Raw genomic sequence first — 134554 nt, 5'->3', positions numbered from 1 at the left:
GAACCGTTGTGGATTTCATAATCATTTCCAGGATTCTGATGGAGACACCCTTTGGGAATCAGCCCCATGCTCCGAGGGGCAGGGCAGGGCAGCCTGCTCCCGGGGTGCCCCACACCTCAGGGGCTCTGGGGTGGCAAACCCATCAGCAACCAGGCCTGACAAAGGACAGGAACTGAGAGAAGAGACAGAGGTTTGTGCTGTGTAAAAAACATGGCAGTCCTTTGTTCTTCACTAATCAAATTTATAGAAGAAGGAGCCAGCAAGTGGTTTTTGAGAGCATCTCAGACACTGCAATTTGAACACTGATTTAGGGCAGTAAAGGGAATTAATTGCAAGTGATCCAGGTTAACGGGTGTTTGGAAAGGCAAATGGAATGGATCACATCCTGTGGGGTGCCTGCAGGTGACTCTCATTCCCACCAACCCATCTGTAAACCCCATCAGCTGTCCTGGGGCCTATAAACAGCCAGGGAACAAACAGGGAAGGTACAGAGCCTGGCCTTTGGGGTGGTGAGGGGCTTTCACATGGAGCTCTCCCCTCCCTGCTTTGTGAAAAAGGTATAAAAGTTAAAAAGTTAATTAAGATGAATCTGTTAGCCCAGCAGAGCAGTGGCTGTGGGAAGGTGAGCAGCCCCTGCTCCTTGGCTTTGCTGTGCCGTGGCAGGCACTGCTAGCTGTGGGTCTGACCCGGGCTGCACTGCTGTCTGAAAGCTGCCTCTAGCATGTACGGGCTTAAATAAACATGTGTAAAGAAGGTGAGTGGATTTTAAACCTTGGAATGGGTGTTAGGTTGATAAAAGCCTGGGGTGGGTGGTTTTTGTACTTGAGAAGCTGGTTGCTATGTACACTTTCTCCTGCTTGCAGGTTCTACCCTCTGACTAACTTGGGTGGGCTGGGTGCCAGATGCTCTTGTGCAAGTTTCCCAGCTGAAAAAGAGAGTGTTGGGAAGTGGCTCAGCTTTTTTAGATGAGCCCACCAGGGTCCAGGTGATTTTCAGAGATCATTCAAAATATTGCAATATATGTGATTCCAGGCAGCTCTCAGTATGCTGAATAATGAGAAGGAGTAGCCATGCCCAGAGTTTCTTTTGGATGGTTTGTTATCTATTGTACACTAAAAATGAGATCTGGAATGCTTGCTGTCATGTGTGCTGAAAAAACAAGGCTGGAATTATTGAGAGTAACTCCCTAAGCTCCTTTTGATGGTCATGAAGGAGGCTGTTAATGCTTTGTAAGGAGGGAGAAGACAAAGGACTGGAAAATGAGAAACTGAAAACTTTCCCCTTCTAGGTTAAATGAGCCTTGTTGGAGACTGTTGCTGGCAGAAGGAAGAAGGATATAATCAATTTAATTTAGTGGTTATGTTTGTCTTGGGACACCAGGAAACGTGCTGGAGTCTGAGGTGTGTAGATTTGTCACATCATGTACCAAATATATTTGCTGGGTTTTCCCCCTCTGAAAAAGAAAAAACCTTCTTTTTAGAAAGGGGGCTTTTATTAACTCAAATGGGTATTTTCTTTCATAAATTGTCATTCTGTAAGTTGCTGCACATTTGAACAGGTTATTTCACACTATAAGGACCAAGTGCCTCTTGAGAAGGACTGTCAGTGTATTAATCAGGCTTCTGCCACAGGATATCTCTGGATGTGGGACTAAGAGCCAATTTATTCACCAAAACTTTTCATTTGGAAGTCAGCTGCAGCAATCAGAGCTCAGGCTTCATCTGTGAGAGAACTTTCAACTTAAATTGCAGTTACATTTCAGTGCAGCTGAGTTTAGCAAGACTGTAGCCCAAATACCTGCCCTCCTGGCACAAATCTTTCTTGCTACCCAAACTCTCGTTTTACTGGACCTTGCACCCACCTGCCACGCACAGTGCAGCTGTAGGAGGGGTTTGGGGTGACTTTGCGGGGTTTTTCTATGTTTATTTATTTGGGCCAGGCTTGTGTCCCTAGATTGCAGGGGGTGCTGCATGCTGTGCCCATCACACACTGCTGGCCAGGCCGTGCTGTGCTGGCCAGGTGCTGCTGGGGGAGTGGGATGGGATGGGCTGCAGGGGGGCTCTGGAGGCAGGGCTGCCTGCACACCCCTCTGCAGGCATTCCCAGCCTCCCTCCCTCCCGGGTGTTTGCAGAGTGATGCAATCCCCCTGGGGCACCCACGAACACTCCAGCCTTGCTGCCCATTCCCACAGAATCCTGGTTTTTTGGGCAGATGGGGATGAGGGGAGCATGGAGCTGGCAGCCTGTGCTGCTGAGGGGCAGTGGGCACTGCCAGAGGGGCCAGCAGCTACAGGACATGGGGTAGGACTCCAGCAGGTACAGAATCTGGGTGGCTTTGGCTGCTTTCAGCCAGTGAGCTCCTGGGGTAGGACTCCAGCAGATACAGAATCTGGGTGGCTCTGGCTGCTTTCAGACAGCGAGTTCCTGGTCCCGTCTCTGCTCACCCTGTGCTGGCAGGGCAGGTTTGGGAGTCTCAGGTGTGCACAGACAAGAATTCTCTGCTGGAATCTGCTGGCAAAAATGCTCTCATTTCTTATAAAACCTCTTTCACAAATCAGTGAAGGATTTGTCCCATTCAGAAGAAGCCAAGGGAACAAATGGGGCCAGCTTTCCTTGGCATTCCCCGAGCGCCTGGCAGGCTGAGATGTACCTGTGGCTCACGGCAGGGCCCTGCCTCTCTCCAGGACTGAGCAGCCCTGAGCATGCACTCGCTGCCCCAGCTGGAGACGGCCCTGGGACGGCTGTCAGGGGACAGGGTGGCCCTGAGCAGCGAGAGCTGCTGCTGCCCGGTGTGAGCAGCAGCCAGGCAATGGGCAGGTCATGCCCGGGCAGTAAACGAGCTGCCAGCCTACACGCTTGGATTAACGAGACCTCCCTCGAGCTGGAGCGACAAACCTGTAGCACCCGTCCGGCAGTGGGAAGGACTCGATGGGAATTCGTGTCTCTCCACAGGCTTCATACGATGTCGGATCCTGTAAAAATCCACCCGGTATTTGGAGACGCGCAAAGCCCATCGCTTGTTTTACAGGCAGCGCCTTGTCCTCCAGCCGGCCGCACGGTGGCAGAAGAAGCAAAGAACACATTTAAAATAAATGTTTAAAGGAAACAAGCCCAGCACGCGGTGAGGGTCAGTGTGTGTGCCGGAGGGCAGCCCGGACCCGCCTGCTGGGGCACCTGCCAGGGACCGAACCCCATCGCCGCGAGCAGCCAAAACAGGGACGGGAAAACGATTTGGTGAGGGGATTTAAGGATGCTGTGTGAGGCTGAATTTGGGACAGCAGACACTCACCCGTGGCTCTTCCCAGCTGTGCTTGGACTTATTTCATCCGGGAGCTCCCTGGAAAAGGGTCTCTGTCCCTGGTGCCAGAGCATTAAAGCTAATTATCTAATGTTAATTCTGTATCACAGTCCAAGCCTTGCATTTTGCCTCTAATCCCAGCAAATTTAACAAAAATTAAGACATCATCATTTCAAACTAAACTGGGTAAGGGCTGCAATTTGTATGGCACAGGAGTTGTAAGGACAAGGGCAGCTGCATGGATTCTTCTGCTGGTGAGATGAACTCTCCTGATCAGTTAGCTCAGGTGAGAGGTGAGGAGAAACTGTACCTGTAGCAATATATTGAGGAGAGAATAGAGCTGTTTTCCCGTGGGCCAGGTAAGCCAGCTTGCCTTGACCTTTGGGAACACGCAGGGGTCAAACCCCAAGGCTGCTGCTTCACTGGGCATGGCTGCTCTGCACAGCACCCACCACAGAGCCCTGCAACAGGAAAAGTGTCCGAGAACAACAGCTCCCTCTTCTAGCCAACACAAACAGGCTAGAAAAACAGCAGGAAAGTACCCAAAAAGCAAGGCAAAAGCTGCAGGGTGGCGTTGGTCTCACTCCAGTGCTCTGTTGCTGTGCGGGGGAGGGAACTCTGCAGCCAAACAGGTTAGGCATTACAGAAAGATGTTTAACAATTGCCATTCATTATTTTCAAGTGGCTGGCATTGTTTTCTGGTTTCCTCTGTTGTGGTGAGGCCTTTGTGTGGAAAGGTGAGTAAAGCACAGCTGCACGGGGAGCAGTGGGAGGGCTGCCCTGGGGATGCAGGGATGGAGCCTTCACTCACCCATCTGCTGCCTGCCGAGGGAGAAGTGGGGTCAGAGACCCGCAGCTCCTGCCTGCCCAGCCCCTGACTCCTGTTTTGGTGCTGGGGCAGGCTGGATGTGTCACACAGTGTGACACTGCCAGACAGTGGGTGCTGGTGCACAGCAAGCGTGACTGGGTTTAGCCTTACTCAAATCAGTGATGCTATTTTCACTTAAAAATGCAAAGTGCAAAATCTGTGTTTTCTGGGCCCCTGGAAGCTGCCAGCTGCTCTCCAGGCCCTGCTGTGGTGCCACAAGGTGAGTTCTGCTCAGTTTCCAGGAAGAGCTGGCTTTGAAACGGGAGCAGTGCAAGCTGCTGGAATGGCAGTGGCACCTGGCACTGGGGTGAGGAACCTGCCAGCTCCTGGAGGGGCTTGGGGCTGGCAGCAAGGGACAGCACCAGGAGAACTCCCTGCCCCGATGCAGAGGGCATGCTCCAGAAAAGGCTGGTTTATTACTAGCCAATAATGAGGTCGAAAACATAATAAAAACATGCAGCTTTTGTTAGGTTACATCTTGTCTTTTTCAACTTGATGTAGAAAACATAACAAACATGTAGATTTTGTTAGGGACCATGATGTCTTTTTCAACTTGGTGTTGAAAATGTAACAAAACCATGTAGGTTTCATTAGGTTACATGCTGTTCAACATAACGAAAACATGCAGCTTTTGTTAGGTCACATCTCGTCTCTTTCAGTTTTGGTGGTTTACATTAAAGTTCTCACGCTCTGTGCCTGCTGGACCAGGGAGGAGCTCCCTGGAGGAAGCATTTCGGGTGAGTTTTGCCTCTCCCCTTGCTGTCCCAGCCGGGGAAGGGGGTGTGTGCCCAGGGTGCTGCAGGCACCAGGGAGTGCTGGGCTGAGGCTGCAAAGCTGCCCTGGGAACAGGCTGGCCTGGCTGAGGCACGCATGGCAGGAAGGGCTTCTGCTGGGGACAGGTACCCAGAGACTCTGAGCAGCTCCTGGGGCAGCCCTGCCTTGGGAAACTGCCCCAAGGGCTGTTTGTGTTGAGCATGGTGACCGTGAGCGGGTGCCTGCAGCAGCGGGACAGGGCTGGGCTGTGCTTGCAGCCCCGACAGCCAAGCCTGCCTGCAGCAGCAGGTGAGGCAGGGGCTCTGCCCCTCATCCCGCCCCCGAGATCCCCGCCTGCAGTGCCACGGGCACTGTGAGCCAGTTCAGAGCAGGCACGGGCACGCTCGAAGGGCTGGAGCATCTCTGCTGTGGCGACAGGCTGGAGAGCTGGGGGTGCTCACACTCAGGAGGCTAAACTGAGAGCAGGATTGCTGACAGGGCCTTCTAATGGGGCATGTAGTTATAGGGCCAGGGGGAATGGTGCTCTGGGCAGGTCACACGGGGAGCAGCCCTCTGAACTGAAAGGGGGCAGCTTTTGGTTAAATATTGGGAAGCAATTCTTCCCCCGGGCATGTTCTGGTTCTGGCACGGGCTGTCCAGAAGAGGAGGGGATGCCCAAGGCCGGGTGGGGCTCGCAGAGGGTGTCCCTGCCAGGACAGGGGGTTGGATGGCGGTGTTCTTTAGGGTCTGTTACACCGCGAGCCGTTCTGTGCCGGGGACAGCAGCGGGGCCCTGCGGCGGGGACACACCCGCACGGGGACGGGATGGCAGCGGGGCGCGGCAGTCCCCGCGTGTCCCCAGTCCCCGACCTGGCTGTCCCTAGTCCCCGTGGGTCCGGCCAGGCTCCCCTGTCCCCATGTGTCCCCAGTCCCTGCGTGTCCCCAGTCCCCGTGTGTCCCCTATCCGCGCGGGTCTGGCCGGGCTGTCCCGTGTCCCTCCTCCTCTCGTGTCCTCAGTCCCCGCGGGTCCGGCCGGTCTCCCCTGTCCCCTCGTGTCCCCAGTCTCCCTGGATCCGGCTGGATTCCCCTGTCCCCGCCTGTCCCCGTGGGTCTGGCCGGGCTGTCCCCTGTCCCTGCGTGTCCCATCTCCTCTCGTGTCCCCAGTCTCCCCGGGTCCGGCCGGTCTCGCCGTGCCGCCTGTCCCCGGTGTCTCAGTGGCTCCCCCGGCGGCGGCAGGCCGTGCCGCGCTCCCAGGCTGCTCCGGGGCGGCGCCGCCTCCAGCGCGGCGGGACAAAGCGGGGCCGGGCCGGGCCGGGCCGGCGGCATGGAGCGCGGAGCGGAGCGGGGCCGGCGGCGCGGCCCGCAGCCCCGCTAGGAGCCGAGCCGGGGCGGGCCGGGCCGGGCGATGCGGCGGTGAGCGCGGCGGGGCCGGGGCCGCCGCGATGCTCCGCCGCAGCCTCAGCCGCCTGGTGAGTGCGGGGCCGGGGCGGGCGGGCAGAGTTCGCCGGTTCTCTCCGTGCCTTGTGCCGGGGCTGTGCTCCCGCATCGCCCTCCCCGCGGGGCGCGGCCCCGCCGCGTCCGACCGGCGAGCCCTGCACGAGCTGCCTTTGCTGCCGGAGCCCAAAGGCTGTTTTTCCCCCAGACCTGCCGCAGGGGAGGGCGGTTTCCCCGGGCGGGTTTCCCCGGGCGGCCCCGCGTGCTCCCCCTGCCCGGGCGGGATGCGGGCTGTGCCCCGCCGGCTCCATCCCGAGCCCTTCCCGCTGCCACATAAGCTGCTGGGCCATTCCACCGTGACCTCACTGCTTGGCCTGAGCTCTGTAATTACTCATTTTTTCCTTTTCCGCAGCAAATGTGCGAAAAGCGGCGTTTTAAGATGGTTTCGGGCGCCGCTGTTTATTCAGCGGTGTCACCGATTGCGCAGTGCGTAGTTAGCAAAGTTCCTGGAGTTGGGGCGGTGTGGGTGCTGCCGGCACACAGCCCTGCGGGGACTGCCCGGGCGCCCCTCGGCCTCTGCCCTTCGCCTGTGCTTTGCACCGAGGTGTTTGTGCCCGGTTTTCCCGGCTCGGTGTTTGTGCCCGGTTTCCCAGGCTCGGTGTTTGTGCCCGGTTTCCCAGGCTCGGTGTTTGTGCCCGATTTTCCAGGCTCGGAGCGCAGGGCACTGTAAATCGCCTTTTTAAGTCTGGAGGTAGCTCTGCGGAGCTTGGCAGGGAAGGGTTTGATTTTTGGGCTGGTTTTGTGTTCGTAGGCGGTGTTTCTGTTGCAGGCTCTGTGGAGAGCACACCTACCACAACCATTGTTTTGCAGCCTCGGGGACAGATAGATCAGATGGAAACTCGGTGCCTGCCCTGACTTTCTGGCTTTGATGCCTTTGGAGCTCAGCTCTGCCCTCAGTGCTTCCTACCCCACCCACCCTAGCGGGAGTTTTTGTCCCAGTCATGTCGAGAGGCGTTTGTGGTTTGAGGCATCTCCACCGAGTTCAGTTGAAAGCTTTTTTAGGTGGCTGCTTCCTGTGAGCGGGAAGCTGGAGGTGCCTGCCTGGTCTGGATCCAGCACCCTCCTCAGGAGCAGGCCCTGCCCTGCCCAGGGGTCCCACACAGTCCGTGTCACCTCTGAGGGCATGGGGAGGGGACGTTCAGTGCTGCTGGGGTGTGATGTCCTCTGAGGAGGAGAGAAAAGCTCCCTGCACAGCCCAGCTGTTTCCAAAGGCTCTGTGAGCTGTTCCAGCAGCCCTTTGGGAGGGTACAGGTGTGTTGTGGCTGCAGGAACAGCCCTGTTCAGGACCAGGACACACTGCTGGGTCAGCTGCAGTGTTGTGGCTGCAGGAACAGCCCTGTTCTGGACCAGGACACACTGCTGGGTCAGCTGCAGTGTTGTGGCTGCAGGAACAGCCCTGTTCAGGACCAGGACACACTGCCAGGCCAGCTGCAGTGTTGTGGCTGCAGGAACAGCTCTGTTCAGTGCCAGGCCAGCTGCAGTGTTGTGGCTGCAGGAACAGCTCTGTTCAGTGCCAGGCCAGCTGCAGTGTTGTGGCTGCAGGAACAGCCCTGTTCAGGACCAGGACACACTGCTGGGTCAGCTGCAGTGTTGTGGCTGGAGGAGCAGCCCTGTTCAGGACCAGGACACACTGCCAGGCCAGCTGCAGTGTTGGTGTGGGCTTTAGACGCTGTTTCCACCTCCTGGCTTTGTGAGCAGCATTTCAGCAGCAAGGAGCAGTTTATCAGGCTGGTGCACGTGGTGTGGGTCCCCCCGTATCAGCCGTGCTGACAGAGCAGCTCCTGCCCTGCTGCTGCAGCTCTGCCCTGTGCCCAGCCCTGCAGGTGCCATGCCTGGGGCAGTCCTCGCCCTCCATGGCAGGGGAGGGCAGCCTGTGCCACTCTCTGGAACTGTCCCCCAGTGCTGTCCTGGATGGCCAGTGCTGGCCCTCAAGGGATGCTCATCCTGTGGCCGTGGCATTGCAGGAATTCACTGCAGTTATTAAAGGCTGCAGATTTTCCGACATAAAGATCCCACAGGGCTACTCAGACAAACACTGTAACCTCTCTGCTGTGTGGTCTCTGCCTGAGGCTCATAAATACCAGCGGTTATTAAAAATCCTGTTTTGTGTTGTAACTCCCAGCTTAGGCCCAGCGGAGGTGGCTTACCCTATCAGCGTGACTGTTTGTGGCTCTGTTTTTCCCTCCTGTGAACCCTTAGCCTGGGTAGGGTATGAAATGGGATGGGAAGAAGAGCAGGAAGGGTAGAGTGGTGCATGTGGGTCTGCATGGGGTACAGACTGATGCTCTGCAGAAACAGATTGGGTTCTGAACTTTGATTTGCACCACCAAAATAATCTCTGTCAAAGGAAGAGTGGGGCTGGGAGCACTGCGGGGAGGTGGGATTGGATTGCCATGGTTAATCCACTTTTAGGAGATACTGTCAACTTGAAATATAACTTTAATTCTTTTTTGGAAACAGATTCTAGCACTGGAGTCTTATTTTTAGTCTCCTGCTGCTTGTATGGCTGTTGTGGGAGGGTGCAGGAGTGGAGTGGGGAAGTGTGGGGGTGTCCAGGGGAGGTTTGGGGTCACTCTGCTGGGCTGCTCACAGGGCTGGGGTGAGCACTGTGCTCTTCCCAGCTGGCTGGGCAGTGCTGCTCCTGTGTCTGCATCACACAGCGAGTGGCAGCTGTGCCCCGGGGCCACAGCTCTGCACCACAGCCCTGCCAGGGCTGGGGCAGTGCCCACCCGGGCTGGGCTGGGCGATACGGCAGGAATGCAGAAACAGAGGTTACTGATGCCTTCGTTGTTTCACTTGTCCTCCCAATTTGCTTTGATTTAAGGCCAGTCTGGAGCGTGACCCTGCTGACGGTGCAAGCACCCCAGGGAGCTCTCCCTCCTCTCGGGGTGCCTGCTGCTGCTGAGCCCCTGGGCTGGTGCTCTCTGCTGGGTCTCCTGCCTCTGCAGTCAGTGCAGCTCCTTGCTCTGTACTCTCCTGCTTGTGTTAAAACCTGGGATAAGTAAGAAAACAACAAACAGCCTATAATTGGGAGCACAACTCTTCTGTTGGAGTGTTTGTGCAGAGTGTAACAACGGGACCTTAGCGGTGTTACTCCAGTTTAATTACATCCCTTGGGGGCTGATCCTCTTTGCTGGTAAATCCCTGGTGTTTGTGGGGTGCTGGGCTCGTTGTGAGCCGCTGGTTCTCAGCACTGTGTGCCTGGTGTTGGGGAGAAGGTGTCTCTTAGGGGTGTCAGGGCTGTCCCTGGGCTGGGGCTGTGTGCCTCTGTGCCCTGTCCCAGGCTGCCGTGGTGGTCTCACTGCTCCTCCTGGGGTCTGCACCCCTCTGCTGTGCCAGCCCTGGGCTACCCCCAGCTCGGTCGTGGGGCCCTGTGGGGCAGGTCCCACCTGGAGCCCTGCAGAAGATGCCCCACTGAACCTGTCCAGGTGGAAAAGGGAAACGGCCCAAAGTCACCCTTTGGGTGGGCAGTCAGTTCCCCACTGGCACTGGGAATGGGTGGGAAGGGGCAGGGGTGGATGGGAGAGCCCCTGGGTGCACTGGGCAGTGTGGGGCTGTGCCCCCCAGCTCGGGGTGCTGGGGTGTGGAAGGGGTCCAGGGCTGTGGTGGAGGATGCTGATTTACACTCCCATCTTTAGGACGTGCAGCAAGTGTGTAACAAAATCTATTTTTGCACACAGAGCACATCTGTGATTTTCTTTCACACTTGTTTTTTTTTTCCCACAGCGTGTGAACCAAACATTAGTGTGTGATTGCAGTTCCTCCTCCAATAATAAAGATGATTGCAGTTAGGAGTTGGAGCTGTAGGAGTTGTCTTTTCCCCTCCAGTCTGGCCATGTTAGCACCTGGAGAGTGAGGCTGCATGTCAGGTACCTTGTACCTGGTGCCAGCTTCTGCAGGAGGTGTTCTGCTTTCATTGATGTGACAAAGACCTGCGGGCAGCAAAGGCTGGGGCAGGGGTGGCTCTGTGACACCAGGAGGCAGTTCTGCTCGGAGAAATCCCTCACTTCAAAAGAGTATGGATTTCAATGAAGCCACCTGAGATTTTCATGAATCTTTTTGATTTTGTGAGATGTGTTTAGCGTGCTGGCAGCTTCCACGTGCTCAGGCAGTTCCCCTGCAGCAGCCACAGGGCAGCCCATGCTTGACCACAGACAAGTCAAGGGAGGCTCAAATAGGGAAGCTGGGACTGTGAAAAGCTTAGGGCTGCAATCCCTTACTGGGGCTCCTTCCCTGGAAAATGGGGACACTGGAGTTTCTCAGGTTCTGGGGGACATAGGGGTTTGTGAAATTCCTGTAGCCGTTTCCTCTTTAATGTCTCCTAACTGTAGCCCTATTCCCAGAAATAGCTCAGCCATTTGGCTAAAAATAAATAAAAATCAAACAAAGTGCTCGGCCTGGGACAAACAGCTGCATGTGTTCATGTGTTCAGTGAAAGTTTGGGAGGTTGGAAGTCGCTGTAGGGAGGGCTGGAAAGCACCAGTCAAACATTAATGATGAGTGATGCTTCTGATTAAACCTGTGGCATGCTGAAACTCTTTGTGGAGAATAACGAGTCTTGGCTGTATTTCCTTCTTCCCTCCATGCCACTTTTGTCCCCAGCTGGTATTTTGCTAAGAGTAATGATGATTGTCTGGGCTGTGCAGGAGAGGTTTGGAGCTGAGCTGACTGGAGCTGCAGCTGAAGACATGGCAATTTGCTTTTAATAATAAAATTTGTAAAAGCAAGCAGGACATCTATTAATAACAAGCTTTTCAGCCTTCCTTTAATTTCATCCTGTTGCCTTTGGTTTATGTGTTTCCTTTCTGATTAAAACTGCTGTGTTCAGGCTGTAGCTGTCTCTAGTGGAGAGATTTATTTTTAAGTGTTAGTTAAAAGCAAAGCTGATGGGAGAGCATTCAGGGTGTCTCTAAGTCAGATGAAACCTTCACTCCCAAATTAGTTTTTAGCAGTGCAGGTTTGGTCCCTGTGAGCGTCTTCCTCCCATGGCACCATGCTTGCATCTCTTGTCCCAGGTGTGCAATTCCTTCCACTGTGGCACTGTGCTCCCTTGGGGGTTTAAACCTTTGGCAGAAAATGCTGGGCTGGCCGGGTGGGGAGCATCTCTGTGGCTGGGGTGTGCCTGCAGAGGAGCTGGCACTGCAGGGGCAGGGAGTCACTGGGCAGGCTGCCTGCAAGGGGGATTTTCCAGGCAGCTTGGGCACGGGGTGACCGAGTGTGCTGTTAACCCCGTTTGCCTTTCCCTGAAAATGCCTGCTGGGGGATTTTCCAGGGGAGTTTCCTGTGTGTGTTGGGAGGGCAGTGGGGAGGTTTTCCTGCATGGCTTGGGCAGTCCCCAGCGGCTCTGTGCCCAAATGTGCCCCCTGCCCAGGGGAGGGGGCAGCAGCTCGTGCCCTGTGCCACACAGGCTATCCCAGCTTATCCTGGTAATGCCTTACTCTGCCTCTGGACTGAGGTCTGCTTCTCAGTGCTGGTGTTGGAAATGTTTCTGTGCTTTCTGGGGTCTGGGAAGGACGGGCTGGTGTTGGGTGCTGTGGGCTTCACCTGCCTGAGCTCTGCCAGCACCAGCACCCATGGCCAGGCTGGGCATGGAGCCCCCAGTGATGCTGTGGGAGCCACCAGAGCCTGGCACACAGCCTGGCACATGTCTGAGCTCTGCCCCTGCCAGCTCCCTCACCTCTTGCAAGTGGACAAGACTTTATTTCCTACTTCAGTTAGCAATATTGAGGTTCAGTGGTGGGGTTTTTCAGTGTTTTGCCTGGAGGTCTGCAGCTTTCTGTGACTTGTGGGGGCCGTGCTGATGGTGGGCTGTCTTCACTTGCCCAGCCTGCCCCCAGTGCCTTGTTCACCAGGCTCACCTGAACTGGCTAGTGTTTGGTTTGGGCACTCAGTATTTTGTTTTTTGCACTAACCTTGACTCCAGGACTCGAGCACGGAGCTGTTCGTGGAGTGCCTTAGCCCTGCTGTGGGAGCAGGGCCAGGCTGCTGCCCGTGTGCTGCAGGGGATGGCAGTGAGTGGCAGACTGCTTTAAAGCTTCATTTACTCACTTGTAGCCTGGGGGAGCTGAAACGTCCCTCTTTTGAGAGGTCTGCTCTTCCCTGCCCTCATGCTGGCAGCAGCAGGGCTGCTGGGTCAGGAAGAGCCTGCTCTGCCCAGAGGCTGCAGTGGCTTCAGTGGATAAATATATGCATTAAATATACATGCATGCAGTATGTGCGCATTAAATATGCATCTGAGCAATATACAGAGATGCTTAAATGTATATATTTGTTTTTGCTTACGGGCCCTTTCTCAGGCCGGGCCCAAGCCCAGGGAGCTGCTGGGCAGTGGTTGGCACAGGGCACTGTTCTGATGGGTGCAAAGTGCGTTTGGATCCTGGCCCCACATGGGACGGTGGCGTGGGGAGAGGAGCCGAGGCTCCCGGTGGGAGGAAAGCTGTCCCAGGCTTTGCTCCTCCTCCTCTGCATCGCTTTTCCTGCTCGCACAGGGATGCCCACTGCCTCAGGTCTGATCAGAGCCAGTACTCTAAAATGTTTAGCCCCTTCTGTGACCCCTCTGCCCGCTCCTGGGGGCACCTGTTGCCTCCTGCTGACTCCGGTGGGTTTTCCCCCAAACCTCGGTGGTGTTGTTGGGGATGGAATTCCAGCTGAAGCCCATTTAGTCTAAAAGCACATCTCCTCTGGCCATCCAGCCTAATTGATAGCGCTTCAGAGACGTTTGTCCTGCCCTCCTTAATGAGAGCTGAGTGCATGATCCAGTTGTTTGCAAAGAGCTTTTTGTTTTCCTGCTGCAGCAGGAGGAGGGGTAAGCCCCTGCAAGGCTGTTCGAGCTGGGTATTTTGCTCTCAAATCAGGCTTTTCTGTTCTATTTCCCATCTTGAACAAGACTCCTGTTGAACTCCATTGTGGCCTTTGCTGAGTAATGCTTTGCTGCAGGCTTCTTGCTCCTGTTCTCAGCTGATTTTCAGGATCTGTAGGTGAAAGGACTCCAGCCTTGTTTATGGAATGCTTGGTAATGTTTTGCTGTATGTTTTCAGAGAATCTCTTCATCTGGCATGTCCTAAAACGTGCTGTGTACCTTAACAATATTCTGTGAGATGATTGAAGTGGGAAACAGACATTGCTCACTTGGTCGATGTAATTTGTTTGCACTATTGTAGCAAATGCACTGATGTGCAAAGCAGAGGGATCCTCTGTTTCTGGTGCTGTAAAGGACCTAGAAAAGCTGAGTAAGATGTGCAACAGGCAAGGCCAGACAATTTGAAGCGCTTCTTTGGTGCTGCCATCCAAGATCTCTTCAGCAGTAATACAAATTAAATACTGCTTGACTGCAGCGACGCTGTGCTCTGCTGCTGGAGTCTCAATTGGCTTAGGAGGGGAAAAAAATAAAAAAAATAAATCTCACTGCCGGGAAATTAAATGCAGGAGGAAAAAAAAAAAATCCACTTTTGTGAGCAGCCCTTCCATCCTTTATTCTGATTTCTGTGTAATTCCTCCCCAGCAGTCATACCAAGCCAGGCAGCTGCTGTCTGCAGGGACTCAGGCTGCACTCAGGGGGCTGCAAAGCCAGCCTTGAAATGCACTATTAATGAATTTTATTTCTGTTTGCTCTGGGTGGTGTTTTGCATGCCGCTTTTGTTGGGTGAGTAGTGGAAGCTTTTTATTCTTTTTGTTTTTTCCTCCTTCCTTACAGCTCACCTTTTCTTGCGCTGTTTGCTCAGGGAGGGAGTGCAGTAAAATCAGCTGTGGTGCCCCGAGGGCTGCTGTCCTGTGTCAGCCACACTGACCTTGTGGAGCACGTATTTCCCGTGGGCTGGCTTCCCCTGGGGCATTCACTGGGTGGGAGTGGGACTTCCCACTGCAGTGAGTGCAGGGTGGGAAGAGGCAGAGAGGAAACCCTGGGAGAAGGAGCTGGCGACTGTGAGAGCAGGAACGGCCTGGCCTGGGTGCCTGGCTGAGGAGGAGACTGGGCTGGAGATGGCTGAGCCATGCCCGGGGATGCTCTGCCCTGCTGCCATCCCAGGCTGTGTGTGCAGCCCTGCTGGGCACTGCCCTGCTCTGCTCTGCTGGGCACTGCCCTGCTCTCCCTGCTGCCATCCCAGCCTGTGCCTGCAGCCCTGCTGGGCACTGCCCAGCTCTGCCCTGCTGCCTTCCCCAGCCCTGCTGCAACAGGAGCCAAAGGATTTCCTGCAGATAAGCAGCTCTGGGCCGCATGGTGAGGATTTCTGTGCTGGCTGGGCAGATTTCACTGATCCAGCATCCTGGTGTGGCTGTGCCTGCAAGCCCCAGGGATGAATCTGTTGGTCGCTGTGGTAGCCAGAGATGGAAATGTTCCCAGTGTGGTCTGGGTCATGTGCAGCTGATTTTGGCTCTGGAGCAAGGGGGGAAGTAGGTGATTCTGCCTCTCTCCCCTTCCATCTCCTGCTGCTTCTGTGGAACCATTTGTCTGTAGGACAGCAAGGGACCGAGTTAGAAAACCACAGCTTTTATGGTTTTGGAGTTGAAAAGCTTGCTCTGAACCCGTGTGAGTGAGGAGCTTGGGAGGTGCTGGGACCTTGGGGGGGTTCAGGCACCCCGGGATGCTGTGCAGGACCCGGGGGTCCCTGCAGCCTGGACCTGCCCTCCCCTCCCTCCTGGGACTGCTGGGTCTGGGGGTGGCTCGGGGCAGCCCTGGGGCCAGCCCTGCCCTCTGGGCACTGTGCTGGGTGAGGTGTGCCCTGGCAGGGCAGCCTGCAGCCTCTGCCCTGGAGCGTGCTCGGCCAGGCAGGCTGGCTTCCCAGGGGAAAGGGGAGAAACTGCTCTGGGAAATGGGCCTCTCGCCAGGCAGCTGGCAGCAGGGCTCTGAAATGCTGGGAAAACTTAAAAAGGGGCAAAATGTTTGTAGGTGGCGGAGGTTAGAGTAACGTCTGGCCAGGCTGGGATACATAATGTAGTATTTAGGGGTTTTTTGTTTCCATAACTGAAGAGCTGAGGCTTTGAGGACCAGAAAACAACGGGAAAACCAACAAATTATAGCTCTGCTGGGTGGTGCAGGCACTGACAGTTGGGAGGGTTTTTTCCATTTTGCTCTTATTTCAATTTTTGCCAGGCCAAATCACTGCTCTGGAGAGCTTGCTGCCCTGCTAAAATAGCTGCTGATGAACAGACATATGTGCACAGCTTGAGCCGGGGAGAGGAGGGAGGAAGAGTTTTGAAGACAGGAAGACCTCGTTGTATTTGCTTTGTGACCTCTGCAAAACATTTGGCTCTTACTCAAAGTCCTTTTTCTGTTCTCCAGCCTGAAGTGTTCCTATGAGCCTGAGTTTTATATGCTGGCGGCATGCTGGTCGAACTTTTCTTTTGGGCTGCCAAAAATAAAGATCTGCTGCCTGTATTTCAAGATGAGCAATGGTTTCATAACCCTGGCTGCCAGCAGGGCAGGGAAGAGAAGAATTGAGATGCTGAGAACTTGCGAAGGTCGGTGTTTGAGCAGGAGCAGCAGATTTTGCAGCAGGCAGCAGCCCTGGAGAAACGCTGCCCCAGCGGGTCCTGGCTGGGTCTGGATTTCTGCATCACTCGAGGGCCTGGCTCTGTGCAGAGTGCTGCTGAACAGAAGCTCTGGTTGCAGCCGCTGTGGCATGCTTGCTGGGGAGATGCAGAGCTGCCCGGTTTGAGGGTAGACTGCCTCCAGAAGGAAAAACAAAATCCGTGCCAAAAAAGGTCTTTTGAGCTGTCACCCCTGTGCACAGCACTCCTCAGGTCCAGGATAGGGCTGGGCTCTCCTTTGGATTTATTACAGAGGGAAAAAACCTTCTGTATTTCCTCTCTCCACCCTTACAAAATCTTTCAAGTAGCCTTTTCCCCCGTTCTCTCCACCCAGCCGTGTCTCTGTTGGTTTTTATCAGTGGCTTTGTTGGCCAAGTCAGCTTTTCCAGGAAGTGCAGCCTGGCTGGCTCTGCTGTTCCCCTGTCCTTGCTGGAGGTGATCTCCCTCTCAGAGCACACGGCGAGGCAGCAGCTCCTGGGGACAGGGGGGACGTGGGGGTGGGCTGGGGCTGTGCCCCTCCCGTGGCTGCACTCCCCGTGCTGTGAGGATGCTGTGCTCTGGTTCTGGTGCTGTGCTGGAGCTCATCCTGTGCTGCTGCATCCTCCCAGGGATGAGGGCTGGCTGCTGAGCCCCATCACCTGTGAAACCCGCAGGTACTGCCCTTTCCCAGGCTCCTCTTTGGGGCTGGGGGCTCTCATGGCTGCCCCCCTCTTGGCTGGAGCTGGTGTGACCCAGCGGTCACTCCCTGGTGGTCACGTCCTGTCCCTGGCTGAAATACCAGCGGGAGCTTCAGCCTCAGCCCAGCAGAAGGGATCCTGGTTTAAATTTCAACCTGCTGCCTTCCCGAGGTACCAGGCTGCCCATGCTGCTTGGAGTGGGCAGCAGAGTCGCATCCAGTGGGAAATGAGGTCGGCAGTGTGTGCCTCCAGCCCTTCCCCGTGCACCTATGAGCTCCCAGCGTTTCAGATTCTGTTGGTTGGCTGGTTTGTCCAAGGTCTGTGCGTGTTATTGACCCTGCCACGGGGACAGGGAGCCTGGGGTTGGTGCTGATCCACGGAGCTCTCTCTAAACCAGATCTGCTGGAAGATGTGGTCGCTGTGGGTAAGCACAGTCCGAGCTGCTGAATTATTGAGGGTGTTCTCAAAGCACCACTTGTGCCCTCACAGGAATGACTAAGGACAGAGAGTCACGGGAAAACTGGCAAGAAGAAATCTCAATTAAAAATATATCAGTTGGGCAGTGAGGCTGATGGATGTTTTGGGGAAGTTACTGTAAATTTATGGAGGCTTTTTAAAATTGTGGCTGTGTTTTCCTTTGTTCTTCTGAGGCTAAATGAAACAGGAGCTAGAACAGGCTGTTTGGGGAGGTGCTGTTACTTTTGCAAGCTTTTTTTGTAAATCAGGTCGCCTTCTCTACAACTTTTATGATAAATGGAACAATACAGGAGCAATTAGACTTTAAACTATTCATGAGATTGAAGCCTAGTAATGTGATTTAATCTTTCTTTTACATATATTTAATATAAGCTGTGAGTTCATTCAAATTGAGCTTTGTACTTGTACTGTATAATCTCTGGGTTTAGCAGATGATTTTTTAAAATGCCTGTGGTTTTTATTAGATCTGTTTTCTATGAGTTATTTGTGTTTACGTTTTGGCTTAAAGTTATCTTCAGCAAACATGAAAGGAGAAGTTTTTTTTACTGGTTAGTTCTGGTTTTGGTGTTTTCTGGAACTGTAGTAAATCAAACGCTGGTGCTTTTTTAGTTTTACTTCTGCTGCTGTTTTTTTTTTCTGGAAACAGGGCCAGAAGGTAGCACAGACACTTGCTTTCCATATGGGGGATATAATTAAACCCTCTGTTTGCAGCTGCCCTAGAAATAGTCCCCTTGGAGTGGCTGCCTGTCAGCGGAGGCTGCCGAGCACAGGTTCACCTCTCCTCTTGGACTCAGCCTAACTCCATTAATTTTTACCCAGGCTTGCTAATTTTTACCCAGGTTTGCAGCTTTTATCTGGTGCCGCCTGGGTGCTGTGTGTGTGCTGTGATGGATCCCAGCAAGTGGGGAGGGGGCTGAGAGGGGCTCTCAGGACAGGCAGGATCCTGTTCCTGTGGGAGGAGGGCACACATGGAGAAGGGGAAGGGGGCATGAAGGGACAGCTGCCCAAACCCAGGCAGAGAATTTGGGGACTGCTGTGGGCTGCAGAGGTAATTCTGCCCTCTCTGTGTAATGCTCTAACAGATTCAAGTCATCAGGATGTTGGGTTATTAATTGCATCCATGGGCATTTTTACTCCTGGCTTGATACCTTCCAGTCATACCTGTTCTTATTTCCTCAAAGAAAAAATTATAGTGGAATGACAGGCCTCAGGTGATCTTCCATGGGCACATAGATGAGTTTTCTATGTTAGAGCAATGTAAGAAAATGGGCGTTATCCCCCTAATGCCTTGATTTCAGAGCTGCTGCTCCTGCCAGAACGTGGGCTTTATAAAAGGTGCAGGTGTGGAGGGTTGGGTTACACCAAAGCATTTTCCAGAACCCATTCACGTGTGAGTCCTCCCTGGCAGAGGAGGGGTGCTGCAGCAGCAGCCCTGTGAGCCGTGTGGTGCAGCTGGGCCCTGGACCTGCCCTGGGCAAAGCCAGGATGCCAGCCTGGGGATGGGCACAGCAGCCTCAGCTTCCCCCGTGAGCTGTGCCGGGCTCTGTGCTGTGTTCCAGCTGAGCTCCCTCAGGAGAAGGCTGGTTTGGGTGCCCTGCTGAGAGGCTGACTCGCTGGTGGGGTTGGCTAGGCACCGGGGCAGTGGAATAGGAGCTTGAAGCATTGCAGGACAGAGCCACATTGAGGTGATGCAGACAGGATGGTGCTCTGCTCAGAAGTGCCTCCTTCCCTCCCTCCTCTCGGTTCCTGCTGTCTGCAGTGTCCCCTGGTGCTGCTGCCAGCTGCTGGAGCCTCCTGGCTGGCAGGGACACGGTACAGCATGGGGCTGTGGTACCTGCTGCATCCCTGCATCCCCACATCCCCCGGGCTCGGTGGGACAGTGCAGAGTGGCTTCCCTGGCACTGTCCCTGCACTGCTGGTCCCTCCAGACAGCTCTGCTTCTCCCCGTGCTCTCACAAACACCACCAGGGAGGTGACAAAGTGCCTAGGAAGGGAATGCAATTCTTTGTTTTCTTGAGTAATCCTTTTGGCAGGCTTGGCTCTAAGCAGCAGGAGAAACCCTGGCGTTTGCCTGCACCAGCTCACTCCAGCACTGTGAGCTGTGGGCTGTGTAGAGCCCACCAGGCAGCAAGGCAGCTGCTTCAATTGCATCCAAGTAATATTTTCTCTTTTTTTTTGCCATCAGAATTAAAATTTTTCATGAAAGGCAGTCGGAAAAAGTCGTTTAAATCCTCTCCCTGCTAATCTGCATATTTTACAATTTTCCCAAAAGCCTGGCAGTTATTCCCTAAATCTGCCTCTAAGTCTCTGTTGAGAGCCCTTATTAAGACGTAGCAATCTATTAACGACCCAGAGGGCTGCCTGGGCTCCTGGAGGGACAGCTCTGAGCTGCTGAGCTCTGCCAGCCCCTCCTGCTGCAGCCTGGGCTCTGCTCACCTGCTGGGGCTGGACCGAGATGGGCTGTGGAGCCTTCCAGCTTCTGCTGTGGCTGTGTGGGGTGTTGGGGGAATGGGAAATGGAGGGCTGGGAGCCAGGTGAGACCCTGGAGGGAGGGCTGGGAGCCTGGTGATGCCCTGGAGGGAGGGCTGGGAACCTGGTGATGCCCTGGAGGGAGGGCTGGGAGCCGGGTGATGCCCTGGAGGGAGGGCTGGGAGCCGGGTGAGACCCTGGAGGGAGGGCTGGGAGCCGGGTGATGCCCTGGAGGGAGGGCTGGGAGCCGGGTGAGACCCTGGAGGGAGGGCTGGGAGCCGGGTGAGACCCTGGAGGGAGGGCTGGGAGCCTGGTGATGCCATGGAGGGAGGGCTGGGAGCCGGGTGATGCCCTGGAGGGAGGGCTGGGAGCCTGGTGATGCCATGGAGGGAGGGCTGGGAGCCGGGTGAGACCCTGGAGGGAGGGCTGGGAGCCGGGTGATGCCCTGGAGGGAGGGCTGGGAGCCTGGTGAGACCCTGGAGGGAGGGCTGGGAGCCGGGTGAGACCCTGGAGGGAGGGCTGGGAGCCGGGTGAGACCCTGGAGGGAGGGCTGGGAGCCGGGTGAGACCCTGGAGGGAGGGCTGGGAGCCGGGTGAGACCCTGGAGGGAGGGCTGGGAGCCTGGTGATGCCATGGAGGGAGGGCTGGGAGCCGGGTGATGCCCTGGAGGGAGGGCTGGGAGCCTGGTGATGCCATGGAGGGAGGGCTGGGAGCCGGGTGATGCCCTGGAGGGAGGGCTGGGAGCCGGGTGAGACCCTGGAGGGAGGGCTGGGAGCCGGGTGAGACCCTGGAGGGAGGGCTGGGAGCCGGGTGAGACCCTGGAGGGAGGGCTGGGAGCCGGGTGAGACCCTGGAGGGAGGGCTGGGAGCCGGGTGAGACCCTGGAGGGAGGGCTGGGAGCCGGGTGAGACCCTGGAGGGAGGGCTGGGAGCCGGGTGAGACCCTGGAGGGAGGGCTGGGATGCTCCGTGGGGTTACAGTGCCACTCTGACCCTGGCACTGCCCTCATTGTGTAGGTGATGCTGCAGGTGAATAGAGGGGATTGGGGGGTGAAAGCCCTCCTGGAAGCTGGTGCTGAACTCGGTGTGGCTTGGTCACCACACCTGGGTTTGGGTTCTCCTCTGCTCTGAGGCCTCACGTGCACCGTGCTCTCCGTGGATAGTCAGGAAGTCCTTGTGAATTGAAAATGCTTTTCCAGAAGTGCTTGAAGCAGAACTTGGTTTCCGTGGCAGTGCGTGTGAGTGGCAGACCCTCACCCCGCTGGCTCCCGGCCGTGCCAGCGGGCAGGGGAAGCTGTCACTTCCCCCCGTGCTGGAGGGGTGTCCCCAGGCACGCCTGGCTCCAGAGCCTGGACAGGGCACGGCGTGGGGACGTCTGTGCGAGCTGCTGGTGCTGCTGTGGCGTGGATGGGTGGCTCTGCCTCCTGCTCCTCCTGCTCAGGTGTGGCTGGCACCTGCGTCATGCAGCAGGTACCTCAGGGAGCCTTTTTGGGTCTGGTTTGTATTTCAGAGAGGTGCTGTTTGCTGCTGCCGTGGCGGTGGTGTGGCTGGGAGCGTGGTGGCACTCCCTCACTGGGACTGTGCCAGCCCTGCCCAGTCTGGGAGCTGGTGGAGGTGGTCCCTGCTGGCTCTGCCAGGAGTGCAGGGACATTGTGAGGGGCATGAGGATCCTGCTGCTCTAAGCACCAGCCTGGGGGTGTGAGGCTGGCTGCAGTGGGAGCAGCAGCACACCTCCCCAGCCATAGGCATGGTGCAAAAACACTTCTTTAGTTACAGGGGTGCAGACATGGGTGGGAAACAGGGGAAGGGAAGAGCTGCTGCTTCCTGGGCAGATCCTGCTCCTGGTGCAGCAGGATCCATTCGGCTGTTGCTGCTCCATGTCCAACTGTTTTAACTGTTTAAGTTCTTGGGTTTGACACTTGAGCCAGGCAGCAGCTAGTCCCAGGCCTTCTGTCTTAGTGTGTTTTTCTTCAGGGCACCTTTTCTCTGGCTGGGTTTTGTTTGCACTTTGCCAGGCTGCCTGTGATGAGCCCTTAGGACGGGGGATGCTGAGCTGGGTCCTGGGCTCCTGCAGCATCCATCTGCAGAGGCTGAGCCTGGGCAGCTGACCCAGGACAGGCATTTGGCAGTTCTGGCACCTGCTCTGGTGGGGTTTCAAAGCAAGCAGGCTGTAGGGTTGAGGATTAGTGTGGCTAAGTGCAGTATGAAGAGTGTTTGCTGGGGTTTTGGCAGCCCTGCTGCCTGATAATGCCCTCAACCCATAGACTGACAAATCTTCCCTATTCATGTTCTAAAATTTGAAAACTGAGCTCTAAGGAAATCTTACCCTGGTCTAACACCACTCTTTTCCCCTCACCCCTCTTCCCCTGTTTGCTCTTAGAGAGTATTTTAAATTTATTGTGTAATTTTAAGTTCAGCATCACAAAATGCTTCCTGATGCTGGCCAGGTTTTCTCCCTTGGCTGTGAGCATCTGTGGCAAGGACACTTCATTAAATGAAAGAGGAACCTTTTTTCAGTGAAAAGCTGATTTTTAAACTATTTGCACAGTTCTGTTGCTTTTGAAAATAAAGTTTTCTGGTTCACTGAGAAACCAGAGTGTGCTGGGCTGGCCAGGGCTGAAGGCTGGTGGAGACAGAGCTCACGGTGCTCCTCAGCCCCTGAGAGCTGGGGGACCTGCCTGGCCTCACCTTCGTCACAGGCTGGGGAAGGTTTTGAGAGAAATTACCAGAAGTTGGAAATGTTGAAGAGTTACATTGAAATAGAGGCGTTCTGGTACTTTTGGTGCATTCAGGTGCTTTGTTTAGTATGTGTTAGCATCCTCCCCTTTGGGTAGGGGGGTCTGTCTGTGGTTTGCAGGGTGCTGTCACCCCTGAGGGGTGGCTGGGTCTGTGCTGCAGCCCCGTGCTGCTGCTCATGGGTGTCTTGGGCTGTGTTGTCCTGCAGAGCAGCCCTGCTTCCCTGCTGAGGTTATTCTGCTGCTGCTCATGGGTGTCTTGGGCTGTGCTGTCCTGCAGAGCAGCCCTGCCGAGGTTATTCTGCTGCAGTTCCCTGTCCTGCTGCAGAGCAGCGGGGCTGTCATCAGGCCCCCATGACAGGAGGCTGACATTCACTTGTGACATCTCATTCTGCTTTAAATTAAACCCCCAGCAAGCCCAGCTGGCTTGCCAGCACCATGTGTGTCATCCTGAGGAGTTTGTGCTGTGAAACTGTCTGCTTCATCATTCGTGATTTTAGCTGAGATTTTTAAATAGCAGAAGCAGACCCTTTTGGGTTTTTGAGCTGAGCACTAAATCTGTGTGTACCAGTGTGGTGGTGAGACATTTTGCATGGGTTTGGGGGTTGGACAGAAGAGTGAGTGTAAGGGAGGGTCCAGCTGCCATCGTCCTCCATGCAGTGAATAAACCCAGACCTGAAGGATTCTCCAGGTCAGGACTGGGATGAGGTGTGTAGGTGCTGAATTATATTTCTAATGCCTTGAAGTGCTTGATAAAGACACACTCTCCTTCAGGAAGGAAAAATCAGGTGGCACAGGCTGCAGGTGCAGGCAGCAGCTGTCCTGCACGGGGCAGCAGTGCAGTGGCCTGTGCTGGTGGGGTGTAGGACAGGCTGTGGTCCTGAGCTGATGCTGACCAAAGGTGTGTGTCATCTCAGCACATCCTTGCTTTTGCTAGATGACTTTACATGTTCTTCATCCTCTATGCTTTGGCTGGGGCATGGAGGTGAATTTTTGATTTCCAGCCGCCTCATTCCCAGCAAGCAGCATGATGCTCTGAGGAGCTGGAAGCAGGAGTGCAAACCCTGGTTCCCTGGAGCTAACAGCTGTCTGTCCCTTTGCTGGCCCGCAGTGTGCAGGGTGGTGCACTGAGAGGCTGGAAGCAGGAATACAGTCCCTGGTTCCCTGGAGCTAACAGCTGTCTGTCCCTTTGCTGGCAAGCAGGGCAGTGCACTGCGGGGCTGGAAGCAGGAATACAGTCCCGGGTTCCTGGAGCTAACAGCTGTCTGTCCCTTTGCTGGCGAGCAGGGGGGTGCAGTGAGGGGCTGGAAGCAGGAATACAGTCCCTGAGTTCCTGGAGCTAACAGCTGTCTGTCCCTTTGCTGGCGAGCAGTGTGGGCACTGAGGGGCTGGAAGCAGGAATACAGTCCCTGAGTTCCTGGAGCTAACAGCTGTCTGTCCCTTTGCTGGCCCGCAGTGTGCAGGGGGGTGCACTGAGGGGCTGGAAGCAGGAATACAGTCCCTGGTTCCCGGAGCTAACAGCTGTCTGTCCCTTTGCTGGCGAGCAGGGGGGTGCACTGAGGGGCTGGAAGCAGGAACACAATCCCGGGTTCCTGGAGCTAACAGCTGTCTGTCCCTTTGCTGGCGAGCAGGGGGGTGCACTGAGGGGCTGGAAGCAGGAATACAGTCCCTGGTTCTCTGGAGCTAACAGCTGTCTGTCCCTTTGCTGGCGAGCAGGGGGGTGCACTGAGGGGCTGGAAGCAGGAATACAGTCCCTGGTTCTCTGGAGCTAACAGCTGTCTGTCCCTTTGCTGGCGAGCAGGGGGGTGCACTGAGGGGCTGGAAGCAGGAATACAGTCCCTGAGTTCCTGGAGCTAACAGCTGTCTGTCCCTTTGCTGGCGAGCAGGGGGGTGCACTGAGGGGCTGGAAGCAGGAATACAGTCCCTGGTTCTCTGGAGCTAACAGCTGTCTGTCCCTTTGCTGGCGAGCAGGGGGGTGCACCGAGGGGCTGGAAGCAGGAATTCAGTCCCTGTTTCCCTGGAGCTAACAGCTGTCTGTCCCTTTGCTGGCCCGCAGTGTGCAGTGAGCAGCACAGTGCACTGAGGGGCTGGAAGCAGGAATACAGTCCCTGGTTCCCGGAGCTAACAGCTGTCTGTCCCTTTGCTGGCCCGCAGTGTGCAGTGTGCAGGGGGGTGCACTGAGGGGCTGGAAGCAGGAATACAGTCCCTGGTTCCCGGAGCTAACAGCTGTCTGTCCCTTTGCTGGCGAGCAGGGGGGTGCACTGAGGGGCTGGAAGCAGGAACACAGTCCCTGGTTCCCTGGAGCTAACAGCTGTCTGTCCCTTTGCTGGCCCGCAGTGTGCAGTGAGCAGTGTGGGCACTGAGGGGCTGGAAGCAGGAATACAGTCCCGGGTTCCCTGGAGCTAACAGCTGTCTGTCCCTTTGCTGGCGAGCAGGGGGGTGCACTGAGGGGCTGGAAGCAGGAACACAATCCCTGGTTCCCTGGAGCTAACAGCTGTCTGTCCCTTTGCTGGCCCGCAGTGTGCAGTGAGCAGTGTGGGCACTGAGGAGCTGGAAGCAGGAGTGCAAACCCTGGTTCCCTGGAGCTAACAGCTGTCTGTCCCTTTGCTGGCGAGCAGGGGGGTGCACTGAGGAGCTGGAAGCAGGAATACAGTCCCGGGTTCCCTGGAGCTAACAGCTGTCTGTCCCTTTGCTGGCCCGCAGTGTGCAGTGAGCAGTGTGGGCACTGAGGGGCTGGAAGCAGGAATACAGTCCCGGGTTCCCTGGAGCTAACAGCTGTCTGTCCCTTTGCTGGCGAGCAGGGGGGTGCAGTGAGGGGCTGGAAGCAGGAATACAGTCCCGGGTTCCTGGAGCTAACAGCTGTCTGTCCCTTTGCTGGCCCGCAGTGTGCTGGCGAGGAGAAGCGCGTGGGCACGCGCACCGTGCTGGTGGGGCACCGGCCCGTGCCGGACACCGAGGCCTACGTGGCACAGAAGTTCTGTGACAACAGGATCGTCTCCTCCAAGGTGAGCCCCCTGCTCTCCTCTGTGGTGGGTTTGGGAGCTGGCAGAGCCCGAGTTCCTCGAGCATGGAGGCACAGGTGTCTCTGCAAGTGGAGCAGCCTGGTGCTCCTTACACCAGGCTCTCTCTCTTTTTTTATTTTTTTACCCTATCAATGCCAGTGGGGGTGTGGGCAAGCTCTTTGTTGTAGGCTGGATGGGAGCAAAGCAAATAGACACGTTGATTTTTGTGGGGTTGGGGATTTTTTGGTGTGTTTTTTAAAGTTTTCGGGCATCCCCTTTGGGAAGAAAAGACAGGTTAGGTGTATAATACAGCATGAGATAACAGCAGCTCAGATTTGCAAAAGCGAGTGGCATTGTTTTATGAAGGGACGTAAAAATATGATTCCCTCTTTTATTTTATTCAGTGGGATTTTTCTTTCTTGAGATAGGACAAAAATAACCATGCTCTGTTTATCCCTTTGGATGAAAGGGGGGAAACATTCATATGGTATTAATGCAGCTTTTGTTTATGGTGGAAAACTGTGATGACACCCATCTGCCTTCTGCTTAGCTTTTTTCCATGACATTCATGAAGCTATTTCTAAAGATTTGGAGCCAATTTGAGTAAAATATCAAACAAGTGGCATTCCATATTGTCAACACAGCTGGATACGTATGCCAGTGCTCAGGGTTCCTGGTGCTCAGCGTGCACTTGGGCTTCAGTTTTGCTGTACTTCAGCTGCAAAGGGGTTTTTCCCTCTCCTTTGTTTCTTTGTACATCTTGGATCTTATCTGTTTTTGAATGTCTGGGTTTATTTTTGGGAAAAGCTTTCATTCTGTCCATGTTTAATTTGTGTAGCATTGCCATTGATGTTTCCCTGGCACGCAGGAGGGCCTTCAGTGAGAACACCTTCCCCCAGCTCAGCTCCCTCCCTGACAAATGGTTTGCTTTAGCACTAATTTTAGTTCTTCCTTGATTTATTTCTGAATGTTATGTCCTTGCTCTTTTTTCCTTTTATGTTTGCTAGGCTTGGGACCTGTCCAGTCTCTTCATAATTAAGTGGACATTGGTCTTGAGACTTGACTGCTTATTTTTTTTTATTCCAGACAGACTGAAAGATAGATATTAAACCCATTATTTTCCATGTTGTTCTTAAATTCCGCATGCTTTCCAACGTAAATGATTCAGCAGCCTCCTTAAAATTATAATGAAGCACAACCTAATGCTGAATTTATATGGGCAAGCATGGCTTTTTTTCCTTTTTTTTTGTTAACAAAAGCAGCTCTAAATGATTTGGGGAATTGGAGAAGATGTATCCACTGTGGGCTATGTTGTGATGAAATCACCTGTGTACAAATGGATTTTTAAAAGTTGTCTCACTGTGAGCACTTCGGCTGGAGCAATGAACAGTCAGAGATCTGGAGCAGGAATTTGGAGCAGGAATGTGGTGGCATCTCAGCACCAGGTGCACTGTGCTCCTGGCGTGGCTCTGGGCCCTCCAGGCTGCTCAGCCAGCTCCCCTTGGCGTGTCAGAGCAGGGCTGCTCTCCCCCCTGTGCTCCCACTTTGTGGCTCTGGTCCTGCCAGCCGTGCCTGAGTGCCCCTCTCTCCCCACAGTACACCCTCTGGAACTTCCTCCCGAAGAACCTTTTTGAGCAGTTCCGAAGAATTGCCAACTTCTACTTCCTCATCATCTTCCTCGTGCAGGTAGGAGCTTTTTGGTGGCTCTGGGGACTGGGATTGTGGCTCTGGGGACTGGGATTGTGGCTCTGGGGACTGGGATTGTGGCTCTGGGGCTGGGGCCGTGGCTCTCAGGAGTGAGATGTGGCTCTCAGGACTGGGCTGTCACGCTCTCCCAGGCTCCTGTTTAAGCGATGAGTGCCTGGAATGCTGTGCCTGTGCCGTAAGGGGCTCTGGTTCCCAGTCCCTGTGGCTGCTGCAGGAGCAGGGATCCCTCACGGCCGCGTGTGGCTCCTCTGGCAGTGTGACACCAAAGGCCAATTTACTCTGCCGTCAGCTGGCTTGCCTCCATCTCTTCATTTCGCTGGCGTTGCTCCATTTTGTCAGACCCAATTTGTAATTTGCCTTGAACTGAAGCGATACCCTGGAGTCAGGATGTCCTTTTTGTGTAGCTGGCCACTTAGTGACGTGCTATTACAATTTATCTATTGACCCTCTGGCCGTGGAGAACACGGAATATTCCTGATCATAGCTACAAACTGGGCCTGTCTAGCTGCTTGCCCATTCTAGGCACAGGTCTGTGCAGGGGAGAGAGGAGCCTGGCTGTTCCTCCTTGCCTTTATTCTGTGAGCTCCCCTAAAATCAGGACACAGCCCTCGTGGTCAATTAGAGAACAAACAAAGCCAGCTGAGCAGAGCCCAGCCTGGCAGCCCCCTGCCCCAGGTGCTTGTCATGCTGAGACATCCTTTGCCTTGAAAAGGCACTCAAGGCCACTCTGTTCATTTTCAGTACCAAGGGTTATACCTTGAAAAATGCCACCTGTATCTTGAATATAAAGATTCATTTAAATGTCTGTGAGTTAATGGGGTTGTCCCCGCTGAGTGCTGCATGAGGAGTGAAGTGTCACAGCGCTGGGGGAATTGCCTGGTGCATCTGCACTACCTGTTGTATTTAATCAAAATATCTGTTTCTCTGTGATTGCACACCCAGCTCTTTGTAAGACAGAGTAGGTGCATTCAACATAAAACACGCTGCCCACAAACAGAGACAGATTCCTTTGGTTCATCTGTTGCAGCTCTCACGGGAGCCTGCAGGGACTCTCCTGGTGGAAGGGGCTGGCCTGGAGTGAGCAAAGTCCTGTGTGTTTGCAGACAGACCCAGCTGGTGGCAATAAGCTGTTTTAGGAACCTGCAGAGAGTCTCTTTGAGGAGAAAACTGGAGATAACTTTTGGAGTGTGGTCCTTAGTGTCCTAAGGAATCTCCTCAGAAGAAACTCTTAAGTAACAGGAGGACTTGGTCACTTTTAAGTGGATTCAAATTAAGCTGTTGAAGTCCTAAACCAATATAGTTTCAGAGGCATCTGCCTTTCTCCTGGCTTGTTGCTTGTGTGTCCCTCAGCTTTTCACCAGCCACAAGGGGAAGGGTAGTGTCCAGCCACAGGGTTTTTGCAGGGAGTCCAAACTCTAAATACATATATGAATTATTCCAGGCACTTCATCTGATATTGTGTTCCTATGTCTGTGTGGACAGAAATGGTGTATTTTTAATATAAATATGTACAACTATAACTTGTCCAGTGCAGGAAACTCTCCTGCTGGGAGCAGGGGTTCCTCCACTTTGCCTTTCTCAGCAGAAAGTCAAAGTTCTTCCTGGATTCCCAAGACCTGTCCAATTTTTGCAAGATAATTTGGCTTACTGGCCTAAGCTTGATGGCACTGCCCTGGTGAGTGGCCATTACATGTGCTGTGTGCAGTGTCTGTGACACTTGGCACTGTCCTCACTCAGAGCTGTTCCTCCACAGTGTGGTTTCCACCAGGCTTTCTGCTTGGGGACACTTTACACCCATTTGTCTGAGCCAGGGCTTAGTGTACCTGGAAATATATTTGGTGTTTATCTTGGTTTACCCTCCTGCTACTCAACTCATCTGCCATTTATCTGGCTGCTTCTTGTGCTGTATCTCTTCCACTTCAGAATCTTCTGGCTGTTCTCTCTGGGTTCAGTAATGCAGGGTAACATTGCAGTGTACAGCATTTCATAGTCAAAAATGTCCACGTAGCTGATAAGAGGAGTCCTGTCCTTAGCACAGCTTTTTACAGGCAGCCTGGAACAATAAATATCCAAATGCTGCTGCTATGTGAGCGTGCTGGGGAAGCACAAACAAGAGACAAAGTCCCTTTGTGGGGACACAAAGCCTTTCTGCTGAGCTTCCCTGTCCCTTTCATCGGAGCCCTCATCTGCTGCTCGTGCTCCCAGTCTCTCCAGGAGCCCCAGGGAGCATGACCAGTTTGTGGTGTGTTGCTTTGGAAGGTGGAAAGTGCTCCCTGCCCCTTATGAACCTGCCATTCTCACCCTTTGGGTCCTGCTCCAGTCAGCAGAGCAGCAGTTCCCCACAGCCTGCAGGTTTCACTGGTGATCCGAGGGTTTGGTCTTTCCTTGGTGCTGGCTGGAGCACTGCAGTGAGCTCAGGCAGGATCCAGCTCTGCCCCAGGGCCCCTCTGCAGCCGTGGTGCCCACACCATCCTCTGAGCTCCACATCTGAGAGCCTCAAGACAAAGCCTGCATTTCTGTTTTACTGAAATATTCATGTTCTGTTCTGCAGTGTATTTCATAGGTAATTTGGGCTGATGGGTGTTATTTTTAGCCTCCCAGTGTCAGTGGTTCAAGATGGCTGGTGCTGCCCTCCCTTTCATCACCAGCCCTTCCTTCCCTTTCTCCTGTGCTGGGCTCTGACCTGCCCTCACTGGGATAAGCACCCTTTTCCCCCATAACCCAAGTCTTGGTTTGTTCTGCTGCCTGAAAGCCAGGGCTCAGCAGTGTTCTTCTCCCTGCAGGTGATAGTGGACACCCCGACCAGCCCGGTGACCAGTGGCCTCCCTCTCTTCTTTGTCATCACTGTCACAGCCATCAAACAGGTACAGCTGTCAGTGTGGGAGGAGATGCTCTTGGGGACAGGTAGAGAATATTTAAATTTAATATTTCAATGTGCTCAGAAGCCACTGACATGTGCTGGCAGGTTTGGTGCACCCTCTTAGAGGTGAGGCGGTGCTGGTGCTTCTCAAGAGGCTGCACTGTGAGTGTGGGGGTTGGTGTCTCCTGTTCTGGCAGTGTAAAGCATCCCTGTGCTGTGGAAAGCGGGCCACGAGGGTCAGTAAAGCTTTCTGCTTAGGGCTGGTGTTATTTGAATGTTTTTCCTCTTCTTGGAAACACTCCCTGAGTCCTTGCAGAGACGTGCTCCAAATCCAGCCCACGCTCTGCTCCCGTGTTGGTAGGTGGAAAGGACAGGTTCTGCTCAGCCACTCAGCTAGTCCTGAAAACGTGTACTCCTCCTCTTGCGGTGTGAAGAGACCTTTTGCCTCCCATCACAGGCACACATGCCATTTAAAATTTCCTGAGTGAATAATAAAAAAAGAAGTTTCATCTACGGGGGCTGGAAAGGGAGAGCTAGAATAAAATCTCTCTGCTTCAAATCTCAGTGCTTATTCTTCCAGTGAAGACTGGAGAGGAAGAGTCTCATCCTGCGTTACCATAGAAAGAGTTGCAGGCTGCTGGGTGTATTATTCATATTATCAGTCTGTTCTTACCAAAGCTGAGAATAATAGAAATGTGTTTCAGTAGTTTAGCTGCTTGTTGCATGCCCCGCATATAGATTATTTTTGTGTTATTTTAATCTGTTCTGAATCTGTCAAATATGCATATGAAGGTTTTTAAATGAATTGATTCAGTCTGAGCCACTCTGGTTGATGTTTTGTCAGGCATGAAGGAGGTCTGGGGACGGTTGCCTTGTTCATTGTTTTCATGTGTCCCTCTGATCCTCACTCCTCCTTTTCCATGAGTTTACTCACTTTGAGTTTGTCTGTGCCTTAGGGCTACGAGGACTGGTTGAGGCACAGGGCTGACAACGAAGTGAACAAGAGCAATGTCTTTGTTGTGGAAAATGCAAAGCAAGTGCGGAAAGAGAGTGAAAAAATCAAGGTAACTGTTAACTGAGAGCCTGCACGTGGCTCCCACTGGGGTGATGGGAGCACAGAGCTGTGTGCTGAGGGACAAGGCAGGGCAGGAGGGTGTCCTGGGTTAGAGCTGCCCCAGCTTGCTCACTTCCAGATGAGATGCTCCCAGAGCCGCTCCCAGTTAAGGAGTGAAGCTGCCTTTGATTTCTTCTGAAAAGCTTCTCACAAAAGCTGTACTGGGGCTGACAGGTGACAGATCTGTCAGCATTTTGCACTTCTCCAGGACAGGCAGTCCTCTTCTATTTCCTGCTCTCCCAAGGACACCAGGAAAGCACACTTAGCTTTGATGTTAATTTATCACACCACACTTCAGGCAAGTACAGTCTCTTGCTCCATCAAGATTTAGCAGAGAAATAAACACTGACTGTGCCACGTGGGTGCTCTGAGTCAGTGCAGGGCTGGATCATCCCATCAGGCTCTGGAGTGATGTTCAGAATCTGTGCTCCTCTTGCACCCCAGCTTGCCTCTTAGGCTTTGAGAGAAGCTGAATCATACTCCTCTCATAACTCAGAGGGCTTTTCATGTGAATGTTTCCTTTCTCCCAGGTTGGAGACATAGTGGAAGTGAAAGCAGATGAGACCTTCCCCTGTGACCTGATCTTTTTGGCCTCCAGCAGCACTGATGGCACCTGTTACGTCACCACAGCCAGCCTGGACGGCGAGTCCAATTTCAAGGTCAGGGGCTGGCTGGGCCAGTGGGGAGCTGCTGCCTGGCCCCCGGGGCATGGAGGGGCTGTGCTGGGCTGGGGGTGCTGCCAGGAGCCCATCCCTGTGGCTGCCTCTGGAGCAGCTGCTGCGTGTGCTGCTGTGTCAGCAGAGAGCCCTGGGGCATGGTTTGTGCTCTGCTCTGGCTGCCAGGGCTGCTGCTGCCCCAAACTGGATTGCCATTTACTGCAGGCTGCGTGTCAGAGCTGCCTGCTCCAGCCACGCTGGGGGCTCTGCTGCCTCTGGGGAGCAGTGCCTGCAGCTCTGCAGCCCCTTCCCAGCCCCTGCTGCACTCCTGCTCCTTGACCAAGCATCTCCAGTGGGAGCAGGGGCTTCTTTGGGGCACTAGATTCATTTGGGGAATTTTCACCAGCATGAGAAAAGCACTGCTTCTGGGATTTTCCCTCCTTTTCCCTGAAGCAAGCAGTGAAACTTCATACTAGTCTTGCTCAGAATGAATATCTCCAGTTTATTTTCTTTCTTTTTCTGTTTCCCCTTCTCTAAACTAAGGGAAAGAAACAACAACAAAGAACTAATATACGTCAGAAGACATGAATGTTTGGTTGCACTTGAGTTTGATAAATATTTGCATAAGTGCAATACATAATATAATAATATTATAATAATATGATAAGTATATTTGATAAATACAGATACTAGCAGCTGCATTAGTAGGACTGGAAGATGCTTTACCATGACATGATTCATTCCAGCACACTGTGAAGGCAGTGGGAATACCACTGTGGATCTGGTGTGTTTGTCTGGGATTTGTGTGTTATTCATATTGGGCAGCTGTCAGCTGGTGCTGCATAACCTGAGTGGGAGCTGGTGGCACAGTGCTGGCTCCACTAGTGAGGAGGAGTTGGAGCTTGGAAGTGGCTTGAGGCTAAAAATAGCTAACATGTTAAAAGGCTATTGCTTATTTGTGTCAGATTTATTATATGCATGAGTTCACATTACTTTTGCAGTCTTGGCTCTTACCAACTTGTGAGTCTGGAGATGTGATGCTGAGTTTCTATATCAAGCACTGTGGTGGTTTTTTCCTGGTTTGTGGGTTCCTGTAGGTGACTGGGAGCTGTCTCCTGTTTCGTGAGGAGGTGAAGATGAGTTTGAAGGGGGAGAGGGAATAGAAAAGCCAGCTCTGTTTGGGGAGGTAGATCCAACATTAGGAGCCAGGGTTTGCTGCAGAAGGGGGTGAGGGAAGCACATTTGGGTAATCAGCAGACCTCAACTGCTGGGGTATCTGCTGCCTTCCTGGTGGGAGGTTTTCTGGTATTTGGGGCATGTCAGGTTGGGGTATGGGAAAGGTGTCTGACGGGGTGAAACTGGAATAGAAATGTAAGAGATTTTGTCAGGGCTCTGTCTTTGAAGCACAAATCTTTGGCCATACGTTAGCTAACAACATGTGTTTTCTAAATGCACTAAAGGATGTAAAGATCACGGAATCAGTTGGGAGGTGGCTTTGAAGTATCACTCAGGGACTGCAGCGTCTCTGCTGATGGAGCATTGCAAACCCCCCGCGAGGGCTGGGTTTGGGGCTGGGCGCTGCAGGAGCAGTTTTGACTTGTTTCACCAAAGCTGTGATCCATCCACGTGTGCTGGCAGAGGCAGGCAGGCCAGCAGGGCACACGGGGCAGGGCACGGCTCCTGCCGTGCTGCAGCGTGTGAGCGGGGCTGCAGGCAGGGATGCAGGAGCCAGGAAGCACCGTGATGGGTTTGTTTATGGAGATGGATGAGGCAGCCCGCCGTGACTCGGAGCTCGGAGTAGCTCCTATAAATAGAGCCTGAAAGGCAGCGAGCAGATCCTTTGTGGGCTTTTCAGTTAATTATGAGAGATGAACCTTTGCAGCAGCAGCTGCTAAAAATAGCTTGGAGTCTGCCAGTGCTCTGCCTGGTCCCTGCTGCTGGAGCTGGTGTTTTGTTACCATCAGGAGCCAGCTCAGGTGGTGAGCCCCTTCTTCAGGGGGCCACCTGCAGCCTCCCCTCCACCCAGCCAGGGCAGATCCCCAAGGATGCTGTGCTTTTGGTGGATGCCAAAGGATGCTGCTTGCTGCTGTGGTTCCTCTTAGTGTTAGTGAGTTCATTCTTTCTCTGGCAGATGCTCCAGCTGCTTTGTGGGAGCATGGTGGGGGCTTGGCAGAGCTGCTGGGGCTGGCAGGTGGCATTTGAAGTGATGGGGTGTAGAAGGTGGGGATGGGGGTGCTGCTGGGGCTCGTGCTGACAGTGCCTGTGCTCCTGTGCAGACCCACTACGCGGTGCGGGACACCACCGTGCTCTGCACTGACGAGGCCATCGACACCCTCACGGCCACCATCGAGTGTGAGCAGCCCCAGCCCGACCTCTACAAGTGAGTCTGTCCCCCCTGCCTCGCCCTGCCTGCCCTGCAGCTGCCCGGGTCATCCCCCTCAGCACTTGGGGCATCTGCAGTTCAGCAAAGCTCGTCTTGGTGTCAGGGACCAGAAGGTGCCTCAAGGCACTGACTAGTGCTGGGCCTCCTCTGTGTGAGCATGGCAAAGCCCTCAAAGCTCAGTGTCTTTGCAGAAGAGCCTCCCCTGTGCAGTTTTTGTGGTGCAGTGAGCTGGTGTTTGTCAGCTCAGCAGCAGTGATGGTCATGTACCTGTTCTAGGCTGCTCTTCCCTTCCCTCTAAGGTTCTTTGGGCTGAATGACCTCCAGGAGTAAGTGGTGTCTGTGGCCAGATCCCTTGGGGAGGTTTTCTGGGCTGTGATGGGGATGTGCTGGGGTGTGTAAGCAGCCCTGAGCATGGGGGCTGTGTGGCTTCTCCCTGTCCTGGGCACAGCCACCCCTCTGGAACATTAAACTCAGATTCTCTTGTTTTGGAATCTCTGAATTTACTTCCATTTCCTGTCAATGTCTTTTCTTTGTTATGTTTGTAGTGTCTATAATGTGTTTGTAATATAAGTTTCTCATATTTTATCACAGGTTTGTTGGAAGGATTATCATCTATGGGAGTAACCAAGAGCCTGTAGCCAGGTTGGTCCTGCAGCTGCCTCTTAGCCCTCCTCAGAGGAGTTGGGCATCTACAGAGAATTTCAGAGATCTGAACTTGTCCTGCCATCATTTGGGAATATTTTTTTTCTTTAACCATTCCAAAGATGTAATTCTAAAAGGAGGCCTCCCTTCTGCCATCCTGTGATTTGCTGGAGCCCCTTTTGGGGAAGCAGTGCAGGACCCCCTGGTAATGTCCTGCCCTGCTAATGGGGCACAAATTTACCAGGCAATGACAAAATATTGTCACTGGAAGGTAAGCAAGAACTCAAACCTCAGTCAGTGTTCCATGGAAGAAATGAGCGAGTGATGTTCAAAAGCCATCCAGAACAGCTGGCTCTCACCAGAGCAGGCTGGATGGCTTTTGTGCCCTGCTGGGTCTGTTCACACCCCGGGAGCAGCAGAGAAGCTGGGGGTCTCAAAGAGAAACAAAAACACAAATGGGGCTGTCAGCTCTGATGGTGCCATTGGCTGACTGGGCTGGAATGGACAGCCTTCTGATGATTTTAACATTGCATTTTTATGTAAGTACTGGAACATACTGGATCTGAACATTTTGCAGTTATTCCTCACAAGCCTTACTGAAAGTCCCACAATAAGAGTGGAATCTTGCATCGGGGATAGTATTTGTAGGAGGAAATGGAAATGTAATTATATAAAGAGAAAAACAAACTCAATCAAGGCCCCAATTTAACATACAAATAATGTAATCAGACATAAGGAAACTTTGTTTATCTTTCTATTCTAATTTATAAAGTAGTTTGAGTGTTCTTTGAGTGATGTAATGTTATAATTTATTTTATGTTTAGGTCTTTGGGTCCTGAAAACCTGTTGTTGAAAGGTGCTACCCTCAAAAATACCAAGAAGATTTATGGTGAAGTTATTTTTGTTTGTTTATTTAAATAGTTCTGATAAGTGGTGACAAGAGTAGATGTTCACTACTGAATCTGGAGAGGGACCACGCTTTTCTGCAGCTTGTCTGCCTGGGCTGTACAGCTGCAGTTTTCCTGCCAGCTGGTTGCAAGGTGGCCAGGGTGCAGTAAGGAGGCACTGGTTCTATCTGCAGGGCTGTTAACACCCCAGAGCAAGCTTTTCCCTTTGCCTGAGACACGATGAGCAAGGAGCTGTCCCCAGATGCTCTGCTGGGAGCACAGCCTCAGACACTGGTGGTGGAGATTGATTGTTTTAGTGCAAATGTGATGGGAGGCTGGTGCTTCTCCTGGCTGTGTGTGATCCGTGGGCTCCTGCTCTGGGGTACAGCAGTGGCATTGCTGAGCAGCCTCAGGGTTTCTGGAGCTGAGCAGCCCCTGGGTGGTGCCCCCTCCTTCAGCTGGGGCTGCAGCTGCTGTGAGCACCGGAGCCCTGGTGGCCCCCAGTTCCCTGGGTCCCTCACAGCCCTGCTTTGATGCCTGCAGGAGTTGCAGTCTACACCGGGATGGAAACAAAAATGGCTCTCAACTACCAAGGGAAATCTCAGAAGCGGTCTGCAGTAGAGAAGTGAGTATTTATGTCCAGAAAAAAATCAGTAAAACCTGTTGGGTTTGGGTTTGTTTGTAGTGGGTGGCTTGTACAGAAGTAATCCCCTAATCTGCTGCCTTTTGTTTCAGATGCTCTCTGATTGCATAGAAAAATCTGGGTATTTGATAAACATACCTTGCAAGATGCAGCATCATTTAGTAGCTTTTTTATTTAAAAACAAAATTAAGAAATGTTTAAATATAAACCTGACCCTGAATATCAGCAGTGTCAAAAGCACTTGTTCTGTAATTCCCTTCTTAAAAGTAAGGAAGTCTTGTTCCTGTCTATGTACATGTTTTTCTCAATAAAAATAGCTGCAAGAATTTAAAAAAAGAAACCTGTTTTTCAGATCCATCAACGCTTTCTTGATAGTGTATTTGTGCATCTTACTGGGCAAGGCCACTGTGTGCACGACTCTGAAATATGTCTGGCAGAGTAATCCGTTTAATGATGAGCCTTGGTACAACGAGAAGACTAAAAAAGAGAGGGACACGTTCAAGGTAAGTGCATTGGTATTTCAGCACCTCCTCCAGCTTATTTTGGTTGTTTAGTTTAATCTGATAGTGCCTGCTGCCAGCCCTGGGAGTCCTGTTTGCTCACACAAAGTGCTGTTGTTTCCTTTGGTCTCTCCTGCTGTTTGTGCTTCTTTTGTGCCCCTCTCGTGCTTGTGCACAGTGGTATTTGTGGAACAGGGGCAAAGCATAAATAAATTCTGTATAATGTAGAAGTGCAGCTGATGTAACCTGGGTCCTCATCTGAACTCGAGATATCTTTTATGAATAGGTGAACCTAAATTGAGGCCATGTCAAGCAGTTTGTTAAACTTGCCCAGACGTGGGCAGTCAAGCCTGAGAGAGTGAGTGTAAGTGTGTAGAGATCTTCACTGGATGGGTTATTGAGTTGATGGATGATGAGCAGGGATGTCACTGCACACTTGTACCCTTGTCACAGCTGGACTGGTCTCAAGCCACCTGCTCCTTTTTCTGGTGACTTGGGGTCAGGATGAGCCTGTAGCAGTATATTCTTGAGAGGAATGTGCTTATGAAACATTGTTTTAGTCACTGTGGAGCAGTGAGATGTGCTTGTGTTCCTGGTAGCTCTGCAGAAGACAGTGGGATTTTCTGTGCCAAAGGAAAACGGGATTTAGCCCTGTGTCTCAGCTGTATTCATTTTCATGTTGTTCTTTCCTATTTAACCTCTTCTGAGAAGCTGCCTAGAATCCCTGAGGTGCTGCTGCAAACTGCCCCTGTGTGCTGACAGCCACAGGCTGCATCTCCTCTTTCCTCTGCAGGTCTTGCGGATGTTCACGGACTTCCTGTCCTTTATGGTGCTCTTCAATTTTATCATCCCAGTCTCCATGTACGTCACGGTGGAGATGCAGAAGTTCTTGGGCTCCTTCTTCATCTCCTGGGACAAGGAGATGTATGATGAAGAGATACAGGAGGGAGCCCTGGTGAACACTTCGGACCTGAATGAGGAGCTGGGGCAGGTCAGAGCTGTGCTCGTGTCTGTTGGGATGAAAACGGGGCTGAAATGCCCTCCCTTGCTGTGGCAATCCCTGGCAGTGCCCTGGGGCCACAGCTGCACCCAGAGCTGTGGTGGCACTTTCCATTTGATGTGACTCCACTGGCTCTGCCAGCCAGATAAGGTTATAAATAGTGCATGAAAGAGCAGGAATTGGGTCACGCCGATTGTTTCCATTTTGGGGAATATCAGGCGCAGCGCTCTGCGTGTCAGGGTGCTTTGCTTTCACTGCCTCAATTAAAAATTAAAAACCCCGTGTCTCTCTGAGGGTTAGTGGAAATGTCTGCCCAGTCATCTCCCTGGGCAGAGCACGTGCAGCTGTGCTGCTGCTGCCTCGCTGGGACACCGGGACAGCTCAGGCTTCCCTTCTGATCTGCAGCGGGAGAGACGAGTGCAGGGCACGTGTAGTGCCTCCTGCTTTTGATTTTGCTTTAAAAACAATAATAAAAATACACTTGGAGTAGCAGTTAGCTAATTGAAATACAGCTCCGAGATGAAAATCCCCAAAGGAGGCAACAGGCCTGCAGCAGCAGTTCTGTAAGCACTAGGGCTGTAGCAGAGGACCCAAGAAGGAGAATGAGGGGAAAGTGAAGAGCCTGGAGACAGATTTTAAATCTTCAGGAGCTGCCTCCTGCCACCTGTGCAACAGGCTGGAAAACAAAGGAGCAGAACTGCAGTGATGCAGTGGGGCAGCTGTGTCTGTTTGCATTGGGTTAGATAGCCAAGTGCCCTCCACGCTGGCACAGACACGCTGAGGTGCCCCAGGCTCTTTGGGGCTCCTTGCCCAGCCCTGTGGCAGCTGCCTGGTGCTTGCAGGTGGAGTACGTGTTCACAGACAAGACCGGGACACTGACAGAGAACAGCATGGAGTTCATCGAGTGCTGCATCGACGGGCACAAGTACAAAGACTGCATCACAGAGGTGGATGGCTTCTCGCAGACCGATGGACCCCTCAAGTACTATGGCAAAGCTGAGAAGGTGGGAGCTGTGTGTGCTGGTGGCTGCCAGGGTTCTGTGGGCAGCTCCTGGCTGGGTGCTCAGCTGTAACGAGCCCTCCCTCCCTCCTGCCCAGAGCCGTGAGGAGCTGTTCCTGAGGGCCCTGTGCCTGTGCCACACGGTTCAGATCAAGGAAGCAGACCAGGTGGATGGGCTGGTGGCACACCCAGAACGCAAATACACCTACATCTCCTCCTCCCCAGATGAAATCGCTTTGGTCAAAGGCGCAGAGAAGTAAGAGTGTGAAGCTGTTGGCTCTTTGTTTCCCTCTCTGGTGGGAAGGAGGGGGGTGAGGGTGATCTGAAGATGGCAGATCCCTGTCCACAGTCTCTCTGGGAAGCATGTTGTGGTACCACTGCTGAACCTGAGCTGCAGTGCTGTGAGCCTGTGGGATTAAATGAGCTCTCTGTTCAAGGGGTGCTCTCTAAGGATCTTCCCTTGGAGGCCATGGTTTGCATTCACTGAGAGCAGCCCCCAGTGCTGCAGTGCCCAGGTGTGGCAGAGGCTGCTTTGCTGGAGCCCACGTGGCCTTGTGCTTGTATCCCCTAGAAGCAGAGACCAGCTACCATGTGCATACTGCAGTGAAACCTTTTCCTTGCCGTGCAGTGGCAAAATAATGGGATGGTTACTTCTGTCAGTGCCACATTTGAATTCTGCCCCAGGTGCTGGAGGGCAGGCTGGGTGGGGCTTGGAGCAGCCTGGACTAGTGAAAGGTGTCCCTGCCCATGGCAGGGGTGTGGGACTTGTGGCCTCTCCAGCCCAAACCATTTGGTGACTCTGTGCTCCTGCCAGCCCCTCGCTTTAGGTGGAGGCTGGTGCAGCTGTGTACACTTGCTCATGGCTTGTAAAGCTGCCAGAGAGCCAGTGGAGCGTGTCCAGAGGCTCTGTGTCTGTGTGCTCCAGTGCCCAGGCTCTCCAGGGGATGGGAGCAGTGCCAGGACATCACAGCAGGCTCTGCATGGAGCAAACAAACATCCAGCCTTAGCTGGGGCTCACCGAGCTCCCCTCTGCAGTGCAGAGGGTGAAATGAGAACGTTGTTATGGATGGTATGTGCCAATGGGTGTTTTCAATGCTCTTCTGTCCTTTTGTTTATTGACAGGTATGGTTTCACTTTTCTAGGACTTGAAAACAATGTCATGAAAATACGAAACCAAAAGAATGAAACTGAGATGTAAGTTCTGCTGGGGCTGCTGGGGATCAGGGCTGCTCTTCTGCACCACTCCCACCCAGCTGATGGAGCTTGGTCAGCCTGGCAAGGTCAAGGCTGTTCCTTGAGGGCAGCCAGACCGTGCTGACCTGCCCCAAAACTCCTGTCCCATTTACAAAGCACAGCACATCAGGCTGTAGGCAAAAAGAGTCGCTTGCAGAGATCCACGGGTGGTTTTCTCATGTCTAAATTCAGGTCCCTCAGGAGCCTGCAGTCCTTTATAGGTATCCTTCATCTGCACCAGCTTGTGCAGGTGGCTCCAGGATTCACGAGGTGCCTGCTGACCTTATGGGCCGTGGCTGGGGCTCACAGCAGGACACTGTCAGCCTGAACTCGTGACATGGCTCCATTTTCTGGAACCTTTTCTTCCCCTCCCAAGCTGAAAATAGTTAGATTTTACCCTGTGCTCACAGCTTGCTGGACATCTGTGAGTCACTGACCCAGTCCCAGCACTCCCTGAAAACTTGCCTGCACAAGCCAGTTTCACTTCTTACTTCCTTCGTGAAGGAACTTCTTATTTAACTGTGAGACTCAGTGTTACTGCTTGTGGCACGTGGTGCCCCATTCCCTGCTGAGCCCCTGCCCAGCCTGGGGGCTCAGTGCCCTGGTGGGTACCCACACCCTCAGTCCCATGCTCAGAGCACCACAGGACTATTGCAATTTGGGTTTTTTCCTCCATTTTCTTGTGCACTAGCTGTAAAATAATTCCCAGGTGGCTGCTGCCACTTGTAGGGTGTATTGATTTCTGCAGCTCATTGCTAGTGATTTTCTGTCTCATATAGTTATTTTTCTATTTTTCCTTTACTGAGGCAGAGCTTTTTCCTGTTTCTCTAAAGGTACCAACTTCTCCACGTGCTGAACTTCGACCCCGTGCGGCGCCGCATGAGTGTCATTGTGAGAACCAGCACAGGTACAGGCACAGTGATCCCTGGGCTCTGCTGCCTGGGTGCACAGCTGGCAGCACATCCTCTCCTTCCTGTCACCCACACAGCCTGAGCTCTTAGGTTTTCTAGCAGGTCTGACTGAGTTCTGTACTGGGACTGGTTGCTGTAGAGTTAATTTTCCTTCGAGGGAGCTGTTTGGGACCAGCAGCACATCAGGGGATGAGAACAGTGACCCATGGAGAGCTCCCTGCCTGCCTTGTTCCAGGCTGGAACAAGCACAAGGAAGACATGTGAGAATGTCCCCTGGGTGGGATGGGGTTTCATGGGAATAACAGACAACAATCCAGAGGTCACCATCCTTCTCAAGTGTCAGTCCTGCAAGGTTTGGGATGCTGCCTTTGCCCTCCCTGGAAAGGTTGCCAAGGCTTCCACAGACACAATGTCCAGCCTGTGGCAGAAAACTTGCTCAGAGGCAGGCAGGGATGCCCAGAGTCTCAGCCAGAGGAGTTTCACGGGCTGGGCAAAGGCATTTTTGGTAGGCAGTTGGGTTTCTAGCAGTTCCCTCTTTATTCCTCCCAGATTTCTCCCTCTGCAGCACTTGCTTGCTGTTGGCGTTGTTAACTCTTCCTGCAGCTATGAGTGCTATGAACTATTTGTAATTTGCTTTTAGGAAAGTTGCTTCTCTTCTGTAAAGGAGCAGACTCCTCTATTTTTCCAAGGGTGCAGCAAGAAGAAATCCAACAAACAAAAGTCCATGTGGACCGCAATGCTATGGTGAGCACAGGGGTGGAATGTGGCTGGCTCCTGGGGGCAGGAGAGCCTTATTCCAAACATAGGGATGTGACCTTGCTTTGGAGTGAAGTGTTGAAAATGTGAGTGTCACTTCACATTGTTTTGATGCCAGGCTGCTTTCCTTTTCTGTTTGGTTGGCTTCCACCTTTATTTGATATACTTATATGGTCTCCATCACAGTTGTCCAAGCATCTCCCAGGCTAGTTAAAAATAGAAGTAGCAGCAGCAGCCTGGTCCCAGTCATGGTGGCACCCAGTCCTGCTCTCCCTGCTGGCTGCTCCCAGCCCTGCTCCTTCTCTTGGTTTCTCTCTGCACATAATAGGCAGAACCACGATTGCTCTGTGTAAACGCAGAAAATTGCTCTTTTGACACAAGCCAACAAATTACCCTTGTCCTCAGGGCCAGTACTGCCAGAAGTACTGATGGTAGACAAAAGCACCAACCCTGAAGTGAGGAGCTGTATAAAATCTGGATTCAGGGCATTTGTCCACTTTGTGTTCTTTCCCTCCCTCCCTCCCAGGATGGCTACAGAACGCTCTGTGTGGCCTTCAAAGAGCTAACTGAAAAGGAGTATGACAAAATTGACAGACAGCTCAATGAAGCCAAGATGGCTCTGCAGGACAGGGAGGAGAAGATGGCCAAGGTTTTTGATGACACAGAAGCAGACATGCACCTGATTGGGGCCACTGCTGTAGAGGACAGGTAAGGAGGTGGCTGCAGCAGCAGCACTGCGGTGCTGTGGTTTCTCTGTGACGTGGCCTGGTGGCCTGGACTCGCCCTGGTGGAGCTGAGCAGCCAGGCAGATGCTGGCAGTGTCCAGGACAATTAATTACACCATGGCACAACCCATTTCACAGTGCCCTAGTTGCTTAAATTGGCTGGTGTAGTAGGAATTGGGATTTATTAATGAAACTACAGAAATACTTGCACTTCTGGAGAGTGAATTAAGCACACAGCAGTAATTTGCACATCAAAACAAATTCAATTCCACATTCAGTTATAGTAACTGCAAGTGTAAATTAAACTCTTACTGTGAGTTCTAAGAGTCAGGAGTATAAAGCAGTGATTTCTCTTTTTGTCTGCAAATAAAAATTTGGTGTTGCTGACTTGTAATCCTCGCTCCTGTGGCAGGGGTCTCCCCAGTAGTCCTCGCTCCTGTGGCAGGGGTCTCCCCAGTAATCCTCACTCCTGTGGCAGGGGTCTCCCCAGTAGTCCTCGCTCCTGTGGCAGGGGTCTCCCCAGTAGTCCTCGCTCCTGTGGCAGGGGTCTCCCCAGTAGTCCTCACTCCTGTGGCAGGGGTCTGCCCAGTAATCCTCACTCCTGTGGCAGGGGTCTGCCCAGTAATCCTCACTCCTGTGGCAGGGGTCTGCCCAGTAATCCTCACTCCTGTGGCAGGGGTCTGCCCAGTAATCCTCACTCTTGTGGCAGGGGTCTCCCCAGTAGTCCTCGCTCCTGTGGCAGGGGTCTCCCCAGTAGTCCTCACTCCTGTGGCAGGGGTCTCCCCAGCACAGGAAAAGTCAGTTAACTTCCCTGAGCTGTTGCTCTTGGCTGCAGCAGCAGGCCAGGGCTGTGTGGATGAGGGGGGTGATGCTTTGTTTCTGCTCGCAGGCTGCAGGAGCAGCTGGCAGAGACCATCGAGGCGCTGCACGCGGCTGGCATGAAGGTTTGGGTGCTGACAGGAGACAAGATGGAGACGGCCAAATCCACGTGCTACGCCTGCAGGCTGTTCCAGACCAGCACGGAGCTGCTGGAGCTGACGGCCAGGACGGTGGGCGAGAGCGGCCGGAAGGAGGATCGGCTCCATGAGCTGCTGCTGGAGTACCACAAGAAGCTCATTCAGGACCTTCCCAAGAGCAGGGGGGGCCTGAAGAGGTGAGTGAGCCACAGGAGCCAGCCTTGTGCCTTTCAGGTGCAGCTTTGGTGCAGAGGTGGCACCGTGCTGGGGGCTGGCTCCCTGCAGGCGCTGTGCTGGTTCCTTTGCTGTGCTCATCATCTCTGGTATTAGCTGGCCTTGAACCTTATTGCACCGTTCCTTCAGTGAAGGGCACGTGCTAAGTCTAAGCTTTTTGAAATTGCTAAGCCCCAAAAAATGGATGGGAAGAAGATTAACCCAAAGCCAGGTTTTGGGGTTTTTTTGTTTTTTTTTTCCACTAAGATGGTACAAGCAGCTAGGTTGACTTAGTCTGATGAAGTTTGACATGTTCCTTGTGCCCAGGAGCTGGACGTTGAGTCAAGAGTATGGACTGATCATAGATGGCTCAACGCTGTCGCTGATACTCAACCCCTCTCAGGACTCTGGCTCCAGCAATTACAAAAGCATATTCCTGCAGATCTGCTTGAAGTGCACTGCAGTCCTCTGCTGCCGGATGGCTCCTCTGCAGAAAGCACAGGTATTTGCCTCTCACTGCCTCAAGGGACACGCTGAATTCATCAGCTGGGGCTTCACCTGAGCATCCTGATCAAGCAGCACTTCTGCAGGCTGTGTGGAAGCCTCGTCTGAGCTTCAGGGCATGATGAAAACAGACCATTCTTTCAAATCTGAGTGAAAACCCTTTGTTTAATGTGCTGGCAGGAACCCACAAACCCAGGCCAATTAGAAATAAACAAAACCCTCCCAGTTTGCTTTTTTTTTTTTCCTTTCCAAATTTGTCAAGTGGAGTCCGTGACTTCCTCACTCCAGCAGCTGATGTCCCAGGCTGATAAGTGATGTGTTTCTGCACCCTGGGATGCGTGAGAGAGCCCACCTTTGGGAGAACAGGGAGAAGGGAAGAGCAGGATGTTGCTGCTAGGGTTTGTTTTTAAATACTGTCCTTCATCCCTGCACAGCTGCCTGGGGTTTTTGCTCTGGTTGTGACTGCACAGCAAGTAAAGAGGGCTTTTCTTAACCTGAGCTCTCCAGGTGTTATACTGCAGCTGTAACAGCCTGATTGCTTGTCCTAGGGGAGCAGTGGGCAGGTCTCTGGAGGCTTTTTAACTGAATTTTGTTCTGCTGCTGTCCTTTTTTAAAATCTTTCAGATTGTGCGAATGGTGAAGAACACGAAAGGAAGCCCGATAACCCTCTCGATAGGGGATGGTGCCAATGATGTCAGTATGATTCTGGAAGCACATGTTGGCATAGGTAAGAGTCCCTGGAACACCCATCTACAGCCCAGAGCTGCCTGCTCTGGCTGGGGCTCACTTCTGGGGTGCAGTTGGTGTTTCTGATTGCACGTGGCTAAACCAGTCCCATGAAGAATGTGGGAAATCTGCTCTTCCTTTCTCTGGAGGCAGAGTTTAACTCCAGATCAATGCTTGAGATCATGGAATCATGGAGCAGTGTGGGTTGGAAGGGGCTTTTAGAGGGTCCAACCCCTGTAGTGAGCAGGGAGATCTTCAGCTCCAGGTTCCTCAGACCCTGTACAGCCTGACCTTGGATGTTCCCAGGAATGGGGCACCCACAGCCCCTCTGGGCAACTTGTGCCAATGTTTTCCCATCCCCACTGTGGGAGAGAGGTGAGCTCATCACGTGCTGCTCACCTGTGCCAGCAGCATTCCCTGTGTCAGTGACACACTGCAGATTGTGTTCCAGAGCTCTGTGAGCAGCATGGTGTGGTAAGGATTGCCTGGGGCTCGGGGAAAAAGGGGCACCAGCAGCAAACAGGGGGGTGCTCAGGGGCAGTGCAGGGAGGGGCCAGGCTGCAGTGCCACTGGTGCCAGTGGCACCCACAGGTGTCTGCTGGGGCTGGTGCCCAGCTGTGATGTGCCTGCCCTGCCCCTGGGACTGACAGCAGGCCGGAGACTCCTGCTGTTGCAGATGGGTGTCTGGGATCTGGGAGCCTGCTGTAGCACCTCTGAGGAGGATCAGGGGAGGAGAGAGGGCATGTTCTTCACTGGGAGCTGCTGTGGTGCCCTCTAACCAAGGGAGCCCAGTGCAGTCCTTGTGGATGTGGCTGCTGTGAGCCAAACAGCTCTGGGGATGGCTCAGGAGCTGGGCAGCTGCAGGGAATAGCTGGGCTGTGTGAGGTGCAGGCCAGCCCACAGGGAGCCAATTCCTTATCTTCCATCAGGTTTGCTAGACACCCTTCACAGGAAATCACAGAGCAGCCTAAAGATAGCTTAAAAACTCCAGAGGCAGGTCTGAGTGTTGTGGAGCCAAAACCACACAGAAAGTGTTCATGTTTGGTCTCCTGGGGCACTCAGGAGGGAAACTCAGCCTTTGTCTGCCTTGAGGCACTGAGTGAAGTGGGCAGCATCCAGATTCCAGCCCCTCTGGGATTAACCCTTGCCATGCTTCTGTCTCCAGGGATAAAAGGCAAAGAAGGACGCCAGGCCTCCAGAAACAGCGACTATGCTGTGCCAAAGTTTAAACATTTAAGAAAACTGCTACTAGCACATGGGCATTTGTATTATGTGAGAATAGCACACCTTGTACAGTATTTCTTCTATAAGGTAAGGGGCAGCGTGCAGCTCATGTCTTTGTTTATCCTGTGCATTTCTTTGGCAATAGAATGAAATAATAAACAGGAAAAAATGTGGGGGATATTCTGTAGCTCTGTTTTCCCTCCTTGGGGACAGGCTGTGTCTGCCATGTGCCTGTCCACTGAAAACAATGCTTGCAGGGGAATGTGAGCATTCTTCCAGTGTCTCCTGCAGATACTAACTGCTCACAGGATTGGTTTTGTGCTTGATTGAACAAGTGCCCTGCCTTGTCTGATGTTGTAATGTCAGACACTAATGTCTGATAACAGGAAAAACTACTTGGGTTTAGACTGAGAAGTCAAGTGCTTCCCTGCTGACCATTTGTCTTTTGTTTTCCCAGAACCTTTGCTTCATTTTACCACAGTTTTTATACCAGTTCTTTTGTGGATTCTCACAGCAGGTAACTTCCAGTAATTTGTCTGTAAAGGCAAGATAAAGAGCAAGTGGCAGAATGAGGCCTCCTAGCAGAGACTTGGCTTTTGGATCCTGTCCTTCCCCACCTTGCTCTAGAGGACAGTAGGAGCTGACCTTGTTGCTCAGCACCATATCTGGAGCATAATATTTTGAGACCATAACTAGAAAGAAAGCAATCTTTCTTTCCTTTCCTATCCACCAGCCATAAACACAGGTGGACACCTTCCTGAAGTAGTGAGAGAAGAATTAGCTGGTTTGTCAGCACCTGATTTTGCAACTTCTGCTTTTCTTGCAAGAATGGGTTTTGAACGGTTTCCTGATCTTGTCTCCTCTGCTGCATTTCACTGCATTAAAAATGTCACTCAGAAGAAAGAATGGTTCATTCTTTTGTCTTTTAAAAAAAGACACACAATGAGTGTTACCAGAGCTTTGTTTAATCCAAGTAAGCACCAGAGGGGCAGATCCATGTGGTGAGTGGGTTCGTGAGCTTGGAGAGAAGAGCTTGGGCTTTCATGTCAGCTTAAGGGGCTTTTGTGTCTATTTGGGCTCAAAAGTAACAGGAAGAGTAAATGGTGAGAGAGAATTCTCTGCGTGTTTTGGCAGAAACGCTTGCCTTTTTTAAAAAAAGCAGCTATAGTTCCTCTAAAACAGTCTAGTCTTTGGAGAGCCACAGGAGGCATCAGAGGTATTAATAGAAATGGCAGCACAGGAGCAGCGAGGGGAAAGCTGTGATAAGGGCTGTTTGGTCATGTTTTTCTGGGGATAGGCTGAGATGAGACCAGGCAGTGACAGAGCTGGCTGTCAGTGGGGCAGGCTCCTGGGCATGCAGCTGCCCTGTTCCCCCTTGCACTGCAGAGAGCACAGCTCCCTCCAGTGGAGCTCTGCTGGGGACAAAGGGGTGGATCTGTGTGACAAAGGCTGTGTAGGAGCTGGTAATTTATACTTTCATTTCTTTGTGGAGAGGCCTTTTTCTGTCTCATGTAAGCCTTTCTTCCTCCTCCAAGCCGCTGTACGATGCTGCTTACCTGACCATGTACAACATCTGCTTCACGTCGCTGCCCATCCTGGCCTACAGCCTCCTGGAGCAGCACATCAGCATCGACACGCTCACCTCGGACCCCCAGCTCTACATGTGAGTGCTGCTGGGCTGCCAGCCCTCTGCACAGCTCTGCCTTGGGCTCCCTTGCTGCAGCGCTGTCAGCAGGGGTGGGATCCCCTGTCAGGGCTGGGATCACCTCAAAGTGCAGGAAAAGCCATTTCTGTCCCTCCTGGCTCTGCTGCTCCTGCATTCAAGCTGAGCAGCCTCGTGTTTGCTGCCTGTTGCTGCTTGTTTATGCTCTCTGACAGTATCTGGCCTAGCAAACTGCACTGCTGTATCTCTGTGAGAGGGTAAACTGTGGGAGGAATTCATCCAAAAGAAAAATGGAGCTGTGAGTGTGGCCAGACCATTCATGTTACCTCTGAGCCAAGCACGTGATGGAGCGTGTAATGCAGGGAGGGGAGATGCAGCTTTCAGGGGGAAAGAAGATCCATTCACTCTCAGAAAGATGAATGTTTCTGAAGCCCAGCTCAGGCAGGTGTTTTCTCAGCTTGTCTAAATGGATATGCTCTCCCAGGCTTCCCCTCCACGGGCCAGGTCCCCTTATCAGAGCCCAGGGAGCTCTGCTCATCGATCCACACACTGTTTTCTGCCACACTGCCTGGGGAAAGGACAGCTTAGACACTCTCCCTCTGCTCTGCCTGTTGTTTTCTCCCCTTGTTTGCAGCAGGGAGAGGCTCCAAGCTTGCACAGAAACAGAGATGCTTTCCATCCTCCCAGCCCTGCCCACGCAGGTGCTTGGGGCAGCCCTTCAGCAAAGACTAGGGAAGGTATTTTTTGGAGCAGCCCCTCTCCGTGCACCCCTGTTGCTAATTGCCAGCCTGGCAGTGGAAGCAGCCCTGTCAGGGCTGCTGTGGCCAGTGCCAGCCCTGTCCTGGTGGGATGCCCCTCAGCAGTGGAGGAGCTGCGTGTGGCACGGCTGTGCTCGAGCCAGGGGTGGTGATGTGCAGAGACAGAAAGGGAATGATCAGGTGCCTGAAATACTGTGTGAACGCTGCCTGAGGTGTAGAAACAGCAGTGAATGCAGCAAGAGCTGCAAGGCTGGGAAGGGGCTTGGGTGGTTTTGAGGTAAACACTCAGAGCCATGATTGATTAGAGCTCTGTTCCCTCCTCTATGGCAAAATGCCACTGTCTGGGTTTTTTAATAGCTTGGTAATTGAATATTGTGAGACAGAGCAGTAACAGCAGGCCCTTGTGCCCTCCCCTGGGGGCTCTCTGATCTCTGGGGTCTGTGTGAGGAGGGAACAGCCTCAGCTGGAATATTGCTGCCTGTGCTGCTGCTGAGCTGCTGCAGTGCAGAGCCTGAGCCTGGAAAGAGCCTGTTTACCACGGGCACTGCAGGACACAAATGGGAATGCAAAACACGGCTCGCAGGGAGGGAGCTGCTTCATTTTCTCTCCTTGCAGTAGCCCACACTTCCAGCCTGGTTTGTGCTTGCTGGTTCCTCAGCCAGGTTGTGCCATGTCAGAGCGTGGTCACAGCATCGTTGTGTGTGGGTTTCAGTAGGATCTCCTTTCAGAACTGCACTTACAGAGCCCAGCACCACGCAGGTTTGCCAAGTGCATCTTGCTGAAAAGGGGTGTTTTGCTTTAGGAGTTGAGGAGAATAATGCAAAAAAGGTGGGGACTTGACACAAAGTAATCTGAAAAGATAATGATGCAGGGAACTGTTTTAACTCGCTCCTGCCCTGACAGCCACCCTGCACCCCCAGGCCCTGTGTGTGGTCCCTGCAGAGCTGTGCTCACAGCCCATCCCTTTGCTGCTGCTGCTGCCTGCATGCCAGAGCTCATCCTGCATTCAGCCAGGAGCCTCTTGCTACAACCCCTGTGATAAAAACACCCACCATACAATTCAGGAGGTTATTTTCAGCCTGTGCAGAAAAACACCACTTCAGGGAACAGGACTTGCAGAGCTTTTCTCAAAAAAGGACTTTGTACATACAATAAAAAGAAGGAAAGACACCACGGATTTCATGCATCCCATACAGCTGCTCTTTAGCCTTACCCTGCTTTTAAAATGTAGCAGACAATGTCAGGTACCATGGGCAGTGCAGGGGCTGCAGGGAAGGTTCAGGAATTGCCTCTGTTCACCTTGTGCTTTTTTCATCCAAGTTACCTAGAGGAGAAAGACAAAACAATTCATATGCTGAACCTCTTGTGATTTCTCATGATCAGCAGCTGCATATTAGAAGTGTTCTTTGTGTCCTGACAGGTATTTTGCTCCAAAGCCCCCAGCCTGAGGAGCTTTGCAGCACATGCAGAGCGTGGTGGTGATGGTGGTGATGGTCCTGTTACTCCATCTCTTGGCAGGAAGGTGTCGGACAATGCAATGCTGCAGTGGAGGCCCTTCCTGTACTGGACCTTTCTGGGCGCCTTTGAAGGACTGGTGTTTTTCTTTGGGGTTTATTTTCTCTTTCAAAACTCCTCGTTGGAAGACAACGGAAAGGTAACGGCCCCAAAGCAGGGAAGATGGGTGTTTGTGTTGTGTGCTGCCTGGCAGGGAACATCTGTGCACTGTGCCTCGAGTCTTGTCCAAGTGGAGCCTTGCTTATGGTGTGATCCTGCAGCAAACGCTTGAAATAAAACGTTTTGCACATTGCCATGGAAACGGGGCAGAGCTGGTTACTCTCACTAGGTGAAATGACTAGTCTTACACACAGCTCTGCTCCAAGGCAGAGAGCTTTGCACAGCCCCCTCCCCTGTGTGACCCCGGGCCAGGGGCAGGGTCTGTCCTTCCCACCAGGACAGCCTGACACCCAGCATGTGCTGGGCTGGCTGTGGGCAGCTGGGCCAGCCCACCTTGCTGAGGTGGTGCTCGCTAGGGCAGGCAGGGTGCAGGGCTGCTGGGGCTGGGATTTCAGCTCCTGTCTCCCTCTGGGCTGGCCCTGTGCTCCTGTTTTGGAGCCAGCAGAAGTCCCCAGCTGCTGGAGGCAGCAGGATGTTGTCCCTGCTGCCTGCTTGCCTCTGCTGTGGGGACGAGTGCTTGCATTGCTGTGGGAGCTGCTGGGGTTAACTTGCAGAGGAAGAGGAGGAAAAAAGATGGAGGGTTTTTCTATTTTTCCTTTTTTCTCGTTTTTTTTCTTATTTTGCTGGTTAACTGAGTACAGAGCAAAGCATTAGTGCAGTGCAGCTGCCAGGTGTGGTGGCCTGAGCTGTTTCAGGACCCTTTCCCCAGGGAATGTGCAGTGTGCTATTACATCTTGGCTGATGGGAAACTTCTTTACACCATCACTTTTGACCCTTCAAAATACCAAAACTCTTTTTAGTGGCTGACACTTGGAGAAAAGCTGATGAAATTTATGTATGTGTATTCATACATGGCATCAATGCCAGCATTTATGGCCCCAGCTACATGCAGTCAAGCCCCTGTATTGGCAGATCAGTGCTCTTCTGTACCTGTAGCCATTCTGGTTGGATGGGAGTGAAACATGAAGCACTGATGTGTTCTGCAAATGCCTTCAGAGGTCAGATCTGTGTGGCACTACAGTAACATCTTGGTTATGTCCTGTTCTGTAACACTTATGCCTGTAAGAACTGCTACCAGCAATTGTTCATGATATCCATGTATGTTTGATTGACTCGTTTTTCACTCCTATTGACTTTAATTTTTTTGCATTTTTTGAAAACTTTTACATTTCACTTTCTGTTTTGATGTATGCATTCAGAGCTTGACAGCCTTTGGTAAGCATCTCTCCCATTCATTGCCATCACTGGATTTATATACAGTATCTGCTTTTCTTTGTGTGTGTAGTCACTAGTGCCCACAGGCCAAACCAGCTGGAGCAGCCCCGTGGTGCATTCTGCAGGGGGACTGCAGGCTGATGATGATGATGCTGAGTGTGGCGAGAAAGCAGAAACTGAGTAAATTGCCAGGAAATCCTGAGATGCAGGTGGTGCAATGACTCGTGTCCTCACTGACGTTGCTGTCATAGGAGGGTGTCCCTGTCTCTGTCCCAGCTCTGGTCACCTGTGTGCTCACTGCATGGCTCAGGGTGGCGAGGCGCGTGTCCCGGTGTCCGTGTGTCCCTGTCCCTGCCCTCCCCCTGCTCCTGCCTGCCCTGTCCCTGTCAGCGTGCTGTGCCCCTGAGGAGGCCAGGGCGCTGTGGCAGTGCCGTGTGTTTTGCAGGTGTTTGGGAACTGGACCTTTGGGACGATTGTTTTCACCGTGCTGGTGTTCACCGTCACGCTCAAGGTCAGCGCCTCCCCCTGCCCAGCCAGGCTCTCCCTGCAGGGCTGGTGCACTCTGAAATCATGGGCTGGATGTGCTGGGGATCAAGTGTCTGAGTATTTTCCACCACACTTAAATCTTCTCCCATAGAGGCAGAACCTGCCTACTTTCCTTTGTGTATTCCATCATCTAAGTGTTTGCTTTGTTTAAATTATTTTTCTATTTTTTCCCCTCTTTTGAGGACTCCAGTTGGTTATGGTTGACTTTTCCCCATGCTTTCACCTCTTGATGTTCAGTTCCAGCAAGAGGAGAGGAGCAATAGAGAATTTGGGTTTGTCCACCTTGTTTCAGACAAGGCTGAGTGCCAAAGTGATCACAAAAGCACATGTGTCAAATAACAATAGCAAATCTATTTTGTTTCATGGCGCTTTCCAGAACAAACTGTTTGCATAAGACCTTACAAAAGGTCTTTTGTGTTTGGTTCAGGACAGCAGGTGGTGACAAGAGGCAATTACAGTCCCTGTAACCTTTAGATGTTTCTTTCCTGTAGGATCAGGGGTTGCATCAAATTTATTCCATTTAAAAGTGTCAGTTACAATTAGAATGTCACTGTTTCCCTGCTAACATTGTGAACATTTAAAATGTTTTTCCTGGTGCCCACATGCACAGAGGTAGCTGTTTGGAGAACCCTCAGCCTTAATGTGGAGCCAGTGTGAAATGTCATACAAGCACAATGCAGTGCACTGTGCATCTGAAGCCTGTTTTGTCTCTCTTTATTCCCACAGCTAGCGTTAGACACCCGATTCTGGACGTGGATGAACCACTTTGTGATCTGGGGCTCCCTTGCTTTCTATGTGTTTTTCTCATTCTTTTGGGGAGGAGTCATTTGGCAAGTATCTTCTTTCCACTGCCCTTTCCTGGGGGAGTGCCCAGTGCTGCCCCCCTGCTTGGGGTACCCTGAGATTTGGGGGTGCCCAGGTGTGTGCAGCCCTGCTCCTGCCTCTGCTGCCTCCACCCCACCAAAGGGCAGTGCTGGCAGGGGGCTGGTGCCCCCTGGGTGTGTTTGGGGAGGTCTGAGCCCAGCAGAGGGAAGAGCCTGAAAGAGAGAGCGCCCTGGGCATCATGCAGGTGCTCAGCTGGGGCAGGGGCTGTTTGCTCTTCTGCTCCTTCAGGCTCTTGTCTTTATTGGGAGGTTCTAGTCTAAACCTTTTAGGGTCTGTTTGTGCATGTGGAGGAGAGAGACAGAAAGAATTTGTGGTGGGAAGAACCTCAGTGAAGCAGAAGGAGCAGGTGGGGCAGATGCAGAGCAAGAGGACCTGGCCCTCTGGGACAGAGAGAGGGAGAAATAAGCAGGAGCAAGCCAGGTCCTGGTGCTGAAATGATGCATCTAAGAAGGAGAAATTCTCATTGATTTGAGTGCACCCAGGATTTGAGGTTTAATGTGTTGCAAACGCAGGTGAGCATTAGTGCATTACCAACACTGCAGCTTTGTGTTTCCTGTGCTGCAGCAAATGTTCAGTTGACATTCCCAGCAGACAGCATCTCTGTTTTACACCTTTGCTTTGCCATGGGATATTGGCTGGATCCCTGGTCCAGCAATCTGCTAAGAGGGATGTGGAACAGATTTAAATACTTTGTGTGGGGGTCACAAGCTTTAGCTCTTCAGTTAACGTTTGCTGACCTGCAGACACAGATCTGCAATCTAGCCACATCTCTATGCTAAATGTGAGTTTTCTACTGAAAACCCTTCCTACTGTTTAACTTGCATAGCTCAGTATTTCTGATCTAACAGTAAACAAAAACTGCTTTGGGATCCTTGTCAGCAGTTATTGATGAGGTGTTTTTCACCAGCAGCTGTTGGTTGCTGTCCCTCATCAAGGAAAGGAGGAAGGGACAAATAACCTGTTGTGATTGAGAGACTCTGGATTTCCACTGCCAAAACCAAACCAGAAGCTATAGCAAAGCCTGACATTGCAATAAAATGACCTGGTTTTTGGTGAGGTGAATAATTTATCGTTCAGTGATGGTGGCTAAAGTCAAACCCCTTCCCACCCTGAAAAGAAGCAGATGTGGGAGATGCAGAATGGATCATGACAATGTTCCAGGAATAGTGCAGCTGGAGGCAGGAGATGCATGAGGAGAAGGGTGGACAGTGTGTTTCTGTGCTGTATCCATCCCTGTCTGAAAGGGAGGATAGCTGATAGCTTTACCTGAAGTCTCTGTTGATTCTGATCTTCTTGGAAAACCCCTGTTAACCAGAATTTATTTGTATCCTTTCTTTTGCAGGCCTTTCTTGAAGCAGCAAAGAATGTATTTTGTATTTGCTCATATGCTGACTTCTGTTTCCACGTGGCTGGCAATAATTCTCCTGATCTTTATCAGCCTCTTCCCAGAAATTCTTCTAATAGTTTTAAAAAATATAAAAGAGAAAAATCATCAGGTAAGGAACAAGATGATGTATCACACTGTATTTTTAGGAAGGCTGTTCTTACCCCTAGGCACCAGATGAACCTCTAACAATACCACGTACCACTCACATCTCAAGGAAGGCTTTCTAGAGTCTTGTCTTGCTCTTTAACATGCCAAACATGTCAAGAAGTTATTCTAAAAATACTGCCTAGATCTGCAGCAGGGGGAGAGCCAGCCTGTGCCTTTCCCCAGCTGCTTCCCTGGGTGGGATGTGGTGTTTCCCAGAGCAGTGCACAGGCCTTGTCCAGCCTGAGCTGATCTCCAAGCACACTTGGTCTTGGCCTGAAAACACCTGCTTGTTTTTATGCCAGAAAAGCAGGATGCTCCCCTGGGTATGTCCTCAGGTGCTGGTGCAGTGGGAGCAGGGCCAGGCCTTGGCACATTTGCCCATCCTGCACAAACAACCAAAGGCTCAGGCCATGGTCCACTCTCCCTGGAAGTTCTCTGCTTCCTTAGCAGCTCTCCTCCCCTGCTGGGCAGGAGGGTCCCTTCAGCAGTGGAAACCTCTTAGCAGTTTCCTCCAGTGCTCCTGCAGGTGAAGGCCAGCTCTGCCAGGCTCAGGGCTCGCTGTGCTGAGCCCCCTGCCCCTGGTCTCTGCTGTCCCCCGAGGGGCAGGGGGGTGTCCCCAGGGGGCAGGGGGGTGTCCCCGAGGGGCTGGGGGGTGTCCCCGAGGGGTTCCCCTGGCCGTGCTCCCCCCCTGCAGCATCAGCAGGTCCTGCCCTGTCCAGCATGTGGGCACTGCCAGGCAGCCCTGGCCTCTTTCCCTGGGCTGGCTGGTGCCAGGGCTGCAGTGGGGCACAGCTGGGGGCCGTGGGCTGGGGTCACATGCAGGCAGATAACCCCACCCTGGTCACTGAAGGAGTCACAGGCAGGGCTGGGTTGGAAGGCTCCCTGAAGACCACCCAGCTGCAGCCCCTGCCCTGGCAGGGATGCCATTCCCCTGGTCAGGTTGCTCAGGGCCCCATCCTGCCTGGCCCTGGGCACCCCAGGGATGGGGCATCATCCAAGGTGGAAGCAGTGGGGATGGTAAGGGAGCTGTGGTTGTGTTTTGGAGGACCCATGTAACTTCTTCCACTTGGGTGTGGTTTAAGTTTCCAGCTGGACACCCCTGTTGGGTAGGCTGGGAGGGAGCTGCTCTCAGCTGCAGACATAGGAGAGCTTGGGGACAGTGCCCTGCCAGGGTGGCCTGGGGATTTCTGAGCCCCAGCTCAGCTCACCTGGGAGGTGACCCGTTTTTGCCTTCAGCTGCTGAGCAAAGATCCATCCCCTCTTGCAACACTTACTTTCAAGAGTGCTTTTTATTCATTTTACAAAGGCTCTTGTGAAATCACTTAGCAAAGCAAAGTGACTGTCAACTAGAAGAGTCTCTTCAGATGTGCATCCCAAACTAAACACAGGCTGAGCCATATTTAACGTACATTTTGAGTCAGAGCCTTACTGAAAGTGCCTGAAGGAGATGGCAGCTCTGGATATCTGTGTCAGCCATCAGACACCAAAGTCAGCTGCCTGATTTGTAAAGGCATCTAGGACCAGGGAGATGATTTCAAATGAAAACCCTTGTTAAGAATCCTGACCTTAATATTGAAGTAAAATAAATATCAGTGTCCCAAGGGAACCATACAGTGAAAAATGAAATTAGGGACATTGTAAGGGAGCCTGAAGCACAGCTTGGTGGCCAAGGGTCCCTTCTGGAAGGGGAGGACAGACTTGGGCCAGGTTGTTGGGCATTTGCCCTTGATCCCAGTGGGACAGGGTTTCACCCCCAGTTTCCTGTAACACAGCGCATCAGCTCTGCTCAGCCTTTATTAAATTTTCTGTGTGGTAATGTGGTGGTTGTTTTTATTTTGTTTTGGTTCTGTTTGTTTTTTTAACTGCAAGGCGCATTTGTGTTTTCCTTGGTTTCTGCCTTTCTCTTTCTTGTACTGCAATTTTCTGTCTTTTGTGCTGTTGTGAACTAGGTAACGAAGCGCCTTCCTTCCTCAGGAACATCCACTATCTTCATGCTTTCTCAAACTTCCAGCAATCACAGCTTTTCTTGGAGTGAATAAGGTGATTTCCTTTCTGAGTCGCAATGTGTTGCTTGCTTGACTGCTTTTTTCTTCCTTCTAATGCCTAACTCCTGAAAACCCACGTTTAGACTTGCTCACACAGCAGAACCTTGCTTTCCTCCGCCTTTTGCCTTAATTTAAGTCTTTTGCTGAAGTATTTGGTCTGTCTCTTCCCCTTGGGTCTCTTGGTGCACCGCAGGTGGGTGAGCTGGTCGTGCTCAGGATGTCCAAGTGAGGTGGACACAGACAGAGCTGGTTACTCTCCTTCCTTCCTGTAGTTTTGTGTTAGTGGACCAGACAGGAGTGGGACAAGGTGGAGTTGGTGTTGATTGTCCTCTGGGTGACTTGGCAAATGGCTCAGGCATGTCTGACCTGGGAGGAGCTTCCCCAGTGCCCGCCTTGCCCAGTCCATGCCAGTTGTCAGTGCTGCTGTTCTTTGTGTCAGTGATTAAACCACAGCCCTCACATCAGGGGATGGCTTTGGACTTGCTGACCTTGGGACTGGTGGGGTCATCCACAGCAAAGCACCTTGGTTGCCTGTCCCTGGTGTTTGGGTTCACTGCAGCTCTCCACCATTACTTGCTGTTCTAAAACACCAGTTGTGTGGAGAGCAGGGGTGTCTTCCTCCTCCCCCAGAAGCACCTGCAGCATGAATCTCCAGACACTGAGGAGCAGGGCCAGTTTCTGAGTGCCTCCCGTGCCCCGTGCACTGCAGAACCAGGCAGGCTGGGCACCCTGTGCCAGCCCCTGCTGTGAAACGAGGCAGCTCTGAAGGGGAGTGTGTCTGCTGTGGGGCCAGGCAGTGCTGGGCACCCTGTGCCAGCCCCTGCTGTGAAACGAGGCAGCTCTGAAGGGGAGTGTGTCTGCTGTGGGGCCTGGGCAGTGCTGGGCACCCTGTGCCAGCCCCTGCTGTGAAACGAGGCAGCTCTGAAGGAGAGTGTGTCTGCTGTGGGGCCAGGCAGGCTCAGGGCTCGTGTGCTATAAGTCTCTTTGGCTCGCTGTTGCAGAGCAGCAGGAAGGCACCTGATTCATTGTCGGCCAGACCTTCTGTCAGACCTCTTCTTTTAAGAACCTTCTCAGATGAGTCTAATGTGTTGTAACAGGTACCCTGTCTGGAGGATTGGGATGGTTTTAAAGGCATCAATTAACCAAATGTAACCCCCTCCAAATCGATTAAACCGTGGTTCTTGTAATCCTCCTGACTGTCGGTGTGGGGCACCTGTCCTTGTGGAATGGAGATGCAATGCTTGGGATGCATTTTAATGTGGGGCTGTTGTACTGCCCAGCTTCAGAATCCCATACCTGCACAGATCCTTTCAAATATCTGGCAATACATAAACAAATCTTTCAATCTTAACTGCTACTTCAGTCTAATATTAGCACAGAATTTAATTTGAGAGTGCAGCCTGAATGTGCTAGCACTGGTTCTAAAAGCTAATGCTGATATGTTTACAGTGAAGGATGGAGATCTCAGTTGTTAAAATGATCCCAGTATTGCATCTGAATTGTACCAAAATCCCTTTCTCTAGGGTGCATGCTGTTCTGTCAGATAGAAATAAGTATGTTTTAATTCATCTGCGCAGATGGAAACTAAACACATGTACTGATCTGTGTGTGTCAGCACATGGGCCAGAGGCACGTCTGTGTCCGTGTGTCTGCACACACCAGAGCATCCTCCTACGAGTTGATTTCAAACTCTGTAGTCAGCCAATAGCAGAATAAGAGAAGTAAAAGTGCCAAATTGAATTCACAATTCTGCATTTGGGGGAGATGTTAGGTGTGGTGTCTGCTGCAAACATGAACCTGCAGGCTGCCCACGGACCTCTCGCACCTCTGTGCCCACACACTGCTGAAGAAATCAGATCGATGGCATGGCAGGGCCAGCAGCCAGCCCTGCCAGGCCTCCAGAGCAGCTGGCAGCCAGCCCGTGCAGCCAGTCCCTCCCCACGGACATTAGGTGGTGCTCTCCACCACCACATACTGGTGCAGACTGGTGTGCGAGGTGGCTGCACCAGCACGGGAGCTGCAGGGGACACTGGGGCAGATGCCACTTTGCACTTCATGCAGCATTTTGCAAATAGTGAAAGTTGATTTATCATCTGATTACTTGGTTGTGAATGATATTTGGCACTTTTATCATGGTCTAATCATTCTTCTATGTATATATATTTTTAATAACCCAGAAAAAGGTTTATGGGTTTGGAAATGTAACAGTTGCCATACATGTTTGTTTTCCTTCTGATTTTTGCAGGCTGGCCCCTTTGATCTGCCTGTGTTAGTGTCATACAAACGTATAGAGAATGGTTATGTGAAGGCTGAAGATGCTGTCACTAATTTGGCAGAAAGATATCCCCTCAGGATACCTTGAAGTGCTCCACACAAACCCTGCACACTGTCATGCTGTAGGAACCCGTGGTTTTAACCTGGCAGTGACCTTTGATAGCACCAAGGACTGCAAGCAGCCAGGGCACTGGGGACCCGTTAGTCTTTGGTCTTGAGGCTTCCCTGCCCCCCCAGAAAAACCAGTTCTGCCAAATCCTACATCACTGGAGGCTGAGAAAGCATCTTTAGGAGTTCACCCCACACAGCACGGCTGGAAGTGCAAGAGTGCAGTGCCAGCCCCACTTCACACGGGGCTCCCGTGCAGCTGCAGGGCTGCTCCAGGCTCCTGCTCTGCCTGACCAAAGAAGTAGCACAGACTTCAACCCAGTCACATTCCCCTCCAGCCCCCGGAGGCACTGGGAAGAGGCTGCTCCCCTCGCACGAAGGCGGATGCAGCCCTGGAGCCCCTCTCCTGGTGCCTGGCAGCTGCCCCCTCCCAGCCAGGGGTTCCCAGGTGCACACGGCAGGAGCACTGAAAATTCGGGAGCAATCTTTGCCACTCTCTCCTCCAGGTGGAGCTGGAAGCAGTCTGTGCTCTGTCCACAGCAGTGGTGTCCATGTGAAAGCTGCAGTGCTGCAAGTGCCAGAGCATCCTCCCACAGCCAGTTTGCTGATGGGTTTATTCCTGCTGGAGAGTGAAGAAAAGGTTGTTTTGGGGCTGTTTGTGATGGAAGGAAGCTTTTGTGGGGGAAAAAGGAATGCCAGAAGTTGGGCTGTGCCAGACTCTGAGCACCAGGCTCCTGTGGCTGTGCTTACATTGCTGCAGTGCAGTGGCTCCAACACTTTGAAGGCCTGAGGGACAGTGTAGTCCTTGGCTGATCCCAGGGACATGGGCTGTGCCTGCCAACCTGCAGCTGTATAAAACTGCATCTTGAGTTATTTGCACTAAGAAAAAAGAAGACAGTTTAAAATTGAATGCGTGAGCCTGATTTCATTTTACACTTTGTTTTTTAAATTGGCATGTTCTTTTTAAATCTACCTGTACCATGGTAGTAGGAACTTTCCTCTTTAGGTTCTGCACAGCAACGGTGAGATGCCTGACTCTCAATATTTTTTTTTCTCTGATACTTCACGTGTGGAAAGAGCAGCTTCTTTTGTTGTGTTACGTCCTGAGCAGTGACAGAGCAGCCTGTGTGCCCTGCTGGTTGGTGTGGCAGCCCCTGCCTCGTGCTGGTGTCCCCAGAGGAGCTGCTGGGAGAAGCTTCGGGGCTCCTTTCAGGAGCAGCAAGCTCTGCACTGCCCTGGCTTTGGCTCCTGCTCGCTCAGCCTTGTGTCGTGTACGTACCACAGAACAATTTGGGTTAACAGAACATTCCCTCACTGTGTTTTGTTGAACTGCAGACTGTTAATTTTTGGAAGAATCAAGTCTTGCTCTCTGGCTGCCATCCCTGCGGTTCATCTGCGACCGGCGCGGATCAGCTGCTGGCAGATTCTCTCGTGCACCATGAGGACGTTGGATGGGCCTTACCTGGGAGGGAGAGGGGAGTGCACAGTGCTGGGGCTGCTCTGCCATCGCCCAGCACGGGAGGGACGGATGGACAGGAGCGCTGTATCGTACACTCTGCGCTGGCCTCGGCACGCGCGGCTCGGCTCCCTGCTGCGTGCCAGCCAGGAGCTGCACTGCCAGCACGTGTCCCGTGGGCAAAGCTTCCCTTTCCTGCGCTCTTTGGTTTTCCCATTTCCCCAGCTCATTTCACAGACTAGGATTCGACTTGCAGACCTTGTCCCGTGCTCAGCTTCCCTTGCAGAAATGCGGTGCCTACAGATGGAGTGTCCAATGAGTGCAGTGAAGATATGCTCTCTATGCCAAATCTAACCATTCTCCTTAAATACACACTTGCTGACTTGTGTTTACATAATCTCTGAAAATGGGCACTGAAATGCCTGATTCCTGTGATTCAAAACCATTCCAAGCCCGAATGGTCCCAAGCATGACACCTTGCTTCTCAGCCTGTTTTGTGTCGTGCTCTGCTCCAAGGGTGACAGTCTGTTCCCCTGGAATTCCATTGGTGGTGTCAGGGGGAGCAGTGGAACCTGACGTGTGTGTGACCTGCTCAAATAGTCATGTAACCAGGACAATTTCTGCTGCCTGTCTCCAGACAGAGCCTTCTGAGAACCAGATCTTCCTCTTGGCATTTCCAAGTGTCCTGCCTCCAGCTGGAACAAGCCCTTGCAAAGCTGTGTGTTCCAACCCAAGGTGTGTGTGCTGACAGGTGGGGTGGAATGTCTTGAATACAGCTCTTTTGGGGAAAATGCAGTTTTGCTTGGGCTTGGATCTTCAGGTAGTGCACTGGTGTAGTGCTGGGTGCCAGGACAGCCAGGCTGCCCTGGTCCTGCAGAAGAGCTGGTCCTCAGCACTCAGCAATGGCAAAAGCAGAATTCTGATTGCTGTGGGTGGCTTGTGAAGTCAGGGAAGCAGGAGCCCCCTTCTGAGGTTAGAGAGGGGCAGAAGTGCTGGTCGGGGCTGTAGGGCGTGAGGCAGCAGGACTGGAGGGCAGCAGTGGCACAGGGTGCTGTGGTGGGTGCTCGTTCCCTGGTGCCACCACACTCACTGTGCCCGTCAGGGACAGTAAAAGGTCAGTACAGGCTTCTTGGTGGAGAAACTTGAAGGAAAAAAGGCTGGGTTTTCTCATAATAATTTGCTGAAGTTTTATCACTGACTAGTGACACTGAAAGATAAGGACAGTAATTAAGATTCCCTCTAAAACTCTTATGTGATAACAGTGGAGCTTGGTGTAGTCATAGCGACTTTTCAAAAACTAATCCTAATCGTTATGAGAATATTACAAATTACTTGGAATTGCATAAAAGCTTCAAATTGAATTTGTATACACACAGTTGAAACACTTTCCTAATACTGCACCATTTATCCAATTTCCCAGCTATGATTTTTTAAAAAAAACCATGTAGTGTATAGAAAATGTAAATTATATACAGGCAATGAGCAGATACATTTTCAGCTTCTTGCAAAGAAAAAGGACTGCAACCTTACATTTTTTTCACTTAAATGCAATTTTATACATTTATGTTGCTTTATATCAAGGAAATTGAATGTGAATGTTACCTTTTATGAATGCAACTTGCTCTTTTTTCATTACAGAAACTTTTGTTTGAAGTAATCAATAAACTTTGGTATGTTGTTCTGATTAATATATATCTGTTGTCTCTCTCATCTCCTTGGATACTCCTAGGGGATAATGGATTGTGTGGGCTTTTCCAGGGCAGTACTAGGGGGAAAAAATCAGCATTTTCACGGTGGGGTAGGTGCCAGCAAGGCCATGCTTGGTTGTCTGGTGTGGAGCAGCATTTGCCTAAGGAAACCCTGCTTGCTTCTCATGCATTTTTATTTTTGCTGCAGTGTATTAGCAGTTGTGGGTATCAGCTGCTGCACATAGCTGGCTGTGTGCTCTCAAATAATTTCCTTCAAAATGAATGTTTAATTATGAAAGTGAATCCTGTGAATAAGTTGATTTAACTTTCTAGAATAGGTGAACCCAGGGCTTCAGGTGACATTTAGGAAGTGACAGAAAAATGTAGGTCCATGTGCCTGATTTCCATTCACAAAGTGTTTTCCTTACTGCTCTGTTTTGGTTCTTGGGTCTGTGTCGTGGCTGCCTGTAATAAAGAGGTATTTTTTTTTAGTTCAAAGCCTCGAAATACACAAATGAGGTTTGCGAAGTGCCTGGTGCTGGTGAGGTTCAGGCCCAATATTTGCATTGATGAAATTCCAACAACAGAGGAAACTGCTGAAGCACGACTCACAGTGTTTGTATAATGCACAAGAAATATATAGGCTTCACTTTCTTTTTAAGGACACGGGTCTGTTTCAGGCTGAAATGTTTGTAATGAGAAACTGACAGTTTGAAAAATTCTGTTTTGGCTGCGTCGGTCCCTGCAGCTCCCGTCAGGCACCGCAGGACAGATGGCTGAGCTATTTAAAACAAACTAACCTTTCCCGAGCAGCTCGTACTATTGGAAACCAGATACACGCATTGAGAATCTTAATAGCAGCGGGGAGAGATGGTGAGAATGGTCTGGAGGCTGGAGAGGCTCTCGCCCTGAGCTGGCTGCCCAGGCTGGCAGGACAGAGCCGTGCACGGCAGCGATGGGAGAGGAGCGCAGGTCACTGCAGAAAGCACCACAGTTAGCATTTCAAACAGCCACGCAGCCCTTCTGTCAGAGAGGAGAGGCCGTGCCGTGCTGTAAGGTGGTTTTTAACAAGGACTGCAGTTCTGTTGAGGTCAGGCTGCTGGCGGGTGAGGGCTCTTGGCACGTGGAGGGGTCGCGCTGTCCCTGTCCCTCGCTGTCCCCCTGCAGCTGTTGCAGGACATGCATCCACAGCGTGCCCGCTGCTGCCATTGGCCTTTGCTTTAAGTTTTCACACGTCTGGATAACCTGCTGAGCTGGAAAATACACAGTGGCCTGGAGAAAGGGTGTGTGTGTGCACCTGTGAGCGTTCCTTTCCAAAAGCAGGAGCTGCAGCAACAACTGAGGCAGAGGGAAAGCGAGAGTGGGAGAACAGAGTGGAGCCCTTTTATTTCTCACCTTCAAGTAGGAGACATAAAATCCTCCTCCTGATTAAGTCTGTGCAGGTGTGGCTGGCTTCAGTGGGCCAGGATTGCTGCCAGGCTGTGCAGGGTCTGCTGGGGCTGGACCAGCCTGGGAAGAGCCAGGGCAGCAGCCCTGGAGGGAGGGCGATGCTGCTGTCTGCACAGGACATGCCCCTAACACCCCTGCTCGTAAAAACCAGCCCCAGCTCCATTCCTCTTCTGCACCAGTAGTTTGCTGTGGCTGTGCTTACTCCAGGGGTGAGCAATTCCCTTGGACATCACTTTGACTCTAACCTGTGTTTAGCCAACTCTGTTTTTCCAGTTCTCAGCACTTGACTGAACAGGAATTTTTGGACGGTGAGTTCCAAAGCCAAATAATGGCTCCAGTCTCAACCCAGCCTTCTAGCCTTAATGAGGGAAAGGGAAAAAAAAAAAAAGTTGGGTTGTTTTTCAAATTCAAGAGGTTTAGAATTTTGTTTGAGTGGGTTTTTTCAGCCCCTGATCTGGAATTAATGAAATTAGTTGGAATTCTTCCTACACCTTCTCCCTAAGATTAGATTTAAGGATGAGGCATTGCACCCACATGAAATAAATCTCTGAATTATGAAAGTGAACAGGTGCTGTCAAGATTTTCCACAGCTTTAAAGGGCTCTTGCCCCTACACACCAGTTTGGATGTGCCACCCTCAGAGTGCTGAACATTGCTATGGGACCTGGACAGGAGATCCCTGAAAAAGAAACAGCCACGTTTCTGGCTGTCAGTGTTTCCTTTTCAATCTGTCTCCTTGCTGCTTCTCTCAGTTTAGCCTGCATGGCCTTGCCTTTGTTCAGGAGCAGGAGCTGATCCCTGTCCTGCCTGCATGGCCTTGCCTTTGTTCAGGAGCAGGAGCTGATCCCTGTCCTGCCTGCATGGCCTTGCCTTCCTTCAGAGAGCAAGAAATGGATTGATTGTGAGCCTTGGGGGTGGCAGCTGTGTCTCCTTTGGGGTGGCTTCATTCCCAAACTCCTGGGCCAAGCAGGGGTGTGGCACTCAGTGGGGTGAGTCCCAGCCCCAGCAGAGCATCCCCTGAGCAGTGCTGGGGCTAAACAGGAATTTGGAGCACTTGGATGTGTCCCATTCTCCCTGAGCCGGGGCAGTTTGGGACAAACAGTGATGGGAATACAGCAGGAACGTGGCAAGGCCCTTTCCTGACTTGCAGCCTTGCTTATCAGAGTGGTTTTTTCATGAGTAGCTGCACATGAACTGTCCCTGTCACACAAGAAGTGCTTTATGAGCAGACAAAATCTCTCCAGTCTGTTTGGTACTGAGAGCCTGCTGTGTCACGAGCAAGGAGCGCTGACTGAACGGTTGTTTTCCCTTGAAAAATTCTGTATCAGGGTAAGAAGGGCTACCAAAGGATGCTGGGTTTTATATTACCACTGTTAGACCATGGCTCTTTAATTAACAGCCCTGACTGCTGAAGTGTTGGAAAAAGGCTGCTATTATAGTAAAGAGCATAATTAAAAGGTTGTTTTGGAAAAACAGGAACATCTCCTTCTCCACGCTGCCTTCCTGGGCAGCTCAGGCTCCTGTCGAGAATGAGCTGGCGTCGTTTGAGCCCCAGCATCAGGAGAACTGAGACTGATGGGGCAGCCCAGCGCTGTGCTTGGAGCTCTGGCCAGCCCTGGCTGCAGTACAATTTAACGTAGTTCTCATCAATCGTTCAAGGAATTTGCTAGAATGCTGCTTGCAGAGGATGGAAATGTTTTGGGTTTGTTTTTGGTTTTTTTTTCCTACAGTAGTGCTATAGGCGCTAAGGCAGGGAGGAAATCCAGCTGCAGGGTGGTGTGCTGGGGGGCACTGGGTATAGTGGTAAATTAAAGAAAAAAAAGGAATAGAAGGGGAGGGAAAGCAAAGAAAAGGGAAAAGGGAGAGGAAGGGAAAAGGGCAGGAAGGAAGAAAAAAGCAAAAGAGGGAATAGAAGGAAATACTGGAAAAAAAGAAGGAAAAATAGAAGGAAATACTGGAAAAAAAGACTAAGGAGGGGGGCAAAAAAGGAAAAATAGGGGAATGGAAAAAAAGGGGGAAGGGGGAAAAGAAAAAGGGAATAAGAGGGGAAGAGGGAGGAGGAAGGGAATAAACTAAAGAAATAGGGAAAAAAGGTGAAAAAGAAACTGGAACAAAGAGGAAAAAAAGCGGGGGGGGGGGGAAGAGGGGAAAAAAGGGAAACAAACAAACAAATAAACAAACCAGGAAGGAAAAAGCGGGGGAAGGAGCCAAAAAAAAAAAAACAAGAAAGAAATGCCCGCGGGCGGGGGCGGCGGTGGCGGAACCGGTACCGGACCGGGGCGGTACCGGGGATGGCAGAGGCGGGGCGGGACGGTGCCGGTACCGGACCAGGGCAGTGCCGGTGCCGGGGCGGGGCTGGGGGCAGGTCGATACCGGACCGGGGCGGTACCGGACTGGGGCGATACCGGTACTGGAGCGGTGCCAGGGGCGGGGCGATGCCGGTACCGGACCGGGGCGATGCCGGTACCGGGGCGGTGCCGGGGCGGGGCGATGCCGGTACCGGGGCGGTGCCGGGGCGGGCAGAGCGGCGGCCCCGCCCGGCGGGCCCGGGGCGCGGAGCGGGCGCTGCGGGCGGGGAGCGCTGCCCGCGGCATGGCCCTGGCCCCGGCCCCGGCCCCGGCCCCGGCCCCGGGCGGGCCCCCGCCGGGCGGCACCTCGGCGGGGGACATGGAGCGCTACTACCGCCTGCTCCGCGCCGCCGCGCTGCTGGAGGCGGCCGCCGGTGAGTGCCGGGCCGGCGGGGGGACAGCGGCGTTCCCGGCCACCCGCGGGGCAGCGGCAGCCTGGCACCATGCGGGATGCCCCGGCTGCCCCGTCCCTCCCCGGAGCCGGTGCCGGGCGCGCTCTGCGCTCGGGCCCGCTGCCCCTCGGCGGGGCCGGCCGCTCGCGGGTGGCCGAGGGTTCGGGCTGCTGTTCTGCTGTTCTGCTGTTCAGCTGTTCAGCTGTTCAGCTGTTCTGCTGTTCTGCTGTTCAGCTGTTGTGTTGTCGCTCCACGGGCGGCGCGGTGGGTGCTCGGGAGGAGCCGTGTCCCCGCGTGTCCCCAGCGTGCCCGGCGGGCGCTGCCGCTGGCAGGGGATGTTCGCCCGTGCGCCCTTCCCGCGGCCACGGCTGAGGGGCTCCCGGGCTGCGGGCTCCCGGCCACGAGCTACCGCTCCCCGGGAAGCTGGAGCTCAGCCCCGGCCGCGGCTGCCCCTTCCCGGGAGGGAAGAAGGGCAGCAGAGATGTGTGTGAGGTGTGCTCCTGTGTCAGACACCTGGACACTCTCCCGTGTCCCCTGTCCCCCGTCCCGTGTCCCCTGTCCCGTGTCCCCTCTCCCGTGTCCCGTATCCCCCGTGCCCTGTGCCCCCTATCCCCCGTCCCGTGTCCCTGTCCCCTGTCCTCTCTCCCGTATCCCCTATCCCCTGTCCCCCCAATCCCCCGTCCCCTGTCCCGTGTCCCGTATCCCCTGTCCCCCCTATCCCCTGTCCCCCGTGTCCCCTATCCCCCGTCCCCCGTCCCCTGTCCCCCCTGTCCCCCGTCCCGTGTCCCCGGCACTCCGCGCGGGCTGTGCCCGAGTTCCCGCTGTACCGAGCGGCTGCGCTCCCGTGCTGCCCGCCGTGCCCGTGAGCAGCCGGTGCAATCCGATCCCTGATCCCGGGCCGTGGCTGCCTCAGCGCTGTTGCCTTTGATGGACAGTGATCTGCTCTGAAGTTGTGCGCAGCCCTCGCTTTTCCACCATTTTCCTGTTCTCCTGAGCGGAGCTACAGGTATTTTTGAGGAGTGTTTCCTGAGGCAGGAAGGGAAGGGCCCTCGGGCGGCTCCAGGCTCCCCGGGGGATGCACACCCTGTCAGGAGTGGAGCAGAGCCAGCACTCCTCATCTGTGTGCAGCTGGCAGAGCGCTTGCAGCTGTGCGGGGCACAAAAGAGACACACTGACCCAAAACCAGCTTCCTGTCTAATGCCAGCTGTCTTGGCATCTTTGCAAGGCACACCTGGGGGTGCAGGAGGAATCACAGGTGAGGGCTCCACAACGTGCCACCTGCCTCCTAGAGCCGTGCCCTTCCGAGGTGGTGCCCCGAGCCCCTTCTGCTCTGCCTGCCCACCCTGCTCCTTTCCCTGCACCCTGCAGTGGAGCAGATACACTGGGCAGGGTGGTCACGGTCACTGAGCAAGGGATGCTGCTTGGGTGGGTGTGATGAAATGCTCCTTGTGCTGCTCCTGGCAGAGCACCCAGGCTGCTGGAGAGGAGCTGGTGACAGGGGCATGGGGACACGTGTGGTGCACGTTTGCTGTGAGCCGTGTGCTGGGGACCAGGTGAAAGCAGGCATGGGGTTTCTTCTGAGCCTGAGCCTCTCTGCTCACCAGCTTTGGGCAGATGACCTTTGTGTGATGGTCATACAGAGCCAAAGATCCCCACAAAGGCACACTTGTGTGGTTGTAGCTGCAGGATCCGGACCCATGATTTGGCATCCACACAGGTTCTTAAAATAAAATGTTGAGAAAGAGACAGTGTTGACTAAGGTTCTTCAAATCATGAGATTAAAAATAAATCAGAGGCTTTTTTTCCCTAATTGCCAATTTCTGAGCATTCAGCCTGATCTGGGACCATGTTTTAACCATTTCCCTGCATGCAGCAGTCCTGGAAGCTTGGTTGTTTCTAGCAGAAGGTGATCCACCCGTACCTGCCTTAGACTGAGACAAAGGGCTGTGAACATCCCAAGCCTTTTGTGGCCATTCCCACCTCTGAAGTGGCTGGGGCTGCCCACGGCAGCCTCCAGAGGCTCTGTGCCTGCTCCAGCAGCCCCTGTGGCTGGGCACAGAGCAGTAGTAGTCTGGAGCAGGCACTAGTACGTGGGATGTGCTTCCTCTCCCGCATCACACTGGCTACACGCACGTTAATGGTTGTCATTCACGTACCAGGACAAAGTGAAGTGACAGCAGGGCTGTGTGGGAGGGAGCAACTGAGGTGTAAAACATGCTGAGGGAAAGAGAGAGTTTCCCAAGAGCTCTCTTTGCCTCTGAGCGAGAGGATGCCTGGAGACACAGAGTGCATGGGCTGGGGTTAGAGCTGGGACATGGCCCTGGTTGTGCTGCTCTGGGACCTTGGCTAGCCTTGGCTTTGGCAGGTGGGGCTTGCAGGAGAGTCCTGGAGCCACAAACCACATGGGCTGGGGTTAGAGCTGGGGCATGGCCCTGGTTGTGCTGCTGTGGGCCCTGGTTGGCCTTGGCTTTGGCAGGGCAGTCCTGGAGCCACAAACCGCCACAAGCCCCGGGGACAGCCACATGCTGCTGTGACAGTGGCTGTCTGGGGACAGGTGCTGGGCACAGCAGGGCCCTGCCCAGCCTGCTCTGCTGCCATGGCTCACCCAGCTCACCTGCCAGCCTCCCTTGCGCTGGGAAAGGTGAGGCCAGTGGAAAACGGGTGGGCAGAGGAGCTGCAGCCTGGGGAGTGCTGCTGGCAGTGCCCGGGTGGGGCTGCCTTCTTTTCTGAATCCCTTTTTCCTCCCGGGCGATGCTGGAATTGCTTTTAGGGCGGAGATGAGTCAGGATGTCCTGGGCAGAGCTGCTCCTGGGGCCCAGCACTGTTATCCTGCTGCTCTGGGGGTGTGTGCCAGGGCTGGGGGTGACACACCAGCAATGCCCTCCCCATCTCACTTCCCATTGCACAGGCCTGCTGCACGAACAGGTTAGCTGGGCTTGGAAATGTGCTTTTGCTCAGTGGGGGAATGCCAGAATTGGCCATTTCCACTTTCAGTTCGGGAAAAATGTTGTGTTTATTTTCCCTTGCTTTACAGTAGAGTTTCCAGGTGATGCCATTGAGGGAACCTGGCTGCATGGTTTAGTTTCCTGGCTATATCAGCTGTGAAAGAAATTGTTCCAGTGTCCTCAGTGAACTTCATTCCAGCTTCTCCGGGCAGCCAGTGAGGCCCCAGGATTTACTGCTGAAATATCTCCCAGGAGTTACTTTGTGCTGGAATTTCCCTTTGAAAAATCACTGTTTGCATGGTGCTGAACGATGATGGGAAAGTTACTGATGTCTGTATGATTTTACTGCGTTTTGGAAGTCTTTTGTGCTGAATGGGCTCTGGTTTAGGGCTGGCTGTTTGGGCTGGGAGGATGTGTGCTGGTGGCACTGAATGTGCCTTTGCCTGCCCAGCTGGCAGGTGTGCCCTGGTGCTGATGTGCAAGCACATGAGCTGCTCTCCTTGGCGAGGGAAGAGTGACTGAAGCTGGGAAAAGGAGAAAACTGAAGTACATTGAAGCTCCTATATGTTAGAAATGCAAGAAACTAGATTTTCTCAACTCCCACGTGGTGGTTGAATCCAAAGGAGTGGGTGTTGAGAATCTTTTATTGCATTTCTTGCAATTGACGTGAATTCATGGACGGTGGAGCTGGCTTTTATCATTCCCAATTTTTGCTTCGTTGGTGTGATATGAGAGCGGGCTTTTTCTGATTGGACATGAAAACATCACAGCATAGCAGGAGGTGACAGCTAAGCCTCGTTGCTGCTTAATTTGCTTTTGCTTCACCTTTTCTTAGCAAAGCTTCCCCAGTTTCTCAGCTGCTAAATATAAATTGGAAGAGATTCCCTCCCTGCCACCCCCAGCCCCAAAACTCCACAGTCTCCAGCACAGGGGATCTTTTAACCTCCCCTGAACACCCTCCTCCTCCTCCTTGCTGGCAGCAGGGCTCAGCCAGGGCTCCTCTGCTCGCTGCAGCTCCCAGAGCTGTGTCCAAGGATGGCATTTCCCTGGCTGGGGGATCTTTGGCTGGCTGCATCAGGGCTCAGCTGGGTGTGCTGGTGTCACCCCAGTGTGAGCACAGGGCTCAGCTGGGTGTGCTGGTGTCACCCCAGTGTGAGCACGGGGCTCAGCTGGGTGTGCTGGTGTCACCCCAGTGTGAGCACAGGGCTCAGCTGGGTGTGCTGGTGTCACCCCAGTGTGAGCACAGCTGGGTGTGCTGGTGTCACCCCAGTGTGAGCACGGGGCTCAGCTGGGTGTGCTGGTGTCACCCCAGTGTGAGCACAGGGCTCAGCTGGGTGTGCTGGTCACCCCAGTGTGAGCTCAGCTGGGTGTGCTGGTGCCACCCCAGTGTGAGCACAGCTGGGTGTGCTGGTGCCACCCCAGTGTGAGCACAGCTGGGTGTGCTGGTGTCACCCCAGTGTGAGCTCAGCTGGGTGTGCTGGTGTCACCCCAGTGTGAGCACAGCTGGGTGTGCTGGTGTCACCCCAGTGTGAGCACAGGGCTCAGCTGGGTGTGCTGCTCACCCCAGTGTGAGCACAGCTGGGTGTGCTGGTGTCACCCCAGTGTGAGCACAGGGCTCAGCTGGGTGTGCTGGTGTCACCCCAGTGTGAGCACAGCTGGGTGTGCTGGTGCCACCCCAGTGTGAGCACGGGGCTCAGCTGGGTGTGCTGGTGTCACCCCAGTGTGAGCACGGGGCTCAGCTGGGTGTGCTGGTGCCAGCCCAGTGTGAGCACAGGGCTCAGCTGGGTGTGCTGGTGCCAGCCCAGTGTGAGCACAGGGCTCAGCTGGGTGTGCTGGTGTCACCCCAGTGTGAGCACAGCTGGGTGTGCTGGTGTCACCCCAGTGTGAGCTCAGCTGGGTGTGCTGGTGTCATCCCAGTGTGAGCACGGGGCTCAGCTGTGCTGCAGGGTGGGCACTGAGCTGCTCCCGTGGGGACACTGCTCCCTGGGTCAGTCACTGCCTGGGCCATGGACCTCAAACCTGATTTAACATTTTCCATTCCTTTTCTTCCTTTCCTTTCACAGCACCCTTTTTTTGCCTTTTTCCTCCTATCCTCAGTGTGTCTAAATCTGAGCCTTGGGAAAAGGTCACTCCAGTTTTTCAGGAGCTTTCCTTTTCTTGCTGGGTGGTTTCCTAGCTGAGCACACCCCCAGGTTTGGTGGAGGGGATGTGTCTGCACTGCAGCACTCGGGCACACAAGCCCTGGAAGGCCTCGCAGGGGAAGCACAGCCCTGGGTCAGAAGAGAGAACCATCTGCTGCTGCTTCCTACGCTGTGCTGGAGCAGGTGCCTGGGGAGAAGGAAGAGAAGGAGCTTGAAAATAGAGTCAGCCATTCCTTAAAAATCGCCCCCAGTCTGAGCAAAGATAATTCAGGGAGTCCTTGAACCTGGTGAGGTGACCAAGCCATCTCTCCTAGGCATGGACTGATCCTGGTGGGGCTTTCCTGCCTTGTGCAGGACCTCAGCCCTTGCAGGGGCCATCTTCCTCAGGATCAGCACACCACATCTCCCAGAAAAGCAGGCATTTCTGAGCCTAATTGCTACCCTTTCCCTCGAGGTGAGAGCTGGCTTTGGTGCCTGCAGGCTGGGGGTGTGCAGGGGAGCCCCTGCCACAGGAGGGGTGAGCTGTCCCGGGGCTGGGGGACAGAGGCTCTTCAGCAGTCACAGCTGTTGGAGCCATAAATAATTTAATGTGTCCTTTGTGCCACCCACTTGGCACGGGGAATGCCCACACCACCTGGAATTCCAGGGAAGTCCGTGGTTCTCCCAGGTGCCCAGGCTGGTGCAGCACCCTGCAGCAGCTGGGTCAGCAGGGCCAGCAGTGCCCTTGGTGCCCTTGGTGCCAGCAGTGCCCTTGGTGCCCTTGGTGCCAGCAGTGCCCTTGGTGCCAGCAGTGCCCTTGGTGCCAGCAGTGCCCTTGGTGCCCTTGGTGCCAGCAGTGCCCTTGGTGCCAGCAGTGCCCTTGGTGCCCTTGGTGCCAGCAGTGCCCTTGGTGCCAGCAGTGCCCTTGGTGCCAGCAGGGTTGGCAGTGCCCTTGGTGCCAGCAGTGCCCTTGGTGCCAGCAGGGTTGGCAGTGCCCTTGGTGCCAGCAGTGCCCTTGGTGCCAGCAGGGTTGGCAGTGCCCTTGGTGCCAGCAGTGCCCTTGGTGCCAGCAGTGCCCTTGGTGCCCTTGGTGCCAGCAGGGTTGGGTCAGCACTGCCCTTGGTGCCAGCAGGGTTGGCAGTGCCCTTGGTGCCAGCAGTGCCCTTGGCACAGCCAGGGTTTGGGCAGTGTCTGGGTGGGGGGCACTTGGCAGGTGTGTCACACAGCTGCTGCCTGCGCTGCTGCACCCTCTGAAGTCTGGAAAAGGAAGGAAAAGCAGAGTTTGCTAAGAGCAAAGCACTTGAGGGTCTAACTGAGTGTCAGCAGAGGGATTTGGGCTGGGGCAGGAGCTGTCCCCTCTCTGGTGTCACTGCACCCGCCGTGCCAGCCCCGGTGTCCCCTCCAAGGGTGGCACTGCCCAGTGTGTGCAGTGATCCCCGGGCTGGGAGATGCCCTGCGCTGTGCACACCAGGAATGGGGGGCAGGACAGGCTCAGCAGGGCTCCGTGCTGAGCCACTCTGCTTTCCCCAGGGCCTGGATTCCCCTCTGTCCTTTCCCTGCTTGGCTCCTTGCAGCCTCCAAACTGCACCATGGCAACAATCTCCCCCTGCAGAGGAGCCTCCAAATGTAATAACTGCAGCAACTCTTTCTGAGTGCCCGTTCTGGGGCTATGTAAAAGTGACACTACACCGTTCTGGCCATTTCCCATCCAGGTGCTGCTGGTGTTCAGTCAGGCCCTGACGCTGGAGGAGATGCCAGCAGTGGGGGGACACTTTGTGACGTGCTCTGATGCTGTGTGGGGAGCTCGGGCTTGGTTTTGTAACAGCTGGTGATCACAAAGGCTCTTTTTGCCTTGGAAAGAAAGGAGTGGACTTTCCTGAGGGCCTGGCTTGCTGCAGCCTGTGCCAGGGAGGTGCAGGCTGGCTGTGCTGCTCACAGGGCAGAGCCCTGGCGTCTGTTCTGTCCTGTCCCAAGAGTGGCTTAAAGGAAAAGCCCCAGTTTGGCACAGAGCATCAGCTGAAGCCGTGTTGGAGGGTCTTTGGTGCCTCCTGCCCTCACTGCCTTCCTGCAGAGGTCAGTGTTTGAGGACAGAGGCCGTGCTCTGTGCAGGATTTGTTGCAGCACCCAGCTAAGTGCCCCAGGCACAGCAGCACTCGTGGGTTTGGTGCCAGCCCTTGGTTTCCCTGTGTTTGCCCAGGAGGTGAGCCCAGTGGCCAGCCCAGAGCCAGTGCCAGGGCTGAGCTGGCAGGGGAGCAGCTCTGGTCTCTCCACAGCCAGGCTCTTGTGGTGCCCAAGGGGCAGCATCCTGCTCCTGTGTGCCGTGGATTGTCCCAGAGGATGGGCACGACCTCCCCCTGCCTCTTGTTGGGTGCTTCTCAGTGAGACAGTGTCTTGTGGGGCTTTTAAATTAAGTGATGTTTTGTTTGAAAGGCAAACTTCCTTCCTGGTCAGCCTCAGTGAACTGGCACATCCCTCTCACATCAGTGCAGAACTCTCCAAAATCCACATTTGCTGCCAGCCTGGGGCTCTGGTGGCTCGGAGCTCTCCAGTCACGGGCAGGTCCAGCACGTGGCCAGGCTGGATGGGGCTGCACCCTGGGGAAGGCAGGGCTGCATTTTGGGGAAAGCAGGGCTGGGGCTGCATTTTGGGGAAAGCAGGGCTGCATTTTGGGAAAGGCAGGGCTGGCAGGGTGGGCTTTTGTCTCGTATTTTCAATGACACACACATGTTTGGTGTCATCTGGTTCAGGTGTGGGAGCTCATTAAGTTGTTAAATGTGAATTTCATCAGTATGAAACCATTGACCTGGTGAAAAAAGAAATCAATAAATAGAGAAGGAATCTCTTGCTGCTGCTTGTCCTCAAGTTGGGTGAAGCAGTTGAATGAGAGACAAATATTTGAAATATCTTTGCAAGACAAACTTCTTTCTCACCAAGACCAGTTCTAGGGCCTGTTAAAATCAGGAATGTTTCTGTAGATGCCAGTGGGACTGGGGCTCCATCCTCAACAACAAAAATGCCATTTTTATCTGCAGGAGGGAAGGCCAGCAGTGTGTGTGCCTGCAAGGGCAGAGAGCCCCACACATCTGGGCTGCTGTGCTGCAGCACCCTGCAGCCAGTGCAGGCCTGAAAAACCTTCACATAATGTAGAAGTGACCAGAAAGCTTCTGAAAAAAGGGGAAATAGAATAAATATTGATTATTCTGGAGTGTGCTGAAGCATGCAGCCTGTCTGATTTAAAACAGCCAGAAGATTATTCCCCAGGACCAGCTCTGTGAAATAATCAGTGTTTACAATTTGATTATCAGAAGGCACAAGGACTTTAATCTGTATAGATGTGCTCCAAAACGTTTATTTGCAGGAACAAGGATGTTTGACTTGTAGCTGTCATTCCATTTATAGATAATCCAGAAAAATGTTTGCCAGCTTTAAGCTCCTCTTTGTGTTTAGTCAGTGTGGTCTTTGTTTCCTTCTCCCAGGGAAAGGTAAGGCTGTGTGTGTTGTTCTGCTGTGCTTCACTGCCTCTGAAATGATCATGGTGCTAAGTATGGTATTGAGCCAGCCTTGCCACGATTTAATTAGGAAGAATCTAATAACTGAACATAAGAACAACAGCCTCTCCACTGCCTGTGGCCCCGTGCCAGGTGAAAGCGTGGCTTCAGAAGCTTATTTGTCCAAAATTAAAGCCTGTGGCAGCCTGAAAGCCCAGCCTAGCTCCCAGAGCAGCAGCTTGGAGGCTGCAGTTCCCAAACCTCAGCCCATTGCACTGCCAAGGCTGGGGAGCACTGCGAGACTGGGACACAGGGATTGCTGGCTCCAAAATACAAAATGTACATTGGCTCTGGCCCGGTGAGGGGAGGGCAGTGCTCCCTTGGTGCAATTACACTTTTGTTGCTGACGTGTGGCTTTCACCCTGTTAGAGCCATCAGAAACATCAGAAATAACATCTCTGAGATCCACGTGTCCTTTGTCACAGTTTCATGTATAGCTTAGGGGAGTTCATTTCCACCTTTGGATTAGCACGTTGATAAATGTGTCTGCTTTGGATTTGTGCTTGATTTTGATTGCTGCTTTTCCCTTTCTCCAGAAACTGCAGTGCCCATCTGTGCAAAGGACATCAGTGATGATCTGATGAAAGAGTTTGCTTTTCTGTCTGGTGAGTAGGAGACCATCTTCAGGGTCTCTCTGTGTCCCTGTGGTAATTAAATACTGCAGACAAACTTCTCTGCTGTTTGTCACACAGATACTCACCAGGTATCCAGGGCCACTGGAACTGCTGTTAATAAAACATGGATGCAGTTTGCAAGAGCAGGTTGGGTTTCTGTCCCGTGCCACACTGTAAAACATTCTGTAAAATACTCCCAGCACTCGGGGCATGCACAAGCACTCTGCTGTGAGATGTGTTTCTGGAGGTTCCAGGCCAGTGTTTGCCCCTGTATTCCTGATTTCCTCTGCTGTCCTGTGTCAGCACACTCAGTAAGAGAAGGCAATGCCTGGTTCTCGATGCATTTGTTTCCAGCTCCTGCCCTTTGTGTTGTGCTGGACTCAGAGGCACATTTGCCTTTCTTTGGCCCTTCTGGGCATGTGAAAGCCCCTGTGGCAGTGGCAGTGTGTGCTCTGAGCTGCCTGGTGCCCGGGCTGTGCTGTGCCCTCCTCAGCAGCAGGGCAGGGCAGGGCAGCACCCCTGTGTGTTTTGCAGGTGGAAGGGGCAAGGACAAGGCTTGGATCATCACCCTGCCCGACAATGCTGGCTTCAACCAGGTGCCCGAGGAGAGCGTGGCCAGGGTCCTGACCTACCTGACCTCGGTGCCAAGGTGGGGCTGCCTTCAGCTCTTGGCTGGGGTGGGCAGGGGCATCCTGGGCAGGGTCTGCAGGGCACAGCCACCTGCGGGGTGAGGGGCTCCTTGGGGGGGATAGAATATCAGAAAATAAAGATAAATCAGAAAGGGATCTCACCCCTGAGCAGTTGCAGCTGGGCCAAGTACCAAAGATTAGGAACAGGCCTGGCTTGAACAGGCCAGAGCTGTGGGCAGTGAGAGGAAGAGGGCTGTAAAAGAGTGGGTTGGGTGCTTGAGAGGGAACTGGAGCCAGCTGGCTGCTTGGTGGGGAGCAAAGAGTCAGTGCTCTGAGGAGCTGCCCACCAGAAACACCAAGAGGCTGTGAATCTTCTGTGGTAAGGACACAACAGTATGGAGCTTCTGCTATATGATAACAGCCCCCCTTCAGCTCTCAGAGCCCCACAGTGCCCAGGTGAGGTGCTCTGTGTGCCAGGAGCTGCAGAGGAGGCAGTGGACATCATCCCTGTGACCTGTCAGCTGGAATGTACCACACGTTTAGTTGATTAAGTTTCTAATTAACAAGCTTTCCTCAAGCTTTGGCATGTGTCATTGCTTAAATATACCATGGCGCTGCAAAATAATATTTTGACGTGTACAAATAGAGAGTCACTGCTGTGGAAAAAGAGAAATGAAACCAGAGGAAGAGGCTAATTACAGAAGGAAGCCTTTGGGGTGCCCGTGACAGGTGATGGCTCAGCAGAGAGCAGCAGCTCCCACTGCCTGTGTGGCAGGAAAGCTGCTGACAGCCTGCCTGTGCCTCACTCTGGGCTGGAGGCTTGGATTAATGGCCCTCCTAATTCTTGCTGCTGAGCCTGGTGACTCAATTACCTGGAATCCTTAATTTCCTTGAATAATGCCTGTTTTGGCAAATTCCTTCCTGCAGGGAGAGCAGGCTGGCAGCAGCTGGAGGGGAGCTGTCCATCAGAGCTGCTTTGGCACAAGTGTGCAGGGTTTAGGCACCGCTGTTCAAAAACACAAAAAGGAGCCTCTGGTTGCTCTGTCCTGTTTTTGGTGGGCTCTGAGGTTCTGAGGGCTCCTGGCCCAGCAGGGGCAGGACCTGCCAGGCGTTGTTCATCCTGTGCATCCTGCTCTGTGCAGCTGCACTTCCCAGCTCTGGCTGGTCTCTCCGAGGCTTCTCGTTGCACCTGAGTGTAAACACCCTGGCATTAGCATGATGAGCAGTCCTGCTGTCCCTGTAATCGGTCACACTCAATCCAGAAACTAATGAGAGCTGCGAGCTTGCTGGTGATTCAAACATGTTCAGCATGTTTCCAGTAAAGCCACTTTAAGCGTCCTGCCCCGTGCCAGCCTGCCCCGGTGTCTGAGCACCCCAGAAACGTGTGCTCCCTGGCACCTTGGAGCTGCAGGGCTCGGGTGGGCAGGCACAGCATCACCCGGGTGGGGGTGGCAGTCTGTGCCAGCTCTGTGTGCACATCCTGGGATTGGAGCTCACACTTTGGCCAGAAAGTCCCTAAAAGAGGTAAATATTTACCTGCCAGAGGTACTTCATTTCCTCAAATATCAGGGCTAGGTGTGGGTGCAGCACCTGCTTGGCTGTGGGTGTGCAGGGGAGATCAAAACCACCCCCATGCAAAGGAGCTGCACGGTGTCCTACCTGTCCCAGCCTGAGAAAACCCCCTGGGTGTCAGCCTGCTGCCACCTGGGCAAGCTGAATGGTCTCTGTAGTATTTTGGGAAGCTGAGTTTCATCAGGCATTCTTCTCCTGGAAATAATTGCTAGATGGAGGGGATGGATGCTGAAATCTCCTCCTGAGCCCTCCAGGTGGGTGCATTCATGGCAGAGCCAGGAGGAAGGTGAGTCTGTAGGCAAGGGAATTTTTAGTATTCCTGGAACTGCTGCAGGCAGGAGGCAGCTGCAGGAAGTGCTTGTGTGGATGAGCTGGGAGGGAAAATAAGTAATAGGTGCCCACTTTCTATTCTGTGCACATCCAGCTCAAAATGCTGCCTGCCTTCAGGCTGGCTGTGCTGAGCAGCACCTGCAGTGGCTGCTGGAGGCAGGGAAGTGTGGCTGATCCTGCTTTTGCAGAAAAGAGACCTGAGGAGTGAGAAGGCAGCACTTTATCCAGGCTTGGGTTGAGGGCTGTGGCAGTGTGGTCTTTACAGCACATAGAAATCTTTTCTTTAGCCTGAAAGAATTTGTCTCTTCCAAGTTCAGCCAGAATTCCAGTGGAAGCTTAAAAAAACTAATTGAAGTAAGTTATGATGTCTGTAAGATTGTTATTACAAAAAGCTGATTTAATTACCATTAAAGAAAAAGCTGAAAACTGATGAAATCCCTCTGTGTGTGGCATTGGTGTGGTACTGCCTTCCGTACTGTGTGCAGTTCAAAGGGATGTGCAGGGCCTTGAGCTGTGCAGAGGGAGCAGCTCTGGTGAGAGGGCTGCAGGAACGTGCTGTGAGGAGCAGCTGAGGCCCCTGGGCTCCTCCTGTGTGGAGAGGGGGGCTCAGGGGTCCCCCTGCTCTCTGAGCTTCCTGGGGATGGCGTGGGCTGGGCTCTGACCCCTGGCACCCCGGGACAGGACAGGTGGGAATGGTTCAGGCTGTCAGGGCAGGTTTAGAACAGGCTGTAGGAAGCATTCATCTGCTGAGGGGTGTCCAACAGCAGAGCAGGTTCCCTGAGATGTCACTGGTTCCCCAGGCTGTCTGTTCAGGGGGCATTTGGACAATGCCCTCAACAACATCTGCTGGCTTTTGGTCAGCCTGAAATGCCCAGACACTGCACAGGTTAACTGTGGGTCCCCTCCTACTGAAACAGCACATCCCGTTCTGTCCTTTCTGTCCTTTCTGTGACTCTCCAGCTGTTCAGATGAGCTTTGCCTGTCTCCTTTAGGCTGGGAGGGGGTCCAGGGTGGCTCAGGGCCGTGACTGAGGGCACAGAGCAGTGGGCAGGGCAGGGTGCTGCTGCCTATAAATACCTCAGGGTTTCAGTGCTGGGCAGGTCTGGCTGCGTGCTCTGATCCCCCCAGCAGCAAGAGTCTCTCTGTGCTGTGCTCACTCTCACAGCTGCAGGCTCCAGGGTCCAATTTCAAGTCCTGCAAAACATCCCAGGTCTTTATTTTTAGTCTGGTGCATCCAAAAGTGACCAGAAACACCCAGAGAGGAGCAATCCTTGCCCTGGTTATCTGTCTGCATCTTCCTGCTGCTGGATGCAAGCAAAGAGCCCTCAGAGCCCTGGTGGAAAGCATTGATTTATTTTTATTGTCAGCCTAAAAGGTACATCACGGGCCTGGAAATCTGATAAACCTGCAAGGCCTGGCTTGCAAATAGTCAAGACTTTCTCCACTGGCCTAGAATAAATGACAAATTTCCCACAGTAGGTGTCAGGGTGTCAGACTGCTGGGAACTTTCCTCTTTGCTTCTGGAAGGGAACTGATAAAGGTGCATTGGCATGCTCAGAGGCTGCTCTGTGAGCATAACCTCGTCCTGAGTTAATGACTCCAGCTTTGCTTAACTGGCACTGCACTACGGTCTGGCTGCCTTTTCTAAATTACTTGGATTCTGGAGGTTTTCTTCAGGTTTTATTACGATTACAGCAGTTCTGTGTAAACACAGTCTATTTTTTTCAATTGCAGACCCTTGGGAAACACCAAGGGAGTTGGGAATTGTTCTTTATACCTCAGAGACATACCTTTAAACATTTTAGAGTGTGCTGAAAAACCCAAGGGTTTTATTTTTGCCTCAAACCAAAGGATGCTTGGGCCTGCTCCCACCCACCTGGGTGACTTAGCTGGTGGTGGGGGTGAACAGAGCTAACAGAAACCTGCAGAGTTGTCTCACATTGCCTAAACCATTCTAAGCAAATAAAGGTTTTGGCTGAAAAGTCAGACTCAGCATGCTCACAGCCTCAGACTTTATTACATGTGTTCTGTCTGTGACCCACATGTAAAATTTGATGTTCATTTTCTCTGCTCCTTACTTCTACGCTTCAGAGCCACTGAATGAATTCACCTGAAACCTTTGCACTCTGGGTGAGAGTTAGAGCTCCATAAGATGTGTCACAGGATGGCTGGGTGCCTCTCCATACCTTCAGTCAGAGGGAATTGCTCTTTATCCCTCTGAGCACCACTGCTAACTCCTGTTCAACGTGTTGGTCAGAGTTGTGGCTGCCACAGAGCACAGCAGCGAGGTGTGCCCTGACTGAAAGCTCCTGCCCTGCCTTGGTGTCACCTCTGCTGCCTCCTGCCCTGCCTTGGTGTCACCTCTGGTGCCTCCTGCCAGAACAAGGCAGGAGTCACTGCCTGGCTGCTCTAACCTGGGCAGGAAGGCAGGGGGGTCGTGGGGCATCACTGGGGGAGCCTGCTGGCCAGGGCACAGCTGCTCCTCAAGGCCCCTTTGGGTTCCCAGAGCACTCTGCTGTCACCACGTCACACCGAGTCACAGCTGAGGACAGTCAGGATCCCAGGAACTCTGGGCTGGGGGGAGCTGTGGAGGTCACAGAATGGCCTGGGGTGGGAAGGGATCTTGAAGAACATCCAGTCCTGCCCCCCAGCAGAGCAGCTTCACCTGCAGCAGGTTGTGCTGGACTGTCTGGAGCTATGAACAGCCCCAGGTGGGTTTTTAAAATATCCAGAGAAGGAGATTTCCCAATCTGTCTTGGCAGTGTGTCCCAGGGCGCTGCCACCCTCAGGACAAAGACATTTTTCCTCATATTCACATGGAATTCCCTGTGCTTCAGTTTGTGCCTGTTGCCCTTTGTTCTGTTGCTAAGTGCCTCTGGAAAGAGTTTGGGTGTTCAGGAAAATTTTTTCAAAGGGAATTTCAGGAACTGCAGAAATACTAAAATGTGGTTTGCATTCCAGGTTCTTGGATTTGGGGTTCTTTTGGGAACAGTCACTTTTCTTGGAATGTTACCTGGTTATTGGTGTTTCTTATCTTGCAGTCAGCATGAGTCTGACACTAAATTTATCCTGATCCTGGATAGAAGACTGGACACATGGACATCAGTCAAAACAACTCTCCAAAAGATAGCAGTAAGTGCTCTTTAATGCTGATTGCTTTCAGTGCACTGTCACCCTGCCTTTGTGTGTCTCCTTCAGAAAACACTGGGGACCAGAGCAATGATGCTCCTGCTGCCTCTCTAGGCAGCAGTTTGCTTTATAGCCCTGTCATTCATTTGAGTGTTAAATGAGCTGTTTGTGTGTTAATTTGCTTGCTTGATCCATTTCCTGGGTTTTATACTCTTTTGCACTGGTTCAAATGTGTTTTGTGCTATGTTCTCTGCTTTTGATGGGTGGAAAATTTTGCTCCATATATGTTCTTGACACTGGTTATTAATTTATTTTACCTAATTGTTGGTGACTGAAAGTTTTAGGTTCTTTAAACAGGCTTCACAAGGATTTGAATGTGGGCATGGATGGGAAAATCCATTTCAAAGTGTGTGGATGCATTAATGTGCTTTAAATGACCTGGTGCACACATGCCTGGCAGCACTGGCAGATGCTGCTCTGAGCACAGCTCACAGGGGCTGCTTGTGCAATTCTGTGTCTGGGAACCTGGGCCTGGGCTCTCAGCAGTGTGCAGCTGAAGAAAAGTCACATTTGTGGGTGCAGGGGGGTAGGAGCTCCCAGAGGAATCCTTTCCCAAGCACACCATGCCATGGGGGTGCGTGGATTATTGTTGTGCTTGTTTCTGCTCAGTCATGGAGTGGTTAATGTCATCAGTCCATCTGAGGAAGGATGGAGTGAAGGGTATGCACTGAGACACAAAATGCTTACCTGGTTCTGGTAAAGTCAGATTTATGGTGTTTTAAATGGTTAATCTGCTACAGCTGAACTTGGTGTTAAAGACACCTGGCAGTTTGCTGGGCAGCATCCCTTAGGAGGCAGAGGGCTCCCTTTTGGCAGGGTGAATGAGATCCCACCAAGGGTATTTTCTGTTCTATTTTTCTGAATGTTAGAAACTGAACCTGCAGGTGTGGTTGCCATACCACTAGAGAAGAAGCAGCATTTAGAAAGTGGTTCTTTAAAGTGATCATCATCAAGACTCAGTTCTGCTGCCAGCGTTTGAACAGGTGCTAATACCAAGAGCATCCTTTAAGGGTGAGGTACTTGCTTTGCATAGTCTGGAAGTGTCAAATGGCAAAAAATCCTGTCCTAATTTGTAGCTTCTACAAAAGTGGCATTCGTTTTGTGTTTAATAAGAAAATTTAATTATTTGAGCATACACCCAGTTAGTGCTGGGTGTCCACGTGGAGAGGTGACTTTGCCTGCAGTGTCAGGGCTGGCCATGCAAAGAATGGGAGGAGCTCTGTGCAAAGGGGGATGCAGGAAACCTGTGTCCATTGAGACTTGGGAATACTGTCTTAAAAACAGTCAGGTCCTAAATAGCTGTCTCTGTGTCCAGAAGGTGTAAGGACAAAAATTTAAATCTTGATTTTTTCCCAGTCACGCATCATAAACCCTGATGCAATAAAAAAAATATATATTTTTCTGATCTTTGTACAGTTTTGGAGTAAAGGAGTGCCGTGAAGCTGAATTTAAAACACAGACTGTGTCCTATTTTTTCCAGCATATGTATATGCAATTGCAGCTCTGCGGTTGTGCATCTGATCTTGAAAATTTTTCTATCACACTGTACAGATTTTTGTTTTAACTCTTTATGTGTGCCTCTAATTGCCTGGGCCAACCAGGCTAGCAGTGCTGTGGGAAGTGATGCCGGGGCAAGCCCCGGGTTGTGGCCGCAGCATCTTTGCTTGGTTCACCCCCTGAGCCCCGACCAGCCTGGAAAGGCACCTTGGGGATCACGGCGGGGGGAAAGGGAAGGGCGAGAGCTGCGAGCCGGGAGCCCCGTCCTCGCAGCAGAGAGCGTCTGCAGGATGATTTTGGGCATTCCACCTTAAAAGCGAAGCCGGCGCTGGGAGGAGAGTGGGGCTGCCAGCCGGGAGCCGGGAGCCGGCAGGGCTGCTGCCTGCCCGAACCGAACCGAGCCGAGCCGAGCCGAACCAAAGAGCTGCGGGCCGGCCCCGGGCAGCGGGGCGAGCGGGGCAGCGCGCTCCGCAGCATCCCCGCATCCCTGCAGCATCCCCGCGGCATCCCTGCATCCCTGAATCCCCGCAGCATCCCTGCATCCCGCGGCATCCCTGCATCCCGCAGCATCCCTGAATCCCCGCGGCATCCCTGCATCCCGCAGCGTCCCTGCATCCCGCAGCATCCCTGCATCCCGCAGCGTCCCCGCAGCCCCGGGCCATGGCGGAGGCGGGCCCGCGGCGGGGCGGGCGGCCCGCCCGGGATGCGGTAAGGCTCCGGGCCCGCCGTGCTGCGGGAACCGGCACGGGCCCGGGGGAGGCGGCGGCGCGGCCCGCAGCGCTCGGGCTCCGGCGGCGCGGGGGGAGTCAGGGCATCCTCCGTGCGGGAGCGGCCGGGCGCTGGCACCGCTGGTACTGCCGGGTATCGCTGGTACAGCTGGGTATCGCCGGGTATCGCTGGTACTGTCAGGTACTGCTGGTACTGCTGGGTACCGCTGGCTATTGCTGGGTATCACTGGGAATCACCGGGTACTGCCAGCACCGCTGGGTATCAATGGGTATCACTGGGTGTCAGTGGGTATCACTGGGTACCCCAGGTAGCAGCGGGTACCCCAGTACCCCGGGTATCAGCGGGTATCACTGGGTATCAGCAGGTACCCTGGGTATGAGCGGGTACCCCGGTACCCCTGGTATCACTGGGTATCACTGGGTGCCCCGGCACCCCTGGTATCAGTAGGTGTCACTGGGTGCCCCGGGTGTCACTGGGTATCCCTGGGTGCCCCGGGTGTCCCTGGGTGCCCCGGTGCCCGCGCGCTGCCCGCGGTGCCGCTCCCGCTCTGTGCCCGCAGCAGCGGCTGTACCATCACCCCTGTGGGAAGGACAGCCCTGCACGGACCCCAGCGATGCTGACAGCATCTTTGGTTAATTGGGTTAATTGGGTTAGTTAGGTTAACTATGCAGCCGGCCGAAGCAGAGGTAGCAGAGCGCTCGGAGTTTGGTTCTGGCTCCGGGGGAAGTTCAAGGCTCAGATTTTGTGCAGGATTTTCCTTTAAGGGGCAGCAGAAAGTCATTCAGCACCTGTGTAAGGACTCATGGCCTCAGTGCTCAGAAGGAAACTTACTGGCAGATACTACTTTGTTTTAAAATTTGATTTTTTTTTATTTATTGATCTCCAACCTCATGGATGCCCCAGTGAACTGCAGGGAAGAATAGTGTCTGAAAACAGAGTTCCTAAAATTGGCGGAAATGTTAAAGTCACACTAAATGTGTCAGAACGAGATACTCAGTATGAGGCAGTAACTGGGGTGCTCTCAGTGCAGTCCTTTCTTGTGTTTCTTAGCCCAGTGTGTCTGTATTGATCAAGGCAGGGCTGTCTGGGTGGTTATAGTTAAATGTGCATTAAAAGCTGCTGACCTGGCCTTGGGGTACCCGTGTGTGTCCTGGGAAGGGCAGGGTGCAGAGCAGGGCTGTGCTGGGTGGGACAGTGAGCAGTAGTGAGGGAGCTGGTGTGATGCCTGATTTAGGGGAGCTGTGCTGGGAGTTTTCTGCCTTTCCTGCTGTCCTGCAGAGGGCACAGGCTCCAGAGGGCTCTTTAGGTGTTTTGTTACATAACCCCAGGCTTACCAAGTGCACAGGATTCTTTTTAGTCTTACAAATGGTGAGATAAAGCATAAGGCAAGATTGAGGATCCTTTTGTCTTTGCTTTCTGTAATACATTGTGGGAAAGGGTTTTTTGCAGCAGTGCCTTCAGTATCATTAGAGTTCAGTTTTCAGGAAACTTATCTACACTTCAGCCCTGAGAAAAACTGAAATTGTTACAATAATTAAAAAATATACAATCCCTACAGGAATGTTATGTTGAGGAATTACTGGTCTGTGGGGTTTTTTTCCTAACATTTCATCCTTTCCCTTAAGTCTCTAAGAGGGCACAGGACACAGCTTGTTGGTGTCTGTCTTTCTACAAGCTTATTTCTTGTCTTGTTCATTTTTTCCCATGCTTGGAATACATTAGGTGTCATTTGCAAAGCTGTGTTTCCTGCTTTGTAGCTGCTCGTAAGTGCTGACCTTGATCCTGTATGTGTAAGATCAGCTGAAAAATCCCCAAATGCTTTCTAAACTGAGTGGAAATCCAATCACCTGCCCTGGAAACTCAGCTCTTTGAGGAGAAATACCAAGGAGCAGGAGGGACACAGTGGTGTGTCCCTGGGGTGGAGGGGCAGTGCTGCTCTCCTGGTGTGTGTGGTGTGGGTCACACTGGAATCCTGCAGCCAGAGGTGCCAGGGGTGATGGAGGCAGTGCTGTGCTCTCCTGGTGTGGTTGGTGTTGGCATCCTGCAGCCAGAGGTGCCAGGGGTGATGGAGGCAGTGCTGTGCTCTCCTCATGTGGTTGGTGTTGGCATCCTGCAGCCAGAGGTGCCAGGAGCATCCCTGCTGTTGTATTTGTGGGGTTTCCAGATGAAGGAAGGAGGTATGATGAATCTGACTCCATGTTTTTAGAAGGCTAATTTATTATTTTATGATACTATATTATATTAAAGAATACTATACTAAACTACACTAAAGAATACAGAAAGGATACTTACGGAAGGCTAAAAGATACTAATGAAAAACTCTTGACTCTCTCCAAATCCTCGACACAGCTTGGCCTTGATTGGTCATTAAGTCAAAATAATTCACATGAACCCAATGAAACAACCACCTGTTGGAGAAACAATCTCCAACCACATTCCAAAGCAGCAAAACAGGAGAAGCAAATGAGATAATATTGTTTTCCTTTTTCTCTGAGGCTTCTCAGCTTCCCAGGAGAAGAATGCTGGGCGAAGGGATTTTTCAGGAACTCTGACTGTGGCGCCTGCCCTGAGCCAGGCAGCTCCCAGTGGTCCCTGTCAGCTGGGCTTGTGCCCTGCCTGCTGCTGCCCCTCCCTGCAGCTTTCCTCTGCTGCCCAGGGCTCCCAGGGGCTGGCATTCAAAGCCTGCAGGTTCCCCATGGGGAGCTGGGGTTGGACACCCAGGCTCTTCCTCCAGGAGGTTGCTCTGCACCCAGAGGGTGCCTGTTAAACAGGGCTTGAAGGAGAAAGGCTAAAGCTCCAGAGGGTGCCTGTTAAACAGGGCTTGAAGGAGAAAGGCCAAAGCTCCAGAGGGTGCCTGTTAAACAGGACTTGAAGGAGAAAGGCCAAAGCTCCAGAGGGTGCCTGTTAAACAGGACTTGAAGGAGAAAGGGCAAAGCTCCAAGTGCCAGCAGGGCTGGAGGGCACAGGGGATGAAGGGGAGCAATGATGTCAGACCGAGGGAGGATGAACTTCTGGCTGGTTGTTCCCAAAGACATTCCTGCAGCATTTTTCAGGAGAGGGTCAAGGCAGGAGCCTGGAGCTCCCAGAGAGGCATTATGTGCTGGCCAGTGCTGGAGAGGAGCACGGCGCCCAGGGCCTGCAGCCAGCACCAGTCTCTCTGTTATTTATGGTTTGCTGTTGTTTCTAACGCCAAGTCCTTGTCCCTGGCACCACTCTTGTTGACTTCCAAAGGGTATGAGTTTGTCATTTCATTCACAATACTTTTTTTTTTTTTTCCTGCTTGTACTTAAAATAGCAGCAGATCAATATATTGGATTTCTGTGGCTTATATGATCCTAAAAGCCACTGTCCATTTCTGAGGGAAGCTGTGGGCAGTGGGAGCCACAGCCTTCCCTTCCTACCCAAGAAAACAGAGTGACAGTGCAGCTCGGGGTGGCAGACCTCAGTGTGAATCAGGCCTGTTTAAAGAGCACTAAAGGATGTTTGTGGGAGTGATCTTTGTTTGGAAGGCATAGGGAGGTGCCCTGCAGGGCACAGCACCCAAACATGTTCACTATTCTCACCCTTGGTACAGAGGTTACTATCATGTTTCATGGAGGAGGATGATATAAGGAGAGAAATGTGACCTGGCCTGGCAGGATCTCAGAGCAAATCATGTCTTAATTAACTCAAGTCTTTGCATCATGCGCTCATCCATAATTTAATGAAGCAACTTCTACTTTCTTAAAAGTTCTTTTTCATTCTCAAGAACCCTTTTCACAGATCTATTTAAAAATGCACCTGCCAACCATATGCTTGCAAAAAGGCTCCAGCAGTGTAGACAGGAAATTCCAGATTCTTGCCACAAATTAAATGTTGCCTGGTAATTACCAAGGACAAGACGAGTGTGCTTCATGCAGCTATGGGATGATTAGCAAGTTTGGCAATAAATTTTGCTTCCTCAGTCTGTCACTCCTCTCAGTGTTCCATCTCTCTGTTCCCTGCTAAGTTGTAATTTCACTCCCCGAGTTGTAATGATGAGCAGTATCTGTATTATTAAAGTTTATAACAATGTGCCTCGGAGGAGCCCTGCTGCAGCCACATCCCAAACCTCTGCACCTCCCTCCTGGTCTGAAAATGAGAAAACCCCAAAGCAGAGTGATTCCCGCTGTTTCCAGTGCACTGGGAGCTGCCACGTGCCCAGGTGAATGTGTCTGTGTTCCCTTGCAGGCCTCCTTCCCGGGGAACCTGCACCTGGTGATGGTTCTGCGGCCCACGGGGTTCTTCCAGCGCACCTTCACCGACATCGGCTTCCGCTTCAGCCAGGAGGATTTCCTGCTCAAGCTACCGGTGCGGACACTGCCCCACTCTGCTGGTCTCACATGGATCCTCTGCAGCACTCCAGAGCAGGCTGGGGGGCTCAGCCCCTCTGCAGCCAGGCTGGCAGAGCTGGGGTGCCCACCTGGACAGGAGAAGCTCCAGGGAGAGCTCAGAGCCCTGCCAGGACCTGGAGGGGCTCCAGGAGAGCTGCAGAGGGACTGGGGACAAGAGCCTAGATAGACAGGACACAGGGAATGGCTTCCCTCTGGAAAATGATAGATCTAGATTAGATATTAGGGATAAATTCTTCCCAGGGAGGCTGGGCAGCCCTGGCACAGGTGCCCAGAGCAGCCCTGGCTGCTCCATCCCTGGAGTTTCCAAGGCCAGGTTGGGCAGGGCTTGGAGCAGCCTGGGTGGGACAGTGGAAGTGTCCCTGCCCGTGGGAGTGGGGCTGGAAACTTCATCATCCTTCCAACCCAAAGCATTCTATGTGAAGAGTAGCCAGGGGTTTGTTTAATGTCTGAAAAGTCAGAAGACATGTCTGGTGGAGCTTTTCCTATGGATTTTCCCATGTTCATCTAAGTGTAGACCCCATAGCAGCATGCTGCTGGTGGTTGTTCCTAAAATAGCAACTGAAATGAGTTTATGTTTTCAACTCAAAATTTCCAGACTTTTAAACCACCTTGATTATAGGACATAATGAGAATAATTAAGAGAAGAAAAGTACATTTATAGAATCTAAGGTTGATGCTGTTACAAACACAGCGAACAAATTAATACTTTCCTTTAGGAAATAGCAAATTTTCACAAACTTTACATTTTTCACTCTAAAATGGCAGTTCTTTGCACAATTTTGAGCATTCCTTACACATCCCATGGCAGATCAAGACACACACACACACAAAAAAAATCATGAGTACACATTTATGTGAAATTGGTAAGTTATAATTCATAACTTATTAAAATGTATGTGTTCTTTCCAGCTTACTGGTGATGCCTTGCTTAAACCTGCCTCACTTTGCATTCAGCCCTGTTCTGCAGCACCTCACTGTGCCCTGCATTTGGGAGAGGGAGCACCTGGAGATGAGGGCTGGCTCACCACGGTCAGACACCCAGACAAAAGCTGTGCTAGCCATGAGTGCAGGGGGAAGCCGTGCTCCAGGGCAGGATGCAGAGCACATGGAGGGGCAGCAGTGGGCAGGAGGGCGCTCCCAGCTGACAGGGCTCTCTCTGTATGTGTGTGCAGGTGGTGATGCTGAGCTCGGTCAGTGACCTGCTGACCTACATCGAGGAGCAGCAGCTGACCCCCGAGCTCGGGGGCACGCTGGAGTACTGCCACAGCGAGTGGGTCATCTTCAGGACGGTGAGTGGGTCATCTTCAGGACGGTGAGTGGGCTGCCACGGCCAGCTGGGGCTCCGGGGAGGTTGGCAGTCAGGCACCGAGCCCTGAAAGGAGCCACTGCACCTCCCGGGTCACACCTGCAGAGGAGCCACGGTGTGCTCAGACCAAGGCTTTGGTGGGTTTGCAGGATGATTGGCTCCCTCAGGCTCCTATTGAAACTGCTCCCAAAAGATCTGTCTTTTAAATCTTTATTAGAATTCCCTTAATGGGACATACCAAATAGGCTTTTTTGTTAATAATGGTCGCTTAATGTGATTAATACCAGAACTGTGTTTGGGAAGTGGGGTAATGCCTACTGCACACTGACCAAATGCAGGGAATTCAGAAAATTTCCAGTCGGGTTTGTTTCTTTCCCTTTGCAAGAACTTTCACAGTGCCAGAGTCAGGAGTTGTGCCTTGCTGAGCACTCAGTTTTCCCGGGGATGCTGTGTCCCAGAGGAGTGGCAGGTTGGATTCCCGGTGGGATGTTCTCTCTGTGTGCCTGCACATCCCACCCAGCCCTGTCGGAGCTGTTGGCACCCTGGCACAGCTGAGCCCTGGCTGGAGCTGCAGTGCAGTGCTGGCTGGGCCCGACGCAGTGCCCGTGTCCCGCAGGCCATCGAGAGCTTTGCCCTGACGGTGAAGGAGATTGCCCAGCTGCTGCAGTGCTTCGGCACGGAGCTGGCAGAGGCGGAGCTGCCCGAGGACATGCACGCCATTGAGCGCCTGCTGGCGCTGCGCACCGAGAGGTACTGCCAGCTGAAGGTACGGCGGCACAGCTGCGCCCGGGGCCGCGCTGCTGGGCTCTGCTGCCCCGGCTGCTGCCCCGGGCTGCCTGCTGGCCCCTGTGTGGTTGGTGTCCCTCTTTGGTTGGTGCCCACTCTTTGGGTGCTGTCCCTGTTTGGTTGCTGTCCATTCTTTGGTTGGTGTCCCCTCTGTGGTGTCCACTCTTTGGGTGGTGTCCAGTCTTTGGTTGGTGTCCCTGTGGGGTTGGTGTCCACTCTTTGGGTGGTGTCCCCTGTTTGGTTGGTGTGTCCCAGTTTGGTTGCTGTCCAGTCTTTGGTTGCTGTCCAGTCTTTGGTTGCTGTCCCTGTTTGGTTGTTGTCCCCTGTGTAGTGTCCAGTCTTTGGTTGGTGTCCAGTCTTTGGTTGGTGTCCAGTCTTTGGTTGGTGTTCCCTGTGTGGTGTCCAGTCTTTGGTTGGTGTCCCCTGTGTGATTGTGTCTCCTGTTTGGTTGGTGTCCACTCTTTGGTTGGTGTTCCCTGTGTGGTGTCCAGTCTTTGGTTGGTGTCCAGTCTTTGGTTGGTGTCCCTCTTTGGTTGGTGTCCCTGTTTGGTCGGTGTCCCCTGTTTGGTTGGTGTGTCCCTCTTTGGTTGGTGTCCCTGTGTGGTTGGTGTCCCCAGTTTGGTTGGCATCCCTGTGTGGTTGGTGTCCACTCTTTGGTTGGTGTCCCTGTTTGGTCGGTGTCCCCTGTTTGGTTGGTGTGTCCCTCTTTGGTTGGTGTCCCTGTGTGATTGTGTCTCCTGTTTGGTTGGTGTCCCTGTTTGGTTGGTGTGCCCCTGTTTAGTTGGTGTCCACTCTTTGGTTGGTGTCCCTGTTTGGTTGGTGTCCCTCTTTGGTTGGTGTCCCTCTTTGGTTGGTGTCCCTGTTTGGTTGGTGTCCCTGTTTGGTTGGTGTCCCTGTTTGGTTGGTGTCCCTGTTTGGTTGGTGTGCCCCTGTTTAGTTGGTGTCCACTCTTTGGTTGGTGTCCCTGTTTGGTTGGTGTTGTGTTTGGTGTCTTACATGTGGAGATGCGAATCTTGACTTTATGTTTTAGAAGGCTGGTTTATTATATTATGATATGTATTATATTAAAATACTATATTAAAACTATGCTAAAAGAATAGAGGGAAAAGATTCATCAGAAGGTTAGAAGGAACAAGAAAAGAATGAATAACAAGGACTTGTGATTCTCAGAGTCCGATGTAGCTGCATCTGTGATTGGCTATTAATTAGAAACAACTAATATCTACCAATCACGGATGCACCTGTTACATTCCACAGTAGCAGATAGTTGTTGTTTACATTTCTCTCTTAAAACTTCTCGACTTCCCAAAATCCTCACAAAGGATTTTTCATAAAATATCATAATAACAGGTTGGTGTCCCCTGTGTGGTTGGTGCCCCTGTGTGGTTGGTGCCCCATTTGGTTGGTGCCCACTCTTTGGCTGGTTCCCCCTGCTCCCTCCCTCCCGTGTGTGTGCTGTCAGATGAGGCAGAGCACAGCCTGGCTGTTCTGTGTCCTCACCTGTGCCATGCAGCAAGCAGGTACCCTGCCTGCACCCAGCCCTCCTGAGCTGCAGCCCTCCTGCACCCAGCCCTCCTGAGCTGCAGCCCTCCTGCACCCAGCCATGCTGAGCTGCAGCCCTCCTGCACCCAGCCCTCCTGAGCTGCAGCCCTCCTGAGCTGCAGCCCTCCTGCACCCAGCCCTCCTGCACCCAGCCATGCTGAGCTGCAGCCCTCCTGCACCCAGCCCTCCTGAGCTGCAGCCCTCCTGCACCCAGCCCTCCTGAGCTGCAGCCCTCCTGAGCTGCAGCCCTCCTGCACCCAGCCCTCCTGAGCTGCAGCCCTCCTGCACCCAGCCATGCTGAGCTGCAGCCCTCCTGCACCCAGCCCTCCTGAGCTGCAGCCCTCCTGCACCCAGCCCTCCTGAGCTGCAGCCCTCCTGAGCTGCAGCCCTCCTGCACCCAGCCCTCCTGCACCCAGCCATGCTGAGCTGCAGCCCTCCTGCACCCAGCCATGCTGAGCTGCAGCCCTCCTGCACCCAGCCCTCCTGAGCTGCAGCCCTCCTGCACCCAGCCCTGCTGAGCTGCAGCCCTCCTGCACCCAGCCCTCCTGAGCTGCAGCCCTCCTGCACCCAGCCCTCCTGAGCTGCAGCCCTCCTGCACCCAGCCCTCCTGAGCTGCAGCCCTCCTGCACCCAGCCCTCCTGAGCTGCAGCCCTCCTGCCTGCACTGTGGCTGGCTGCAGCCCTCCTGCCTGCACTGTGGCTGGCTGCAGCCTGCTCCTCCCGTGGGGTGGCATCTCTGGCTGCCAGCAGGCTGTGTGGGGCTCTGTCACCTGCCTGTTGCTGTCCCCAGCTCTCTGCCTCACCCCCCTGGCTGCAGAAAGCTGCAGGCAGAGTTCATCAGCATGTCTGGAGGGGTGGTCTGTCCCCGGGTCCCTCTGCCTGCTGGATCTTCCCTGGGGGCACTTAAGGGAACTGTGCTGGGCAGATCCAAGGTGAAGATTTCTGTGTGAGCACAGGGTACAGAGCATCCCCCATGTGATCCCTGTCTTCATGGCAGCCTTCAGGTTTTGTCTTAGACAACATTTGTTTCTTGAATATTTAAAATTTTTTTTCCAACTCTTTGTGATTAATATTATCATAGCAGTCAGTGGAAGGTTCAGGGCAGCCAGCTACTTTATCATATCAGCCTGTGGTCTTTGGTGCTCCTGCACCTTCCAGGAGCAGCACAGGCCCCAAACCCTCCCTTCAGAAGCAGTCACTGTGTTCATAGCTGTTCTGTGGGGCTGAAGAATGAGCTCCTGCTTTGTGACAGGTTTCATTTACCTAAGTCAAGGAATTGTATCTATTTTAATTTATAGTCGTTTGTCATTCATGTGTCAGCGAGTTCCCAGAAAGCTGCCTCTAAGAAATACTGAAAATGTCATGCAAGTTGTGCTGTGTGTAGGCATAAATACGTCTGTGCATGTTTAGAAAGTATCACTATGGATACTGTCAATGGGCCTCCATCTCTTTGAAAATGAAGAGAGTAATATGAAATAGCAGCTGCATCTATTGCACCGTGACTCAGTGAGTTCAGCTTTGTGCTCAGGACTGTGGCCACAGTGCAGGGGCAATAGCAGCCCCACAGTGTGGGTCAGCAGAGGATAAACCAGTCAGCAGAGTATAAACCAGTATACAGAGGATAAACCAGTCAGCAGAGTATAAACCAGTCAGCAGAGTATAAACCAGTATACAGAGTATAAACCAGTATACAGAGGATAAACCAGTCAGCAGAGTATAAACCAGTATACAGAGTATAAACCAGTCAGCAGTGCCCCCTTGTCTCTGTGCAGAAATAAAACACATCACGTGTTCCCCTTTGAGTAGAAAGCACAGCAGCACTCAGTACAAGCCATCTGTTGGTTTTAATTCCTCCTCTATTAATTTCAGATATCAAAACCACTCGTTGGCTTTTGTCTGAAGTGAGGTCTGTTGGCTTTTTTCTCTTGTTCCTTCTAAGACCATGAAACACAAAAGCAGATGAGAAGCTGTGCACAGATTGTGGTGACAGCAAGACATGGGATCCTTGTCTCTGCCATGACAGCCCCAGGACTGGTACAGCTGATTCCTGAATTCAGATATTGAGTAAATCAGAATAATTTATGTAGCTGTGATGCTGAGGAAAACTGGCATCAAGCACAATGCAAAAATGACAGAAATTAATTAAAGAGAGTAACTTAACCCCACTGATGTACTGAACAGAAAAAGTCAAGTTGACACCTGTTTGAGAGTCAGGCCACTTTGGTTTTTGGACAAGGAATGGCTTTGAGTCACAGGAGGAATGTGGGTCTCTGGGGAGTGAGGGTAAGAGGATAAAGAACAGCCCCTGCAGTCTGAGACACGCTGCACCCTTTCTCTGCTGAGCCTCCTGCCTGGGGCAGTCTCAGGAGGAGGTGGGTTTGCCTGGTGGTCACATTCAGGGTGTCAGTGCCAGGGCTGCAGGCTGGCACTGGGCACTGTGTGCAGAGGGAGCTTCCTGCAGCTCTGTCCTCTCCTGGGCTGCTGTGAGCTGTCTGGGGCAGGCAGGCGCTGAACCAAGTCTGGCCTTTCTGAATCCTCTCCCTGAAGAGATTTTGCCATTGTTTCTCTTGTATAGAGACCTGGCCATCTCCTGGGATGGGCTCAGTCCTCCAGGACCAGTCTCTCCAATGGGACCACACACAGGTCACTCCTTCAGGGCCTCTGGCACCTCAGTTCATCAGCTGCCTGTGTTTTCTGACTCCTTCCTGTGCTTGGCCTCTTTTTCCTGAAAACAGTTGACTCAATGCACATGTTTGCTTGGGGGTGAGCCCAGCCAGCACAGAGCACCTCAGCTGATGCTGATGAGGGCCCCCAGGGTTTAAATTTCCCCCAGGAGAGATTGCTTTGGGAGTATTTGCTTTATGTGTAGAGGTTGTGCTGAGTGGGCTGCTCCTCTTACACCCGCCTCTGCTGACCCTGATGGAGAAGCACAGCCTTCCAGCTGTGGAAATTCTTGCTTGCAGACATGAGCTTGTGGACAGATGTCTCACACCAGGGGCATGCTGGCCTCCTGAACCATTCTGTGGCCTGGTGTATTCACGTGTGGCAGTTTCCACCCAGCCTGGTGCCCTGTCCATGGCTCAGCCTCGTGCAGCTCCAGGGGTTAATTCCATGTTAAGGACTGAAACATCTGCTGGGAGCCCTTTGGTCTGTTGGGCATTGCTGCTTCTTTTCACACAGGGAAACTGCGGCAGGAGGAACACAAAATGGCTCATGCTGACCTCACAGTAAGTAGCCCGAATGAGAAATGTTTTGTGTCATACAGGAAGATATCACAGCAGTCACAAAAGAGGGAAACTTGCTTCTGAGCAGTTTTGAAGAGCCAGACCCGGGGGAATGCAGCCAGGAGCAGCAGCCAGAGAGGTCTGGGGACTGGGAGACGGTGAATCGGTGAGTGCAGTGTCCCTGAATTCCTGACTTCCAGTGGAAACACTCACATTATTTGGGTGTGGATGTGTTGTTGAGGTCACCTATCAAAGATCCCAGATTTTGCTCCAGTCCATCAGATTGCTGGGTGACTTCTCTCATGATTCTGGCTTGCTCTGATCCCTTCCCCACTGTTCTGGTGGGGCTGTGGAGCAGGTGCAGGGCTCTCCCGTGCCAGGCTCCCAGGTTTTACCAGATAAATGGAGATAGCAGCAGCTGCTTCACACAGATGCAGTGCTGATTTCATTAAATCTCTCTCTGGGATCATCTCAAGTCACATGTGCATGTCTGTTGCCTTTTCTGAGTCCTTGGGTCCAGAGGACCTGTGTAAGTGATCTCCAGGTCTTGTCCATCTCTGCTTGTCCCCTGTTTGCAAATTGTTCCAGTCTTGTCCTTTTTCTGTGCCCAAGGTTGCTTGGTCAGCTGCGAGAGATGGAGACTGCTTTTGATGGCTTCTGGGAAAAGCACCAGTTAAAGATGGAGCAATATTTACAACTCTGGAAGTTTGAGCAAAGTTTTCAAGAGGTAGGATTGGATGTGCTTCCACTGGCAGAAGGGAGAGTTGGAGATCTGACGGAGAGAAGTTCTTATGCTTTTTATTTTGAGAGTGTTTAATTTATGCTGCTGTTCCTTGACTGTGGCAGGGCTGGCCAGCCTGGGAGACGGCTGTGCTTCCTCCCTGAGAGCTAATTTAGGTATCACTGCCCTGCAGTTGCCTGGATTTTGCTGATGGAAGCATCTTTGAATTTAGAAATTAGTTCTTGGAACACTAGCTGTATTATTGGATTTAGCAATCTTAGCTCGAGTGTGATTAATTTTGGGCTCAGACTGCTTTCCTGCCTGTGCTTTGTATCCTTTTGCAGCAGCCTTCTTCTTTGTGTCCAGGTCAAGAATGCCATTGAATTTTTAATGGGTCAGCAGGCGGAGCTGCCCGACACTGGGGACAGCATCCCCCAGGTGAAACAGAGGCTCAAGGACTTGGAGCACTTCGATGGCATGGCTCAGGTGAGATAACCTTGCACTCATGAAACACAAGAGCCACGTTCTGTGTTTGTGGTGGGAGGTGTTTGCTGAAATCACCTGGCTCTGTAATTTGTTGGTAAGTGCTGCACCAGAGGATCGATTTCATGTCTCTGCTCTGAGCAGCAAGGCTGGGATCACTCTGAAAGCCAGAAACAGGGTATTTAATTATCAGAGTTAAAATGAATTGCTGAGCCACCGTGAAAATCCGGAACAGATAAATGTCTGAACGTGGGGGAGGCGTGGGATTTAACGAGCTGGAAGAATAATTATTTATATTTTAAGTGCTTTAGCTATGCTAATAGGCAGAAACTTGTTACCAGGCACATGGAGTTGCAAAAAAAAGTTGTATCCTGACATGTCTGACTTGAACATAACATATGGGTGAAGAGTAAGAGACTAGGGGAAAGAAGAGTGGAATGATTCACAGAGCCCAGCTGAGGATGTGACCTCTGCAAAGGGATGTGCTGGGCACCTGGGCCAGGGTCAGCAGAGAAACCCTGAGGGCTCTGGGCACAGGAGAGTTCTAGAGAAAGGCCTGAGGCTTGCTGCCATTTGGAAGAAATGTTTATGGAGAGAGAGAGTAGGATCAAAAAGGCAGGCAGGGTGCAGCAGGAATGCCCTCCCAGTGCAAAGCCATTCCTGGAGAAATCAGAGCCATTGAACTACTGAGGTGTGCAGAAAAGACCCTGTGTTCTTGGCATCAGGATAAACCTCAAGGACTCCAGTTGCCTTTGATGCTGGAGGCTTGGTCGCCTGAGCTGGCCATCAGCTGCAGTTTATCCGGGCTGTGGCTCCTGGAGGGGCAGTGATGCACTGCCAGCAGGCACTCACAGCCTTGCTGCTTTGGGAAATGCTGTTTTCTTCTTCCCCCTCTGCCTGGATAGAAAGGTTTTTCTCCCCGAGCCCTGCTGAGGTGTGGGGGCGCGTTGGCACCGTTCCTGTGTGTGCAGCTCTCCCTTTGCCTGCAGGAGCTGATGGGCAAGGCTCAGGTGGTGATCCTGCACGGGCACCAGCTGGCAGCCAACCACCACTACGCCCTGAACCTGATCTGCCAGCAGTGCAACGAGCTGCGGCACCACTGCGACCTGCTGGCCGAGCACGGCAAGAGGAAGCACACGCGCCTGGAGAAGACCCTGGAGCTCCACACCCGCCTCCAGCAGGTAGAGCTCAGGGACACGGGGCTCTCAGGAGATGGTTGGTTAGCTTATCCACGGGCTGAGCCTCTCTGCTTCGCTGGAAGCATCTGAAGTTTGCAGCTTTTCTTCGGGGTTAATGCAGGGAGGTGTTCCCCCGAGGCTGAGGAGAGGCACACCTCCCTTGGCTGGGAAGCCAGCAAACAGGAATCTGCTGGTGCTGCGAGGGCAGCAGAAGGAGGTGGGCATCTCCACACAGCACCAAGCTCAGCTGCTGCTCTTGGAGGTGCTTTCATGCTGCATCCATGCGTTGATTGACTTGGGAGGTTTTCCTGCCCACTGTGCCAGAGGTGATGCTCCCACATGAACTGCAGCCCTTTTTCTGAGTCATTGATTAGGAATGAACTTAGCTGAGTGTGAAATAAGGTGACAGATTGGTAGATAGGCACAGCTGCTGTGTGCTAGCATGGAGGTGGAGTCATGTGGCTCCAACTCTCTTTGATATCTTAATCAGCATCAAATATTCATTTAGGGAAATTCACGCTAATTAGGCCAGAAGGCACACGGCTGTAATGTGCTTGAGGCCAATTAAGAGAAACAGTGAATTTTGACCCTGTTCCGTTTCCCTGTTTCGGGGCACTGGGGAGCTCCTTTTGCTCTCTGTGTGCTCCCTTCAGCATGGTGCTGAGCTGTGGGACACACTTCTTGGCAGCCTGTCCTGCAGGACAGGGCCTCCCCTGGGCTCCTTGCAGGCCTGCTTGGTGCCTGGGGTCTGGCCTGGGGCTGTGCTGAGCACACCATGGTGTGCTCCATGTTTCCTGTCCCGTTCACAGCACTGGAAATTCTCTACTGCTCTTGGCTGGAGCATCCTCTCACCCCTGTGCACAGCTCAGTGTGTGAGTGCCAGTGAGCCCCAGCTCAGGTCTGCACTGCCAGCCTCCCTGTAAGCTCCAAATGCCCACTTCAGCTTTCCCAGCTGGAGAAACAAACACCTGCTTATCCCTGGGGTCAGCTGTGCACTGGCACCTCCGTGCCGGGCCCACCACTGGTTTGAGCCAGCCACACCACTGGTTTGAGCCAGCCACACCACTGGTTTGAGCCAGCCACACCACTGGTTTGAGCCAGCCACACCACTGGTTTTAGCCGGGCCCACCACTGGTTTGAGCCGGGCACAGCTTGGCTGGGCCTGTTGAGGACTGCAGTCACCACACAGAAGAAACGTGGCTTTGTGTTTCCCAGTGAAGCCGCAGCAGGCTCCGAGCTCTTGGCAGTGCTGAGTGCTGCATGCAGGTCAGTCAGTGGTGCTCTCACGGGGCCCTGGTGGCAGTGGAGGTGCCTGGGGGTCTCACTGCCCGTGCTGCCCCCAGGCTCTGCAGTGCTGTGATGAAGGTGCCTACCTGCTCGCCAACCAGCAGATGGACAAGTGCCAGTCCAAAGAAGGCGCTCAGAAAGCACTCCAGGACATAGAAAGATTTCTTGAAAGCTCTTCATCCTACTTAAACCACGATCCCCAAGCCCTGCTCTACGATTTTGAGTCCATTTTAACGCCCGAGTTGAAGGTAAGCGAGGCTCCAGGGAGAGGAGCAGGCTGGGGCTGTGCTGTCACCTGGCAGCCCCGTGCCCTGCCCAGGGAGGTGACCCTGCTGTCTGTGCAGGGCCAGGTGCAGTCGGCGCAGGTGAAGCTGGAGAGCGTGCGGGGCATGTTTGAGAGCAGGCAGGCGTGCTTCAGGAGGCTGCTGGACAAGCACGTGCGGCCCGTGCAGCTCGTGGCTCCCCGGCCAGAGACCCCACCCCGCGCCAAGTCACCCCTCTTCTCTCCCAAGCACGGTAAAGCATCTGGAGTTACGCTTTTCCAGCTTTGAGCCAGCAGGAGTAAGGCTCGGGATGGTTTGGAGAAGCCAGCTAAACCTGGCTGGCAGATACAGAGTTATTGCAGAGTGTTAAATATATAGCAGGATTTATTAACTTCCCAGTGTTTGTGCTCCCACACCTGTGTGAAGGATGAAGTTGGTTGCTTGTTATTTATTTCCACTCCCCACTCAGTGAAAAAAGGGCTGTAAGTAGCACACCCCTCCAGTTACTGGCATCCTGCTGGGCTGGAGGCTGGTGAGTTAATACTACAGGGGAAAAGGGCAAGCTTTGTCAATTTATTAGCTTGCCTGTTCTCTGTGGCTGTCTTGAGCTGGAACTGACATAAAGTTAGACTGATGTTTGCAAAGGAGCTTGGAGCTCAAATCTCATTAAAAGAAATGAGCTGGATGCTTAACTCCTTTTGATTCCTTCAGGGTGTCTTCCCTAAATCCCAATTGTGGAATAATTAAAGCCCATAAAGTTACAAATTCTCATTGAACTGAGGTCACTGAATGTTCTGCCTTAGTTTTGGTAATGGGATGTGGCACCATGTTAGCTTTAAATGACAACATTAAAACTTTCATCCTTGGCAGCCCTGAGTGTATCAGGCAGAATTAAAAGAGATTCCAAAGCAGCATCCATGTATTTTCAACCAGGGACTTGCTAAATTGTGTCAGAATATTAAATCCAGTGATCTGACTACATAAAAGCAATTAAACACTTTGTGTTAAAACACAAGGTTTTTATGATGAATTAACAAATATTGGTTGTGGTGAGTTGTAGCAGGTGTCATACAGCAGCAAAGCAGCTTCAGTTCAGGGACTGAGAAATGGAAACAGCCAAGTGGAGGGGTGGGAATGAAGCTGGATGCAGTGAGGGAAATGAAGCTCCTCGAGATGCAGGCCAGTGCAGCAAATAAATCCCAGATTTCCTCTTCCCAGGCTGGTGCCACCCTCTCCTGAGCACATCACCTTCCAAAGCCCTTTCCTCAGTCAGTACAAGCTCTGAGTCTCCAAACTGGAGCATTGCCATTTTACCTGGCCAGCTTTTCCAGCTTTCTGGAAAGAGGAGAGAGGGTCAAAGACAAATGATTGCACTAAAGAGTGGGGTGAATGGGTGGCCAGCTCTGTGATGTTATGAGATCTCCCTCACCCAGCTGGGCTTTTTCCATGCCTTTATGGGACACACGTTTTCTGGCAGAGGCACTGGGTCACCTGCAAAGCACAGGTGTGCTGCATGAATCCTCCTCCTGAAAGCAATGATCAAGTGTGGCAAAGACAAAAGGCTCCTCTTTGGGGAGATCATGACAAGAGAGCTTTTTAAGAGTCTGTTTGATAGCAAACATCAAACTGCTGCCGGCCTGTGGCGTGATGGGCAGAGCCAAAGGCACACGCTGAGCTCTGCTGGGGGTGTTTGACATGGATGGGTTTTATGGTGGGGCTTGAAACCAGCTCTGAGCACATCATTCTGTCCTCTGTTCCTTTCTTCCTCATGTTTCTGTGCCCCATTCCCCCCTTCTGTCTCTGGCTGAGGACAGATGCTTCCTCTTTTATCTTTGCCCTGGATTTGATGCCTGTCTGAGAAACGTGGTTCTAATGTTTAAACCATTTTTTTGGAGGTGGGGAAGAGTAAACGTGTCCCCCCTGAGCCCTCAGGTGCAGTGGGATGTGCAGAAGTGGCACTGCAGGCTGTGGCAGAGCCCCTGCAGCAGGAGAAGCTGGTGCCCGTGTCCCATGCAGCTGCAGATGCCCCCAGGGCAGTCTCTGGGCAGGACCACTGGCAATCCTCAGCTCCTGTGGGTGCTCCCAGGTGTGGCCCAGCCGTGCTCCCCTGGGTGTGTGGCTGCTGCAGGGCCAGGCTGTGCTGGCTGCAGAGGGGCTCTGCACCCAGGGTGCCCCAGAGCCCCCGTGCCTCCTCTGGCTCTCTGCACGTTCTTACAGTGTTTGGTGATGCCCTGCAGCTCACTGGAGACACTGGTGCTTTCTTTTTGAGCTTCCACTTTACCTCCGTGGCTCAATTGCAGCTTGTAGTTATTTACAATACCAATAAATTTGTGCAAGATGGAGAAAGTTTCTTACAGCTGAGCATCTTGCCCTACCTTCATAAAAGGGCTTTAAAGCAGTGTCCTAGCAGGGGGTGTTCTTTTTTTGTAGTTTGTTTGCTTTTGTTGTTTTTGTTGTTATCATATGCTCAGGCTTCAGAGACTTTGTTAGGTTTTGATTATTGTGTTCCTTTGGTGAACATTTTGTTTTTTCTAAATATTTGTACTCTGTGGCCTTTATGACCGTGGGATGGGCTATGTGGAATCAGTATTGTTTGGGACAAATACCCTTTACTTTGTCAGTTTGCTATTAGTGCTAGCTAACTAATTATTTATCCTTAAAGTGTATCCCATTTTTCTTCCTGACATATTAGTTTCTGTCTGAAGAATCCCCTTCACTATAGATGTACATCATGTAATTCTGCTTTTTTCTATCCAAGGTGTAGATTTTAATTCCAGTTTGAAATTTTCATTTGATCTCTCTCTCCCTGGGAAGAAAACTTCAAGAAAAACTCCAAGTTCTCGCAAGGTAAAAATGATTCATGAAATCTGAGTTAGTTTTATACAGGGAAAAACTGAAACTCCTCTGAAGATTGAGTGTGCTTTGGATTTGGAGATGCCCTGTTTATTTCCTTTTTCTTTTGCCCTTTAAAAACTCAAGCAGACCCAAACCATGTGTGTGGTTTAGTTGGATTAGTCCCACACCTGAGCCCTGGCTTGACTGATTTTACAATATCCAGGCACCTGTTTCCTGTGTGCTGTTCCCTGGAGTTGTTTCTCACATGGCAGAGGTGTGCATTAGGAAATATCCCCATGCCCAGGTGTCTCCCCTGTGGAAACTCTTCTCTGATGAGTTATGTTTCCATGTGTTCAGATTTATGCAGCAGAGTCATTTCTGGGATTTTTGGCTGGCCATTACCTGTTGTTCCCTTCTGAGGTCTGCAGCCCGAGGGTTTCATAAGGAAGGGTTTCATCCTCCCCAGGGCTCCCTGGCTGCCCAGGGCTGGGCTCTGCTGCCCTGCAGGCTCTGCAGCCTGCCCAGTGCCTCCCATCTCCCTCCAGATCGAGGTCATGCACGACTACCAGGAGAAGAGGAATTCCTTGCAGTACTTCATTTCCGACAGTGAGGACAGCTTGGATGTGCTGAAAGGGTGAGCACTCAGCCCCTTCAGACCCCCTGAAATGAGCTTTGTTTGTGGCCAGTCCCTGCCCCGTCCCTGTGCTCCTGCAGCCTGACCCAGGTGTCATCTCCCCTGTGAGTTATTCATGAGATCACACAAAGTTCTGGGCTCCCTGGGCTGCACTGATCACCTGTGGGGCTTCTCATAGACCTTAAATAATACACTTGTGTTGTGTTTCCATTTTAGCCATGTCATAAACGAGCTTATAGAAACAGAGAGAGTGTATGTGGAGGAGCTCTTCACTGTCCTGACGGTGAGTGACTTCTGCAGGTTCTCGTCCCTGTGCCCTGGGGGTTGTACAAAAGGGCACCTGCCAGCCTGTCAGGCAGCCAAGATGTGCCAGGGCAGGCTTCCACCAGGCTGAAAGTCATAAATGCCCAAGTTTGCTCCTTAGGTTTTCTTTGTTGGAGGCATCTGCAGGAACAGTTGGTGTCAGGATGAGCTTTTCTTCCACAGGGAAGGAGAATCCTTCTGTTTGTACACAGAAGCACTGGTAATTAGCCTTAGCAGTGCCTGTAAAAGATACAAAAAGCTGTTTCTCTTGACTGTTCCCTAATTTCCTTCACCTTTAGGAGACAAAAGGAGGCAGCTTGTGTTTTATCCTTGAGAGAATCCTGTCTCAATACTGTGAAATTGTGCCTGTATGAAGCACGTTGCTTTAGAAAGCAGCTAATGATTTCTCACACTGTCATTTTAGACATTACTACTTTATCCAAAATAACTCCTGCTGATGGCCAAAACAAGCTGGGTGTTAACTTGCTCCTCTCCAGCATTTCTCCCAGCCAGGAGCAAGCAGGATGTAAATTGGACTGCAGGGAGTGGCTGCCCTGCACTGGCTGGGTTTTTGTTAAAGCACACTCTGTGCTGAAGCAGTTGGCAGGTACACAGGTTTATTGCTGTGCACATCGAGTCTGGATAGAGGAAAATGGACAGATGGACTTCAGTTTTCTGAAAACAGTATTTCCTTTAAAGAGGGAAGCCTGCTTGCTGGCCTTAGATAAAAATGACTAATTTTCCAGATACTTATCATCTATTGCACCCTTAATCAACTACAGAATGCCTGCTGAGCATGAGGAGTGTTGATTCCAAGCACAGTGAGTGAGAGATTAGTTGGGAAGGCAGAGGAGATGTGCTGCACATATTGAACACGTTTGTGCTGCCCGTGTTAGAAGGGGCTCAGTCCTGTGCAGCCCTGGGCACAGCAGGGCCAGCCTGAGCTGTGCCTTTGGCACTCTTGGGGTCTCTCTGCACCCTGGTGCTGAGCCCTGGCTGTGCCTGCTCCCTGCACTGCAGTTAGCACATTCCCATGTCTGCTGCACTGAGGGGCTCTTACCTGGGGAGCTGTACACTGTTTTCTGGTTCCACCCCACAGTTTGTGTTTCATGTGGGCCCTTCCAGCTCCTCCCCACTTTGGGAGCCTGTGGTGTCAGGGGCAGGTGGAGGCACAGAGCCCAGGGTTCCTGGAGCACTGAGGAGAGAGCATGTCTTGAGCAGGAGCACAGAGCCCGTGGAGGTTTGATCTGATCTCCTGTCTCTGGTCTGCAGGGCTCTGCTGAGGCTGCACACACACACACCCAGCCCCTCTGTGCCCCCAGCCCCTCTGTGCCCCCAGCCCCTCTGTGCCCCCTGCCCCTCTGTGCCCCTGTTCTCCCCACAAACACACACACACACCACCTGCCCCTCTGTGCCCCTCTGTGCCCCTTGTCCCTCTGTGCCCCCAGCCCCTCTGTGCCCTGTTCTCCCCACAAACACACACACACACCCTGCCCCTCTGTGCCCCTTGTCCCTCTGTGCCCCTCTGTGCCCCTGTTCTCCCCACAAACACACACACACACCCTGCCCCTCTGTGCCCCCAGCCCCTCTGTGCCCCTGTTCTCCCCACACACACTCCTGTGGCTCCTCTCCTGCAGCCAGGCTGGTTTGCCTTTGGAGAACTGGGAGCATCTCTGCAGTGCTGCCAGCCCCACGGGAGCTGTCCCCCACCTTCCCTTCTGGACCACAACCCCCTGTGCCCAGGGACTGAAGACAGGGATTTAGAGGCCAAAAGCCAGGGAATAAAAGGAATATTGCACTTAGAAACAGAGAGATCATGTTGAAAGTCTGTTCACGTCCCCTTCTCACCTGGCTGTGAGGAGCTGGCAGCTGAGAGTGGGCCCTTTTTCATCTGGCAGGGCTACAGAGCTGAGATGGATAACCCTGCCATGCTGATGCTGCTGCCCCCCGTGCTGAGGAACAGGAAGGATGTTCTCTTTGGGAACATGCCCGAGATCTACGACTTCCACAACAAGTATGGAGCTGCTCTCTTCCCTTCACAGGCTGATCCCTGGAGGGCTGACAGCCCAGCCACACCTGCTCACTGCTGTGCTCTTGTCCCCTCTGCCATCTCTTGCAGGATTTTCCTGCACAGTCTGGAAAGCTGCCTGGGGGCACCCGAGCGAGTGGGCTGCTGTTTCCTGGACAGGGTGGGTGAATCACTGTCCCTAAAGCACACCCAAGGCCAGGGTTTCCCTGCTTGTCACACTCTGCAGCTCCTCAGCTATGCTGGCTGGGTGAGCTCCTGGCCTCTGGACCAGCAGTGGCCGTGTGTGGCCAGCAGAGGTGGCATTGCAGCCGTGGTGCCAGCTGCGAGCCCTGCTGTGCTTTCTGCACCCAGCTGCCAGCTGCAGACAGGAGAGCTGGCAGCACAGGAAAGCACAGAGTCTGGGTGCTGGCCTGGGCTGCTGCCTGGCAGGACCGGGTCCTGAGGGTGACCTGGGAGGGTGACTGGCCCTTGGCTTGCCTTGCAGCGGGAGGATTTCCAGATGTATGAGAAGTACTGCCAGAACAAGCCCCGCTCCGAGTCCCTGTGGAGGCAGTGCTCCGAGAGCTCCTTCTTCCAGGTGAGCTGCTGCTTGCACCCCGGGGCACTCCCTTGTCCTGCAGCCTCCTCAGCAGCCCACAGCCCTGCACTTTGTTTAGCACGGTCTGCAGGATGCTCACAAAAAGAGATTTTCATACCCCAGGAGTACAGATGCTCTCACTGTTAATTTGCATGTTATTATAATATTTCTCTGGTTGTGGGTACCATTCCACCCTTGGACACAAAACCTTTGAAGTCATCAAACCCCAGGGCTGTGCTATTGGAACATCTGCTCACAGATGGTGCAAAACTCACTTGGTGTGACTTCTGCGTTCCAGGAATGCCAAAGGAAGTTAGAGCACAAGCTGGGGCTGGACTCCTATCTGCTCAAACCAGTGCAGCGCCTCACCAAGTACCAGTTACTTCTGAAGGTATTTCATCTTCTGCTTCCAAAGGCCACCAGCAGGTAGATTAGATAGAGTGGATTTGGTTTATTTTTCAATTAGGGGTTACCTGTAGATCAGCACCAAGCTTTGGATGGCATATTGCCTATCTTGGCCTCTCCTGAAGTGACTTTCAGTGAAGATCAATGTTCACATGCCTGAAAAAGGAGCAGGTGCTTGTGACAGGCCATTTTTAAGGAGAGAGAGACTGATTGAATCTGTTCAGAGATGCAGAATTACAGAAGCACTTGTAAGAAAACCGAGCTAGAGATGATCATGAGACTCTGATAAATGGCACTAATGAAACACCCCAGCCTTATTGCCATATCTTACCAAGCAGGAAAGCACAGCACAGAGTCAGAGGAATGTGATGCTGCTCTGTGCTGACACCCTCCTTAAGGAAGCACATTAAAAACAGACCATCCCTCACTGTTCCATAGCTCATGCTGACTGTGCTCTAGAGGGAGCCTTTTTTCCAGGGACATGAAAAAAGGAGCTCAGTGTAGGTCACTTCTGGGCACTGGAAACTTTGGGCAAGGTGGAAAAATCTGCTTTGTTCAAGTGCAAACACGTGCTTATTTCTATTTTCAGGAGCTGCTAAAGTACAGCACGAGCTGTGACGGAGTTCAGGAACTTCAGGAGGCTCTGGTTGCAATGTTGGATTTGCTGAAGTCAGTCAACGACTCCATGCATCAGATTTCAATCACAGGATATGATGTGAGCAGCTGTGGGCAGTGCCCAGGGCTGGTGGGGCACTGGGCACGGGGGTGTGCAGGATGTGGGAGCTGGCCAGGACAGAAGTGGCCCGGGCTGGGGTCAGGGAGCCCCCACAGGTACAATCTTGCCCCTGGTCTCGGGGCTCTGGGAGTCCTGAGCTGCGCGGTGCCCAGCCTTGCCACCTTGTGGTTTTCTGGAGTATCTCTCCAGCGTGCCCCTCTGTTCTCGCGGCTGACCTGATAGCTCTCCTGGGCTGTGTCTGTGGCATTTCCCTTTCAGCATTTAGCACTCTCAGGCTGTTTGAGCCTTTCCTATTGGAGTGGTTGTATTTCCTAGGCTTCCCGGGAAGCTGCTGATGCCAAGCCTGGCCTCCTGGGCAGTTCCATCTTCTGATGCCTCAGTCCAGGCTCAGAGCTCACCGCCCTGCCCCACTGAAGCAGCCAGAGCCCTTGACACGCTGTTCCATGGGAGCTGCATGGGTTTCTGTTCCTTCTAGTTCTTCCAGTTCCCCACCTTCTAGACCAGCTGCAGCCCTGGCGGAGTCCTGTGCCCCCTGGCAGCAGGTCACCACTGCCAAAGAGCCCCTGCTCCTTCCAGGAAGAACTATTCTTAGAGGGACGTGCCTTGGAACAGAGCTGGCCTGTGTCCTGTCATTGTTTGGAGAGCCCTCTCGCATTTAATTCACCTCTCACATTTTAATTCACCTCTTTGTCCTTTCTGTTGTTTGTCTCTCCCCAGGGTGACCTGAGTGAGCTGGGGAAGGTGTTGATGCAGGGATCCTTCAGTGTGTGGGCAGGACACCGAAAAGGGCCCACAAAAATGAAGGATCTGGCCAGGTTCAAGCCCATGCAGAGGCACCTGTTTCTGTATGAGAAAGCCTTGGTCTTCTGCAAGAAGAGAGAGGAGCACGGAGATGGATATGACAAAACCTCATCCTACAGCTTCAAGCACTTTCTGAAAGTAAGAGCTTTTAATTTTTGTTTATACTTATTTTATTTACATTTATTTTGGGTCTGGTGCAGATGAACACCCAGAGCTTTGCACTGACCCAGCTTGGTCTGCACTGCAGTGATCCAGCAGCTGACAGTAAATCCTGGGCAGGGGGAGGAAGGGAATTTTAAAATCCTCTAACCTGGATGAACAGACCTTAAATCTGTCTCTTCCTGGCACTTGTTCTTTGCATCATCACAGTAGATCATCCAAAATTTCTCATGTCTTGATGCCTGGGCAGTTTTGTAGGAGCCCCATAAATTGCCAGGGTAAACAAGGTGCAGAGAAATGGGAACTGCAGTGACTGGATGAGATGCTCTCCAGGCTGCCCTTCCCACAGCTTTCATAAATTAAGTTTTTATAAAATCAAACTGGAGTCTCATCCAGCTTTCTAAATGGGAAATGGCCTCAAGCTGTGCCAGGGTGTTCAGCTGGGACGTGAGGAGTGGGCACTGGCAGAGGGGGGTCCCCATCCCTGGAGGGCTCTAAAGCCCTGTGGATGTGGCACTTGGGGACAGGGGTCGTGGTGGCCTTGGCAGTGCTGGGTTAGTGGTTGGACTCGATGGCCTCAGGGGTATTTTCCTGCCTAAATGTTCCTGTGATGTCAGGAGCAGCTTGGTTCCTGCTCCCTGGGGCTGTTCCTGTCGCTGGAAAGGGGCACCAACACATGGAACAGCTGGAACAGAACATTTGTCCATGGCTCCTATGCTGGAAATCACCCAAGTCCTTCAGGCCAGCAGCTCTGGGCATGCACACATTGTCAGGGAGGACCAGCAGTGTTGAACAGATGTTATTTCTGAGGTTTTGTTTGTGTTTATAGTGCATTTGTCTAACGCAGTCTGCGTGAATAATTTATGACAGATGATACCTTTATTATTACATCTGTTCCAAAACTTGCACGTGGGATACTTGAGCTATTCTTGGCCATCCTTTAATCAGTGAATAATTGCCAGCCAACCCTGCTTTAGGGGAGGGGATGGTTCATGTGGTTTCAGGTATTACTGCAGTTTTCAGCTCCATGGGCTGCTCAGGAGGGAGGTCAGAGCTCAGTTTTGTGTCTCTAGTCATGGTTTGAGCTTGGTTCAGGTGGGTCACACTGTGCAGCTCCTGAAGGATTTTGGCCCTGGGTGCTTCATCCCAACCATCAGAGAGGTTGGGGATAATGACTAAAGCAGGAGGCAGCTGCAGGCCTGTCCTGGAAGCCAGGCTTGGGGCATCCCAGAAATTACCCTGCTTTTGGAAAGAAGTAATCTGTGTGGATAAATAACGTGTCACATATTTATAAATCTTCATGTGCCAAATCTGGGACATTCTGTGCAGAAAGAGGCAGCTGAGGTGATGCTTCAGTTGGTTCCACTGGCTCCCAAATGAAAAGTTCCCACAGGTCCATTGATTTGTTGTGGAAGGCTTATCCAAAATGCAGCTGATGGAAACTCAGGAGGAGCGAGAGAGATAATGACTTTCAGTTGCTACATAAATTGAAATTGATGAAACATGTTAAATTCAGTGCAAACAGCTTTAACTTTCTGTCACAGCCCACGTTCCTGGGGAAGAGGGAGCCTTGGACTGTGTTTAATTGTTTGTTTGTTTGCATTTGCAGATGAATGCAGTTGGGATAACTGAGAATGTGAAAGGAGACCACCGGAAATTTGAGATCTGGTACAGTGGGAGAGAGGAGGTCTACGTGGTGCAGGTTTGTCCCTTCAGACTCTGGGTGTCTGCACGGCCCCAGAGCTGTGGGAAGAAAATGTTTCTGCTTGATCTTCCTGCTTGTAGTGATAGCTCTACAGGTGCCACTGTGCCTGCCTGCATGTAATGGGAATCATCCACTTTAAAAGATTGAATCAAGATTCTTGATTAAAATTTAGTAGTAGCTTTGGGGAATAAAGGGGATTTCAGATAATTACAGCATAGAAAAGTAAGATTTTATTCCTACGTGATAATGGATGACTCTTAATTCAAAATTCAGACAATTTTCTCTTCTTCCAGGCCCAAACAGTAGATCTGAAGATGGCGTGGTTGAATGAAATAAGAAAAATTTTGTTCAAGCAGCAAGAGCTTATAAAAGGTACATTGGATCAATTTCTCTGTGGCTTTCATTCTGCAGCAGAAGCTTTCCTATTGGCTCATTGCTGGTCTTCAAGTCCACAAATTCTCACTGGAGAATCAATTTTTAGAAGCCTGGTAGCAAAATGCTGGAGTGAGGCCTTACATTGCAGGGAAATAACTTACCCTGGAGCAGTAAAACCTGGGTGCTGATGTGACAATGAATCACACAAGTACATTTGTTTAGTTGTCATTACCTTGGGCATTATTTCACGTTTGTTGTCATAGGTTTAATTCAACACGATACAAACCAGATGCCTCATTTGAAGCATCTCCTGGTGCTCAGGAGCATGCTCAGTGCTGGATTTGTGCTAACATGCCACCTTAATCATAATTAACTCTGTGCTTTGCAAGAGCCCACAGGTCTGCTTTTCTCTGAACACAAACCAGTAGGGTTGTGCAAAAGGTCTAATTTTTAAAGCAATGCTTCAAGTGTGACAGTTGCCAGTGGAGAACTGGATGCTAAGCTGTGTTTGCCCTGCAGCAGGGGAGAAGCAGCAGCCTGGCTCGTGCTCGGAGCAGCTCCCACTCTCCTCCCAGCTGGGGGACAGGTGAGTGCTAGCCTGGGCTGGGCTGGGTGCCTGCCACAGTCACATTTCCTGAAAATAATCCCTTTGCCCAGGGCTTTGCTCCTGGGAAGCTGAGAAGCCTCAGAGAGAAAGGAAAACAATCTTATCTCATTTGCTTCTCCTGTGTTGTGCTGCTTTGGAATGTGGTTGGAGATTGTTTACCCACGGGTGATTGTTTCATTGGGTTCATGTGAATTGTTTTGACTCATTGGCCAACAGGGCCAAGCTGGGTCAGGCTCTGAAAAGAGACACAAGTTTTCATTATTATATTTTTAGCCTTCTGTAAGTATCCTTTCTGTATTCCTTAGTACAGTGTAGTTTAGTACTCTTTAGTATAACATAGATCATAAAATAATGAATTAGCCTTCTGAGAAGATGGAGTCAGATCCATCATTCCCTCCTGCCCCGAGGGCACCCCACAAATACAATACAATACAAATACAAGAAATGCCCTCCCATCAGGGGGCACGGAGTGCTGCTGGCTCTGTGCTGGCCCTGGCCCTGGGCAGGGGACAGCAGGGGTGTGCTGCTGCTCACCCTGGGGTGCCATGGCCTGGGGACAGGGTCTGCAGGGACACCCCTGGGCCTGGCAGCTCAGCCTGAGCTGCTCCCCTCTGCAGACGGAGCAGAGCAAAGACAGGGCTCTAACTCAGGGCAGTCACTGCAGCAGCTTCCTTTCCCTCCCAAAAAGATTGAGAACCGGGCACTAAGTCCTTAATCTTCCCACAAACACACACTCAGAGGCACCAGCACTATTTGTGACCCTGTTTAACAGAACCTGGGGCTGGTGCTCGCTGCTGGAGTGAAGCTAAGACTGGCTGTGTTGTTTTGCACCCTCAGGAAGCAGCAGAGAGCCTCCATCAGCTCAGAAGAGAACGACTCGGAGCGCACCAGCCCGGTGCTGCTGGACAGCGGGCTGCTGTCCCCCCAGAACAAACCCCACAGAAGTAGGGCCCCTTCCCTCCCCTGGGGGCTCTGGGGGGCTGCTGGCCCAGCCTGAGCCCCGGCTGTCTTGCAGGCTGGCCGGGAATGTCGCAGTCCCTGGAGATCTGCGAGGGGCTGGAGGAGTGGGCAGGCCAGCAGTGCCTCTCCACCTGCTCCGACACCGAGGAGGAGGATGGCAGCCAGCTGGTAGGTGCCTGGGCACCCCTGGGCTGCTCCCCCCGTCCTGGCCGTGTCCCTCAGAATCTCACACCTCACTTTGGGGCATGAGAAGCTGTCCCAGGCACAGTTTGTTGAAATGGTTCTAATTCAGGTGGCTGGTAGGGCTCTGCCACGTTCAGGCAGCAGTCACATATCACAGCTGCATGATACAAAATGCAGCTGAATAATACAAGTTTTTCTCTCTGCCACAGTCTCCAGGGAAATACAAAGCCCTTGCAGACTGCAAGAGGAGGGGATCAGAGGACCTGCTGGTGAAAAACGGGGATGAAATCCAGCTCTTGCATGAAGATGGTGAGGGACAGTGGTAGGTATTTGGGATTAGCTTGCCTTACCTCTGAGAGCCTGCAGGGCAGTCCCTTGAAAGGTCCCTTGCCTGGTGACACACTCAGTGCAGCTCCTGGCTGAGCTTTAGAGCATTCCAGAAAGCTGCAGAATTCATTCTCTTGCCAAGACCAGGTGCCATCCACACTGGCACAGCCTGGGGAAACGAGTCAGGACTTCCCTGGCCACGGGTGTTCCCAACACCTTCACAGCCCCTCTTGCCATGCTGTCCCCACTTCAGATGGGGCTTCCCTCTGTCCATCCCAGCTCAGCTCCAGGCTTTGTTCCTCTGGGCATTTAACAGCCACAGTGAGTAACTGCAAGGTGTTCTCCTCCCCAGACAGCTGCAGGATGCTCCCTGCCCTGGGGGATGGCTGCAGATGTTCCTGTTGTGTGTCAAGCTGCCAAGGCTCACAAGGGAACACCTCACAGCTGCCTCTCCCCTGGGAACACCCCAGGGCCTGCTGGCCCACTGCTGCCCTTGTCTGGGGGCAGCATGCCCCTCCTGGGACTCAGCAGTTTGGCTGAGGTTTTTCTCTTCCCTTTCCAGGAGGGCTCTGAGCAGCTCCCAGCCAGCCCAGGGTCTCAGCAGGAGGGGCCCAGTGTGCCACAGCCCTGTCTGGGGTGTGGGGAGGGTGATGTTGGCAGGAGCCTGGGTCAGACTGGGGCAGGCAGCAGCCTGTGAATGCACAGATGTCAATGCCCCGTGCAGGATTCCTGGCTGACAGCTGCACCCCTTCAAGGGAAATCAGAACAGGATCAAATGGAATGTTTCAGTTGCAAGGATCTGCAAGGATCATCCTGTCCCACTGCATTTTGAAACATTCAGTTTGTTGGTAGCAAAAGCAGATGCAAGGCATCTCAGATTTGCTGGAAGTTCACCACTCCTGGGGGCTCAGCCAGTGCCAGTCAGATTTCTCACACCAAGCTTTTGGTAGCACAAATTTCACTGCATGATGAGACAGAGGGTTGTCACTTCTGAGCATGAGTGTTTCCAGCTGCCTAAATCTTGGTTTGAATTTACTTACAGTACCCTGACTAAAATCATCCTACCAGTCTACATGGCAGAGGAGTGAGAAAAATAATTGTTCTTAACTCCTTCAGTAGCCAGTTCTCCTGAGCTGGCATCTCTGGAGGTCTTGGGCAGGATGACTTGAGAGGGAGTCCTGTTCTCCATTGTCTACAGAGGTGTAGGCTTTTTAATTGGGTTCCTGAATTCAGGTGGGAATAACACTTTAAACACGTGGCCAGGTCCTGTTAAAATGCTTCCCTGGCTGGAGCAAGCTGCTGCTGTCCCCAGCTGTGCAGAGCGTGCCCCACCAAACTGCCTCTGGGATGGCTGCCTTCTGTTCCTAATGCTGTTGTCATTCCAAGGTTGGTGAAAAACCTAAACAGAAGAAAAGAAGGCTGGATTCCTGTGCACAGTCTGCAGATTGTAGTCGGTGACTGCAGGTTTCGGAATGCCAAAGTTGCAGGTATTTGATAGCACGCCTAGCAGAAATATTTCCTATCTCAAATCAGGTCTTTTAAGCCATTTGCTTTACACTTGATGTACTAAATCTGGCTGCTTATGCCTCTGCTGGAAAATAGGAAAGCAAGCAGCTATTCCAAAAAGCCTGCAAAAGTAGCGAATTAAGCTTTTTTCTTTAACACGTTAAGATGTTTCTGAGACTTTAGGCACTAGTAAATTAAAACCAAGCATTTAAAAACGTAGATTTCATTGCACGAGCACTGGGTAGAAGACCGGGGAGAAGAGATGGAGTCTGACCAGGCATTCCCAGGACTGTTTTGCCTCCTCCCTGCTGTAGCTCACTCCCCGTGTGAGCAGCAGGTACCTAAGCAAACTCCTCCTGCTGCAGAGACATCGTGGCCTGACCCCAGCACTCCAAAGGCAATACTTCCTCCCTGCTGCCTCACTCCTGCCCTCACTGCTGCCTGCTGGTTAATCCACCCTTAGAGGAAGTTTATTACAAACAGGTTGCCAGGTTTCAGCCAAAGGCTTGGAGTCTCCAAACCCAGAGTTCTCATTTTCTAGCTGTAACTGTACATAGAAATAGACAGGGAAGCATAAGAGATGACACAAGAAAATGCCTTAAGAGCAGCCCGCTGCCCTTGCCATGTCCACAGTGTCACTGCTCCATGTGTTGCCTCATCACCACGCTGTCCTCTGCAAGTGGGAGAGCAGGGCTGGAGATGGAACAGCTCCCACGTAGACTTAGTCCATTTAAAAAAATAAAATTACTAGCTATAACTGTATGAAGCAAGTTTTGCAAGGAGATTTCTCTTTAAATACTTCTTTCCGTCAGAATTGATTTTTTTGATGAAGGTGAAGGAAGCCAGCTGAAAGGCTTAGAATTCCAGTCAGCTCTTGATGGTTTTTTGGTAGATTTCAGTGAAATCCTCCTATACAGGAAGGCTTTTTTATCCCCTTTGTTGCAGGGCAGTCAGATCTCACAGGCTGAAGGTTTGCTGATTTTCTGTAAGGGGTAGTTTGCTAAGCAGTGTTCAGAGTTTACTGGCACCCCGTTTTCAAGATGCAGTTGTGGCTCCCTTGATCTTCTCTCCATGTGTAGCTACCCATCTCACCAGGTCCTATGCAGAAGGGTTTTCCAGCTGTGAATGCATCTCAGAAAAAGGTGCTGGGAAACTCTGAACCCTGGTTTGCATTGTCAGTGGTCATATCCCCAAAAACCTAGAGACTGTCAGCTCTGGACTGGTTTAAAAGCTGCTGAGTACAAGCTGAGGGGAATGGCACGGGCTGGAACCACAGCAAATGCCTGCTGTGAGTGCCACACACTGCCCAGGGGCTGCAGGGCCGTGTCCCGGGGCCTGAGGGCACTGGGGCTCTGTTCTCCCTGCTGGGTCACTGCTCTCTTTGCTGCTTCTGATGATGCCAGCAGTCCCAAGGCACGATCCTGATCTTCCACACACCTCAGGAAATACTGGGGATGGGGTAGGATGTTCTCTTGCTGTTTCCTGGAGCTGTTCCTGGAGCTTTTCAGCAGTGTGTCCATACAGCCATAAGCAGCTTGCACTCTAAACTGATTTTCCTGCAGTATTCTGCACTCAGCAGCTGCCTGTGCCCCGGGGCTGGTCCCTTCACCCGCAGGTGACTCTGCCTCCCTGGACAGGGCTGGGCTGGGCTCCTGGCTGCTGCCTCAGAAGATGGAGCTCTTGCTCCAGAACAGCACAGGGAGACTTGGGCAGCCAGCTGTGGAGCCAGGCAGGGCAGAGGGAGCCTCGGGAGCCTCAGGGATGCTGAGCTGCTGGGTTGCAGGTTGGCAGTGTGAGCTGGACTGACTCGTTGTGGGGTCCCCGGGAGCTTGGAGAGAGTTGGAGTCACTTCAGTGCTGGGGGAGAGGCAGGTCTGGCATTCTGTGGGGACAGTGCCTGTCTTACTGCTCAGCTCCAGGTTCCCCCAATGAAAACTCCATGTCCAGTCACAGAATTTCATAGCAGAATTCGTACAAATCTGGGGTTTGGGATTTTTTTCAGGGTGAAGCCTTTAGCTGAATAGAATAAATGGTTCCCTTACCTTCACTTTTCTCCTTACATTTATCCTGTGGCCCCCACAGGATGGCTGATACCTGCATGCCTTACAAGCTGTTCCTCTCCCCCCCTGCTAATTATTCCAGCATTGAGCCAATGCAGATCACAATGAACAGGGAACCCTTTGCTGTCCATTTTAAGTCAGCAGAGGGGTATTTGGTGAATGCTTTCCTTCCCAGCCATTCCAGCTTTGCAAATCCACAGTCCTCTTGTAAATCTTGGCCTGGATATGAGCCATGGGGTTCTCTGGGAGGAAGGTGGCTGGCTTGGAGATCATTTTAAAAATGAATTTTCCTTCTGGTGTGCCTCTAGCTGTAAGTTCTGAGATTAGTCCTTGCTGCTTTCTTCCAGACAGATTTATTCTCTCTGCTGTGCAAACCCATGGTGGGTGTGTTTAATGTGCATGGTGAAGGAGCAGTTTTGTATTGCAGGTGCTAACATGCAGAGCTCAAAATGAAAAATATTTGGAGAGAGCCGTGCTCAGAAAGAGCAATACTCAGAATGTGACTACTGCTGAGGCTCACCCGTGTGCTGGCAGTTCCACTGCCTGGCAGGTGCTCAGGCATTGCCTGCTTAACTGGCTTGGCTTTTCCATGAATTAACGCGCAGATGCAAGGTTACCTCTTCACTTCAGGGGAGGCTGGGGCTCCAGCACTGCAATCCCAACTCCCCTTTGCACTGGAGCAGGAGACAAAACACTTCTGCCTGTCCCTGGGTGGCCAGTGTGGCACTGAGCAGCACTGGCAGGTCTGTGCCAGTGCAGAGAAGGGATCTCAGCTGCACTGCAGCACCCGGGGCAGGGCTGGGAACCAGATTCCTTCTGAACTCTCTTCCTGCCCCAGCCATTCTGGTGATTTGAGGTGGGCACAGGCTCCTGTTCTACATGCCAGACCCTCTCCTAGTTTGTTTAACATCCTGCTTGCCAAATCCTCTCCTCCAAGCCTTGGGGGATCCCCTGTGCCCGCTGGCAGTGCCTGAAGGATTGAGCTTGCATGTCCTGTGTCCTTACTGGGCAGGGCACTGGGATTGTCCTGTGTCCCCTGGGCAGGGCACTGGGATTGTCCTGTGTCCCTGTTGGGCAGGGCACTGGGATTGTCCTGTGCCCCCTGGGCTGGGCACTGGGATTGTCCTGTGCCCCTTGGACAGTCACTGGGATTGTCCTGTGCCCCTTGGACAATCACTGGGATTGTCCTGTGTCCTTACTGGGCAGGGCACTGGGATTGTCCTGTGCCCCCTGGGCTGGGCACTGGGATTGTCCTGTGCCCCTTGGACAGTCACTGGGATTCTCCTGTGTCCCCTGGGCAGGGCACTGGGATTGTCCTGTGCCCCCTGGGCTGGGCACTGGGATTGTCCTGTGTCCTTACTGGGCAGGGCACTGGGATTGTCCTGTGCCCCCTGGGCTGGGCACTGGGATTGTCCTGTGCCCCCTGGACAGGCACTGGGATTGTCCTGTGTCCCCTGGGCAGGGCACTGGGATTGTCCTGTGCCCCCTGGGCTGGGCACTGGGATTGTCCTGTGTCCCCTGGGCAGGGCACTGGGATTGTCCTGTGTCCTTACTGGGCAGGGCACTGGGATTGTCCTGTGCCCCCTGGGCAGGGCACTGGGATTGTCCTGTGCCCCTTGGACAGTCACTGGGATTGTCCTGTGCCCCTGGCCCCTCTGGATGTGCCTGGCCAGGGTGTTGGTGCTGTGGCTCGAGCTTTGGCAGGCTGCTGTAGCATGTTGGCTGAAAGGTGCCAGCTTTGCCCATGTCCTGGCTCCAGTGCCACCTGCAGCACAGCTCTCTGCACTGCCCCCCACGCCCTGGAACACTGCAGCCACGGGTTCTGTGTCTGTACAGGGGCCCTTGGAGGCAGTGCTGGTTTCCTTTGGCCTTTGGAGCACAAAGCAGGCTCTCTCCTGTGCCCTGCAGTGCCAGCACAGCTATTCAGTAATGCCAGGAAAGCATCTCCAGCCCGACAAAGGAAGGAGCTAGAGGAGATTCAGCTGGCCTTGCTGGGATAATGAAGTGCTGGTGATGGAAATGAGTCAAACCCTGTGGTCCTGCCTTAGTCAGGGCTCTCACTGCAGCCAGTGGGAGTTCAGCTTTTAGGGAGAAATGCAGGAGTGCTTTTATTTCTTCTCTGTTATACAAATGTTACGTGATTACAGGGAACAATGTGTTTCTTGGAATAAGATGCTTTAATATTAACATCATTCTCCATTGCTTTATAGATGCTGCCCTGTGTAACACGAGAAAGTTCAGTTCCCCTTGAGTTAAGGGTGAACTAGTAGCATCCTATTTTCGATGCTCTTTGGAAGCTTTCAACTAAGTGTTACAGAGAATTAGCACAGTAGTTGGAGTTGTCCTGTACTATCCATCACATTCACAGACCTCCTCAGCCTCATCTGCACTGAGTGGGCCCGGGGCCCTGAGCAGCTTCTCATGCCCATAAAGGAAGCCATTCTCTGCTCTTTGTTTCTTTTCGCCTGTGGAAATTATGGTATTTTGTTCATTTTTCCTGCTGTTTTTCCATGACATACATCATGTTTCATCAGAGAAGTACACTACAGTTTCCTGACACTTCGTTTAGATGCTTGAAATTTCCTCTACAGGTTGAAGTAGGTTTTGCCTACTTATTAGCTGACAACTGTTGAAGTTGCAAACAAGAGTTGAGTTTTGGTAAACCAAAAAGAAAAAAAAAACCAAACCAAGAAGCTGTATGTCCTGCTTAATTGATTTTATGGGTGGATTTTTCTTAAATATCTGCTTCAGCTGCGTGAATGTAATGTTCTGTAAGAGCATCATCTGGCTGACTCCCACGTGAGGAAGCAATAACACTAAAGATCCTCTTTTTGCACTTAGGGTCTGACTCCAGCCCACTGCAGTCAGCCTCCCTGGCTTCAGTGAGGTCTGGATCAGGTCAAACTGACACCTCAGGGTTGTCACCAATCACTTAGGGTCCCAAAGCATCCCAGGGCTGAAACCTGTATCTAGCAAGTGTTGAAGTTTACATTAATGTATGTACTTTTGGAACACGTGCCATAAATCCAAGCTAAATGTCCATTTTGCACTAAGGGTGTTCTTGTGATAAGACTTTTTCAGCATCTTTGACAATAATGTATCTATTGAATTTTTGAGAAGGGAAACAGAATGTTGAAGACTCATGGTTTAATTTTGTGTTTCTTTGTCTAGTTTTGCTTTTGTAGAACATAGGTAGGTACAGGTGCTTTGAACTTTTAACAGATGTGTGCAAAGAGCTCCTGAGTGTGTGGAGAGCAGGGTTAATGGTGTGCATGCAGTAGTGAGTTTGCTCTGCCCCAGCCAAATGAAATGTTTATACCAGGGACTAAAGGGGGACTTGATGATCTGACCTTGTTTGTGAGCCAGTCCTTAGCCACAGCCCCAAGTCAGAACATGCTGGGTTTGTTCTGTGCCCGTTGTGTGCAGCAGGAGCTGAGCTGCTGCCTGGGGCTGTTCCTGCAGGGCTGGGGTGAGCCCTGTGCCCCCCAGAGCCGGGACCAGCTGAGCTGAGCAGCTCCAAGGCCCAGCTCACCCCAGTGTGCCTCCAGTTCAGAGCTGTCACACCACTGGGGCTCCTCTCCTCTCCTTCCAAATCCACCACAACGCACTAATGAGTGGGAAAGTCTTAGTTACTGCTGGGGCTCTTTTAGTGCTGACAGTTCTTGTGGTAACAATACACATTTTGAGGTACAACTGTAAATACTTGTCTGAGACATAGCACACATTGCATATTGAATGATTTTAATCTTTTTTGTCTTCCACAGTTTTAAATCGAAGCTTTTATTAATTTATGAGGGTGATGAGTTCTGCAAATCTGAATGTACAGTCTGAGGTTTTTAACATTTGAAACTTTGCACACATGGTATGTTCCCCTGAGTATGCTGTTGAACTAGGCTCTCCATGTATATGTATAAATTACAGTAGAGAATTTTCTCTGACTGCAAGTTTAAATGAACTATATTGTATATGTACCTGTAAAAATGTGTTAAATCTATATTTAAAGATTAAAAACTTGTTAAATAAATCCATCTGAGAATATGCAATTCTGTTCAAATACACATCTGCTATAATTCTAGGGGGAAAAAAAGTGCTCACAGTGTTGGTTTTATTTAATTTCCTTGTAACAACTTACAACCTTCTTACATGCATTTTGATTTCAAGGTAAGCAGTGGCAGATGATCCAATTAGTTTCTTGCTGGATGCAGAGGCAGTGAGAGTGGCAGAGGCACCTTAGCACTCATACTGCAGGCTGAACGAGCAGCTGCTGTCCCCTGCCTCCATCCCAGCAGGGTCAGGGTGTCCCCAGTGTCCCCTGCCTCCATCCCAGCAGGGTCAGGGTGTCCCCAGTGTCCCCTGCCTCCATCCCAGCACAGCTCAGGCTGTCCCCAGTGTCCCCTGCCTCCATCCCAGCAGGGTCAGGCTGTCCCCAGTGTCCCCTGCCTCCATCCCAGCAGGGTCAGGCTGTCCCCAGTGTCCCCTGCCTCCATCCCAGCAGGGTCAGGCTGTCCCCAGTGTCCCCTGCCTCCATCCCAGCAGGGTCAGGGTGTCCCCAGTGTCCCCTGCCTCCATCCCAGCACAGCTCAGGGTGTCCCCAGTGTCCCCTGCCTCCATCCCAGCAGGGTCAGGCTGTCCCCAGTGTCCCCTGCCTCCATCCCAGCACAGCTCAGGGTGTCCCCAGTGTCCCCTGCCTCCATCCCAGCAGGGTCAGGCTGTCCCCAGTGTCCCCTGCCTCCATCCCAGCAGGGTCAGGCTGTCCCCAGTGTCCCCTGCCTCCATCCCAGCACAGCTCAGGCTGTCCCCAGTGTCCCCTGCCTCCATCCCAGCACAGCTCAGGCTGTCCCCAGTGTCCCCTGCCTCCATCCCAGCAGGGTCAGGATGTCCCCAGTGTCCCCTGCACGTGACAAGATCTGTTTGGGAGCACTGTGGGTGCCCTGCTGTGTGTCCACCTCCCTGCTGGGCTCCTGGGGCAGCAGTGCCTGCAGGGCTTCCCTTGCCCACAGTGCTGTGTGCCAGCTGTGGCCAGTGCTGGTGGCACACTGGCCTGGGGCACGTGTGAGCCATTCCCCTGCTGATCCACCAACCCCTGCATTCAGATTTGGGGACTTTCACCACCACAGCAGCACCAATGCATTCAGAAATGCAGCCGTGGGCCATTAGAGGGCTTTTTATTTCCTTATTACCACATTTCCATTGCATTCTCTCAACTTCTGCCTTCCAAGAGCAGAAGTGATTTCATGTAGGAACGTTTACTGAAATGCAGTGATCTCTGACAGCCACGGGGCTGCCGTCCCTCTGCGTGTGCCCAGTCCCTCCTGCAGCACGGCCCAGCGCTCAGGGCAGCCGCGTGGTTTGCTTGATCCACTTGACGTACTTGGAGACCCTGGTGTAGATGCCGTACTTGCCTGGCAGGGCGCACTCCTCGCCCCAGCTGGTGATGCCCGTCAGGAACCAGGTGCCCTCGATCTCGGTGGTGTGGGGCCCCCCGCTGTCCCCCTCGCAGGTGTCCCTGCCCCCGGAGGGGAAGCCCGCGCAGAACATGTTCTGCAGGATGGTGGTGGAGGTGCTCTTGAGGCAGGTGGGCCGGTCCACGAAGGGCACCTTGAGCACCTGCAGGGTGGTGGCCTTGCGGCCGCGGAAGAGCACCTTGCCCCAGCCGCTGACGGTGCCCACGCCCTGCCGGAGCAGCGCGTTGGTGAACTCGCGGCTGCCCAGGCACACGGGCGTCACGTAGCTGTTGAGGGTGAGCGGCCGCTCCAGCTCCAGCAGCGCGATGTCGTTGTGGTACTCGTTGATGGAGGCGTTGTAGGTGGGGTGGGGCAGCAGCCGCACCACCTTGCGCAGCTGCTCCGTGTGGTCATCGCTCCGCACGTCGTGCTCGCCTGCACAGAGCAAGGGCGCTGCGCTGGGAGCCCGTGCCAGCCCCAGGGACCGTGCCCCGGTGCTGCCAGCCCGGTGCCACTCCAGCCAGCCCGGAGCTGCCCAGGGCTGAGCCCTGCTGGCTCCTCGGCACAGGCAGCTGCAGGTTCCCTCCCTCTCAGGCCCCTGGCACTATCCAGGTGTAAAGCATCGTCCACTCAGCCACACAGATACAGATCTTTTGCCAGAGTTACAGCAAGGTGGCTGTTCTGGGGATTTAGCACCCTCAGAGAGAGCTAAGGGGATGTCACCCTCGCAGCAAAGGGGGCTGAACTCGCTGACGAAAAATCTTGGTCTAAAATAAATAATGTATAAGTGAAAAGAAACCTCACCTTCCCCTTTCCAAACCCCCGGAGGCACGGGGCAGGATGGGGAGCGGGAGGGCAGCGATGCTGCTCACGGGTGCCCAGTGCCTGCCCGAGGCTCAGCTGGCACGGCAGCTGCGGGATGCTGTGATCGCCGGCAGCCTGTCCTGTTACCCTGCCTCGGGTGCAGGTGGGAGAGGAGAGGGCAGGGCAGGGCAGGGCAGGGCGGCTCCGAGCCTCGGGTGGTGCCTGTGGCCGCATCCCCCGCAGCCGGAGCAGGATAAAGATGGCTTTTGCAGAGCGCTGTCCCGCAGCTCCGGGCTCTCTGCCGGCCCAGCCGGGCTCTCTCCCGGGGGCACGGAGCGCCGCGGTGCCCTGCGGAGCCAGCCCGAGCTGAGCGCGTCCTGCGGGCTCGGAGCGGGGCTCGGTGGGCAGAGAGGGGATGGCAGCTCCCTGCCGGGGTGTTTGTGCAGCCTAATCGCAGGACAAACGTGCGGGAGACTTTCGGCTGGCTTTTCTTATGTGAAAGATGCTTGCTAGTGCTGGGGACCAAAAAATGTGATTCAGGGATGAAAGTGGAGAAGCAAAGAAATATCGGGACGGGAATGCTTCTTCCATCGGCCTTAAAGGCGCCTGGCTGAGCCTGTGGCTCCGGTGGGCTCGCCCAGGGCCGGGCTGAGCAGCTCCGTGCTGTGGAGCAGGGCACACCCGGCTCGCTGCTCCTGCCAGCTGTGGGACTCGCGGGGATCGGATGAAGGGCTCTGAGTGCAGCTGGGGCCCCCGTGCCCTGCAGCTGCCTGTCACCGTGGTCAGTGGCCTGTGCCTTGTCCGGTCACTGTGACCCCCGTGCCACCCTCCCTCGTGCCCGGCGCTCACCTGCCACGGCAGTGAGGTTGTCGGTGTAGCCCGGCTTCAGGCAGTGTGCTGCTGTCACCAACCACTTCTCGTTGATGATGGAAGCGCCGCAGAAGCCCAAGCCTTGGCTGTTCACCAGCAGAACCTGTGGGAGCAGGGCCAAACCACGCTCAGGGGTTTGTGTCAGCCTGGGCCACTGGAAGGTGGCCCTGGTCACAGCAGGGGTTGGAACTGGGTGATGTTTAAGGTTCCTTCCAAGCCAAACTGTTGGGTGATTCTATGAGCTGCTGAAACTGATGGAGCCAAAAAATTATTTGTATTGCTCCTTGCAAAACTTCCTTCAGCCTACTTTTGGCACATTCATGGACTACTGGGGAATCTGTTGCTGTAGCTCAGCCCTTTGTGCCCCACCAGGTAAAGCTGCTGTGACTCTGACTCGTGGCTTTCTTTGCCAGAGCAGAGCCCCGTGCAGGCAAGTTTTGCTGCTGTGGCATAAAACCGTGTATGGAAAGAAGCTGTGCTCCTGTTGGGCGTGAGACTATTGCCAGTGTAACCTCAGAGACAGGCCGTGGGTATTTAAAAGTGAGGTGGTGTGCACTCAGGAGGGCCTGCTGGGGCTGCAGGTGTGCAGGAGGAGCTGTACCTGCCAGGGCACCTCTCCCTTCATGCTGTCCGAGCCGCCCACCACGCGCGTGCCCGTCCTGAGCACGGGGGTGATCCTGCTGGGGGCTGCCGTGCTGCTCGCCGTGCCGTTCTCCTGGCCGTCCTCCTGGCCCTCCTCAGCGTCCTCAGCCGTCGTGTTCCAGTGCTCAAAGGTGTTCATGGAGCGGGTCAGCTTCCTCTTGGCCTCGGGAGCCGTGATCCTCCCGCAGGGGTACGGCACTGGGAGAGGACAGTCACAGCTGGGGCACAGTGACAGCCAGCACAGGGAGGCAGCAGGGAAATCTGCCTCACCTCAGCACCGTTTGGGACCAGCTCAGGCTCTGGGCTGAGCTTGGGCACCCTGGGCACGCGTGTCTGTGCCTTGGAGCCCAGTGCCAGCATATGGAAAACTAGCATCAATTGTTTCTGGGCTTTGGAAGTGACATCTGAGCAGCTTCAGAAGTGAAAAAAGCTTGTGCTGAGCACCTGTGCCTGACGGGCTGGGGCAGCTGTGCCTGCTCTTGGCAGGATGTGTGCTGCATACCTGGGAATCCTGTGCTGGGCATTTCCAGAGCAATAAACGGCCAGCTGGAGAGGGCAGGAAATAACAGCTGCCAATTGTACAGATAATCCTGCTTGGCACCGAGGTGAGGAAAACATTAATAAACTCTTCCTAGAGTTGTATTTTTTCCCTGTTAATGAAGAACTCATCTGTAGGCTCGTTTCAGACGAGCTCTTCCCGTTCCTCTCCCACGCAGTGTGTGCTGAATTCCTGCTGGTGGTGGCAGTCAAAACAGTAAATAGCACCAGGCATTGTCTTTCATCTGAAAAGCTCTCAGAAGCACTGAGCAAACAAACATTAGTGTAAAATCAGATGTGAGTGTGGCCTACTGAGACTTCACCCTTTATTTTTAAACAGCTCACTTTAGGGACAGGACTCAAGTGAGTGTTGAGTGATGGAAAGTGGTACCTGCAGGCTTAGCCTGTGAAGTGAAGGTTTCAGAGCCAACAAAACAAAGCTTTTGCAGGAAGGACAATCACCCAACCTGAAAGATGATCTTGCTAACTGTAAACCTTCCTGACCCAGTGAAAGTGATACCCCATGTTGGGCAACACAGCCTGAGCTCTTGCTGAGATCCTTTGTCCACAGGATTCCCAGCCTAGGATGCTTCCCAAACTGACTGGGGAAGTGCAGCCAGCACTTTCAGGAGGTCAGTGATCCCTGCTGCAGCTGACAGGGCTGCCCTGTGTGTGAGATGGGTGTGCAAACCTGCTGCAGTCAGCTGTTAGAAATGAGATGGGGAAATGTTAAACTGACTTCAGAGGACAAAACGTTTATCTGCTCAGTCTCTTTGCCAGACGTGCTTCTGAGATGCTATGCCCAGTTAATTTGTGCTGTGGTGGTTGGCTCTGCACGTGCCAGTGTAGTTCTGGGTGCTGTCATGGTCCAGGGGCAGGGTGAAGCTGGGCAGCACAAGCAGAACCTGCTGTTCTTTAGCCCTTTGTGAAGCTGCAGCCTCAGCACCGCACCTTCCTCCCACCCCACCCTACACAACAGCTAAGCCAGAGTCCAGCTCTCGCTGAGGGCTCTGCAGATCCCACTGCTGGGAGCACAGCACCAGCACAAAGCTCCTCTTGCACCCCCCAGCTCAGGCTGTAAGACACTGGCTCATGACCAGCCATGAAAGAGACCAGCAGGAGGATTTGCAGTGAGCAAAATCTTCTGTTCTGAACAGTTCAGAGCATCCTCAGTGTAGAATTGGTAAGTAACTGTTAGCTTGTACTGGAAGAACACGGGAGTGAGCCCTGGCTGGGTGCTGGGGCAGCTGAACATCACCCTTCTGACTCAGAAAATTCTGATCCATGTTCAGAGCTGTGAGATGCTGGAGCCTGTCTGAGCAGCCACCTGAAACCAGCCTTTGCCTTTGAACAAACTCCTGGACAAGCAGCCTCCATCTCCACTCAGCAGGCTACAAAAGGGGTGTTTTAAAGGGAGACTGAACCCTTCCAGCCACACCCCACACCTCCCCTGGGGAAAGTGCAGGGTAGGGCTCTACCTTTGCTGAGCAGGAAAACCAGCAACGAGGTTTCCAACAGGATATTGCATCTATGAAATTCATGTAACTAAATCCAGGACAAGGCCTTGAAAACGTTAAGCCAAATCTCTTAAAAGCAGTTTAAAAGTTAACCTGTAGGTTCGCAGGACTTTCCATCTTCAGCCAGTTTGTAGCCAGGAGCACAGGAGCACACAACCTTCTTTGGGGGCTGGTGACTGCAGAAGTGCTTGCAGCCTCCGTTCTTAATAGCACAGGTGAAGTCTGAAAGAGATTAAAAAAAACTGTGAGAGCTCTTTTGAGGCACAGATGGTCAGGGATTTGCTGAGACTCGGGGGTTTGGGCTGGTAGCCCCCATGGCTGACCCAGACTGTGGGAAGCAGATGGTGGCTGCAAGGAGATGGGGAGGCAGGGCAAGCCCAACCCTGCCCTTCCTGCAGGAGCCGTGGGCACTTCTTGTGGAGGAGCTCATAGAGCCCCCAGAGCCTGGCACAGCCTCCTGCCCCCAGAAGCGCCTGCTGGCTGAAATCTGGCAGCCTGACCCTGCAGGGCTCCTGCAAATATTTGGCAAAAGCCACGTGATTTCCCCAGTTCTGTGCTGCTGGCAGGGGGAGAGCTCCCTGTGTCAGACTGGGCAGGGCTGTGTGCTGGGACTGCTGCTGGCCTCTGAGCTTCAGGACAAGCCTGTCCCCCTGCTGCACCCACCAGCTGCCCCAGCCTGGCCTGCAGCAGCCCTTCCAGCAGGATGGGAGCTGGCACAGCCTGGGCACAGAGCATTCCCTTCACTGCCTCAGGAGCCCTTCCAGCAGGATGGGAGCTGGCACAGCCTGGGCACAGAGCATTCCCATCACTGCCTCAGGAGCCCTTCCAGCAGGATGGGAGCTGGCACAGCCTGGGCACAGAGCATTCCCATCACTGCCTCAGCCCTTCCAGCAGGATGGGAGCTGGCACAGCCTGGGCACAGAGCATTCCCATCACTGCCTCAGGAGCCCTTCCAGCAGGATGGGAGCTGGCACAGCCTGGGCACAGAGCATTCCCATCACTGCCTCAGCCCTTCCAGCAGGATGGGAGCTGGCACAGCCTGGGCACAGAGCATTCCCATCACTGCCTCAGCCCTTCCAGCAGGATGGGAGCTGGCACAGCCTGGGCACAGAGCATTCCCATCACTGCCTCAGCCCTTCCAGCAGGATGGGAGCTGGAGCAGCCCCAGGTTGGGCACAGAGCATTCCCATCACTGCCTCAGCCCTTCCAGCAGGATGGGAGCTGGCACAGCCCCAGCCTGGGCACAGAGCATTCCCATCACTGCCTCAGCCCTTCCAGCCCTCCCTCCTCGGGACCAACACCTTGGAGGTGGGCAGCCACAAATCTGCAGAGCCCTTACAATTCTCAGTGAGTTTTCAAATAACTTCACAGCAGATTAACTCCACTCCTACTTCCTCAAGGACACCTCCCTTCCTGTAGCCATTTTAATGCCATCATTTACTATTTTTACAGAGCTCTTCTTCACGCCTCACTTCCAGCTCTATTTTTGCTCCTCACTTCCCCAAGAAATCTGCAATGAGACTATTTAAATTTGATGCAACTTTGAAATGCTCTTTTTAACGTACACTCCTCTCTTGCCAGAGCAGAAATACAACTAGAAAGAGAATCTTTTATTAGTGCAGTGAGTCTAGCACATTATGCCAGTTGCACAGCCCCTGATTATATTATAAGAGCTGAATATCCCTCTTGCTTAAATTATCAGCTGTTTGGTTTTCATCAACTCCTCAACCCATCAGGAAAATATTTGCCTTTTATTTGCCTCCAGAATCAAGGTTGCTGCTGATAATTATAATTATGAATTAAGCAGAGTGCCATTGAGAGGAAGTCAGGGTAGTCCTGCCCTGCCCAGCACCTGCTGCTCAGGCTGGCGTGGGAAGGGGGAGTGGGAGACCAGGGGTTCCATGGGGGCCGTGGGAAGCTGTGCTTTCAGCACGAGAGCAGCTTGTCCCTGGCTGAGCAGTGCCAGGAAGGCTTTTGGGACACAGAGGAAGTGTCAACATTTGCCCTGGCAGCCACAGCTGAACAGCAGACCTTGAGCTGAGCCTCCACTGAGCCCAGCCTAAGAGAGGTGCTCAGCAGAGGGGGAGCTGGGGCTGCTCTGGGGGCTGGGCAGCACCAGGGAGCCGCTGCTGTCCCCAGGCGTGTCCCCCTGCCATCCCCAGTGCCAGCAGGACCAGAGACAGCCACTGCTGTGTCCCCCTGCCAGCCCCAGTGCCAGCAGGCTGCATTTGCACCTTCCTGCCTCCCAAGAGACAAGGTGGTGTCAGCCAGCCGCAGAGGGTGCCGCAGGGCCCAGGGGCAGCCCTGGCACGTACCTATCTCGCAGTTCTTGCCTTCGTAGCCAGCCGGGCACCAGCACACGTAGGAGTTGATCTGGTCCTTGCACTCGGCTCCGTTTTTGCAGGGGTTGGGGTTGCACTGGTCCCCATCTCGGAGAGAAGACAGCAGAGTTAGCACACACGGGGCTCCCCCAGCCCAGCCCAGCCAGAGACAGCTCTGCTCCCCCCTGGGGTGGGCACAGCCGGGTCCTGGCAGCTGAGAGGGCAGCACTGGGGCAGCACTGGGGCAGCCAGGTCCTGGCAGCTGTGTGCAGCACCCAGGGCAGCATGGCAGGGCTCTGTGAGCTGTGTGCCCTGTGCAGGGCTCTGTGAGCTGTGTGCCCTGCGCAGGGCTCTGAGATGTGTGCCCTGTGCAGGGCTCTGAGCTGTGTGCCCTGTGCCCCCTGGGTCAGTCTGCTCCTCTCTGCACACCCTCTGCATGCCCTCCTGGCCCATCTCACAGCAGCTGATGGCTTGGCCGGGTTAGACAGGGGTGAAGGTGTGCTGCTTCCAGAGGGCTCTGGTACCCTGAGCTGGGCTCTTTGAACACTCCCTGCTCTCTGCAGCTTTGGGTCTGGGCGTGGAGACCTGTCTGTGTGTCAGGACTGAGAACCTTCCTGGTGCTCTTTCTTTCTCACTCCTGCACTACTGTTACCTCTCATGTGCCAGGGCTTTTATTTTCACAGCTCTCCAGCTGAGAACCTGAGGCTTTAATGAAATCACTCACTACTGCAAAGCTGGGATCCACAGCTCTGCAGAAGCCAATCAGAGAAGGTAAATGCTGGGGGATGCCCTTTGAAATGTCTGTGCCAGGGCAGGGCCGTGCTGGGTCTGTGTCCTGCCAAGGTGTGCCAGCCCTTGGGCTTGCAGGAAAGGGCTGGAATGCAAAATGCCAACAGGAACAAAATGGTTTGGCTTGTCTGAGTCCTGGTGGGAGGTCTGCAGGCAGGGTGAGCACTGCAGCTGCTGCTGCTGCCTGGGGAGGGCTCGGGGCTGAGCAGGGTGAGCCCCTGTGGCTGCACTCGGGAACAGCAAAGCAGGCACCCCGGGTGACAGGAATAGATGGCATTCCTTATTTTTGATCAGCCACTTTGTTACAGTGGAGGGAAGCAAATGCAGCGCCGAGTTTCATCGGTTGTTTCTTCAGAGGACACTCCTACAATGCAAATGTAATGTTTTTATTTTATAGTCTGGACTGAGTAATCTGAATTATTTAAGGCTTTTTAGTGAGATGTTCTGGGCACTCTGCCAATCTACCAAACAGTTCATTTATTGAAATGCCCTCAAAATTAGTTTCAGATGGTGTAGTGGGCATTGAAATCTTTTTGTAAAGGGACCAAGGAGTGGTTGGGGATGGAGGCTGAAAGGGAAGAAGTAGGTGTGGAAGGGTGTGAATTGCAAACAGCTGTTTGCTGTGATCACGTTGAGTCTCCACTTTAATATGGCATTTCTAGGGATTCACGCTGTGCCTTCTCAGGGCTGTGCCTTATCTGGAGATCTCTGCTTGAGAGCAGAGCATCTGCTGTTTGCTGAAGGGGTGTTAACTATTGCTGTGGTATTTCACTCTGTGGCACAGCTGAGGCTGAAGCCCAGAGCCTGACCTGGGCTCGATGAGATCCAGCAGTCTGCCTCAACTGGTTTTGTTCCGTGAGGTTTTTGAAATTTGTTCAGGAAAACCCTGCTTGAACAAGTAAAATGCTAAGACATCCTTTTGTTTTGGCTTGCCATTTCTGTACCAACAGGCCAGACCCAGGCTGGGCACTGCAGCACTGGAGTGCAAGGCTCTGAGTGGCTCTGCCCTTACAGTTCCTGGATGCTGAATCCATTTTTCACAGTAGCATCAGGTCTTTGTGCACTGAGAGAGGAGTATTAAGCATTAGAACACGAAGAAAGCGGCTCTTACCAACGTATGTTTGCCAAAACTGCATCTGCAGAGGGAAAAGAGAAAAAGTTTCCTTTGTTTTCTAATTTCTGCGTGGCGTCTGACTGAAGCAGCACCTGGATGGCTCCAGAGCTGCAGGGAACGACTTGCAGGGAAACCACCAGTCCATAATCCCAGTGGTGAGTGACAGAGCTCCAAAGCAGCCCCCAGCCCAGCTGGGGGAGCAGAGAGGAGCCAGCCTTGGCTGCAGGTCCCTCCTGCTCTCCCCTGCCCCAGCCCCAGCCGGGGGAGCAGAGAGGAGCCAGCCTTGGCTGCAGATCCCTCCTGCTCTCCCCTGCTCCTGCCCCAGCCCAGCCGGGGGAGCAGAGAGGAGCCAGCCTTGCCCTGCAGGTCCCTCCTGCTCTCCCCTGCTCCTGCCCCAGCCGGGGGAGCAGAGAGGAGCCAGCCTTGCCCTGCAGGTCCCTCCTGCTCTCCCCTGCTCCTGCCCCAGCTGGGGGAGCAGGGAGGAGCCAGCCTTGGCTGCAGGTCCCTCCTGCTCTCCCCTGCCCCTGCCCCAGCTGGGGGAGCATGGCTCTGCCCTGTTCACTCACCGTCTTCTCCTCGTTCTCAAACACCTCCCTGGCCTCCTCGTAGCTGCACTTCTCCTCGATGCACTCCCTCTCCAGGTTGCCCGGGATCACCTCCTCCAGCCGGTTGGAGTTGGCTCGCCGGGCCCGCTGCAGCACCGCGCTGGCCTCTCTGCTGCCGAGGAACACTGCAGGGGAACAGGGGTGGGATAATGGGATGGGATAATGGGATGGGATAATGGGATGGGGTGGGATGGGATGGGTTGGGATAATGGGATGGGATAATGGGATGATGGACTGGGATGGGATGGGATGGAATGGGATGGGATGGGATGGACTGCCAGGGATGGGATGGGATGGGATGGGGTGGAATAATGGGATGGGATGGCATGGGATGATGGGATGGGATGGGATGGGATAATGGGATGATGGGATGGGATGGGATGGGTTGGGGTGGGATGGGATGGCATGGGATGGGATGGGATGGGATAATGGGATGATGGGATGGGATGGGATGGGATGGGATGGGATGGGATGGGATGGGATGGGATGGGATGGGATGGGATGGGATGGGATGGGATGGACTGCCAGGGATGGGATGGGATGGGATGGGGTGGGATAATGGGATGGGATGATGGGATGGGGATGGGATGGGATGGGATGGGATGGGTTGGGGTGGGATGGGATGGCATGGGATGATGGGATGGGGATGGGATGGGATGGGATGGGATAATGGGATGATGGGATGGGATGGGTTGGGGTGGGATGGGATGGGTTGGGATGATGGGATGGGATAATGGGATGGGATGGGATGGGATGGGTTGCCAGGGCTGGCAGGGCTCTGCTGTCGCAGCAAACAAGCCCTGCCCAGGCGTGCACCCCACTGCCCATGGCCAGGCACAGCTCAGGACTGTCCCTGTGCACTGAGCTGTCTCTATGGCCCCAGCCCAGCCCAGAGGGTCACATCTGCAGGGCCAAACCCCAGAACAGCCAACAGAAATGAGATGGCAAGGGGGTGACTGGGAGCAGTTTGATGCTTGAGATCCCCTAAAGCAGGTGGTGTGAGAGTCTCCCATCACAGCTGCCCAGACTGGAATAAGCTGTTTGAGAGGGAGAAGAATGGCCTTTTCCACGCTGCTGCTGCTTGGTGAGCTCTGGTTTGACCATGGAAATTGCCCTGCCCTGCCTGCCTGTGTGGCTGTGAAAGGCCACTTGTCCCTGCAGAGCTGGCCTTGGGGGCAAGGGCCCTTTCCTCCTCTCCCTGCTCCTCATCCTCGGCACAGCCTGGCTGCCAGCATTCCCGCAGGCAGGAGGGGTGACAGCAGCCTTCCTCCCCCCTGGGCCTCCTCCTCAGCGGGCTGTTTGTGCCCACCTTCCTCAGGGTCCCACCTGCTGCGTTAGGAGCAAATCTGGGTTGGGACTGAAGGCTGTGGGCTGACAGGAATGGCACTCTGGGGCTGGAAACCATCCCCACCCTGGGAATACACTCACACCCCTTTCAGCAGCTTCTGAAGCACAGCCTGAGAGAGTGGCACAGCCTCCTGGCAGGTGCTGGCAGGGCACACCTGTGCTGGCCACTGCTTTTTATAGGGGGCACACCTGCGTGGGGGTGGCAGAAATACGAGGTTCTGCTCGCTTTTCATTGCTGAGCAAACATTTTGGAAAGAGCCTTTTTTTAACCTGTTTCCAGCAATGTTTTAGTGAAAGAAGCAAGGGCAGCCTTGCAGGAAACAGGAGCTCACACTGGGTGTGAAGCAGCCTCTGCTGGAGCTGTTGCTGCTGCAGATAAATCAAGCAGCAGCCTGCATTACTGTGTGTGATTGCCACATCCATCAAGTGCTCTCTTGTCTCCAGCTTTGGCTGCAGCCTGCAGTCTTTGTTAAAGCCACGCTGGGCTGGCCTTTAACAGTCCTGGCAGTGGCAAATCCAGCGAGTGTTTTATGGATGTGAGCACTTGTTTGCTCTCCAGGACAAAGTGATGGCACACAAAGAGCTGTGACTGTCACTCCTCCAGCGGCGCTGTGCCCTTTCCCCCTCTGTGTGTGCTTCTAAAATGGCTGAATCCAGCTCTGAAAGCTTAAAGATGCAAAAACCCAAGAAAAAATCCATTCTGCAAATTAATCCCTGTGACACACGCTGTATAAAATCAGCATAAGAGCTCTTATTTCATTCCCCCAGCGAGGACCAGAGCTTTGCAGAGCTGTGAAATGCAGCAGTGCCTCTGAGCTGCTCTCTCACAATTCTGCTGTCACCCCACCAAGTGACAAACTGTCCCTCTGCCCAAAAGTGAAGGCTTTGCTGGCTTCCAAATGCACTCACCTGTGTTCTCAGCAGCAAGACAAGCTCCCAGAAGACACACGGAGAGCAGGAGGGGGCCCTTTGCCATCTTCTCCCCCGGCCAGCCTCCCCTGACAGCGCGCTCCGGGCTCGCTCGGGGGTTCAAAGTGCAGGGCTTGTTTGCTGGCCTGGCAGCCTGGGTTTAAGGTCCCGGGTGCTGCAGTGCCCAGCAGAGGCAGCTGGCTGCAGGGGATGCCAGGTGTGGGTGACAATTTCTGCGGCCAAGCAGCAGCACGGAAAAGCCCCTTCAAACAGCTTTTATTGCAGCCTGGGCTTCTGTGGTGGGAGACTGTCACCCCCCTGCTCTGGGGGACCCCAGACAGCAAACTGCAGCACCCCCAGCCACCCTCTTGCACTGGGGTGCTCATGGCTGGGCAGGGACAGGACAGGGACAGAGACAAGACCGGGGCAGGAACAGAGACACGACAGGGACAGGACAGGGACAGAGACACGACAGGGACAGGACAGGGACAGGGCTGTGCCCTGCTGGACGCGCTGCTGTCTCCCAGGCTGCAGCACCCTCACTGCCCCTGGCTGGTTGGTAAAGCTTCTCCTGGAGCTTGTGACCCATCAATTCCGTGCACGCAGGCTGGGAAATGAGGAACGTTCCTGTGTGAGGCACAGGCACAGACATTTATGGCTCATGGTACTTGGGGTTGCCTCTGTGTGCAGCACACACCCAGCAGGTGAAGAGGAGATGCTGAATAGCAGTGAGATCCCTCTTGTCTAGGTGGAAAAAATCCTTTATCTTCCTTTCCTTGAGCAAACAAAAAGTCCTGAAACCTATAATTCATCGTGTTTCTTCTTGCTCCGTTTGAAATGATCTTTATTCATCACTGACAGTAGCTTTTGTTATCAAATTTCTGTGGTTGATAAATGAGTTAGGATGAGGCAATGTGCTGTTGATGTAAATTGAATGCAAAGTGAAGAAGGTGATGATCGCCCCTCATTTTCTGTGCATAAGGAAATGCAAATGTGGGAAAATAAATGGAGCTAAAATGCTGAAACAATGCATCTCCTATCAGTAAAGAGGAGTGGGGAGAATGGCCTGCCATAATAAAGGATAATTAGAATCTCATTACTGTAAATATTTTACTTTAGAACATAGGTCAGTCAAATTATTTTAGGTTTATGGTGCATATTTCGCATGCAATAGTTTTTGCAGCATTATTGTCAATTAATCTTCACAGAGAATGCCAACATCATTAGAATAAGCACAGCTATTAATACAAATAATTTCTCTTGTGTACTACTATTGCTGTCAACTTCTGGGGCCCTAATTTGAAAGCAAAGTGCTTCTTTTTATTTATTTTGCAAACAAACCCTCAGCACGGTGATCCCACAGGGGCCCTTTGGAGGTGAGAGCTTTGCTGTCAGGTGGGTGGCATCGATCAGACCTGGATGGTCTGACTCCATGTTCTCAGAAGAAGAGGGTTTAAAGTAACACCGAGTGATCTTCCTCCCATTGAGCAGGCTTGCTGTGCCAGTGAGCTGTTGGGAGATCTCTTCTGGGTGATGTAGTTTTTACTGAGATCCCTTTTTGTCTCTTCTGGGTGATGTGGTTTTTATTGAGAGATCCCTTTTTGTCTCTTCTGGGTGACGTGGTTTTTGTGGAGATCCCTTTTTGTCTCTTCTGGGTGACGTGGTTTTTGTGGAGATCCCTTTTTTTCTCTTCTGGGTGACGTGGTTTTTACTGAGCTCCCTTTTTGCTGGAGTGGAAGCATCCCACAGCATTGCTGTGCTTGTGCCCAGGCAGAGGGGGCTGGCAGGGCTGCAGGGCAGCTTGTTCCTGTCACCCCTCTGACCTGGGGCTGCCCTCCTTCAGAGGAGCTCTGCTCCAAGGCAAGTGAAGCTTGTGAGCAGTCAGAGCCAGAAATCTATTTCCATTTTAATCTGATAGATTTTTTTAAAATGTGCTCTGCCTGCACTGATCAATAATGTTAAACAGCCTGATGGCTTGAGGATCTTGTTAAAGGATTGTTCATAATCTCCCTTGTCTCCAAATGCACTCTTTTAAGTGAAAAATCCTCACTCCAAACCTGAAGCAATTTGCCCTTGCCCTGCAGACAGCTGTGGTAAGTAATCTTTCCTTAACCAAGAGCAAATGAGCTATTTCTAAAAAAAAAACCCCAAAACCCAAAGCAGGGGCAGTAGTGCTGGATCTTTATTTTTCCTGACTCTGTGTGATCACTTTGGAGGGGCTGGCTGTTTCTGCAGCTCTGGCTGTGGGAATTCTGCAGACACAAAGGCAGCAGAGCACAGCCCTGCCAGGGCAGCCTGCCTGCAGTGATTGATGTCCTGGAGAAAGTGCCAGCCCTGGCACAGTGCTGTCAGACACTCGGGTGGGTCTGAGCCCCAGGTGAGGCTGTGCCCGCAGCTTCCCAGGGGCTTTAGGAGCCCTCAGGGCTCTGTGCTGCTGCTGGCTCTCTGGTGTGAAATCAGAGAGTGAGATCAGCATCCAGGATCAGCTTTTCCTGCTGGCCTGGGTCTGCACTGCTGCCTCTGCCCCCTCTCAGAGCCTCTCCTCGCCCAGCTCAGGCCTTTCACTTGTGAGCTGGGCACTTTCCCCTGCTTTTATGCTTCAATAATTGTGCCAGGAAAAGGCTCCCTTGCTGAACTCCCTCCAGATCCATCCATTGCAGTTAGCACTTAGCTCCATCCCTCCCATTTTATTCTGGTTTTAATTAGACTCCTGAGCAGGAGCACAGAGCAAACTCTGCTTTCATCTGGGAGGTCCTGTGGCTGTGAAATATTTACAGGAAGTAAGTAACTGTCAGAAAGTAAATAAGTGCCTGACTCTACATGAGTGTAAAAGTGCTTTGAAATAGTCTCATTCAAATAAAAGCTCCTCACATTGAGTGGCAGTAAGAAAACAGCAACACAGGCAAAAAATCCCCAATGCAGAAGATAAACACAATTACTAATTCATGGAGCAGCACGTTTCCCAGTAGCAGCTTTAGTATCTTTCCTTGCAGTTTGATTCAAAATAGGCCAGATTAAAAGGAAATCTGGATTTGGTTTGGTCATCATCTTTTCAGAAAGCAGAGTGCAAGCACAGGCAGACACAGCGTGCTGCTGAAGCCACTCTAAATTTAGAATTCACCACCTCCACCTGAAGGTCTGGATAAAGCCATG

General features: G+C 52.9%; 3 protein-coding genes and 1 long non-coding RNA gene across 23 annotated transcripts; 3 read left to right on the top strand and 1 right to left on the bottom strand.

Annotated features, from left to right (window-relative positions):
• Positions 1 to 567: 567 nt before the first annotated feature.
• LOC135304216 (uncharacterized) lies at positions 568 to 3183 on the top strand. Its single transcript, XR_010365634.1, has 3 exons — positions 568 to 754; positions 1289 to 1400; positions 2952 to 3183. It is a non-coding gene; the product is annotated as an uncharacterized LOC135304216 (long non-coding RNA).
• A 3011-nt stretch (positions 3184 to 6194) lies between these two features.
• ATP11C (ATPase phospholipid transporting 11C) lies at positions 6195 to 61782 on the top strand. 8 transcript variants are annotated; one of them, XR_010365633.1, is made up of 31 exons: positions 6195 to 6386; positions 25176 to 25295; positions 26889 to 26978; positions 29783 to 29863; positions 30816 to 30923; positions 31504 to 31632; positions 33906 to 34009; positions 34604 to 34654; positions 35479 to 35543; positions 36085 to 36166; positions 36537 to 36687; positions 37478 to 37675; positions 38527 to 38688; positions 38783 to 38940; positions 39807 to 39878; positions 40751 to 40824; positions 41469 to 41572; positions 42111 to 42292; positions 43199 to 43462; positions 43806 to 43980; positions 44607 to 44709; positions 45874 to 46019; positions 46390 to 46449; positions 47468 to 47595; positions 49872 to 50007; positions 51227 to 51242; positions 51688 to 51753; positions 52515 to 52618; positions 54016 to 54169; positions 57254 to 57349; positions 58498 to 61782. XR_010365633.1 is itself a non-coding variant. In XM_064426442.1 (31 exons), the coding sequence occupies exons 1-30, from the start codon at positions 6360 to 6362 to the stop codon at positions 56240 to 56242; spliced, it is 3396 nt and encodes a 1131-aa protein (XP_064282512.1). In that variant the 5' UTR covers positions 6195 to 6359; the 3' UTR covers positions 56243 to 56247; positions 58498 to 61782. The 8 variants fall into 8 exon arrangements, 7 of the variants coding, with proteins under 7 accessions (XP_064282512.1, XP_064282513.1, XP_064282515.1 ...); XM_064426442.1 differs by lacking the exon at positions 57254 to 57349 and adding an exon at positions 56157 to 56247; XM_064426443.1 differs by lacking the exon at positions 58498 to 61782 and adding an exon at positions 56157 to 56247 and having other exon boundaries at positions 57254 to 57311.
• A 4005-nt stretch (positions 61783 to 65787) lies between these two features.
• On the top strand, positions 65788 to 118526 carry MCF2 (MCF.2 cell line derived transforming sequence). Of its 13 annotated transcripts, none has more exons than XM_064426434.1 (30): positions 65788 to 65948; positions 75116 to 75184; positions 75728 to 75842; positions 80766 to 80856; positions 87349 to 87468; positions 88685 to 88801; positions 89435 to 89584; positions 94411 to 94535; positions 94982 to 95096; positions 95457 to 95576; positions 96563 to 96754; positions 98095 to 98286; positions 98383 to 98554; positions 101060 to 101148; positions 101682 to 101770; positions 101987 to 102053; positions 103972 to 104087; positions 104193 to 104262; positions 104587 to 104679; positions 104978 to 105070; positions 105674 to 105799; positions 106538 to 106759; positions 108390 to 108482; positions 108779 to 108857; positions 109383 to 109446; positions 110305 to 110411; positions 110483 to 110595; positions 110820 to 110932; positions 112324 to 112424; positions 116713 to 118526. In XM_064426434.1, exons 1-30 carry the CDS (start codon positions 65819 to 65821, stop codon positions 116751 to 116753), a joined length of 3384 nt encoding a protein of 1127 aa, XP_064282504.1. In that variant the 5' UTR covers positions 65788 to 65818; the 3' UTR covers positions 116754 to 118526. The 13 variants fall into 13 exon arrangements, 11 of the variants coding, with proteins under 11 accessions (XP_064282504.1, XP_064282503.1, XP_064282502.1 ...); XM_064426433.1 differs by having other exon boundaries at positions 109380 to 109446; XM_064426432.1 differs by lacking the exon at positions 116713 to 118526 and adding an exon at positions 112664 to 113167 and having other exon boundaries at positions 101066 to 101148; positions 109380 to 109446.
• Positions 118527 to 119610: 1084 nt separating this feature from the next.
• On the bottom strand, positions 119611 to 131468 carry F9 (coagulation factor IX). The gene is made up of 8 exons (XM_064426428.1): positions 131402 to 131468; positions 129107 to 129270; positions 128538 to 128562; positions 126632 to 126745; positions 124410 to 124538; positions 122222 to 122460; positions 121600 to 121723; positions 119611 to 120381 (listed from the first exon to the last, which is right to left on the bottom strand). Exons 1-8 carry the CDS (start codon positions 131466 to 131468, stop codon positions 119834 to 119836), a joined length of 1410 nt encoding a protein of 469 aa, XP_064282498.1. The 3' UTR covers positions 119611 to 119833.
• Positions 131469 to 134554: the final 3086 nt, after the last annotated feature.

This window comes from Passer domesticus, chromosome 7 (genome assembly GCF_036417665.1).
Source record: "Passer domesticus isolate bPasDom1 chromosome 7, bPasDom1.hap1, whole genome shotgun sequence".
In the NCBI taxonomy this organism is placed as follows: Eukaryota; Metazoa; Chordata; class Aves; order Passeriformes; family Passeridae; genus Passer; species Passer domesticus.
Note: the sequence above shows the minus strand (reverse complement) of the source record. Positions and strands in the feature narration are given on the sequence as shown.

Bases quoted from the DNA above. Each gene is read 5' to 3' on its own strand.
- ATP11C (XM_064426441.1), top strand. From the start codon at position 6,360: ATGCTCCGCCGCAGCCTCAGCCGCCTG. The intron at 34,010-34,603 runs GTGAGTCTGTCC...ATTTTATCACAG, and splicing joins CCCCAGCCCGACCTCTACAA to GTTTGTTGGAAGGATTATCA. The intron at 39,879-40,750 runs GTAAGTTCTGCT...GTTTCTCTAAAG, and splicing joins CAAAAGAATGAAACTGAGAT to GTACCAACTTCTCCACGTGC.
- MCF2 (XM_064426430.1), top strand. From the start codon at position 65,819: ATGGCCCTGGCCCCGGCCCCGGCCCCGGCCCCGGCCCCGGGCGGGCCC. The intron at 94,536-94,981 runs GTGAGTGCAGTG...TCTGTGCCCAAG, and splicing joins GACTGGGAGACGGTGAATCG to GTTGCTTGGTCAGCTGCGAG. The intron at 110,933-112,323 runs GTAGGTATTTGG...TGTCATTCCAAG, and splicing joins GAAGATGGTGAGGGACAGTG to GTTGGTGAAAAACCTAAACA.
- F9 (XM_064426428.1), bottom strand. From the start codon at position 131,468: ATGGCAAAGGGCCCCCTCCTGCTCTCCGTGTGTCTTCTGGGAGCTTGT. The intron at 128,563-129,106 runs GTGAGTGAACAG...TTCCCTCTGCAG, and splicing joins TTGAGAACGAGGAGAAGACG to ATGCAGTTTTGGCAAACATA. The intron at 126,746-128,537 runs GTAAGAGCCGCT...CTTCTCTCCGAG, and splicing joins GTTTTGGCAAACATACGTTG to ATGGGGACCAGTGCAACCCC.